Consider the following 139,114-nt stretch of genomic DNA (forward strand, 5'->3'; position numbering starts at 1 on the left):
AAGCTTCAGATGGAGATTCTCAATCATCCATGTCATGGTTGTCCCAAAAGTTTTTTTTTTTTTTTTCAAGAGGCAGTTAGACCTTCTGGGTTTTTCTTTGAAGACATTTCGCTCCTCATCCAAGAAGCTTCTTCAGCTTTGACCGGATGGTGAGGAATGGAAGGATTTCCTCAGGGTGATACAGACAAACCTCCAAGTGGCCTCAACAACTCTCTAAAAAGGACGCAAATGACCAGCTGTCTGCAAGGAATATAAATCCTTCTATCCCTCACCATCCAGTCAAGAGCTGAAGAAGCTTCTTGGATGAGAAGCGAAATGTCTTCAAAGAAAAACCAGAAAGTCCACTTGCCTCTTGGGGAGGCCCATTTGGGACTTCTAGACGAAATCTTGATACAAAATAAGGATGAGAAGACAAATGGGATTTCCTTGTTCTCTTGAGGGACGTGAAGTTGATTCAACCAAACTTTGAAGCGGTTGTGGAAATAAAATATACCTCCAGGTTCCTATCAAGAATGTTGCATTTTAGTTGGGAAGATCTGAAGTCCTGATCTACATTTCAACGCCCCCAACCGTCAAGGTGCACAGATGTGGTACTTTCCAGTTCCTTTGGGGAGCATCTGTTTTTCTCTTCTGCAATGCAAGCGGTAACTACGGTTTAGCTGAAAAATGAGCATAATCCTGCCTTTTTGCTGAAAATGACACTTCCCTTCACACAAGGGGGGGGAAAAATCAGCATATTCAGCTGCTCCAAACATTCAGAGCTTCCAATGTTTGGAGACAAGGGAAGTCCTTTAAAAACTGGAAGAGGATTTAAATACAGGTAGTCCTCAAATTACGACCAATTGTTCAACAGCCCTGAAAAGAGCGGTTTACAGCCGATTCTTGCAGCATCCCCAGGGGTCATGTGATCTAAATTCAAGCTCTTGGCAACAGGCATGTATTTACAATGGTTGCCAAGGACCGGTGGTGGTATTCTATTGGTTCGGCCTGGTTCACGCGAACCGGTAGTTAAAAAAATCTACCAGGTCAGCCGAAGCGGTATTTCTTTCTTTTCCTTCCTTCCTTCCTTCCTTCCTTCCTTCCTTCCTTCCTTCCTTCCTTCCTTCCTTCCTTCCTTCCATCCATCCATCCATCCATCCATCCATCCATCCATCCTTCTTTTCCTTTCCTTTCCTTTCCTCTTCTCTTCTCTTTCTTTCTTTCTCTTTCTGTTTTCTTTTTTTCCTCCCAACGATCAGCTGTTCTGACAATCAGCTGTGCCAGGATCCCCCTCACTGTCTTACTGCTTTGCCCAGGAGGCTTCCCTGAGGCCCAGGAGGCAAAAAAATGGGGCGTGGGGTGGGGGGTGCTGCACAAAAAAAGAAGCCATACCCACCCAGTCACATGGCCACGCCCACCTAGCCACGCCCACCTAGCCACGCCCACAGAACTGGTTGTAAAAATAATTGCATCCCACCCCTGCCAAGGACGACAGGCGTCCGACAAGCAAAGTAAAGGAGTGAAGCTGGACTTGCTTAACGGTCAGGTGTGATTCACTTAACAACTGCAGGGATTAGCTTCACCATGGTCACAAATTGGGTGCAACTCGCTTAACAACTGCCTCGCTTAGCAGCGGAAATTCTGCTCCCCCCCCCATTGTGGTTGCACGTTGAGGATCACCTGTAAAGAGGTTCTCTTTTTTTAAAATTGGGGATTTTGATCCATGTGGCATTTCCATCTGTTTTCCTGTATGAGCTGGTCCAGGTAAGTCCTCATTTGTTGAGTGACCATTCAACAAAGTTACAACGGCGCTGAAAAAATTGACTTGGGACCGTTTTTCACATTTATGACCATGGCAGCATCCCCACGGCCCCGGGATCAAAATTCGGACGATGGGCAACTGATTCACATTTATGACAGTTGTAGTGTCCCCGGCTTACGCGATCCCCTTTTGCGACCTCAATGGGGGGAAGCTGGATTCATGTTACTTACTATATCAGCTGCAATGCTTCACTTAAAAACGGAGGCAAGGAAGGTCGTAATATGGAGGGTGGTGGTGGCAAAACTCGCTTCACCAATGTCTCACTGACCAATGGAAAATTTGGGCTCCTTTGCGGCCGAAAGTCAAGGACTACCTGTATATTTGAAACAGGGTGAGAATGATATAAGGGCCATCAAGACAAAAATGCATTTTTTTTCTTCTTCTTCTCAAAGGTCCAGCAAAAGAGAAATCTTTTCTCCTTCTTTCTACCAGCATTCTTCCTGGTGTTGTTTTTGTCAATTGGCGCTGACTCACAGGTGGGATTCAGCTGGTTCTGACCGGTTCTGGAGAACCGGTAGTGGACATTTTGAATAGTTCTGAGAACCGGCAAATTCCACCTCCTGACTGGCTCCACCAACCCCATCGATTCTCCGCCTCCCATTAAGTCCCAGCTGATCGGCTGGGTCTTCTTTAGTTGCCCTGCAAAGGGAGAACGGAGCTGGAAAGCAGGTTAGTGGGGGTGGGGAGGGAAGGGGGATTTTACAGGAACCTTCCCCTGCCACGCCCACAAAGCCATGCCCACAGAACCGGTAGTAAAAAAAAAAAATGTTGAATCCCACCACTGTGCTGACTGCAGCAATTTCTCCAATTAAGTTATAGAACGGGGAGTGGGGCGCTAGCAGAGCCCCCTCCCCTATTAATCCATCCAGATTGCAGATTCTGCTGCCGTTTGGCTGTTTTACGGAATCCCAGAAAAGCTGATTTTGCATATAATTTCACCTAGCGGTCAATTCGTCAGCCACATAAACATACAGGTAAGGCTTTGACTTACAGCAATTCGTTTAATGACCACTCAAAGTTACCAGGGCACCGAAACAAAGGGGCTTCTGACTGCTTTTCACACATGCGACCGTTGTAGTATCCCCACGATCATGGGATCAAAATTCAAGTGCTTGGCAATTGATTCCTATTTATGACGATTGCATTCTAATCCCCTTTTGTGACCATCCTACCAGCCAAGTCAACGGGGGAAGCCAGACTCGTTTTAACAACCAGCTTACTAACTTATCCACGGCAGCAATTCACTTAACAAACGGGGGGCCAATTAACTCACTTCACAAATGTCTCACTTCACAGCACAAATGTCGGGCTCCACTGTGGTTGTAAGTCGAAGACTACCTGTTCCGAGGGAGAGCATTGTTGGAAGCATTGGCAAGGTTTGCAACGCAGCAGCCTGAGAAACAAACCGAGCTACCTTGATTGTGTAGCCAGTGTGCTGGTTTTTAACATGGTGTGTATGTTTATGTATGTGTGCGTGTGTGTAATCTCCACTGCTTCTAAGCAACATCCGAAATTGAAACGCCGTTCCTTTTCATCCGGTTGGTGTTACAAAGTTGACCGCAGCTTCCATTTGATCTCACAGGAATGTCAAAAGCCACAATCAACCATTCTGGCCAACTTCACCGAGAAGGCCAGATAATTTTGGCCTGGTCATTGAACAAAACCAGCTAAGGACTAAAACAGGGGTCCCCAAACTTGGCAACTTTAAGACTTGTGGACTTCAACTCCCAGAATTCTCCAGCAGCTATTCTGGGAGTTGAAGTCCACAAGTCTTAAAGTTGCCAAGTTTGGAGACCTCTGGACTAAAAGGACGGTGATATAATTTGGTTTCTTAAGCACCCGTCTTCTGGGGGGACTGGAAAGTTGAGCGGTCCTTTCACAGGTCGATTTTTGCAGCCAAAACAGCAATACTGTTTCTCCCCCCACCCCCTCAGTTCCAAGCATTTTCATTTTTCCATCGGGTTAGAAATGCGGCTATAAATAACCAACTTATAACAGTTGGTTTAGCAACCATTCAAAGTTTACAACAGCACTGAAAAAAATGCAACTTATGCCCGTTTTTCATCATTACCACCTTGGCAGCGTCCCCGTGATCGTGATCGTAAACTCACATCTTTGCCAACTGGTTCGTATTTATGATGGGTCCTGATGTGATAGGATCCCCTTTTCACAAGCCATGGGGAAGCCAGTTCCATCCAACAACCCGGTTGCTAACTTACCAACGGCGGCAATTCCCTTAGCAACCTTGGTGAGAAAGATGGGGGCAAAACTCCCTTAGCCCATGTCTCACGTAACACAGAAATGTTGGGCTCAGCTGTGTTCGTAAGCAGAGGTGGGATTCTACTGGTTCAGCCTGGTTTGACCGAACTGGTAGCTCTGAAGATCAGTGGAGAGGGAACCAGTTTACTCCAACAATCTTCTGTTGTTTTTGGCCTGCCCGCTTGCCTGGGCTCTAGGCTGTCCTTTATTTCCTGCTTTTTCAACCACAGGTGCTTTGCGCAGCAGGAGATGATTTTTAAGTGATGTGCACATGCACGCAGCGCATGTTTGGTGCACAAAGCGCACGCTCGCCGAACCGGTTATTACACCGGTTGAGTCTCACCCCTGGTTATAAGTTGTACATGTCTAAGGGAGTTGATCAGCTCCTCCGGGACAAAAGAAAATCGAAAGCTAGAAAAGCAATTTGCAAAAAGCTGGATGAGATACACCACTGCACCTAAGGAATCGCCATTGCATTACGAAATGACACCGTGCGGCCCTCATACATACCAAAACCCTTTGAAAAGCTGAGACCTGAAAGTCATTTTTATGATGTCACAGTTGTGCGAATCCTACCCTAGGCCATTTTTTTTTAAACGAGACACTTAAATGTGTCCTATGATGTGAGCAATAACACACAAACATTCCTCCAAAGCTGAACTAAGTTATAAGTTTCCTGCGAAACCCACAATCTCTTCCCAAGGGAGTTGGGAGCCGAAGATACCGATCCATGATAGATAAACCAGGGTTTCTCCACCTCAGCAACATTACGATGGGTGGACTTCCAACTGCCAGAATTCCCCAGCCAGCATGGGAGTTGAAGTCCACCCATCATAACGTCGGCGAGGTGGAGAAATATTGGATAAGCCAAGCAAGTAGGCAGCTAGCTTTACCCAAGCTGTGATTTCATCACTTTGTATCAATCCGTGTCCGTCCCTTTTTCTTCCCCACCTTCTTTCGCCTTTCCAGTCCTTTCCCCATGATGCTGGGAATCTGGCTAGCTCCTTAAGAAAAACAAATAAGAAAAAAAATGAGCCATTGTCACTTGGAAGCCCTACTCTTCTAATTCCTGTTATTCTGAGTTTTCTGCTGCTGCAGAGCGAGAATCGGGAATTGAAGGGAAAGCAAGGATCCTTCACAAGGGTGCCAAGATCCACACGGGGACAATAGCACTGATTCTTTCGGCAACCCTGGGCTTTCTCTAAATACGTCGCTCCATTTTATACCAAAATAGTATTGGGAGGGTCTGTCTGGGTTTGTTTGTTTGTTTGTTTTGCACAAAAGAGAAAAAGGAAAAAAAAAACTCCTTCAAAGACAAGCAAGAAATCGACTCTTAATATGTGCCTCTTAATCTTCAAATGTTTGCCCCGAGAATATAGCTAGCTTCTCCTGCTTCAAGTGCTTTTGCTAGGTGGGAACTGAAATGTAAATTAAGCTTTGGTCTTCCTTCAAGGTTTAAGAGTATTCTAGGGAGAGGGAGGTCTTTTTCTAATAAAAGTACGAATGAAAGAGCTACAGGTGTGTGCGCGTGTGTCTGTCCGTACATAGATGTATGCATTCAGTTTTGCAGTTACTAAGATTGTCGGACGAGCAGGTACAAAAACAGCCAGGGAAGGGATTGAAGCCTGGGAAACGGTCAGTCAACAGGAGTGCTGATTTACTACCAGCTTAAGTACTGAGGAAGCGCTCGGCCGCACAAGCTAATGACAGCCAATGACTTAATAGCCAGCCATCAGCGCACCCCAATCAACATCTAAAAAGCTACATCTAACAGGCACCACATAAATGCCACACACAGAACAGCACATATTCTGCTCGAGAGAAGCTCTCTACAGATGGGCTCCAGGACGAGTCCGAAAGCTCGGAAGACTAATCCTCTGGTCCCAGTGACCGACCCAAATTGGACTGTGCATAGATGTATCAATAGTAATAGCAATAGCGTTTAGATTTATATAATGCTTCACAGTGCTTTACAGCAATGGGTGATTTACAGCCTCTTGCCCCCAACAATCTGTGTCTTTGTTTTATTGACCTCGGAAGGATGGAAGGCCGAGTCAACCTTGAGCGGTCAGGATCGAACTCCTGGCTGTGGGCAGAGTTTGCCTGTAATGCTGCACTTTAACCACCGTGCCACCAGTAGTTCTGTATTTATGGGCGTGTGTATAAAACTTCCACCAACTTTGGCTTGGCTTGAAGGAGTCCTAAACAACGATGCTATTTGGCTGTGTGGACTGAATCTGGAAAGTGATGAAGTAGATTCCATGTGGGTGACCTTGGTCCTGTCACTCTCTCTCTCTCCGCCTAATTTACCTCACAGAATTGGTGTGAGAAGAACGTTAAGCCTAACCCTGATGAACTATAATTCTATCTCTCCTGTATTGAAACTGTTTCTGAACAGCTGGAATAGCAACCTGTCTCCCATAAAAACGTGAGTTGGTAAGCCAGCAGCTTTATTATAAAGAGGGTAGGTCTATCATATTCATATATATATATATATATATATATATATATATATATATATATATATATATATATATATATATATATATATATATATATATATATATATATATATATATTTTCTTAAGTTTTCATGGGTACTTACATGTATGGTATTCGGCTTGCTTCGGTATTTTCCCACGCCATTGTAGTTGTTCTTTTAAAGTTGTAGCAACGCTTTCAGCAGAATCTCATCTGCCATCATCAGGCTGCCATCATCACACAATACAGAAGCCTGAGGATGGCAGATAGGTGTTCGGCTTGTTCGAGTATTCTGCCATTGTAGTTCTTTTGTGTTGAGACGCTTTCAGCAGACATCTGCCATCATCAGGCTTGTAGCCGTCTGTCAGAGTCAGACTTTCCAGTGGTTTTAGTTTTAAATTTAGTTAGTTTATTGCTGTGCCAGAATGGTTTTTCTTCATCCTGATTGGTTGGGAGTCTTGGTCTGTGTACTCCCAACCAATCAGGATGAAGAAAACATTCTGGCACAGCAATAGGCTGCCCCAAATTTAAATCTGAAACCACTGTAAAAGTCTGACCCACAGACGGACACAATACAGAAGCCTGATGATGGCAGATGAGATTCTGCTGAAACGTTGCTACAACTTTAAAAGAACTACAATGACGTGGGAGAATACCTGAACCAAGCCGAACACCATACATGTAAGTACCTGCGAAAACTTAAGAAAAATATATATATATATATATATATATATATATATATATATATATATATATATATATATATATATATATATATATATATATATAATGGGATTTGTGCATGCCTGTTGGTAATATTTCTGTCCCTGTACGTAGTCGGTGCTTCACAATTTCACACAACTACACCATTATGGAGTGGGAAGGACCAAGTCTCCATCCCTTGTTGGAAGATCACAAGAGGTGCTTACTTGTTCAGTCTTTTCCCAGGGATTTGTGCACACTTCTTGGTAATATTTCTATCCCTGTAAATAGCTGATCTCCAGGATTACAATTTCACAGTTATACACTTGGGAGGGACCAACTTTCCACCCTGTGCCAGAAAGCCATGAAAAGGGCTTGTTGAACCGCTTCCTGGGGATCTCCAAGAAAGGAGAATCCATCAATTCCACACTTCTTCTTCTTCTTGTGCCATACCCATCATCGGACATTGGCAATCATGTTGGCGATCCTAGTTTGATCAACAGCTGCCATGAAAAAGGGCTGTGGAGTTTTGTCCAAACCAGTCCCTTAGATTTTGAAGCCATGATGTTCTTCTTCTGCCTGGATGTTCGTTTGCCTTCAATCTTTCCTTGGAGGATGAAGTGAAGGAGGCTGTACTTTTCCCGGGTGTCGCATCCCGTATCCAAAATATTCTAACATTCGCTTTTTTATGGTTTTGGTGATTTCCCTTGGCTTTCCCAGGCAGCTTGTTCCACACAGAGACACCTCAACTCTTAGCTTGAGTTCCCAGAGATTCCCTTTCCCACGTTCCATTCAATAGCATATCCATCCTAAACAGCTTTTGATTGACTGAGTTACGATGCTCTTCTGCATTGGATGGAGACTGCAGATGGATTCTCTGCCTTAGTAGGAACACCTAGACCAGTTTTCCTCCCTTCCTCCTTTCCAAATATGTTTCTCACTGATGCCCTCATTGGGAAAGGGGTTCTTTCCCCCCCCCTAATTACTCTCGCCCTGTCATTCTCCAATTTAGTTTCCAGGGATGCCGTTTCCACAATTGAGCAGCACTGCACCTGCTTCCCCTGGGCACAAAGCAAGCAGGGATTTCCCCGAAGTGACCTTTTGTTTCTGTCTCCTGGCATGACGGATGCCACTTCAAAGTGGAGCCGCGGCCCAGGAGCTGCCGCAGCTCCATGGCAACAGTAAGAGGTGATAAGCAGGCCAGATTTTTGCAACCAATTCAGGCACTGGGCATTAAATTGTCCAAGGGATTCGTGCGCACGTTGAAAGAAAAAAACCATGTTTGCACGGCCAATTTTTTTAAAAAAAAAGGGAAGTTATTTTTAAGAACTTACAATCCAGCGAGAGAGGAAAGCAAGATAAGAATAAAACAAAAAAGGCAAGGTGTTAATATGGTAGGAGAACCAATATGATAAGAGCTTTAAGGGACCTTGAGGTCTTCTAATCCAGCCCCTGCTTAAGCAGGAAATCTCATACCATTTCAGACAAATAGTTGTCCAATCTCTTCTTGAAAACTTCCAGTGTTGGAGCATTCACAATTTCTGGAGGCAAGTGGTTCCACTGATTAATTGTTCTCACTGTCAGGAAATCTCTCCTTAGTTCTAGGTTGCTTCTCTCCTTGATGAGTTTCCACCTGTCGCTTCTCGAGCCAAAACCTATTGGATCGCCAAGGTGGAATCTGCCTACTGGTAATTTCTCTCTCCTGCTTTGAGTGCCAATTCAGGCGCCTGCGGATTAGGCGCCTGAACTGCACACATTATCATTGCAGCCACGAGGGGGCACAAACGCCTTTCCAAAGAGGACAGTGCTGGATTTAGTAACAAACGGGGAGATCCCAGTGGGTGCCCTGTTTTTTTTTGTTTTTTTTTTATATGCTGGCTCTCTGCCCAGATATGTGCTTCTCCACCTCTTCCCCCTAACCCCTCCGTTCTGACCGCTGCATTTTGAATAGCCAGCGGAGATGGGTTTTGCACCAAAATGAAAAAAAGAAGAAGAAAAAGCGGAGCACTTAAAATACTAGTTGCTGTGACAACACAGCAGAGGATGGAGCCTCAGCTAAGGCTTAACAGCTGGGAGACCAGGGCTAATTAAATAACAGCCTGACTTAGATGAGAGATGAGCCATGTCCAAATCAGCAAACTTCAGATTGTGGTGACCTGGACTCCTCTCCTTGTTTCTCTCTCCCTTTCCTTTCCTTTCCTTCTCCCTTTCTCTTTCCTTTCTTTCCTTTCCTTCCCCTTCTCCCTTTCTCTTTCCTTTCTTTCCTTTCCCTTCTCCCTTTTTTCCTTTCCTTTCTTTCCCTTTCCTTCTCCCTCTTTCCTTTCTTTCCTTTCCTTTCCCCTTTCCTTTCCCTTTCCTTCTTTCCTTTCCTCCCTTCTCCCTTTCTTTTTCCTTTCCTTTCTTTCCTTCTCCCTACTTTCCTTTCCTTCTCCTTTCCCTTTTTCCTTTCCCTCTCCCTTTCCCTCATTTCCTTCTCCCTTTCTCTTTCCTTCCTTTCCTTCTACTTCTCCCTTTCCTTTTTCCTTTCCTTCTCCCTTTCCCTCATTTCCTTCTCCCTTTCTCTTTTCCTTTCCTCTCCTCTCCATTAAGCTGGTGGTTTAGTGCCCACCTGTAGGGCCACAGCCAAATAAGGTGATGGGATCCTGGGCAAAATAGACTGAAGGTGAAGGCATTTTGTTGTTGTTGTTGTTGTTGTAGGGGTTTCAAGTGAAAAGAGAGCTTCATCTTGTAGAAGGCTCAATGTTGGTTCCAGCCAAGTCTTCCATGGCACTGAAAGGTCCCTAATTTCTAGCAAGGTGATTAGTTTTTACAACATACATCTTCATGCAAGACGACACCATACCACATTGGGATAACTTGGCCTGAGAATACTTACCTTGAGTTCAGGATGTCTCCGGTCCCCTTTTGTGGCATCCTCAGAAGTCAGAAGGCTCTCTGAAGAGCGAGGGGAAAACCTTGGAAAGCCACTGCCGTCAGCACAGATCCATTTTCCCCAAGGCAGCATCTTCCGTGTTGGTTAGCCTTCGATTCCCAAACCTAACTGACCAAGATAATGGTTGAAACCCTACTTAAATTGGATTCCTTTCGCCCTAAAAACCAAAGAATCTTGACTAACATTCAGAAATAACTTGTGATCCTTCTTGACTCATCACTCTGGTTTCAGAATTCAGACAAACGATAATGAGAAGCAGCCCTTTTCGGAGTTGGTGGCCAGTTTTCGAAGAGCTTTGGCCAGAAGTATTCAAGCACCATCAATTTCACAGATTACTGAAGGCCACGTCCTTTTCATTCCCTTAAGCCTCCCCACCCCACCCCCTGGAAAATTAGGAGAACACATTTTATTAGAAAACACTTGAGTTTTCCCCCATTTTTTAATGCAAAAAAATCTCCCTATAACAACGCTTGTTCTCAATAGAAGAGAATTATCTGTAACTTACGGTTCAAACTGTGCAGCTTTTGATGCCCTCCGAGCTTGGTTGTTAGCTTGCAGACATTTTATTACCCAACTAGATAGCATCATCAGTGTGTGGGTTTGGGTATAAGCATTTATATATCGTGCACAAAAGTACAAAAAAAAAAAAAACCCCACACACAAGAAGAAAATGAAAGAATAACACATCCGCTCCAGTAGCCCAGATTCAAAGAAGCAGGGATTAACACCAGACAAGCTATTAAAGAGAAAACAATACCTTAATCAAGGAGCTTATCAAGAAAAAAAACCATAACCCTACCAATACAGGCAGGGTAAGCTACTGTAATAAACTGGGAACAAATCCTACACTAATCGCACAGATGATGTTACCTATTTGGGCCATGAAATATCTGCAAGCAACCAAGCTCAGAGCACCAAAAATTCAAAACCTTTTTCTATCAACTTCGAGAAAATCACTTGAGTTATACACCTAGGGATTCATTTATCTTCGAGGGTGCGTGTGTGATTTCTGAAACAGACTTAAAACTATCTGTATTCCTTATGAAACCCTTGCAATTGTTAATAATGATTCGCATATATCGTATCCACTTAAAAGAGAGTTAGGATCCTGTCACTCATAGCAGCAGCTCTAAACTAAGATGCTTACACATCCTGATCGCCTCATAGCAGGTGGGGCTGCTAAAATGGGAAGGCAAACTATTAAAACCAACCAACAAAAACTCTTGACAAAATTGGAACCGGGTTCAGATTTTAAAAAAAAGTGTATTGGATATCCAATACCAAATAATAAACATGACAGTATTAAAAATGTAGAGAGTATACAACAAATACTACAGAAAAATAATGTACAGAAAGATAGAAGTTTACAGCAGTCTTCGGAATTCTCCGACATCAGAACTGTAAAGCGATTTACAGGAGTCTCTTCTGCCCCCCCTTTGCCTTCCCGCCCCCCACATCCCACCCTCTTATTCAAGTGGAGGAAACTGCACAGAGCAGCCATGAGGCTACAAGATACACAATGTCGCAAATTTAAAATCACAAGATATGTTAAAAAAACAGTGTTAAAATGTAAAAAGTGCAATACATATTATACACTGGCTTGAATAAATGTTTTCTTATCATTTTTTGAGTCACCCTTTAAAAAACCAACTCTGAACAGTTGCTTTATTATTAAAAAATATTCCCCACCCTTATTCCACCCCCTCCCCAGACTCATGGCAGTATCAACAACCGTCTCGATGTTCTACGAAAGTAGCAATATAGTATAATACAACAAGAACCCACCGATGGGAGGAATACTGAATATACAAGATGATGTCTCTTTGGGTCTAGTGAGAGAGAGAGAAAGGCACACACCTGGGGAAGCATAGTGTGCGTGCCAACTAGATTCACTGGATGCGGCGAGAACTCCGAAGATAGAAAAGACTTCATACTCTCGGCTATGAAAAAGGATCTGTACAATGACAAATGGTCATACAAAACACTTTTAGCCACAAGATGACCCAGATAATGTCATTTACCTTTTACCTGCCTGTCTTGCCTTTCCACCAAAGGGCGGAGCCAATTACTGTCACTCACCCTGATGGACACACAACTTCAGGTCACGCCCTACGGTTCGATTCGGAAAAGTTCAACATCTGTACACATTTGGGTGTTTTTAACGTCCTCTTTTAACATCTTCTAATGAGGCAAAAGAGAGTCTTTAAAAAGATGCTTCTGAGTTTATGAGGTTGGGGAAAGTGGGGGGGAGACTTCCCTTCTAATACGGAAACTCTCTCCAACCTCCAAAAATGCATACAGAAGACATCTAGATGGAGGTCAAGGTGTGAATCTTTCCACTCCTTGGATTTAACTAAAAACTGCTCACCTTTTTTAAAAAATGTATTAATTGCTCCACCTCCAAGCAAATAGGAGGATCACATTAACGCACTAGACTGAAAAGACATAGTGGACAGAAATTTACACCCTAACCGTAAACAGCATGAATTGCCTCTGAGGGTTACTGTTGGAAGACAGAGCACTAAGGTGGTTTACTTTGAGTTTTCATGGCACTTCTTATTATATAATTGCAAAAACATTATTTTAAAAAATAGATGGCTTGTTTGGATTCAGCGTGGCAGTTCTTAACGCTCATGCTAGACAGGGGCTAATCAGAATGAATTAGTTTCAGCTCATGGGTGCAAACAAAGGCTGAGCTGGAAGGGAAGGAAGGAAAAAAGCGTGGAAAAAAATGATAAATGGGATGGACAGAGAGACGGAGGAAGGGTGATGTAGCTCTCTTCTTACCTGCTCCTAAAAATAAATTCTTCTCTGTACAATTGGAGATAACATAAGCCAACTTGAATTGCTAGCAACATGCAACCTAAGCTTTGATCATATAGGAAGTTAAAATAACTTACAAAATCTCTAACTGATGCCATCCTATCAAAATCTTGTTATCACTGGACTTGGAACAACAGCAATAGCACTTAGACTTGCATACTGCTTCATAGTGCTTTACAGTCCTAAGTGGTTTACAGTGTCAGCCTCTTGCCCCCCAACAATCTGGATTCTCATTTTACCGACCTTGGAAGGACGGAAGGCTGAGTCAACCTGGAGCCGGTCAGGATCGAACTGCTCGCAGTAGACAGAATTAGGCTGCAATGCTGCACTCTAATCACTGCACCACCATGGCTCCAATATCACTTGGACCAATTATGTTGGTTGCAATAAAAAGAAAACCAAAGCCTCCCATTTTTCAATCTCTTTTTAAGCTAGCATGAGATACCCAATGCTGTTTTTTTTAAAAAAAAAAATATTACTTTTTTAGCATGTTTATCATAGAAGATGGCAGAGAACAGTATGATTATGGGCAGCAAACACAAAGAGAAAATGCAATTTTACCAGTTTATTAGGAATTTATTTATCTCTCCCAACCCACTCCTTTCTTCTACCGGCTCGGGCAGCACCTGAGTCACAAACATACACACCTACATTTCCCCCCCTCTCTCCTGCAAAGTTAATTTGTTTTGATTGTAGTACAACACAATCAAACCTTGAAGATGATCTACAGCTACATAAGAGTCTTATTCCAAATACTTAAGCATACAATGATCAAGTATAAGCCAAGTGTGAGCCATAGCTTGTGTCTGATCTTTGTATGCTAAAGTATCTGGAACTCCCACTTCAACGCAAATATCCGGAAGGACACAACTCTTGAAATCAAACATTCAAACAATAAGAGCTGTGTTGCTAAGATACATTGTGGTATCTGAGTTTAAAGGACCCAACATTTATGAGAGGGTTTTGTTGAATGCAATTCCCTTTACAATTGGCAAGAAACAGATTAAAGCAGGTGTGTCCAACCATGAGGACTTTTTAAGGCTTGTGGACTTAACTCCCAGAATTCCCCAGCCACCCTGGCTGGGGAATTCTGGGAGTTGAAGTCCACAAGTCTTAAAGTCGCCAAGGTTGGACACCCGTGGACTAAAGGATGAATTTACAAAGGAGACGACAACTTTTAAGTCTTCATTCTTATTTTTTACAATTCCCTTTGATGAACCGGGCCTGGTTGATATGGTATCTTCGGAGCCACAGGTGTGCAGCTCACTTTCTCTTTTGGTAAGGCCTTGGACGGACAGAGGTAATGACAAAAGTGAATAACTGCAGATAAGAGTTACATCGCAGCCATCCTTCAGAATACTGTGTTACTTTTTCCAAGTCACTGCGATCGGGGAAATTACTCGTAACAATAATTTATTATAAGTCACAACTGGGCCTATTGCAGGGGATGGCTTAAACGAGTCTGACGGATAACGTTGTGTTGCGTTGCATTGTCCCCTGTAAACAATGAAGCTCGTGGCTCCCAGCCCAAGGCTTACTTATTCTACTCCTGCACTGAAAACGCTCAAAAGCAGAAAAACAAAAAACAGTTTGCTCCGTGTTACATTTCAATCCAAACAGATAGTTAACCTCACAGTGATGAGAAAGGATCAGGCTTTTTGAATTATTATAATATAAAAATAAAAAGAGCTTACAAAAATCAATGCAGCATACCCCAAGGCCATGGATTACAACTGCTGGAAGGTGACAGGATTATACACGCTTTAAAAAAAAAGAGAGAGAGAAAAGAAATCCAAACAAACAAATCCACACTGGCAATGAATTCCCGCATACACAATAGAACAAGCAATCGGATGTCCGTCTGGACTTTGGGGGGAAACAACACAAATTTCTTTTCTTTTCTTTTTTTTCTGTCAGGTTACACTTTTTAATAAAAAAAAAAGATACAATAAAATAAAAACACACAAATAAAAATTGTACATAAATGTGAACGTCCAACACTGAAAAAGCAGGGAAGGTCGCAGCAGCGAGACAAAAGCTGCCTCCGATGAACGCTAACTTTTGCCTGGATGCTGGTTTTCATCCCCTGAGACGTCGCCCCACTCCTGGTTCATGTCAGCATCAGCACCGCAGCGAGAAGCGGAAATCCCCAACAACCTTCAGAGAGGTTGTTCCGTTCCAGGCCAATGAACTCGAAGAGCCACTTGGTTAACCAGAAGGGGGACACCCCCCCCCCCGAGGGTGCTGCAGCCGGTGGGGCAGGTCTCCTTCTGTGCTGTCCCCTAGTCTTTATACATTTCCTTGTGCTCCAAGGCGAAGTCCCAAGGCCTGGGGGTTTGGAGTCATTCCTTGGGGAAGGCGATCACGCAGTGGTGATGGCGTTAAGGTCCTTCATGAGTCCTTCCAGGTGGGCCATCTCTTTGGTGAGTTCATCCGGTTCGTAATTCTGCAGGAGATTTAACAGGTTTATTGGACAAGATGAGCTGTCCTGTGGGAGGCAGAGGAAGGAAGAGGGCAGCCAACAGCAATAGCGCGTAAGACTTATATATTGCTCGCAGTGCTTCACAGCCCTGTCTGAGCGGTTTACAGCGTCAGCGTATTGTCCCCAATAATTTAGGTCCTTTCACTGACTGTCTAGTGCCAGGGAAGTCGGAAGATCCAGGCAGTTCAAATGGTTGTGAAGGTTTATTGCAAGCTAAAGCTCTGGACAAGAACCTGAACTACTAACAGCCAAAGCAAATTGGTGGTAGATAAGAGATAAAAGAATTCAAGGTGGGGCATGAAGGGACTCGGGACTGATCACTGATGACTCCTACCTCGGGCTCAGTCTGGTCATCTCCTACATCGACCATGGAAGGATGGAAGACGGAGTGAACTTTGAGTTTATCGGGATCAAACTCCTGGCTGTGGGCAGAGTTAGCCCTCAATACTTCATTCTAACCACTGTGCCACCTTGCCAATGGTTTTAAAGTAGCACTGGGCAGTCAGGCCAGATTGCTAGGTGATTTGTTGCTGCCAAAACGGGCCCATTCCAATTTTTGTTTTGTAGGGAAAGGTGAAGGTGGCAGGGACAGCTCCAGAAGACACCACATAAATGAGATTAAAAATGATGAACTGAGAACAAAAAGTGATGGGACTGGAGAAAAGAAGCAGGCAACTTTCCTGCACCCACGATAATAGTTATGGAGCAATGATTCACATTTAATGGCCTCTCCAAATTTTGCTATTATATACAAAGGCCAAATTAAACCATTGGTGCATTCGGAACAGTCCTGCCAAACCCATTTAACTGGCGTTTTAGAAGGCTTAGCAATGCCACTTCAGATCTTTGAAATTTGACATTGCGCAGCCAAAAGGGAACAGCTACTGAAGAGCAGAAATGCATCATTATTGATGAACCAAAGATGGGAGCAATTTAACAATAGTGCACCTTATAAATGCTTAATATATCCTGTAGTTAATTGTCATTGGCTTTTCAAAAGCTTGGGCTGCAGTGTTGTGATCCAAGGGTACCTTCCTAGAGGCTAAAGGATGGCTTGCACTTGGCACCAAGGCTCCTAGCTTTTAAGAGGTGGTCCCCAACTTCAGTTAAAAAGGACAGAGTGCGCTCCGCTGATTGACAGGAGAGATGGATCAGGAAGTGCTTCAGACCAGAGAAACCCTATCCATAAAACTTGACCAGCTATAATATTTAGGTTTACTTAGGTTCTCCTCGACTTACAATCTTTTGTGTAGCAACCATTCAGAGTTACAATGGCACTGGAAAAAAAACCTTAGGACAGCATTTGCGATCTTCCTGGCTGGCTGGCTGGCTTTTGAAAAGCAGGTCAATGGGGGAAGCTGGCTTTGCTTAATGACAGTGTGATTCACTTAACAGCTGAAGTGATTTACTTAATAAATGTGCCAAAAAGGTTGTGAAATTGGACGTTATTCACTTAACAACCTCCTTGCTTGGCAACGGAAATTCTGGTCCCGCTTGTGTTTTATAAGTCAAGAACTATCTGTTTCTGGTCTATTTTCTTTCTGCTTACAGTGTGCAGTAGAAGGGTCTCATTTTTATTATTTTTACAGCTATGTATCGGCACCAAGTCAAATATGATATAGCATGACCAGGCTATCGCCCAGAAGCACACTTACACTTTCTGTGTCTTCAAGCATCCTTGTGGTTTCCTGCACTTCAGGGGCACTTGGGACCACGACTGGCATTGGAGGCCGAGTCCTTCCTAGAGTTCCAATTGATGCTGTCTTCACTGAATGAACTGGATGGCTAGAAGCTTGACACAATTATAATCATAGTCAATCTTTTAATTGACAAACGTATATAATGGCATGTGGCATCACAACTTTTTTCCCCTTCACTACAACGGGGGTGGGCATGACCACCAAGGGCCACGCATTTGACACCCCTGTTCTAGAGTAATTGTAATTTTGTCGCAGCTGCCAAAAACTTCAAAGAAGCTCCGACATTTGCCTCTAGATCAGCACATTTTGCAACTTTTGAGACACGAGGATTTCAATTCCACACATGCTGGCTGGAGAATTCGGGAAGTTTAAAAAAAAGAAAACTCTGATCTAGAAGATCATGTTAAACTTTCACTCTCCCGCACTCACCTTGCTGTGATAATAAAGGTGTGCTTGGCAAGGCAGGGTCGTAAGTGCTGCCAGTGGGCGGGACGGCTGGCACAGCAAAGCTCTTCAGAGGATGAGAGGGACGGACATGGGCAGTGGGCAGGTTCTGGCTTGTCTCCTCTTCCTGGGTACTGGGCAGGTAGGATGCTGAAGCACTTTCTGGCTCTTGGTGATCGGCACAACATGTCTGAGACAAAGACGCTGGCATGGTATCGGTGCTAGGTGTGTTTCGAACAGATTCTGGAGATGGGGGAAGGAAATGAATGGTTAGCTACCTCAGAGAGTCCTTGAAAATGCCAGGCACCTTCAGTGGTGTTAGTTGGGTCACAAACTCTCTTTAGTTCCAAAGAAGGCCAACAAACTGAGAGAATGAGAAAGTCACCCCAAAGCACTTATACCATAACTCTACACTGCTGCTAAAAGTTTTATGCTTTTTATTTAGGCTCTATAAAGAGTTAAGTTTGTTTTGAAAAAAGCTTAGCATGTGATCCCATCACTGAATCAAAACAAAACAAATAATATATTCAGCTTTCTAAATCACCACTGAATCTGCTAACTGATTCATCCTTTAGTGAACTGTCTGGAGATTTCTTAGTTGCCTAGCTTTCAAGTGGTTTTTATTAATGCTAGGTTTAGATACCTCTAAGCTGTTAGTTTTTCTATATTTGGTGCAAAAATGGGTTCTCTTGATGTTGAATCAATTAAATCAGATGCTACTAGCGCTCTACAATTAAATAAGGGAGTATTGTCATTATTTGCAGCTTTAATAATAAAGAGAGCAAATTATGCAAATCTAAATTCTCAACAGAGAAACTGAATTACCATCAGATCCAAGATTAAATAAAATTCTAAGCGCTTAAATGAGCCATTTGTTGAAAAAACACAGAAATGACAACCTTATTCTCAGAGCTTAGAGAGTCTAGAGGGCTAGTTTGACTCCAACAGAACAGCGCAGCAAAACAAAACAAATCCATCTACAATGTGTGCTACTACAATAGGAAAAAAGGAACACACAATTAGTTCGATCGGCAGATACAACCTTCTGAGTTCGGTAGCTTTGGGCTAGAGACGGCCACCCAAAACATGTCGTTTGGTATTTGCCATTAGTTCATAGGAGGTTCTGGCCCTCAGGGTTCTTTTGCCAAGGGTGGAGCTCCCAAAATGGACCGTTCTTCTCACCTGTGGAATTAGCCCTGTCTGAATGGGACACAGATGTGCCAACTGGCCATAGGTTTGCCTGATGATGGAGATAGTTGCAGGTTGGAGAAGCGAGGTTGCCGGAGTGGAAATGATGGTGAGGGTTATCAAGGGAATGGATGGGATGAGCACTAACCACAGCTGCGAATGAACATAAAACAGAAAAACAAAGCTTAACACAAAGACCAACCGGCATGCGGGCCAAAGTGAAGCCCCCCCCCCCCGCCCCTACTTTCATCAACAAAAAGGCATTGAAACAAACAGGTAGAGAGACTAGGACGCCCGGTTCCAGATTCCTAGAAGAAGAGATACTATTCTGTCAAGAAATTCCCAGGGATGCAAACATTAGGAAGCAAGAATTGCAGATGCTGGCTGTTTGGGTGCTGAAAAACATCGGATTTACTTCAAAGGAAACTTACTGGTTGAGGTGAGATGTGAGATTGAAGCACAGATGATCAAACTGAAGTTTCCGCTATATGCGAACAAAGAGGAATTATGGTCTCTGAGGATGAATTGGCAGCTATGCGTTGGATCATAATTAGGGATGGGTAATTTTGAACAAAGTGTCTCCAAGTTTATGGTATTATATAAAAGTAATTGTGTGCATTATTTAACATAAAATTGTAGGTTTATGAGCTTGATTTAAAGTGTACAGAAACACACTAACTACTTGTAATCATTGATCATTAATACTACAATTTCCCTTCAGTTCACAATTTCTGCACTCATGCTACTGCTGAGTTCATTTATAAATCTCCAATCCTTAAGTAACCTTAAAGGATCATATTTTCACTATCTGTGTAGATCAATTCCTGTGTTGAAATCAACTGAGAAATCCGAAGTTTTAATTAAGCTGACTGCAAATCCATTACTTTCTGCTTGCTTTAGTTAAGCTATTCACTGTTCCCATACTGCCAATGGAAGGGAATATAGCTGTGAGACCATGATAAATGATAAACCTGCAATGTATTTTATAATGAGTAGCTTTGATATATTGCAGACTGGAATAAAATAAAGAGTATAGATTACAACAAACTCAGTAATTCAACCATTCTCATGTTATTGGTTCTATTATTCTATGCCAGCCTTTGGCCGTAATAAAGCTTAGTTTTCCAGTAAAAAGAACGCAAATGCATTAACAGAACACTATGATAGGAAGAAATAATTTCTGAAAAGGAAGGAATGTTATTAATCTCCCTTTGTTAAGGTTGAGGAAAAAAGCAAGGATTTGCAAAATTATGAAGCATTTCAAGCATTTCAACTTGGAAAGACAGTTTTCTTACTCTACAGGGGAGAAAGTAACTCTGTAAAAATATCTCTACCCTTACCAATTCATGTTAGTCTGACTATTGCATATAAAAATGGTTCACCTTCATGATGGAAAGTATGACATTTGGATTTTTATCGCCGTCAGCGTTTCTGAAATACCTTTTAGATCACAATGATTAATTAGTTATAGGCATCTTCTCCTTGCCTCAATTCCTCAAAATATTGTTCTTACTGTTTCACCACCCTGAGTTGGGGAACCATCAAGCATAAACTTGTCCCTTTCTTCACCTCCAATCTTGTAACCTTCACAGCCGAAATACATATGTTTCTCTCTAGTGCTTTCCCAGCTCTTTCAAAGAAAAATAAAACCGTCTAAAATCTGTGCAATTTCATGACGCACAAATTAGTATGGTATCACCGTAATTACATCAGTTATGATAAACGGAGGATCTCAACTAACTCTGCTGAAAGAAAAACTGTTTCCCTCAGCTTCTTCTAGTACTTGTGTACATGATTTGTAATAGGTATTAGCAGGATCTGGCTAATTTACAAATGCAGTCTGGCACTGATTTCTATGGTTCCGCCATTTATCTAGTCCATTATACTTAAATAGATTAAATTGATAGAACCCTCAATTGCACATGACATCTCCTGGCCCTGCCATCCATATACAATGGCTCTGCAAATTCCATTTAGTTGGCAATATTTGTTATTTAAATCCACCAGGCTTGTCATTAGCATATTGCTATGGAGATCCAGAGATTGCATCCCTATACTAAGGCAAGGCGAAAAGTCCAAGGCCATTCATTTCCTGGCATAAGTCTAGCCTGTGATATAATAGGGGCTATTCTTCTCAGAATATCTGCATGACATGCCCACAGTCAGGGCAGATGAATCTACAAAAGCAGGGAAGGCCTGGGGGTTGAAGTCAACGTTGAAGGAAAAGGTAAACAGGCTATTTAGCCAGGAGTTTATTTATTTAGTGCTCTTAAGATTAAGGGCATTTGGTAGTTATTGCTTTGCATGAACTTCAAGGTAACCTTATATGGGTGAGATGGAACCAGAAATGTTTGACTTAATCAAGGTGGCTTTGGGAGGTCACCCCCCTGAAGCTAGACTTACGCTGAGGAGGTTGAGAATCAAACGGCATCATCATCTTTGGTCGCATCCCTCTTCTTCCTGCCAGGGTGGACATGCTGTCCTCGGACTCGTGCCCTGGATTCAGGAGAACAAAGGTCAGGTTCTGCTTGTCTTTCTGTCCATGTTAGGAAAGAACCACCAGGTTCGGCAGTGAAACGAACGATAAGCTCACCGTCCTCTCACCTCTGTAGGAGTTGCGTCTCTGATGAATATTGCTGTCCATAGAATTGTCAACAGGGGTGATGTCTTGGGAATTACGAGGGATTGGGGTGTCAGTCATGATTGGATTGGGATCTGGAGATTTGTCAATAGGCTTCAGCTCCAGCCTCTCATGATGGATCCAAAGATCCGGTGGCTTGACGTCTTTGGAATTGCCTTTGTATTTATGAGACCCATTCACGGATTTACAAGCAGCTCGTTTTCTTTAAAAGGGAAAAAACAAATCACTTATCCAATTTTCCTGCAAGAGTTATCTTCTACAAAAGTATCTCTGTGAAGTATAACACTGCCCGCTAGTATGTTTTGTGAAGGTCTTTGGTGTTTCCTTGCAGACGTTTTATTATCTAAACTAAGTACCATCATCAGTGCGAACAACCCAGCTCAGAGAGGACCAAGGAGCCCTCATTTCAACCCTGACCCACAAACATTCTTCCTTAGTATGTCTTATATTGTGCATGAAGGATCTTCACTTTTTCTTTCCAAGTGCTCATCCGAAAATAGTGGGAAGTGTCCTTGCGTATCTTATTGGATGCCAAAGTCAATTCCACCTCTCCAGCTCTGAGAAGCAGCTTGAAGGCAAACAGCTACTGCTTTCACTTCTGCTGACCTTATATACTGAGAACTATCCTGCCACTAACTGCTGTATATTGTGTAGCAACGAAAACCACTTCATCTATACTTCATGCAGAAGGAGAAGGAAGACGCCACGGAGATAATCTTGAAGAAGTCATCCAGAAGCTGTTAAGACCGCAAGATTTTTGTCACTATAGCCTATCTCAATAAAGTATAGTTTTAGTCTTCCTGCATGATCCATTTCCTGATCTGATCTACTTCTGTGCGAACAAACAGAAAGAAAGAAAAATAAAACACTAGAAGCCTGATAGATTTGCATGATTGTCTCTTATGCTGAAGAGAGGTCAAAATGATCAATTCCACTTCAACTAGTTTTGCCCAGGTGTTGGGTAAGGAAACTCCAAAACAGTCAAATTAGCATTTTTCTAGTAAGACCTGAAGCTAAGTTATCAGGGAAGGGAGAGACTGGTAGAAATGTTCCTACCATGGAGAAACAGAGGCAGAGCAGCTAAAAAAAAACCAAACATACCCATCCACACAAAATAGGGTTCTGAAATGGTTTCGACTATACTGCATCCGAACCAGAGGTGGTATTCAGCAGGTTCTGACCAGTTCCAGTCGTGGAAATTTTGAGTAGTTTGGAGAACTGGCAAATCCCACCTCTGACTGGAGATTTTACAGTATCCTTCTCCTGCCACGCCCACCAAGCCACGCCCAAACTATTATTAACTATTATTACATATTATCTGAATACATTAGTTCACCCTCTAACACTGTTCATATTATAGAATTGGAGAAAGTCTAGAGCTGTTAAACTGGCACAGAATCTTTATGTGAGAAAACCCTAAAATTTAAGTCCACAAAAGCACAAATGAGCAACTTTATTGTGCCTTTTATTTTGCCTTCATTGTAAATCACACCCATATCCCTGAAACCAGCAGAAAGACATGCACACCCTTCCACCCAGGGCAAAGGAAAACAAAATCTTACTTCTTCTGGTGAGAGGTGGTCCTTCGAGTGCAAAATACAGCAACAATCACCACAACCACAATGGTGATCACTCCCACAGACACAATTATGATCAGGAGCATATTGTATTCTAGTGGGGAGGGGCTGCCATGAGGGCTGTTGCTTCCTAAGAAAGAACACAAAAAACATCCGAAATGATTTTAGAGCTGTAATTTGCATTGAAATGAAAGAATTTAAAATTATTGCTTAAGCTAAATAAAAATCATGTTATGCAGCCTGCCTTGTTGGGAATTTCAGCTGAGTTTTTCTCTAATAAGCCTTTGACATTGACCTGAAAAACACACACTATCTTTTGGGGAAATTGTAACATGAATTATTTCAAGCTCTTGGCTCTCAACAGAGATGAGAAGATACTTACCACTGAGGGGTGTTTTATAATCTGTTCCAACATCCAATGGTCGATTTCCTTTTCCTGTAGATCCCAATGCTGGAAAATAAAATTTTAACCATGTTAAGGGTTTTGACTATCTCATCTTGTTCACTTTTCAAAATGTAATACATTTTTCTTTTGGTTTTACACAGATCACAGATGGGCAATTTGTGGCTTCCCAGCACCTAATCAGCTTGAGATTACATTGCCCCGAAATATTTTAGAGGAAAATCATTACTGCTTTTTTTTTTTCAAAAGTAAAAGATAGGAATGGGAACAGGAGGGTTCTAATAGGCCAACCATCCTCATCTGAAATAAAAAAAAGAGCCCTTCCTTTGAAAAACATTGATCCTAAATTGTACCAGAGAATTTAAGACTATTATGCTGAAGAATTTTAGTGCAAAAATTTTGGACTTTTGCTGGGGGGAGGGGGGGAGTTAAAGGAGGAAATCGGAACAGTTTGATTCTCATAATACTTTAGCTTCAATCCTCACTGTTAAAACCCTAAAAAACACCCCACCTCTAAAATACACCTTAAAGAGTTAATTGCACTCCTTTTTGTGATCTCATCAAATAACAGGATGGTCTCTGAGTTTCTGTCTGACCTCCAAGATAGATGCATTCTCCAAGTACACCCACATACAGACGTACACAGAGACTCCGAGAGAGACTGTAGACTATATTTAAAAATGTCAAACCGATTATATTAATAGCGAGAGTATATCTCTGTAATCACGGATATGCAAACCATAATGTAGTAGCCTAAATCTTTTCTGATAACAAGACAAAATGTAATTTTCCACCCATATAAGAATTTTGTTTTGTTTTTCTAATTCCCTGTCCCCCATTTCTGAACAGCTGGAGGCTAATGCTTATCTTACAAGAGCTCGTACTCAATCACTGATATGGCAGGTATTTTCAAGACGTATTAAATCCGGAAGGGAAGTGGGCACATTATGATTATCCACCCCCCTGCTTAATCCTTTCTAACAAAGCCCAGATCACATGTAGGAATCTCTACAACCATGTAACATTCAGTTCTTGACAAATTCCAGTTGATAGATGTTCCTGTCCATTGAGGGGGCTGATAAGAGGCAAATGCAGTGAGAGAGTCACTTCAAAGAGAATGCAAGGCTGAATGAATGCAATCATTCTTTGCCACGGAGGGGCTTTATTCTTCTTCTTCTTGCTTTCATTTATTTAAAGCTATTGTATATTGATTTCGGTTTCTGACGACTGTATACAAACAAATCCTTATTTATTTATATGTAAATCATTTTTGCAACATATTGTCGGCCTTCTAACAAATAAAAGAATACTATAAAAGTAAAAAAAAGTAAAAGATTAAAAAGTCAAAAGTCTACTCATTAAATGGACTATTTTCATTTTTAAAAAGAGCAAAATGTACTGGCATACAGAGAATTTAAAAGTGCAGCTTTAATTTTCAACAATTTTGCTTCTAGATGGGAAAAAAATTGCATACATTGCAAATATGCTGTTCACCAAAAGAAGCTCCGAGTTTTTATATTTTAAAATTTCACAAGACTCCTGTCATTTAATAGCGCAAGAAGAACAGTACTATTCATAAAAGACAGCACGACACATAAAGCACATCTATTGGTTTACCTTGATCATTAGACATTTTATCTGATGATTCCGCTACCAAGGGAAGCAGAGGGGAAAAAGCACACAAGAGACCAAAATTCACTGACATGGAAAGAATAATGTCTGAAAATGGGAAAGGAAACTCATACTGGACACTATGAAACTCAAATGGACCCAACTACAGCGTCCTCGACTACTGACCTGATCACTTAGTGACTGTTCAAAATTCTGATGGGCCTCCCTGGACTACCCAAATTCAAAGTTCTGACAGCTACGTGACCACATTTTCCGATGGTTCTGCTGAAAACCTGCTTTTGTTAATGACTGCTTTTAAAAAGGTTGTAAAATCAGGTGGGTCACATGGTTGACACAATGTATAACCAGCACTATAATGGTTGTAACTTAAGGATTATCTGGACCGGCAAAGTAGGTGAACAACTTTTGCCTAATGACAAAACCCTTTCCGAGGACCAAAGATCTTCTCAAACTTTTGCCTCAGAAGCAGCGTACGAGCCAATTCACATGCTTTCCTCAACAACAAGGAAGGAAAAGAAGCGTGAGGAAGAAAGAAAAATGGGACTTCTCTCGCTGGACACCTCGGCCTCCAATCCAGCTCCCAAAAGACGAATCCTGGGAGAACCCATCCCTCAAAGAGACAAGGTTGCCCACCCCTGTGCTAAAGCTTTTCAGAAAGCATTAGCTGCTCTTCAGATCAGCCAGTACATTAGGTACATCAGAGAAACTTATTTCCTAACAAAAACATTCGAGGCCACTGCGTCGCACAAGTTCAGATAATTAGCAGTTCTTCTAATGAGGACAGTGCCTGATAAACAATCTGCTTAAAAAAAACACATGCAAAATATTGCTTATAACAAAAATACCCTTTATGTTTATTGCTGACTGGTTTTCACCATACAGAAATGACCAGAAAAAATACTATCCACTTTTCCTTTATTGCAAATGTTTTAACAAATAGTGGTCAAATGTTTTAACCATGGTAAAGTAAAGCCAAAATCCCAGATAGAAAATTACTTTAAAAAAAATGTTTTACAGCTCCCAGCACCAAGTGAAACCCTTTTCCTCATCAATTGATTATCTCATATATTAAATCAGAAAAATAAAACCTTCCTTTCCAACTTACCTTTAGGTGTCCTGAACTGTACAGCCTCTGACATGGGGCCCATGCCTTTGGAGTTCCGGGCTTGGATCTTGAAATAATACGCTGTGTCAAGGGTCAGCTCTTGAATCTGGTGGGTCAGTCTATTGCCTACTACAGGTTCAATGACCCAGTCATGTATTTCAGCATTGACATCGGTGTTATAGTATATTATGTATCCTGCACAACAAAAACAGGAGGGTTTGCGAATTATGAAGGCACATTTCCGAGCTCTGAAAAATTCACACATCTCAAGTTTTCTTGCAATCTCTTCTGTTAAAAGATGTAGTCTTTTGAATTATTGCCATTGGGAAAGTGTGTGTGTGTGTAATGAGGGTGAGACGATCCCTCCCCATCCATTGATTTTCTTTTAGCCCAGGCCTCAACGAAATGTACACCTTCTTCCAGATGTTGCTTCAAGCCGGCAAATTTTGAGTGTGTAAGAGTTTGTAAACATATGTAGTAAGGCTGTATAGTACTTCCAATTCAATTCCCCAAGCGGTTCAGAGCACCAAGGGCACAAATATAGCATCTCTTTGCAACCCTGTCAAGTAGATTTTTCTTCTCCTACACTGAGCAGCTGCTCTCCACAGTTGTTGTGCAACTCTGCCTGGAGTGGTGGGAAGCTACTTAAGAAGTTGGGAGACAAGCACTACATATGTAAGTCCTCTTACATCTTCTGAAGTATCTTTCTGAAATCAAATCCAAGGCATCTGTACATGCAAGTTGCATTTGTTTTGCATCCACTGAATCATCCCTTTTGGCACAAAAAATATTACATAACTACAATCGATAAAAAGCTGCATCTAATGTAATTAATATCTTTCTTCTCATTTGGTTGTAACCATGTCATCCCTGTATTTTATCCAAAAGATGTTTCACCTGTAATTTTGCCATTGGCTTCAGATGGAGGTTGCCAGTTGACAATTATAGTTCTGGGCTTTCCTTCTTTGCTGACCACTGTTACATCTTTTGGTGGAGAAGTTGGAACTGCAAGAAAATTTAAATTAAACTGACACTGATCTTTATACTTCCGTGTGTTTTCTATAAAAGTTAAAGCAAAGGAAGTAACAACATAATCCTGTAAAAAAGGTACCTTGCTCAAAAGTAGTGCCATGTGCTGTCATGCTCCAGGTGCTTGATCTTCGGCCTTTTGTCACCATGACAGAGAACTCATACAATGTGTTTGGTTTTAAACCAGTGACCAAGAAGCTTAAGGTAGTTGTATTTGCTGTCTATGAAAATCAGAAAATAAAAATGTAAATATTTCATTCCTGTTCCTCTCTTTCTCTTGCTCACTCATGGAAACACACATTGAATCTCTTTTTCAGTTGCAGAAAGTTTGGACAAAATTCCTGTAAATCTACCATTTTTCTCACCTTGTACTTTGTGTTTGCAGGAATGTTGGTTTTCCATCGGACTGTGTAGTAACGGGCATCTGAAACCTTCTGGTTCTTCGGCAGAGAGTTGTCTGCCCAGGTGATACGAATGGTGTCATGGGTCAGGATGGAAGCCTGAACTCCCACAGGTGGCATCATGGGGGAGGGGTCTGGCACTGGAGTGTATGGAGCATTAACAACAAATAAATCAACTTCAGAAGTGTCTAAAGAATTGATGGGTAAAATGTGGGGTATTGCAATAAAAAAGAAAGGTGGCGTTATACGTGAATAGAAACAAAAGGGTGGAATGCAGGGCAATACAATGAAATGAGAGGTGAGGAGTGGAGAAAAAGAGAGAAAAGCCAGAGTTAATAGGCAACACGGCACCAGCAAAACAAGTTCTCAGCGATTATTTTGCTTCTTTTTTAAAAAAACAAGGCATCAGCAGACTCTACAGGATTTAGCATTTAAGTAGGCTATTGAAGATAACAAGGACAATGACTTTCAAATCTTCAGTGTTTATTTGAAAAAGTTTACTAATTAGAATATACAATATTATAGTTGCATTAAAACATTAATTTATTTCAACTGAAAAATCAAGGTAGAATTAGCATCCAACAGACAGTGACACAGAAGTACAGTGTTAATGCTTAGTATTAAAAGGAAAGTATGTATCTGCAAGATGAAAAACATTCAGAAAATATCTTTATAAGAACTAAGATCTAGCAAAAACAACAACAACAACCAGCCCAACAATAAAATACTAAATCAGTGTTTTCTTTCAAACTACTTATTTTCCAAAGCACCAGAAGGCAAGACAAGAAACAATGGATGGAAACTAATCAAGGAAAGAAGCAACCTGGAATTAAGGAGAAACTTCATAACAGTGAGAACAATCAACCAGTGGAATGGCTTGCCTTCAGAAGTTGTGGGTTCTTCATCATTGGAGGTTTTTAAGAAGAGATTGGACAGCCATTTATCTCAAATTGTATAGGGACTCCTGCTTGAACAGGGGATTGGACTGGAAGACCTCCAAGGTCCAGCTCTATTCTGATTGATTGATTGATTGGCCTTTCTTACAATGTTTAAAAGTTTTTTTTTTAAAACCCAATTGGTCCTTTAGTTTAAAGAATGCTAACAACACACAGTATTGAAAAACATAACATGCTGTTGACTGACATGCATTTATACCAACTTGCTTGCAATTATAATACTGTAGATTGGGAAGCTCAGCAAACAAATTTAAGAATGTATAATCCATGCCATGGCCAATGTCCCGAACTGATATCAGGGGTTATGTAAAGAAAATCAGAACATCGCTGATCCAGATTTCAAAGTCATTGTTCAGAAAACAGTTCAGCAAATTATCTCCGAACACAGAAAAAAGAAACAAGCCACCAGCAAACTAGAAACAGTTTGTACACCAATATGTATTTTTGGCTAAACCATTTAGGCCAGGGGTGTCCAACCTTGGCAACTTTAAGACTTGTGGACTTCAACTCCCAGAGTTCCTCAGCCAGCTTTGCTGGCTGAGGAACTCTGGGAGTTGAAGTCCACAAGTCTTAAAGTTGCCAAGGTTGGACACCCCTGATTTAGGCTATCTCATCTTTACCTGTATAGGCTCTTGTCACTGCACTCTCATAAAGAGGGATCCCTTCACCAACGTTGTTATATGCTTTCAAAGTTATAACATAATGGGAACTGGGATCTGAAAAAAAAAATAACTCTATTAGTAAACACAAGATTCTTTAGCGCTACAGAAACATCTGTTTTCAGAGATAGTTCAAGATTCATATAAAATGTTCTTAGCTTTATCATACTAACTCAGGCACCACAACAAGAATGAAAGAAACTTAACATCCATTTTGCTATACATCATGAAATCTAGAGTGAACATAGAGGTAGAACACTTTTAATACCAAATGAGGACATAAAAAGCAAGCATTTTGATCAGCATTGATTTTATATTTTATATAGATGAGCCGCGGTGGCACAGTGGTTAGAGTGCAGCACTACAGGATACTTCTGCTGGCTGCCTGCAATTTGGCAGTTCAAATCTCACCAGGCTGGACGTTGACTCAGCCTTCCCTTCTTCCAAGGTGGGTAAAATGAGGAGCCAGATTGTTGGGGGCAAGAGGCTGACTCTGTAAACTGCTTAGAGAGGGCTGTAAAGCACTGTGAAGCGGGATATGTCCAAGTGCTATTGCTATATTGTTACTTAGCAAAGTATCAGATTAAAATCTTACATAATTACCCAAATTTTCAATAGTGTAGTATCGTTGCTTATAATCCACCTTGATGGTCTGAGCGTGGGGACTGCCTACGCCATACCCTATGGCATAACCTCTGACCACAATGTTCTGGTTTTCCGGTGGGGTCCAGCTGACAACAATACTGGTTACAAGTGGACGGACGTGCAATGAACTTGGCACTTCTGGAACACGAGTTTCTACAAAGAAGAAAACTTATTATTTAAATGTGTTAAGACAAGAAATAATAAACCTAAAAGACTTTTAAGAGATGTCACCAAGTTATTTCGATGATTATACCCCACAGAGTCACCTTATTGGGGAGATGGGCGGCACAAAACTTTAATAACTGAATAAAAAATAAAATAGTTTCTCAGCCTCATAAAGTAGACCAGCTTGTTAAATCTTGGCATCCATACCATCAAGGTCACTCTCAAATGTTTCTGCTGATATCCAGTCCGTAGCTATTCCTGTGCCATTGACTGTTAAAGCAGCCACTCGGAAGCTGTACTCGGTCCCTCGTTCCAAAGCTAGTATAAAAGACATCATACTGAAATACAGTATTCAATATTAATTGCAAGCAAGCTTTCTGCTTCTAATTAGAATAGCAATAGTTCCATGATCCTGTTACTTCGAAGTGCCCCAATAAGCACCTTCAAGAGATTATTATTATTTCGAAGTTATAATTTGAGTCACAGCTGACACAGATCTGGTTAAACAAATACTTTTTGTTTTGGCCTTTCATCTTCCTGATGGTTACTGGAGCACAACCCACAGCTAAGCAGGACAAATCAACAATATTTGCTGTAAGACTTAATATTTGCTGTAAGAGATTCAGTTGCCATAAATTATTATCTGTCAAGCAAGAAAGGACCGACACACTACAGTGACCTTTCCTGTATGTCGGTGGCAAAAGAATATGTAATTTTCCTTCAGCAAATAGAAGAACTAAGAGTTTCAAATGATTTACTCGTTTTATTTCCATAGCGGATGGTCTTAACATTTTCTATAAAAACAAAACACCTTGACAAAGGCATAACAAATCAATTTAAAATGTGAGTTAAAATATTCTTATCTGATAAATCTGATTTACGGGGACATTTCTAGATGGGCCAGGCCTTACTTTAAGGACAGAGAAGGAAGAACTAAAGAGAGGTTTTCTGAGAAATAAGAATCACTCGCCAATCTTTAGGATGGCTTGACTGAAAGTGCAGTATCTGTGATGAACCCACAAACTAAAACTAAGAGGACTTCCCTGAGCAAAAGAAATATTACAAGGATAGAGAAGGTTATTTTTTGATAATAGACCCTCTTCTTTTCTTAAAACAAGAAGCTTGCAGTAGTTTAGGTTATTTTTAGATTGGGAATTCCAACTTATTCACCTTCAATGAGCTGTGAAAGTTGTGTCCCCACAATGATTTCAGTGACATCACTTTTGCGAATCACTTTTCGGTATCGAATCTTATAGCCAGTAATTTGCCCATTATGTGTTCCTGTGGGAGGAGGCTGCCAATGCATCACAATGCTCTGTGGGAAGTTAAATGGCATTATAAATCATATTATCTAAGTTAAATTAGGCTAATTGTCATGCTTCATTAATCTCCACTATACTGGTCCAAGAAATAACTTACACATACTTAGAAATATTATATATAAACTTAATATCTCTGACATTATAATGATGTACCTGGAAACAACCCAACCATGTAACTTGCAAATAATATTGTATGTATGTAGTGTCAATAATTTCTGCAAGATACTGAAACATTAACATGACTCTTCACCATAGTGAATCTTCACTATTTGTACACTGGGCTAGTACAGTCAATGTTTACTGCTGCTTTTAAGCATGCAAATTGAGAATTTATTCAGCCCCCCCAAAAAAAAAAAAAAACCAAGGGGAGGGAGTTTATAAACTATAGCTGATTCATCATACATTCAAATCATACATTCATAGGAAGAAAATCAGATGCTTCACCCGCATCTAAACAGAGAAGTGTCTTACCTTGGAGTTTTGCACTTCTAGTGTTAGATTCTGGGGTGCAGCACTGGGAACTAGAAACATTAAAAGAAGTTATTCAAATATGGTTCAAAATTCAACATCTCTCAGAGAGCACTGTATCCCCAATGTAAATTAAAAATGAATTACAGTTGTTCCAGTTTAAAAGCAAGTGGATTTTATCATGATCTCCCAATTTCACTGAATATTCATGTGAGTGTGTGTGTAAATTTTCAGAGTAATATCTACAAAGATTGTCAAGATAATACCTCATATTGCTAGAAGCAAAGATATATGTACATACACACACAGACACATAGTCTCTTAAGATACTTTGCTCAATACCAAAAATAGAAGACAAAATAGTAAAATATAGAAAATGCAAAGGAAAAGCCCAAGAAACCATTTTTCCCAAAAGATTTCAGCACAACTTCCTATTTAGATCTATATAGTATGAAGAAGCCAAACCAAATTGGTTATATATAAAATGCAAATAAATACATAGGAATTCTTTCTACAATTTGAAAACACTTACCATCTGACAGTGTACGAATGACAACGTCTTGAGTAGAGACTCCTGGACCATGTTTATTGTAGGCCACAACTCTGAAGCTATACTCTGTATATTTTTTCAAACCAATTATTGTATAGGAAAGACCTCCAACATCAATGTCCTATTTAAAAAGATGAAAAATGTGATGCATAAATCATAATTTGGGCTTGATAATTTATGAAATATGCAAGGTCCACATTATGGCTATACTTGAATATTTGCTCATTTCTGGTTCTGGAGATTTCTCTCTCTCTCTCTGTCCCAGTTATCCTGTGTTCACATCATAAATACAATATAACTGATGCCAAAATAATCTATTTAGAATCAAAGCAAAGCTTCCTAACCAGTCAGGATAACAAAGGCATGGTTTTCGAGTGAATTGATGCTTCTATAGTTTTTGCACCAATACATTCAAAAATAGAAGGAAGTATTGACAAAAGTCAATATGAATTTTAATAGATATGAATATTCATCAGAAAGTCATTCCTCCAGGAGAAAGTCATCTCTTTGTATATCTGCAAACAATAACTCAGAGGACAGGGGCATTCCTAAAGATCACACTTTTCTTGATGAGACCTTCTGATCTAACCGGAGTAGGGTTTTTCTAGGTCTTAGCTATTAGGAGCAGAAGAATGATAAACAGATTCAAGAATTATATCCCATAATCATAATATGCAAATATAAAAACTGCTTTCTTAACATACAAGTATCTCACCTGTTCGTTCTCCATTCCCTTCTCCATGTAATACAGTTTGTAGTTCTGGATCTCGCCATTGCCCGATAAGGGTGTACCCCAAGTAACAGTTATCGATGTGGGAGAGATGGCATAGGCACGAATGTTGGGGGCTGGACCTGGAAGCTGAACTAAATAATAAGCAGGGCGTATTACAAAATAATAAAACAAAATATTAACAACAAAATGTTAAAAAGAGCAATGTAAGTAGCAAACCACTGATATTTAATGCTTACCTTCAGGTTGTGTGGCTACTTTCAATGGTACTGAACTCTCCCCAGGTCCATGTTTGTTTTGGGCCACCACTCTGAAAATATATACTGCTTCAGGCATCAGGTTTTGGATTGTCACTTGCATTTCTCCAGGATGACTTGTGTTTTCAACACGCTCCCTTTATTTAAAAGAAAAGAAAAAAAAAAAGAGTTGGGAGTGAAAATGGGCATGCAAGACTTATTAGGACAGATCATTGTTGTTTTATGTTAGAGTGAAATCATCAATTATGGATAACGTGAATATTACTACTGCTGTTTTGATTTAATCTAGGACAATTAATTGGGCAGCCACAGATTTACATTATAAAAGATGCAAAGTAACTATGATAAACTTCATTGAATTAATGTGGAGTACTAGATGATATAAAATAAACTCATCTGTAACCACCACAGCCTTCAAGTAATTGATACCCAACTTTTAATGTAACCATAATAAAAGATGCCTTTCAGTGAGAAATTGGTAGAACATGACAGCACTACACTGGGTTTTTTTTAAATTAGAATCTACAAGCTACAAGTCCAGACTGTTAGAAGAAATGGCACCAAAAAGATGAATAGAAAAAAATGAAGCAAGTAATTATTGGCAGAACAGTATATATTATATAAGCATGGACAGCATACGAGACTCATGACTGGAAGTATTTATGCAATCTTTGAACCAGTGGAGTCTGATGGCATCTTCCATTCATGTTCTATGTCTTTGGCATAGCTTGAAGTTTTAAGCATCACGAAAGTCTGGAACAATTTTGTGAAATCATCTAAACTAAATAACTAGTTCTGCTTGTTTTAATGATTAAACTTCGGTCTATAGTGCATACTAAAATGAGAAGCTGTGATGCTTCACCTATCAGCCCAAGTCTTATTTTTCAGTTATGGGTCAATACTTCTAAATGTTCACAGTTTAGCAATAATTAAATAAGCACACCTGTTACTCAATTCCTTGGTGTAGAACACTGAGTAGGTAAGATTGTCTCCCTGTGGGTCAGATGCAGGGGTCCTCCATGTTAGCTTGATGAAACGAGTAGATACAAGAGACGCCACCACATCTCGAGGAGCAGAAGGCAAAGGTCCAGTTGTAGCTGGTGCTAGATGGTCAGTAGTGGCACTGGTCAGTGAAGTGGGAGGTAATGTTGGGATGGCAACATCTTGTCATGTGCAAACATTGGGGAATATGAAGGGCAAACATCACGACGATTTAAGGAGAAAACATAAAAAAAAACCAAAAAAAGAAATAAACAAAACCACGATGGAAAACAAAACAAAACGAACACACAAAAAAGGCCATTAAACTGAAGGTTGGCATGCAGGCAAAAAGGTAACTACTGAAAACTAATGGGGAATATCAAGGAGACATATCACTATTGGAGAAGCAATCAAAAAATCTCCATTATAATGAAAGTGAGAAGGAAGGGTAGGATGAAAATTACATATAAAGAATCATTTCATCATTAAAACATTAGTTTCCGAAAATTAAGTCTGGTTATGGGGTAACAGTTAATTTTTAGAAAACCATCTGTTCAAATCTGGAGTCAAATGCATGGAGGATTATAACATTTGTCCTTAGCAGAACTAGGACAGAAATGCAAAACATTCAAGGTAAGGTAGCACAGTAAAACTTCTTAAAATATTGCTAAATTATGTATTTTTTCATTTGGGACATTTTCTTTTTACTGATCTCAAATACCACTATATGAACTGTTATACTAAAATGGTTGTGGTAATTTAAAATTGTATTTTTTTTAATGAAACAATTATATTGTAATTAATTGCTCTGAACAAAGAAGAATATTCAATTTAAAAAACTTTAAAATTGCATATTACATCTCTCTTCATTAAATCTAGTAAAAACTCATTAGTAAAGTCATTATAACTAAATTGCATAGCATGATCATCCATTCTAAAACAGAATTGTTATTTTGTTCCCCAACACTGGCCAACGATATTCTGCCTTATACAATCATACTGAAGAACAATAATTAGAACAGGATCCTTTACATATTAACAAAAAAAGCCTTTAAGTTATCTCTTCTTTTATCTTCTTTAAGCAGTGTCATTTTTCAATATTAACTGGAGGCAGTCATTAATTGATACAGTATTATTTATGCGTTGGAATAAATTTCAGGGGCAACTCAAATGCCTTGACAGATGTGGAGAGTTTATAAAATGGTTTGGCATAATGATGAATAAAAGATGAATTATAGAACAAGGGAGGGGAGGAGAAAGGGAGAGAGAATTGAAAGGGGGAAAAACAAAAGATGGAAAAATTAAAGAGATAAATAGTAACACTTATACTGAATATTACTGGAGAGAAGTTGAAAAACTACATCAAGGAGGCATTTTTTGTGGCATATAGAAAACTTGGCTATAAAGCAATGGGAAGTTTATGGAAATTGCCAAGCCTTACAGTTTCAGGCTGCAAATTTGTATTGATCAACTATAACACAGACATTCCAACTCCATATGTTATAATTGTAATTCTTGAATGGTGCAGACAATATGAGGATATTTTAATTATTTAAAACTTTGGGTAGTTGATTTTTTCCCCTGATCTTTGAAGTTATTAAAAGTATATCTGTTGAGCTCCCTAGCTCTACTGTAGTTATTTTGACTGGGATGTTTTCTTTAATCTTTTTTTTCCAGTGCAAACTTTTAAAGGAAATCATAAAAGTGCAATAAAAACAACCCCCCCCCCATATTTGGGAAATGTTTTGTTTTAAAGGAAGTCATTTTATTCTTTACTATCATGCCCAAATAATAAAAAGGTGTGTCACCATCAATATATCAACAAAGAACATTAAAAAAGAAGAGCAACATTTCCTGCCAGTCCAACCAGAAGTGATGCTGTATTTTAGATAAGATAGCAAAATCAATTGTTAGTGTAATAGGAAGATAAGGCAGAAAAATATTTTGCACATGTCCAGTAATAAAACATATATGCTCAAGTCTTTCACTTAAGAGGTTAAAATCCAATGAGGAACCACCCTAACATGTTCTATTACAACTTGGAAAAAAGAACAGCACACAATTATGCCATTAAAATCCAGCTGTCACACACAGATTTATCTTTTTGAGAACTGTGAAATCTTCAGAAATATAGCATCAAAATCAATTCTGAATACTCAGGCTTCACATATCATGCTAAATCATAATGTGGTTCATATCAGATCTCTGCAGTTTTTTCAACAAACTTAGCCTCAGGGTTATCTTGTAAGTAGTTTCAAGAATGGAATATTACCCCGATTATAAAAACACATTACCAATGGATCTCCTTAAACCGACAGCATTAAGTAGATTTCAACTTTTCTTCTAAGCCTATGGATAAACAGCTCATCGAGAAGAAATAATGTATCAATTTCATATTGATAGGATAGAGTATTAACTTTAAAAGTATTTATAAGAATAGAATGCTAAAAAGGCATGTGTTAATTGTAGGCCGAGACCATGAGTTCCAGTCCCGCCTTAAGCATAATGGCAGCTGGGTAATCCTGGGCCAGTCACTTTCTCTCAGCCCTAGGAAAGAGGCAATGGCAAACCACTTCTGAAAAACCTCATCAAGAAAACTGGAGTGAATTGTTCAAGCAGTATCTGAGAATTGGGCACGACTGAATGGGGGAAAAAATAAAAAATTATAGGGAGGAACAATCTATCCATGAGTGAGCAGTGCCCCATGGGGAGGAAAATATAGCTCGATATTCTGCCCTATATTTTAACAATGTATGACTCTACTTTCTTACCATGATCCAGTATTATCAGCTGGGCTCCAGACTGTATATTTCCCACATCATTTTCCGCAATACACTGATAAAAGCCTTCATCTGATTTCACCAAACCCAAAACTTGTAGGTTGTGCTCATTCTTTAAAAAACAAAAAAAAAAAAAGATGTACAGCATTCACTATAACATCTTCTAGTCACTGTTCAGGATTTTGAAAATAAAAACTATAAAAATGTGTGTGTGTGTGTTATATATTCACAACTCTCTTTCCATCCTTATCATTCAGACTTGTCCTTATTTTATTCTTTGTTTTTTTTTACATCTTATTTTTTTACATCCCCTTATTTATCCCGTTCAATGCTGACAGAAGTAATTTAATAAGTCCTTCATTATTTATTTACTTCTGCCATTTGCGTATTGCCCAATCTGCAAAGAATTCCTGCTGCTTTATGATCATCTCCCTTTGGTGTTTCAACCTCTAGCTGTTCTGCCCTATCAGCAAGGCCAGGAAAGGACAAAGGGCAAGACAGCGTTCCCTTTCTGTTCAATGTCCATAAAGCAGCTGAACTGAAACACCATTTCTTGTTTCAGCAATAACAACTTGATTGCATTCTTTCCTACCTACCTACACAGAGCAATTTAGTCCATATTCTCCAACATGCTGGTCTTCGGTCTCCGTTTCTGGCTGAAGCAGTTGCTATACGCAACCTAAAGATTGGTTGGCCTTTTCTTTTCTCTAGTTTTGCTGTTATATACTTTTAGTTGTTGGCTTTTCTACAGTTCACTGCCATTGGGATTTTAAGCTTGGCTATATTAAGGGGACCAATAGGGAATAAATTTTCTCCTTAGAATCCTACTCCCGACACCTTCCAATAAAACACGAATGGCAGGATTCTTTGCTAAGTAATATAAAACTGAATTGGTACATTTTTCATGTCTTAGCTCTAGGATGCAGTTCATATCAACTGTATAACTGGAAATATTTCCAGTTTAATGATAAGAAACAGTCCTGCAACCCCAAAAGCTCTTCCAACTCTCTAGGTGCAAACTGTTGTGACTGGGTTATTTGAAGGGAAAGATTTTTATATTTACACTTTCTAGGGGAACATACTAGTGATTCCAAGCTATTGGGCATTCTCCTAAGCATGAGCTCGTGATCATTAAACCAGACCAAATGTCTTATTAAAGATGTACTTACTACAATTTTAAAGTAGTCACTAGGGATGACCACATCTCCGTTCTTTACCCACTTGACCGTTGGAGTTGGCTTTCCGCTCACGTCGCATTCAAACACAATATCCATGGATTCGTGTGCATAAATATTAGCCGGCTGCTTCATAAACGTGGGAGGCACTTCAAAGTGAGAAAGGTCAATGACTAATTATTAATCAAACAGAAAATGGCTTGATCGGACAATATCTTTTCATTTATATTTCAAAGATATCTAACTTTATTCTAAGATGCCTTCCATCCATGGTAAAGAACAAATAATTAAGCTATACAATTTTACAAAGGTTAACCTGTGGCAAATTTAGACAGTTTTTTTTAAAAATTACCAAATTATTCTTTAAACAAAAAAATTATGAGAAGCAAAGATGAGCTTTACAGCTTATTTTCATATTGCCTGTCATTGTGAAATCCCAGTTAAAGCTTTCAGCTATATTTTTTAATATCAATCAGTAGATCAAGATCAAATGTCCTGCTTTAATGACTGTAATACAGTGTCTAAGTTCAGGCACATGCTCAAACTTCACCCACAAATGACCTTTTCTGAGTGGCAAAGGGAATCATTTTGTTTTGTATGAAATAAGTAAGCCGCATCCGTGATGTTTTAGGCAGCAACACCAGAACTGATTCAAATAAATAGATCTGAAATATATTCTAACCATGAATGCTTATAATTGTATTGTTGAAACTGTACACAGTAATGTACATCTGCCTTTAGTCTGTAAAAGCCCCGTTACCATGAATTTTAATTTTAATTATAAGATCAATAATTTCAGATAAGTGCCAAAAGAGAAACATAAAATTTCCCACTGTTGCAGAATTTAAAAATGGGAAAGCAAATACACTGTTGCCAGTGTAGCAGATGTAATCTTCTAAAAGTGGCAAGCTATCATAAATCAGCAGCTGGCATAAAGCTTTGTTAATACATTATAAATAAGTTTTTAAGAAATCTTAGTTGAAATCTAAAAGCTATCAAATACAATTCTCTTGAGTATCACTATCACTATCAGAGATACTTTATGTATATACATATCAACTACTCGGGGATATATTTTGGTCTCACAGGATTTGATGGGAAGCTCTTAACTGAAAAAGCAATTTTTCACAAAGATTCATTCACTAATATCTTGGTTTTAAGTTTCATAATGCTTCTTCATAAAAGTAGAAACAAAGCAATTCATTATTTCTAAATGTCTGTAAAGAATTAAAACAAAGAAGAAGACTGTTGATGAACAATGTTACTTTGGGAATGTATTTGTCAATATTTCCATCTAGTAGCTCTTTTAAAGTCCAGAACAATTTATAATATAACAAGGATGCTTTTGAAAATAATTCTGCTACTAGAAGCTCCAAGATTTCCCAGGTGTCAAACAAAAAGGCAGAGGAACCACCTACATGTGATATTAAGGCTTTTATTTTATTTTATTTAATGAATGAGAGCAATAGCAACTTTCTAAATTCACACACACATATGGAATTCAACCCCATTTTTTTAGCACTGAGTTATTATTTAAATCAACCTATATACTCTGGCTGCAGGAGTAATCAGGAGTGCTATCAGTTCATTTACATTTTTTCCAATGTTCATTTTAAATCTTCATTTTAAAAGAACAAAGAGAAATTCCACTTGATAGAATTTTTTTAACAATAATGTTTGACATTGACAGGCCAGGAAGCTCAAAAACCAATGTAATTTACGTCATACCCTTTTCAGGAATCTCCTGCAGAGCTAAATACAGTGGCTGAAATTCCCAGCTGAAAAGTGAACTTATAACCTTGTCTTCATCTATCTGTCTCCATGTTACTTCCTGAATTACAGTGATAAAAGAGAAAACTACCTTCTGATCATTTATACAGGGGAAATCTGGTACGTGAGATCAGATCAATTTCCTCTTCCTTAATGTATCTTTTAATACAGAACCCTAAAATTGAAAGTTGGAAATTTACAGAGGTCGAAAGTTGTTTGAGAGCCAGTTTGGTGTAGGGACCAGGCCAAACACCAGGAGACTGGGAGTTTTAGTCCTGGCTTAGGCGCAAACCCAGCTGGGTGACTCTGGGCAAGCAATCCCCTTTTATCTCTAAGAAGGAATGGCAAGCCACTTCAAAACTTGTTGCCAAGAAAAGTCCATGCAGACATCAGAAGTCAGGACTGACTTGTACTACATATACATGTGAATAATATTATCCACTTGTAGAGGTACTACACAGTCTTTGGTACATTGATGCGGATAATCTACATTACCATAAAAATAATATGTGTCTCTATTGAAGAATATAGTACACTCTTGGGAGAGAAAAGTTCTTGTTATCTTCAAGCCACAAGGCACTAATGTCAACTTTGTATTTGCAAAGTAATAAATGAAGCACCTTTATCCACCTCATGCCATCTGTTTACCTGTCTACCTAGCATTGTTTTCAAGGTGGAACCTTTCCAGTGGTTTAAGCTGAGCTCTTTCCCAACTCTGTATAGAAATGTTATAAATTGAATTTGCAAAGGATCTATTATTCCACTTCTAAGCTATGATAATACTCTTGCTTCAGTCACACTGCTCTCCCAATACCTGGGATCGATAATCATAACTACATTTCTTTTGCTCCTGAACAAAACAATTGATTTTTTAAAGTATTCAACTGCCTCAGCTATATTAGCACTTATTTTTCTTTTTTTAAAAAAGTGTATATATGCATATGTATATAGATATATATACCCTGCACAGTAAGATCAGCTCGAGCTTCAATAGTTTCATTCCCATTATCTGCGATGCAAGTATATGTTCCTGAATCATCTTCGGTGATATCATTTATCTTCAGAGTTCCCCCAGACAGGAACAGAAATTTGTGAGAACTGTATAAAAGAAGACACATCGCTGGAGTGACTTTTTGAGGGATTCATGGTTTTTAAAAAAATGATTATGAGGGATTCAGATTTTTTAAAAAATGCAAACATTTACAACATTGGGCTGTTGGTTTGAGCTCCAAGCTTGGCAATTTGGTTGCAAAGGTTTCATCACCATTTGAGGAGTCATCATCAGTGTGCTTTGAATTTTGCTTGTCTGTACAGGTAACCAAATCGCCAAGCTCGGAGCTCAAACCAACAACCCAACTACCAACCTGAGCTACTAATATTCAAATATATTTACAACATTCTTTGGAAGCCAGAATATTTTTAACATCCTTCCTCTCAAAACATGTTAGTTCTTAAATTCAACTGAAAATATTCTGGTTGAAAATCTGCTGCACTAATTATTACAGGTGATACAAGTCAACATTGCCATAGCAACTATCCAAGGCTTAGGAATGTTTTAAGAATTAATAATTGACACAAAGACAATAATTAAAACAAAAGCTCCAATGAACAAAGCTAAAAAGCACTGAGCTTATAATAACATATAAGAGCTTGAATACTAAGAGAGAGCGGGGGGATATTTCCAAAGTATATGTAGTTGTGTCATAAATACTGTATGGCTTAGAGATTGGAAAGCTGGATAGACAGACTTATAAGCTCAACAAGGCATTGTGACAGAATGTGAAATAAATATCAAGTTATATTAAGAGATTTCTTATGGTAAAAAAGATAATAAACCTCCAAATAATGGGCTTGGGAGTAGCTTTAAATTCAGTTTTTAGTGGATCTAGTTGTTAGAGGAGCTGCTTGCGAGGACTACATTTTGAAGAAATGATACATATTCATATACATACAAGTCACCTTTGGCTCTAACATGTCCATTCATCCAGGACCTGACAGTTGCTCCCTAAAGCAGCTGTGCCCTTTCCTAGTCTAGCATCACACATTTTTAAACAAGAAGGCCCTCCTGTTACCACATCAATGCTTTCTTAACTCAGACCCCCCCCCCATCAACATTTTGTTAGGTTCCTCTTTTTAGCAGTTTCCACGATATAGGACAATAGTTGATGGCTCTGTCTGCTAACCAGCTGTCTCCCGAGAGCAACAATTTCTGTGACTTCCACATGGAATATCAGAATTAAAAACTCACTTTTCAGTAACAAGCTCTTCTTCTTTTCTTGTCCATCGGATTGGAGGGACAGGAATGCCTGAAGCAACACATGGTAAAACTGCACTCTGCCCAGTCACTTTGGTAAGGGAAAAGGGCTGTTTCAGGAAGAGCAAGCCTGAAGAAAGGTTCGATTCTGCAAATAGTATCAGGAAATAGCAGGTTAAATTAAATGAAAAGGGATGGTAATATAATATTCTAACTGGTTTTTCACTTGCTTCTAATAAAACATTTAACAGCAAATTAAGATTAGAGAAATGTGCTTGAAATTGGCATAGATACCAGCCTTATCTTGCCATAGTGTCTAAAACTACACTTGTTTTGTTAATATTCAGGAAACCCCCTGGCAAAAAATTGAAACAGTTAGAACAGAGGTGCCCAACCTTGGCAACTTTACTCCCCAGCCAGCTTAAAAGGTGCCAAGATTGGACACCCTTGCTTTAGAATAAACTTTTATAAGGACTTTTAAAGGTTGCAGACAAGCATCCATTTCAAATGAGCAAGTTTGAATTCCAAGTTTAGACTTTCTGATACCCATTGAACAACCTTACTCGTGATGCGCAAGAAAGAACCAGAAGAGGAAAAACCTCAGCACCGGTGCCTGTACCTGGAAGAACTTTAATCTCTGCTTCGTCGCTGTATTTGGGAGGCCCCCCAATTTCGATAACACAACAGTAAGTTCCAGCGTCTTCGTCTGTAGCATTGCTGACAATTAAAGTTCCACTTGGCAACTTGAGGACACGATCGTCCAGAAAGAGGGGCTGATGATCCAGCTCCCACCTGACGAACGGTGCTAGGTCAGCATTAACTTCACAGTTAAGAACTATGGGGTTTCCCCTATGAACAGATGCCGACTCTGGCTGAGTAATGAATCTTGGAAGCCCTAATGACAACAAAAATGAAAGAAAAAAAAACCCAAACAAATAAGCAAACAATGCAAGTACATTCTTATAGCTTTTATTTTGCCCTGAGACATGCTAATAGTATTTTAAGCTAGCATTCTTTTACTCATTAAAAGATTCATAAATTCATTATCCACGTGTCTTGTGAACAGTGGGTATGCAAGTTGTTATTATAGATTCTAGTTTGAGAACTTACTTTTGAATGCCATAACCAATAAGGAGAGAGTAGAAACTATTCCATGTCACATATTTAATTAAATTAGAGCCTAATTGGAACCACAGTTTAAAATCAGATGGGAGGAAGTAGCATGTCAGATGAACAGTTTATGCACAGCTAAAAAATTAATGAACTAAAAAGAAAAAACATAAAAAGAAAAGCCGTGATAAAATATAAAAGAATGGCCTTGGGCCAGTCACACTCTCTTCAGCCCTGGGAAGCAAGCAATGGCAAACATTTCCCCAAAATCCTGCCAAGAAAATTGCAGAGGCTAGAACAGGAAGTAGTCAGGAGACAACACTGATTCAAAAGGACAAAAATAAGACACTAACACAAGTATTTACAACACAAGTACTTATTCCACTAGTGAATCCATAAACAGCAACAGCATAAAATATAGAATCTGCATAGCTGCCATCCCATAATTATTACAGTAGTATCCCAGGGAAAGCTTATTATAACCTACCACACCTATTACTTCTGGAGTTATAAAAATACAAACATTTAGATGAGTGGTCTAGAACAGCGGTCGCCAACCGGTGGGCCGCGGCCCACTGGTGGGCCTTGAGAAAATTTTGGTGGGCCGCAGAAAAATCTCACCCCCAGAGCACCTCCCCAAAGCAATTAATCCAAGCTGCGCAGAAACACAACACTGCACCGCCCACATGGCCCGCAGGAACCCTCCCCGTCCACTCACTCCTTACCGGGCAAACTTACCTGCTAAAATTGCTATTTTATCTTTTTTGTTCCCCTGACCATCATCTGTTCTGCTGTGCCGGGAGATTTAGATTAGCTAGGAAGCAGGAAATGGTTGGATTTCTTGCTTTCTAGCTAGTCTTTAGATCTTAGGCTCTGCTTCCCTTAGGACTGAAGGTTTGCTTGCAAGCAAATTCAGTGCAGACTCACAGCAAGCAAATTTGAGAGACTGAGCTAGCCAATGGCAGATAGACAGATCACTGAATGGATTCTGTGAGCAACTCAATCTGCCTGCTTTGCCTGGTTTTGGGTAAAAATTAGTTTTTTTATAAAAAAAATTCAATATTTACATACATGGTGTGTTGTGAGTTCATTTTGTGAGTTTGCTTGCTAGTACATTTTAGGAGTTTGCTTGCAAGCAAATTTTTTGTGACAGACTGAGCTAGCCAATGGCAGATAGATAGATCTCTGAATGAATCTGTGATTCTGTGAGCAACTCAATCTGCCTGCCTGCTCTGACTGATTTTGGGTAAAAGTTGCTCTCTTTTTTTAAATAAAAAATTCAATATTTACATGCATGCTGTGTTGTGAGTCTGGACGAACACAATACAGAAGCATGATGATGGCAGATGAGATTCTGCCGAAACGTTGCTACAACTTTAAAAGCACAACTACAATGACATGGGAAAATACCCGAACAAAGCTGAATACCATACATGTAAGTACCCGCGAAAACGTAAGAAAGACCTCCCAATGGCTAAGAGTGGGAAAGTTAAGGAAAGAGACAGAGAGGCTTAATTCTGGCTGCACAAGAACAAATGTATACAAAGTCAACATTGAGAAAACAGCAATAGACAGCAAATGTTGCCCTCTGCAAAGAAGGAAAGAGTGGACCACCTAGTTAATTGCTGCGGGAAGATCAAATGGACAGATTACAAGCAGCAGCGTAACAAACAATGGTGCATTGGAAGATGTGCAAGAAATACCATTTGTCAGCAAGCAAGAAGCGGGCCACAAAAAAGAGACAACCATAGAAAATGAAGAAGCTAAAGTACTTTGGAACTTTAGAATTCAAACAGACAAGCAGCTGCCACAGAATGTTCCCAATAAACAACTGTTGATAGGAAAAAAAGAAAGAAAGAAAGAAAGAAAGAAAGAAAGAAAAGAAAAGAGAGAAGAGAAGAAGAGAGAGAGAGAGAGAGAGAGAGAGAAAGAAAGAAAGAAAGAAAGAAAGAAAGAAAGAAAGAAAGAAAGAAAGAAAGAAAGAAAGAAAGAAAGAAAGAAAGAAAGAAAGAAAGAAATCTGACAGTACCTGGAGGCAGCAGAATAGAAAAGAAAATCACAAAATACAACGACCTGAGGTAGGAAGACTGTGGCAAAAGAAAGCAAAGGTAGTATCAATAGTCATGAGCACCTTGGATGCAAATCCCAAAACATCTGGAGCCCCATCAGCATTGATAAAATTACCATCAATCAACAGGAAAAAGCAGCTTTACCTTGCAACAGCTTACATCTTGTGATGAGATCTTTAACACCACCCAATAACATCTCAACAACATCTACCTATCCCAGGTTGCTGGAAAGGATTTGATAGGTGGATAAAAATGTCAAATCTAGTCTAAACATCTGGCAGATTGTGAAACCAACTATACTAACGCTATACTCTGTTCTAAATCATGAGAAATCAAACAATATAATGGCCAATGGCGATCAAAGTAACAATTCACCTAGATGGAAAAATTTTAATGCCTTAAACCAGTCCATGGTTAATCACTCTTTCAAGATGTTTAATGTACTATAAAAATAATTTTGGCTGCACAAATTTGCTGAGAAGCAATAGATTCAATTAAAACATATTCTGACTGTTTAACCTGAAGCTGATAAATTAGCAGCTTCTAAAACTCCCAAATTATTTGACTGAGAAATGTTTGTTTGACTGGAAGATATCAAAGCCCACAAAGTAATGAGGAAAGTAGTAAAATGAAGGTTCATTACTTTCACTCTCTACTAAAGAAAAGCAGGCTCTTGACTTTCCTGACAGCCTCAACAAATCAAAGTGCAGTAACAATGATCTTATGAGGCAGATCATCTCCCAAATTAAATGAGAATCTTGGCTATCAGAAGGACTGGAGACCATAATTCCATCTTGTCAGTAACTAAGTATTATTTTACCAGTGGTTGGGAAAGGGCTGTGAAGTACACTCAAACACAAGGCATTCTGTAATGATAGCAGGCAGGAAAAAACCCCCGAGGAGGAAAAACACTATAGCTGCTTCATGTGGAAAAGTCTGAGGCAATGCCCACCCAACCTTTCATTGTTCTCTATTTCACTTTAATATTAAAAATAATAATAATCAGGAAGTGACCTCCATAGAGTGGGGAGGAAGGTGGAATCAGGAATCACATATTAGGTTATTTAGCTATTTAATGTGTATTTGTAACTAACCTGAATATGAATAAAGCAAAGTGATATATAATGCAAACCAGACCTAATCCTCGATTTATGACTACAAGCGAGCCCACAATTTTGCCAATAAGTTGTAGTGGTTGTAAGTTGAGACACCATGTAATTGGACTTGATTTTAAGACTAGGAGGCACTCCCCCACACACACAATTTACTATAAATCTAAGATTATCACTAACACTTGCCCTAAAGTTAACCCTCTAAAGCAGTGTTTCTCAACCATGGCAACTAGATATGTTGACTTCAACTCCCAGAATTCCCCAGTCAGCCATTCTCCATGCTGGCTGGGGAATTCTGGGAGTTCATGTCCACACAACATAACCTTGCCAAGGTTGATAAATACTGCCGTAACGCTTCAAAGTAAGAAGTGGTCTCTGAGGACTGCCCCCTTTTAAAATAGATATTACTTTTTTGGAGACTGCCTTCTCAACCTATTTCTCCTGCAATACACAATATGTATTTATTTCTGCGGAAACATTAACCTCAGACTTGGAAAATGTAAGCAATAGCTATCCAAATAAGGTTTTCACCTGCAACTGTAAGCTTAGCTGTCCTGCTTACGATGGTGCCAAGACTCTCCACGGTTGCCACACACTGGTAATGACCTTCATCGGGTTTATTGTGCTTGGAATGGACAATGCTGTTGATTAACAAAGATCCATCTGGTAGCAATTGCCGGCGGTCATCTGATACCAAGTTCAAGAAAGTCCCATCCTTTCTCCATTCGATTTTTGGAGGTGATTCACAATATGCTGAACAGTTCAGTATAACAGAAGAAGCTCTAACTGACAGAGTGTCCACTGGTTCTACTAGGAAATAAAATGGAGTAAAAGTTCTCACTGTAGGTTCTATAAGAGAAAGAGAGACAGAAAAATAGTATTATTGAGGGCATTCCAAATATATTATGCTGAAATCTTATATTATTATGGATATAAAAAAGACCTTCACTGCTCCAAAATCTACAAAAAACCCTCAAGCTTTTTGTACAAAGAAATTCAGATTAGCAAAAGAAACCATAATCAATAGTCTGAAGAATGACTTTTGCAACCTAGAGAAGAGTAGGAAAAAGCAGTAGCAGCTTCTAGGCATTTAAAACAAAGCCCCTGGTTAATCTCCCTTTTGGAAGATGGAACAAGTGTCTCACAGAAGCCTTAGCTTCAGCTGATTTTGGTATACATTGCCCTATATTCTTAAGAGAGACAGCAACAGTGTGTGCTACTAGAAAACATATGGTCCCATAATTAGCATACACAACTTGTAATATGTCATACTCAAATATTTATGAAAACCCTGATCTCTATCAATACAATTTTAAATAAAAAAAAAGGAGAGATAAAATGCAGATCATGGCTTCTGGGATTCTTTCCAACCTTTTTATCAGAATTAGCCACAGGAGGCATCTATATTCTCTTCTATCTGATCAAGTATACTAATCTGTTGCATCTCTGATATACAGTGGAAACCACAGGGATAGTGGTTATGCTTTATTGCAGAGCACATGACCAGAAGGAAGGTGGGCTTGGAATGGAACAATCAGCAACATTTTGAGCATCTAGCCAACTATCACTGGGATTCACCAGGATTTTTTATGGAATGTTTTTCTCCACAATTTTCAAAGATCCAGCCCATTATTAAGTCTCAGTGTGTTGCTTGCCAGATCTTCCTGTTCTGTTCACTTTGCAGATAATTATCCTGTGAATCAACAGGGTACGAGGACCTCCAGCATTCCAAATGAATTGAAAGAATAAAAGTGAAGAGCAATTGTGCATAAAACCTTTAATTAAATTATGCAAGACTATGCTGCTGTGTTAATTTTTTTAGCCAATAGTATCTTCCCTTACCTTCCTTGTAATATCATTGATCCAAAAGAAAATGTGCTTTGTTTCTCCAATATTTTGATACAGTAACTGTGGCATCTAAATTGAATCTTTTATGTATCAGTGGACTTAATGCAGGTCCTAATGTGTTCTTATAAACACATCTTACTATAACTACAGGATTTAGAACTTAATATTTCATATTCCATATGAAGGATTTCTTGAAAACTTTTAGAAATTACTTTGCCTCTTGGGGAAAGAGTGGGGAAAACCCTTAACGTACAAAAAGAGATTCCGCAGCCACATACGTTTTTCCCAAATCATAAGCTCTTACAAGTACAGCATCAAACTAGGCAGCAGAATTAAAGCACTGTAACAAACAGAACAAGAAGCAGGACAAAGGAACACTTCATGAAGACGGACTTATCTCTTTGTTCTCCTTGTGCATTAAAGTAACCTCACAGCCACTAGATGGCATCCAAACCAACAAAATAAATGCCCAAGGGTGCTCAAAATTAAAATCTTGCACTGCTGTAGGACTGCTCCTTTATGGGCAAAGTGTCAGATGCTCACTTCTAGTATAGTTACGCAATTTCAGAGATTAGACCAAGGTATTTTTATTATAATGCTGAAGCCCACCTTCTAAAGATTTGCACATTTACATATAAATTTTTTCCTAAGTGTGTATGGTCTATAAGATATAAAAGAGGAAAAAAATAATATAGCCAACATAGCTAACCCTTAGATACGGCTCAAACTGAACAATAACTTAGAATGCATTAAAATGTTGATATGTCTTATATACTTAAGGAAATCAACTGTTGGTTCTTTGGGGTCAATACTGATCCCTTGCCTAGGCAACCAACCTTGGGGTTCCAGCAGAGTTCCTTCTCAATTACTAACAAAACTTTAGGGATACTTAAGATTACATTATTAAGCTATTCCTAGTGCCTGGGAAGGGGCATCCTATGTTGTTTTAAAAAAAGAACTGTTCAGCAAATAGGTGCTCCCTCCCACTGCAGTCAGAACTACATCCATGCCACCTAATAACAAAAGCAACAAGGATGCAGTGTGTGTGTGTGTGTGTGTAAAAAAATCATCAAAACTCTTCAACTGGAAAAATGCTTTGCTTTTTAAGGGATATATACATCCTGGCAAATGTAGGCCTTAATTGCCAATTGGAGACAAATGCATAAAATAAAGTGTCAGAAACAGAGACAATACTCTAATAGCTTGGTTTTAAAGCTTATTAAGAGTGGAAATAAAATGTGTTCCAGAAGAGTCAGACCCCAGCCAGTGGGGGGCTGGGGAGAGGGAGGTTTCTGTACTGAGTCATCCACCTTTCCCTATATGGGAGAAGAGATTGGGGGAAGCAGCTGGCATTCTGCCTGCTGCTCTAAAAGTAGCTCCTTGTGACTGTGGCAAAGGCAGTCCATGCTCCAAAATTATTTCCATAAATTGTGATCTGGATTTTAGCAACAGCTTGATCAATTTCATCCCACGTGATTATAGTTGTGCTTTTAAAGTTGTAGCAATGTTTCGGGAGAATCTCACCTGCCATCATCAGGCTTCTGTATTGTGTTCGTCTTAAGAAAACATACATACATACATACATACATACATACATACATACATACATACATATTTCACCAGACTCTCAAATGTCCAATTGATTTAGATCCCCTTTAACCATTCAACACAACTTTCTCATTTGAAAGTTGAGCTGATTCAACAACGTGACCGAATCCGCTTTGAGCAGAATCACCAAACTATTTACTCAAAATATTGAATTTACCTCCCCAATGCATTCCTTCACTTTTTTGGATATGATATGAAAGGATAGCTACAATACACAAATAGTGGCTGGATATATTGCCCTTACTAGCTTGCCTACTGCATTGGTTGGCCAGTTGTTTCCGAATACAATCCAAGGTGCTGATTTTGATCTTTAAAGGCCTATGTACATTTACAAAGTCCTGAATAATCTTGACACCTCCTATCTGCAGGCCTGATTATACCTATGAGCCTGCAGAGAGATAAGGGAAGGCCTCATTCACTGGCTTATCATGTGTCTTACTAGATAATAAAGTTCTCTGGGCAACAATTCTTTTCCCTTGCAATTTCCTCTCATTGCTTTTAAAGACATGCTTTTTTCCCAATCTGCATTTGGCACTCTAAAAAGATAATAAATGAAACCAGCTTTTTAAATATAATTTCAGTATAATTACTTCTGTGTAAGAAGAATCTCATGGGCTATCTTGGGAGGCAATTTTTCCTGCAGCAGATTTCAAATCTCCAAATAATTGATTAAACCAAATGAAATTAGTTGGCAGTTTTGTGCAACACTTCTGGAACCAGACACAGTAATTCTGCCTGCATCTACAACTGACTGCAAAGAACATTCTGAATGTGCATTTAGATATGTAGATTTGTTCTCTTTTCACAGAGCTAGACAGAGCAAGCAACATAACACTTCGCAACGAGTTCATTTCAAGGTATCTTTCTGTTCCCATTGTTTTGCATGTAGGGCTGCTTGCCTAGTCTCGCTACAAAGAAGGACAGCTTATTCAAACTGTTTACATATTGTCAACACTTCATGCATCTGCATCAGTCAACTTTCAGTATGTAACTCTTGCAATGTTTACTGAAGGTCATTGACATCAATCCAGTCCTTTGACAGACAGGCACAGCACTGAGAGAGTCCTAAGAGCATGGACTCAGCTGAAGGAATTTGCTTTGTAGAATACAAATAATTAGCAGGATGATTTTAATCTCTGTTATGATCTACATGGAATGAGGAAATACATCTCAATTTCCAGATTACAATCAAAAGGAGGGGAAATGTTAAAACACAAGAACCCTGCTGGAACAATTGAAGTTTTTAAAGAAAGCAAAGGATCTACTGTAGCCAATCAGTTAAAGTACAGCAAACAGAATTTCATTAATTGTTCTTTCTGCTGTTGTTTCCCAATAACTGATACCAAACAAATATTGTTGTATTGATTATGTCACTATGGTGATTAATAACTTTGATAGATCCATCTTTTAAAGGGGGATTAAAATAATTCAGATTAGCATTAATCACTGTATGTTATCACAGCACATTCCATGACTTTATGCAATTTCTTTCAAAACTTAAGAGTTTTGTAGAATATTTTAGAATATTTCAAATGTGCTACATACAATATATATACCTATATACGCCTATATACACCTATCGCAACAAAGGTAATTAGTATATATATATATTTCCTGATTAGTCATTGCCAACACTAACCCTCCATCCGTTATTATTAAATTCTTCCTGGATTTTAATTATTCTGGATCAATATGGTCCATGTTAGAGAAATGAACATAAGAATTAATTTGCTCCATAAGGCAATGTTAATTTTGATCTAATGCAATTAAATCAATCTTATTTATAGTCTCTCTCATTGGCCAAATAAAGTCTTTTATAATAACAGGAATCACTTCCCCCGGCAATAAATTTTATGCTAATTATGTATAGTAGATAACACCTTGCATCTGTCCTGTACCACTTCTAATCAATACTGCAGAGAAATTTCTTTATTCATTTTGATTATTTCTAAATTTAAAATTATATGTACTCATATTTGTAAAAAAAAAAAATCATGGGGAAAATGATATGTCGTTTTTACTGCTATTTTTCCATCTTTTCCCTCCTTTGTTATTAATTTTGTGATTAAGTTATAAATAAAATTAATTTGATATTCAGATTGCTTTACAGGTTTATATAACTGCACCATATTTAACTGTTTTGTTTATTGTTCTATTCTTAGCACTAAGCAATGGAGACAGCTTAGAGGTAAGTCAGACACTTTTGGCTGCAGAAAATTTTCCTTTGCAGAATTACCATTATTCAATACCTGAATACCAAAATTCTACTTTCCACAAATTCATGGCTAAAGTTATATTGATAGATCTAATTTTCTACGTCCCCAGATATTTTGATTATGCGGGAAACTGTATGTTGTTTGTAACAGAATATTTTCAGCAAAATAAGAAATACAACTCTTGTTAATCATTTTCCTGTAACACAGTAACCCTTCTCATGATATTTACAAAACAGTCAAAAATTCCCAGAAGAACCTGAAAGAATGCCTAACTGCAGCAAATCCAGTGCCAACTATCTACTATAGTTTCATTACTGGAATGGAAGCACATTCTAATCTAAAACACCAATTAAACTAGGGTTATGCTTTTGGATCTAGTGTTAGAAAGAAAGCTACAATCCTTATAAAAATGTGCACTAATTAGGAGTTTAACTGAGATTTAATTATACATTTAATAATTTTGGCCCTCCTTGCTTACCATCTGTGGGAGACAGGCAAGCTGTGTGTCTCAGAATGAAGAAAAGGAGGGCATATGACAGAAGCAAACCAACCAAGCAGGCACTATTGTTACAGATCAAAAGAAGAAAGGAGAAATTAAATGTTCTTTTTGTACTTATAAAAAGTAGGTGCATCATCCAACCGTTGTTTAGAACTACTGTACTAACAGATTTCAGTAGAGCTGCATGCTTATATATGTGATTCTGTGTGTGATGGAGAAAATACAAAAAAGAGAGAATACAAAAAAAAAAGGAAGATTTTTTTGTGTCTTTCCATTTCTATGAAAAATAAATAGTAGTTTGTATTAAATAGTTCTCAGGACTCTTTCACATTGTTTTAATTGGCAAAGTAAAAGGCACGGAAGACATGCATGTGGCTTTTGGTTTGGAATGGTTGCTGTTTTAACCAGGGCATCTTGAGTTATATGTTGTGGTGATGGCTTTAATCTTCATACACTGCCCAAAGTCAATGCAATTAGATAGGAGACCCTATAAATAATATAAATAAATGTATGCACTGCATATTAAGCAACAGTGTAATGTCTTAATTGCTGATTGTGGGCATCTATAAATATTACCACATGAAAATGACCAAACATGTGCTATAACATAACCCCTGTAATTTGTGTACTTGCTTGATACTGGACACAAGTGTATTAGTGATGGACTTTACATCATGACTCAAATTTCCTTATTTGCCCCCTTTGCTTCCCCTATGGATGCTTACATTGCTAACATCACATAATTGTATTAAAGTTATGTCCATGCCATACTGGAGAACATAATGCCACAGTGGGAATGTAGGCAATACGTCTGTGAAATGATTCTGATTCAGGAAGAAAAGGTTACTTGTTGCGTGCTTGGATGCACACATCACATCTGCTGGCAATTCATTACAGAACGTTTCAGGAGATGCCAACTGGCCTAATTTATGTCCACGTGTGCTTTAAATCGCCTTCTCCCCTTTGGATCTAGGACCCTCCCGATGGCTCCTAAAAGGTAAAACTAAACTGTTCATGTAGTTAATGCTGGCATTTTCACAGGCCTTGACTTGTTCTGCTTGGAAGGGTTTCCTTTCTCCACCCACTTCTTCAGTGACATAATTAAAAGCTGCTTAACTCCATTGCAATCTTAGGGGAAAATAAGGGAGATGGTTCACATCAACACTTAGAGTTAGATAACCCAGTGCCCTCAAGATGTTCTAGATGTTTTACTAAACCTTACAGAAACCTTGAGAACTAGTTATGAGGGCTGAAGAGAAAAACATATGGGTATTTCGAGCTTATTTACTATTTCATTAGAGCAACATTTCTTGTCTTAGGAAGCTGAAACCACTTGATGAAGCCACTTAATTGCAATTTGACTTTTAAAGCCTGAATTTTCCCCAAATGAGGTAGAGAAAGTGTTTTAAAGTTCCAAAACTGGTACTAAGTCAGGAGAACTCAGTGTGTTCAACATGACAAGACTTTCACTGAAACAGACTTTAGTGCAGAGAATGGCACTGAACTATTATCACTTAGATATATTTCTGCCTCATTTCAGTAAAAGCTAAATTTAATGGAACTTTTGGGGAAAAGAATATCTGTTAAAACTGAGTGTCCGTTAAATCTGAATTTACATCACTGACATAATTTATGTCGTTCATTTGATTACCCAATTAAGGTTTTCGTTCATTTATCTCCTATTTAATTATATAAATGAGGCAAACAACATCAAAACATTAATCATGTAATTTATTCAAAATGAAATAAATGGAGATGAATGACATAACTTGCACCAGTGGTCCAGACTGCTAAGGTAAGAAGAAAAACATCTGATCCATTCAAAATAAAAAAATTATCTGCTTTGTTCAAAATCTGCTGAATGCCTGCCTAGAAAACTGAGGATTTATTCTATGACAAATTAAATTGGCACCTGTCTTTGCAACAACATATACCTTTTGCCCTAAATTGTTAATCTGAAGCTTTTTGTTTGCTAGTGGAGGGAGGGAGATGTAAATCTGTGCCTTTACTGAAAGAACAAACTGAGGAAATACATTTTTTTTGGCAGAACAAAGAGGAACAGCTTAACCAAAGCCACCTGAGAGCTTTTACGAAGGGTTTCTGAATATGAAGGAAAAAATAAAGAAATAATGCTTTCAGAACAATTTTCTTCCACTGGAACATGTACAGAATGGCAAGATTTCAGAGGAAGATAATGTTCAAACTCCCAGCTTTGTTTTTCATCTGGCTAACTAGAGGAGAAATAATGAAGTCCTTGGCAGTCACAAAATATACAGCAAAGGATGTCATTCAAGCCACTGAATGTATCTTGTTTTCGAAAGCTATTTCTTAAGGTAAAGGTTAACAGCAGAGACAAAGCTGTGTGAAGGAAAGAAGAACATGCTTGACGTTTAATTTTGTTCCAAAGGCACTCTTGTTACATAAAATAAAATTCAGCAACCCCTTTACATCGAGCACAAAGTAGTACTCGCAGAAATGAAAATGACTTCATGAGTTTGACATAAATCTCTGATATTAGACTGTTTTATTAGACTGTTAGAATTGTTTTTTTCCATGCAAATCAAGCCCTTGGAAAAAGTCATTGCACCTAGAGTATTTATGCATTTTAATTTCTTAAATTATTAATTAATTGAATACCCTAATTGAAACCTGCACTGGAGGAAAGAACTTCCACTAGAAATAAGATCTCACACAGAGATCTACTTTGCATACAACTACTAGTTAATACTACAACTTAGCTTGGATCCTTTTAAATATTGCTGCAGTGCACTTTTTACACTGATCCTGTTTTAATTCTGAATCTAAAGCTATAATGGATTTTTGAAAATATATTCTCAATGTGTATTGCAGAAGAAGCTGTTTAGACAAGATCTCTTCTTTGGAAATCATGGTATGGTTGGTTAGTTAATTCTATTTCATTCCTCTTAGTCTCCCTACCATTTTTAAAAAGTAAAGTATTGAATTACGGAACATTCAAAATTAGTTTTCAATATAGTTCATTTGATATTCAGTTCAAGGTTGGCATTTACCTACTGTAGTAGTATATGGTATCTACCTAGCCAGTGTTACTCAATCTTGACAAGTTGAAGTTATGTGGACTTCAACTCTCACAATTCCCCAGCGAATGGAAGTCCTCACATCTTCCACTTCCCAAGGCTGAGAAACAGTGGCTAGGGCTACAGATGGCCATAAGATGGTTGCTCTCTCCCCTGATATTAGTGAGGCGCATATTATTTCATCTGTTGAAAAGCTACCTCTTCACCCAGACTGTCTCTCTGTGAATGTTTATTTTCTTTCCTTCCTCCACTGTTGTTTTTAAAGTAAACAGGCTTTTTTTAATATTATTTTTAATTACCATTTTTTATTGGTATGTTTATTTTGTAAATCACTTTGAGATGTTTTTGTATATGAAACAATATAAAATACAGTGCACTAATAAAAAATACTACTATACATTTCCTCTCCCCATAAAATTAAATTCCTCTGTAAGTATAGCAAATATTTATGCCTACTATTTTCTTTGTTGATTAGCATTCTAGCACTTGCCACATAACTCTGCATGTAGTGTTTGCTTTGCCTGCTTTTTTCTTTTCATACTGCAGCCATGGAAAAAAAAATCTCCATTGAAGATGCATTAATTCCTAAACATAGAAAATGAGCATCACATGAATAATGAATTAGAAATTTTTGCTACATGTCAGCAGCTTTGTAGGAGGAAGCAATATTTATGAGGTCCCTTGGGACAATAAGAAGTTAAAAATGGAAAAGAAACACACACTAACATTAATGCAGCTAGAAAAAAAAAGTTTTGAGAATTAGTAGTAACATACCAGGGAGAGGGAGAAATATATTATACTGGCACATTTAGAAACAAACTACAGATGTTGTGGAATCAATATAGCTTAAAATACTTCACCCTCACTAAATGAAGCTCCAGAAGATACAATCTACAACAGGAGAGTGGGGATAGGGCAACATATGTTTTTTTTTTTACTCAGTGCTTTGGGGGAAAATCCATTACAACACGGGTCCTATCTATTTCCCCTTTGCACTTGTTGCAGCTACTGTCAGTTCTGCCTCTGAAGAAGCCGGGGGAACTAAATCTTCTTATACACAAGAGGACAATATGGTCACCATGCTTTGCAGAAAGAAAAACTTGAATGAAAATTGAAGGTTAACAACTGTAAGAATAGCAGGGAGGAAGAGGGCAAGGAAGGAATGGAATTGAGGGGTGGGAGAGCTTTCAATCTTCCTTCACCTGCAATTTCAAATGCATCAAAATAGCCAAGTGATAAAAATTTGCTTGCTTCTTCTTTCCAACAATCTTGGTGAGGTAGAGAATACTGGAATGAGGTTGGGTATGATGGAGGGAGGGGACAAGGTAGCCTTCATAGAGAAAAAGATGTCTATTCTTGATCTACATGACACAGGCACATCGATCAAGGGACGATAGCCTGGAACAGGAGAAAAAGGGGCCATCAAACCAGCACAACTAACAAATTCCAAGCCTTCTAAGTTAGAAAGCTAGGCCATCCATCTTCATAGTCATAATGCTGAAATGGCAGTTCCCGACGGGTGGAGTAAATGAGATGGTATGAAGAAATCAATACTAACATAATTCGTTCATCCCATAATTATTTTTGCAATCCCTATGAAAACATTTCCAAGCGTTGAACAACATTCAGATAAACAAGAAAAACCAAAACATTAAATTTGTTCTTTCAGTTCTGTAAAGAATAATTTGCAGCACTATGAAATCCAGGAACTTTGGCTTAATTTACCAGCAAGTATTTTATAACTTGCCAATGAATCAAAGCCTTTTCACAATGGGTATTTCTACTCCATATGCATCCAATTAGGCTTAAAAAAAGTTCAACAAAAAGTTGTTTGACCTAAAATTATGATGTAATTGCTTCCAAACTGACCCAAAGATTTTAATAACAATAGCTACTGAACTCAAATAAACTTTACCTTCGTATTTCCAAAAAATGATTGTGCTTGTGTGGGAAAGGATTTTCTTTTGCCATTAATTCTATCAGGAGAAATGTGGGCAGTTACTATCAACAGATTCCAAAGAAACATGCAGTACCCAGAACCCCCTGAAACCACATCAACAATAAATGAAGAAGCAGTTTCCTATTCATGTTCTACAGTAGACAAATGGGGGGGGGGGGAGATGGGTAAATCATAAAATAGACAGGATATACCTATAGGTATAGAAGGCCTATTAAGATCTTTTAAAGTCCCGTTGTCCCTGTGGAACACCTATAGTCTTTTAAAAGTCTATGGAGATTTTCAGTGACATCCAGGTCATGGTTGTCCCAAAGGTGCTTTTTTCAAGAGGTAACTGGGCTTTCTAGTTTTTGAAGAAGTTTCCCTTCTCGTCCTATATCTTTTAAAAGCTCCTATAAGAGCTAAGGGTTGTTCGAGGAACTGACTCTTCCCAATTATGTCAACTTGTCCCATAAGGTCTAGCAGGAAGGGTCAAGACTCCAGGTCTTGACTTTAAGGAGAGCCATCTGGTGGGGCCCAGGAATACAGCCTCTTTTGGAGCTGCATCCACTCCTTGGAGCTTCGTTTCCCTGGAAATTAGATTGGAACCCACCAGACTTTCACAAGATCCCAAAGACATGGCTGTAGGACCAGTCTTGGGATCCAGATTTGTATGTGAACATCTGCAAGGGCTGTGCTGAGTTCTGTTGTATTTCTAATCTCAGCTATGGGTTTCTTGATTGTTTTATGTTTTTAATTATTGTTAGCCACTCAGAGTCATGAATTGAGGGAGGGAGGGAGGGAGGGAGGGAGGGAGGAAGGAAGGAAGGAAGGAAGGAAGGAAGGAAGGAAGGAAAGGTTTCTCCTCCAAGTTAAACTCTTACGACTGTGGGGGAGGAGAAATTGTTGTAATATGTATGCATGTTTTGTTGACAAGTAAACTATTTTGATTGATTAAAATTAAAAGAGTCAGAATTGCTTATAACAAATAGTTATAAAATAGAGTGGCATTAAAGAGGTAACAATAGGACATGATAATCTTGCTGCATGATGTTGGTGCTTCCTTAATTGAAATGCCTATTCTTTCTAGGGCTATATGACTACTATGCAACTTCAGGAAAAAGTGCAGCTTTTAAGGAGCCGCTAACAAATACAATGAATGAAATTATATTTAAGTTATAACACTTCTAGGAATTCATTTATTAGCATTTTAACTAAACATACTGATAACTAAATATAAGTAGGACTGTCCAAATAGGCTGCTTGTCTTCTGAATGTCAACTTATGATTAAAACAATTTATAAACAATATATTTAAACAAAGGAGCCACTCCATTCAAAGCTGTTTAGGAGCACTGCATGCCAACAATCAATCTCTATTCAAATGATAATTAAAAGACCAATAAAGTTCTGAAGTCAAAGTCACTGTAGAAAAAGGCTCTCATAATAATCAATCAATCCAAAATTATGGGTTTCTTTTTTTACACAGCAGTATTTGCCAGAGAAACCTTGTGCCCTTTTCATAAAGACAAAGCAAAAGCAGAAATCCTCATTTCCTAATTATTTCCTAGTTATTTTACAATTACTTCCTTTCAGGAAGCTTATGCAGTCTGACTAGCTCCAACACTAATAACCTTCTTCAGAACTAAGCTATCCAGATAGCCTAGGAATTCCTAGAGCAGAAACAATGACAAATATGGAGTTCTGTGTTGAACAGCACAGCTTTCATTTTGGGAAAGTAGCTTTACCGGGAATGGGTGTTGGTAGAAGTTACCCTGAACGCCCTTTCTATCTATGCTGCGAGAGAGCCCAGGATGGGTTGACTCCTTCCTATGACGTCATAGCTGAGTCTGTACTAAGATATAAAAGCCAGCCCCCGGAAGAGAGACCCCAGCTTTGGCGAAGATACTTGACAGACTGAAAGGTGTCTCTGAAAGCACAAATGAATACAGAAATATGACTTACCCTCTCCGGACGAATCAAGGGAGGGGCTGGGCTCTCTCGCAGCATAGACAGAAAGGGCGTTCAGGGTAACTTCTACCAATGCCCATTCTCCTCCATGCTGCATCGAGAGCCCAGGATGGGACATACCAAAGCTTGCATGTCCACGGGTGGGTCCTCGTCCGGCTCATCACACTGATTGTTGAACCACTCGTTGAAGCACCCACTGCCGAAGGCTGCAGTTGCTGAGGCAAAGACATCCAGACGGTAATATCTGATGAAAGGAGACGGAGATGTCCACGTGGCCGCACGACAGATCTCCTCCAAGGGTGCTTGGGTCGCCCAGGCAGCCGAAGTGGCCGCGTTTCTGGTAGAGTGCGCCATCAGACCTCGAGGAACCGGAAGGGCCGCAGCTTTGTAGGCCTGCTCAATGTAAGATCTGATCCACTTCTGATCTGACCCCATTCTGATAACAGAAACGGAAAAACTGGCGATGAGGCCAAATGGGGATGTGGAGGTAAGCCTCCATGAGATCAGTGGAAGAGAGGAGATTGCTCTCCCGAACGCTCTCTAAAATAGAATGCAGAGTCTGCATTTTAAATAGCTGTATTTTACAAATTGGTTGAGAAATTTTAGATCCAGGATGGTTCACTACCCCCCCTGAGGCTTTGGGAACGATGAAAGGCGAGAATAAAGCCCACGTCCCCATTGAGAGGGGGGAACAGGTTTGAATAGCTTGGATTTCAAGAAGGAGTTGAATGGCCTGTTTCATGAGGTCTTGCCTTGAAATGTCCCGAGAGACAGGACAGATCAATTTTTTTTAAGGGCGGTGCATTAGGAAGTCCAATTGAAATCCTGACCTAATAGTGCTGAGCACACAGGCATCCGCTGTTGACTCCTCCCATTTGGAGGCAAAGAAGGCTAGGCGACTTCCGATGGGTGGGGAGAACGAGGGATTACTTAGAGCGACGGCAGGAACGACCCCCACCCTCCTGAAAGGGCTGTTTACCAGTATAAGGAGCTGGGTGATAGTCGGCTCTCTTCCCAGAAGAAGAGAGAATTTTACATTTATCTCTGGTTTCGATGAGATAAGATTCCAGAGCATCGCCAAAAAGCTTATCGCCCGCGAATGGAACTGAAACCAGCTTCCATTTACGGCGTGACTCCACCTGCCAATTTCTGAGCCATAACAGTCTTCTTGCTGCTACTGAAGATGCCATGGCCCTAGATGCAAATTTGGCGGAATTGAGAGTGACATCTGCAGTGAATTCCGCCGCTGCAATAATCTTATTAAGGCCTTGGTGAGACCGAAGGTCAGATGTAGGCAATCTAATCTGGAGTTGGTGCAGCCACCGTATGGATGCCCACGTGAGAGTGCCAGAAAATGGGAACGAGGCTAGAACTGGAATGTCAACAGAAGGCACTGCCAGGGAATTGACCAGGGCTGCGTTGATGTTGTAGAAACGCTTATCCAGAGAAGATGGGTGAGGACTTGCCAAAGGGGAAACGCACCGTTCCTTGACCATATCCAGGAACAAAGTGGGAGAAGGCAAAACCCCTACCTGCACTACAGGCTTGGAGAAGAATGAGTCCCCTGGCTAGAGGGAATTCCTTGTGGCTCGGGAGCCACTTCCTCTGGCGACAGCTTGGCAGTGACCAAGGCCATGCTGAGTAATGGCCTGAAGAGAGAAGGATTGAAGACCAATGCAGAGGATGTCTGCTCTGGGCGAGAGTCCTCTTCCTCTGAAAGATTTTGGCCAAAGGTCTCGCCCTCTTCACGTTCTGAACGAGAGGAGTAACTGTGTTCAGGTGGTGAAGCCCTTCCCTCCTTATCAACCTCCTCCCATTCTGGTAGAGAAGAATGGACCCTGAGGTCCTGGGGCCTGTGTAAATCAGGGTGATGAGGCAACTTATAGATTTGCTTGAAGCCTTCAGCCAATCCCTGCCTAATGGCCAAAGAGACAACATCTTGGATATCCCCTGGTCTATGCTCAAAGGTAGGGGCAGAAGGCCGAAGGCCCGCTGCTAAGGGAATGAAGGTGGCTTCAGGCCTAGATGGAGAAGAGGTTCGAATCCTGAAAGGAAGGGGGAGGAGCATAGGGCCCAGAAGCCTGTTGGAAATAAGGCCCAGATCTGCTTAGATCCTGAAGATCATTGTACTGCAAAAGCCTCAGGAGCCAGGCTCATAGATAACTTCTCCTCCCCTGGGAGGGCTTGGCTGGGGCCCACAGGTATCACCTGAAACATGCTGTAGATGCACTCCCTTCTGTTGAATAGTTCTGTTGAACTGCCTCTCTAGGGCTGCATGTCTGTGCTTTTCTGCCCTCAACTCACCCTGAGTTGCCTTCTTAGGAGCTAAAGCCTTAGCTCTGATTTTAGCAGCCACCTCCCTCTGGACTGATTGGGTGCGTTGCCTACAACTTTTTCTCTTATTGGCTTAAGAGACTGTTCCACTGGGGGGTGGGGACAACTCTGCCTGACCCTTATCTTGCTCCATTTGAAGAATAAAGGCTCTTACGCTGGAAAGAAACTGTTTGTAAATTTTTTGTATTAAGCCCCTTAGGGTATAAATTGGCCCCCAGGCTTACAAAATGGCCGCTCACCTCGTGGTGGAAGGCTTCAATCCAAGATGGCCGCTGACTATGGGAAACAGGCTCCGAGATCGAAGAATTTCTCCTTAGGCTATAAAGAGTCCCGAGTGAAGTCAGCAAAGGAAAGGGCAGCCTCTGGCCACATGATCAGCTGGCTGACGCTGGTCTCGGTTTGCCGATTGCTTTTTACGACCGCTCAAACCGCAGGCGTGGGGGAGGTCTACAGACGCTGCCCAACTTGCCTGAACAGCGCTCTGGCAACGCTGCTCCCAACCTTGCTTGAAACGAGGAAAAACGGTACTGAAGATCACTGGTGAGTGTTATCTAACAGAAGCTTTCAGAGACACAGCTACTGACTGAAAGGAGCTGAGTCAAAAGCTGGGGTCTCTTCCACGGGATGGCTTTTATATCTTAGTACAGACTCAGCTATGACGTCATAGGAAGGGGTCAACCCATCCTGGGCTCTCGATGCAGCATGGAGGAGAATCCCATGAATCTCACCCCTACAAATCCAGATCTACACAAGTACAAGTAATAACCTAAAGTATTTGACAACTCCATTGAAAATTATAACTGCAAAGGGCTAGGAAACACAAAGAGATTTCCCAAGCAGGAATGTACAAGCAAATGACCCCATTTATCTGTAAAGTACTTGTTTGTGTTTAAGCATACTTGACTTACTATATTCAGCTTCTACCCAATCAATGCTCAGAGGGCATATGTAGATTGTGGCAGTTATCGTAGCCAATGAGGTTTATCCAAGGCACAATTATAGCTAATTGAAACCTTGAGAATGTGGTGAATTGGTAGTGGCTGATTGCAAAAGACAGAAAACCAAGAAAGTCCAGCTGCCTTTTGGGAAAAGCACCTTTGGAACAACCATGACCTGGACGAGAATCATAAGCAAAAAGACAGAATTTTCCATTCCTCTTTTGCATCTTTTTGCCTCTCAGAAGAGAGACGAAGCTCCAGCTCTTTCAATGTTACATCCCTGGAGGAACGAGGGAACTGCAGCGTAAGGTAGACAAAGGGAGGGTGAGAGAGAACTTAGCTAATTGAAGTGAACTCAAGACTCCTGGGTTAGGTGGATAACCCTGTCTCTAAGGGTCCCAAAAAATCAGTGGAGCTAATGACAGAACCATTCTTGGAAATTTTGAAACCTTCTGGACAACTGCTGAAGCTTCAGAAGACTAGACAAGAACAAACCCCATCCCACTTACAAGAGGAGGAAGACTTGGACAATTATCAGCTTCTTTGCTGTGCTACAAACTCCTAGTGTAGTGGTGTATTTCTTGACTGCTGGTTCCTTTACTTAAAAGGCAGGACATATCCATTACTTCAGTATCTTAACAGGTAGCCCTCGACTTACACCCGTTCATTTAATGAACGTTTGAAGTTACAACAGCACTGAAAAAGTGACTTATGACTGTTTTTCACACGACTGTTGCAGCATCCCCATGTCACATGATCAAAATTCAGGCAATTGACACATATTTCTGATAGGTGCAGTATCTCAGGCAGTGGTGGTATTCCACCAGCTCAGCCCAGTTCTGCCGAGCCGGTAGTGGCGATGAGCAACGGAGACCAAGCTGGTTCTCTCTGCCACTCTGCTGTTGGGCCCACCCACCCACCTGGGCTCCCATACTCACCTTTATCCTCTGCTTTTGAAGCGCAGCTGCTTTGCGCGGCACAGAAGAGTGTTGCGCAGCAGCTGCTAAAGCGACCGGGAGAGTGCAGGCTTGCAGGAGGTGAGTTGGAACGCCTCTGCACCTGCGCAAATGCCTCTGTGCCTGTGCACAGTGCGCATTTGGTGCACATAGGCAAAGCCCGCCCACCAAGCCATGCCCACCGAACCGGTGGCAAAACGTTTTGAATCCCACCACCGATCCCAGGGTCATGTGATCCCTTTTTGCAACCTTCTGACCAGCAGAATCAATGGGGAAGCCAGATTTATTTAACAACTACATTACTAATTTAATAACTGCAGTGATCCCCTTAATAACTATGACAAGAAAGGTCATAAAATGGGGCAAGATTCACTTAACTGTCTTGCTCAGCAACAGAAATTTTGGGCTCAAATTGAGGTTGTACTGTAAGTTGAGGGCTACTTGTACTGTGAATTCTAAGGCTGACTGCTATCCTTGTTGCTATCAGTTTGCTGTTCTGTATATTTAACTTAAGTCCCATTTTTTCTCCACTACGATCCCTGGTTATATATTAGCTGGATTAGCAAGAATGAAAGAGGTGGATATAAATATCACTGTAAAACATTTATAAATGGTGACCTAGAAACCTGCCCTATTATTACCATCCCTATTTTGACAAATGTACTTCAGCAGGATATTTTATGTATAGGATTAATTGAAATAAGCTGACTTTCTAAAAATTGCACGTTAATTAGATTTGTATTGCACTCTTTGAACAGGTTCATATGTTATCATGGAAGCTTCTTGTCACAGCAGTTTTTTTTTCTTTTAAGGCAACTTCCTAAGCTATTATCATCACCATAATCAAATATGGGAAATGAAGATTACCGATTAATTAAGTACTAAGAGAATAAGAATGCACCACTTATAGCTTGGTTTAATAACCAGCATTTACTTATGCTTATCACTGTTTGCTTTTTGTTAAGTCTCTACAAAGGGGAACTCTGTTTCTAACAATTTTATTTCTTATTTCTTAAAACAGTTTTATCCCACATTTTCTCTAGAGCAGCATACAATCTCCACTCTTTTTCCCCTCTTACTGACATACATGAAGCAGAAATACAGTGACTGATCCAGTGTCCCACATCAACTTCAACTGATCACATCAACTGATGGAAGAAATTCAATCTAAGTGTACACGTTTTAATCACAATATTTGGCCATTGTCATGCACTAGTATGTAGAATACTATGTTCCCTCTGCAAATTAGAGAGGCAAGCCACAACAGCTCTTAGATCCCAATTGTGTTATTAACACAGGATGCTATTTACAATAAAATAGCTGCACATTGCCATTTAGTTTTGCATACAATCACTGTTTTCTGTCTCCTGCTGTGGATACAGATCCTTAAATACTGTTCAACAAGAAGGCAAAAGTACCCAAGCATTACTTGGGTGGATTTTCCATTTTATACATATGGGCAGATACACATTAGGATTGTAATTCTGTATTCACTTCTTGGAAAGACTTACAGAACCCAGAATCCTAATTTTAAAGTCTTATTATAAAAGAATAAGCAAGCATTCATAGAAATAATAGAAAAAGTCTACTAACAAAAAGATTATTTAAACAAGGTAACATTTTACAAATATTTCATTTAATAGGTTTTTTTTAAAGGACTGTTTTAAGGAATACTTTTTCTAAACTGAGAGAACACTAACTGTTTTGTTTGAGCCTGCCAAGAGCCATACACCAAAATCAGACTTTCTCCCCCCTAAAGTACACAATCTTAGTTCACATCACACAAGCTTCCTTGTTCCTGCTTAAGTGCTCTCTTCTGTGAAGCAAGGCTTTATATGCCTGTGGTGGAAAAAGCCCACTAGTTTATTTCTCTTTCAAAATGTATGCAGTTAATTAAAGTGTAAAGTAATACCTGTTTTGAAAGTTTGGCACGGAGGAGTGACATGTTCTTTTAAACTGAGAATGTGTCAAAAGGAGGTCAATTTGTGCCAGGAATCATGTAAACGTTTCATTTTGGAATTCCTGCACATTTTTAAAAGGCTAGGAGAATTAGCTTGGTTATTATAAGTTCATAAATTTCTTTCTTCAGTTTTAAACTATTAGTCTAATGATCCAAAAATGCAATGACTAGATTTTCCTTTCCATTTATTTTTCCCCTTAAGAGAATGCCCCCTTTATTTCTACTCAGACAATCTGAGAAAGATTCAAACAATAAAACAATTCATTAAAAAAAACAAATCCGGGTGCAAATAGAAATTTTACGGCCTCTACTGAGATTCCCAAGTGTCATTTAGGAAAGAGTAACTTTTTGAAGCTTCCCGATGACACTCACCTCATGCAATTTTGCTGAGACTACAGCACTGCTGCATATTTTGCTTACATGAACCTAAGAAACGGGTAACCCAGGGTGAGCAATCTGTGGCCTTCACCCCTTAAGTAATCCTTGGTCTAATCTTTTATGACCCCCGATTACTTTCAAGAGCCCTTTGAAGAAAATCAATTCACCTTGGGTAGGAGTAATCTGTCGAGGAAAGATGGACAAAGGTATCAGAAAGAGAGAGGGGAATATTGTAACTTCACTGTCACACTCCAGCCTTATTTATTGCTGGTTGAACTCTCCATTCATTACTGACATGCAGTTCCTACAGATTATTTAGAAATAAATATGAACCTTGACAGAAAAGAAGGTTTCCATTGCATACATTTTCCTACAGATCTTACAGTCATAAGATTGTGTCCAGCAAAAGCAATACTATATGTTAAAAGTCACTTTTGTTTCCTAAAGTATGCTAAGGAAAAACTTCTCAGCACACTCCCTGTAAAAAATTAAATGTATTATAAAAGGTGTGCATCAAATAAATATTTTTATCTCATTTCTAGATTATCTCCCTCAAAAAAGGATATATTATTTCTAACAACTGTTATGACATGTATATTATTAATACATTAAACACATTTCCAATTGTATTACACTATACAATGGGCTCTGGTGATGATAAATGTATTCATTATTTTTTATGCAAATGAAGAAAGTTTCCTTCATAAGTGCAAGTTTGCTTAAACATTTGTTGATCAATATTCTGGGGAAGGACTATACAGCAGCAATAGAGCTTGTGCTTCTTATATATACAAGCAAATTAAATAAAGAACTTACATTATTCTTACATTCAGCCTAAGAGGTTTTTTTTCAAATGACTATTTTAAATCATTACAAGATGTTTCAAAATTATACTTACAAAGTGCACTATTTACATAAAGTATAGACTGTAAAACTATATTCCATAATGAATTATTTTCCAAAGTATACTTTGCCTTGTTATATCCTTATAAGTAAATTATAAAAATTCCATAAGTAAACTCTAGCCAAGACACTAAATTCACTAAAGAAATTCAAACATCTAATCTACAGACAATTTCAAAATTGTATATAGTGTAGAAATTTATAGAAACACTGCATTTGGCATAAATATCACAGATCAAGTACATTTTTCCAAAGGAAAAAGTGGCTGAAATACAATCATACCAACAAGAACCACCAATTGTCCTCAGATGCATTATCAGCTGATAATAGTATATCCAAGTTATCTACTGAAATTCCTCACAGACAAGCAGCAAAGCTTAGTACAACTTTTGGCAATTTGTATTTAAGTAGCAGCATGTATCTCAGCCTTCCATATTATATTAACAAATGTGACACTATAGCTGGATTCACACATTCTAAATAAACCAACACTGGCTAGACTGAAGGAAAAATTTTGAAGACTCAGTCAGAAGTACAATATCTGGAATCATACAGCATGCGGGGATATTTTGCCCATCACATCAATGCTTTCTTTTTTTTAAAGAAATCTGTTTTATATTTACCTAACTTGTCATTGCTAGTGATTTTATCACTCCTCTGAGATAAGAAAAAGTAATCATACAAAATCATCTTTGGGCTTTAAAGGGCCTGACCAAGTTCCTGCTTATTGGGTAAGTCAGAGAAAGTTCTCTAGGAAGTCAGAGCAAAGTACATTAACAAAGAAGATGCAAAAGCTAGAACGATAATGGCATAACAAGTAAAAATGAAGAGCTATTAGATAAATAAGTGCTATTTTAATTAGGACTTTGAAGTCTCATAATGAGATGCATCATACTGCAATTCAATTAAATCACATTATGTATTTTCAAATAATCTACAAGCCACTTTGAGTTAATTAGTTTACTAAAAATACAATGTAAACATATATACATGCTCACTCAAAAATGCACAGGATGCTAGATAGATTTCCATTAGCTTGCAAGCCATATTATAAGCATTACTAATGTTATGTTTGCAAAGTAAAACTTGGAAGCAATATCTCCATCTCCATCTCTAAGCAGTTCAATGTACAATAAAGTATCACCTAGAAGCATAAAGATAGTAGCCTTCTAACTCCATTCTTCTCTTCAGAGAATCCTGTATCAAGTATTATTGAGCCTCTTGCCAATGTGTTGCTGTACACTTATCATAAAGTTATTAATGAATAATCTGTTTCAAGGAGATTAAAGAAGACATCTTCTTGTGCTATGCATTTTCCATATTTTGATGTTATAGCATGTGTATCTACATATATATTCTACTACTGTAAAGTAAAGCCAATCAAATTAGTATGGTCATAAAAAAGCATGATAATGAATTCTTTGAATGTGTAATCAATGTTTAAGCAGTAGTACAGCTGAAAAAGTTTAGGCAGCTCATGACTTTTAATCAATAAGTATAAACCAAGGATCATTGTTATTATTATTCACTCATAATTTCTGTAATTATTGATTCCTAATATTTTAATTATATGATTGCTTATATTGTATTGTTTCAAACTGCTGTGACCCTATTGGCTGAATGATATACAAATACAATGAATGAACTGATAAACTCCTGATGAAATCTGCCATCACATTTTGGACATTTTCACTTATTATCTCTATCCATAATTTCCTACTTTAGTAAACCATAGGCATCAAGTTCTGTTTCCTCTGTTCTCCATCAAAATTACAAAGGAACATATCTCAATATATAATTGGCAATTGACTTCCTAAAACTCATACATTATATCTCTGCTTTGATAGTGGGAAAGCTGGGCCTCTCACCCATCCATATTCTCCCTCATATTCGTCTTCACTGGCAGTTCAACAGTGCTGCATCAGGCATTCTGACTGTGGAACCATTAACACAGGGAACCCTCAAGTGTCTGCAATCCCATCCCTAATTATGCATGTGTAAAATACCATAATTCTGGAAGACCTGGAGGAAAGGGGGACCCGGTGTGTTATGGTCCATGGGGTCACAAAGAGTCGGACACAATTTAGTGACTAACAACAGCAACAAAATATGCATGCCAAAATATCCATTCTTATGCATGCATAAAATTACATTTATATTTAATAGGATTCTGTTTTAATGCATAACTCATCATACCTTGTTAAATCAAAAGATTACTATGTGAAAAAAAACAAAGCTAGTAATCTGGACACCAAGTTCTACCACAGATAAAATGCTGTCCATACTTTTTAACCTTTTCTCAGTAGGGATCAATGGGTGGAGAGACACAGCTGTCACCATCAAGCAAATGATGCAAAGTCATAATGCAAAATAATTCAAATATGTAATTCATGATTAGTACGCTTATAATTGAGCAGATGGTTGGGAACCAGTTCAATGATAGACTAGCTAAGTGTCAATCTGACACCATGAAATAATGGAGAATTCTCACATTTTCTCCAAAGAAAGCATTATGTGAAAATAGGTCATTGACTCAAAATAATCAAATCTGAATTTGAATTACATGTTTTCTGAAACAACATAATTTGAATTATGTTAAATAGAGCACTGAGCTGGACAGACTAGTTCCTCAAACTAACATAGCATTTAAAATTTCTGGAGAAATACATTGCCCTTCTTAATCAAGCTACATTAACTTTCCATATACCCATTGTTTTGCTAATGGATATACAGGTAGTCTTCAATTTACAACAGTTCATTTAGTGACTATTCAAAGTTACAATGGCACTGAAAAAAGTGACAAATGACCATTTTTTACAGTTACCACCTTTGTTGCATCCCCATGGTCACATGAAAATTCAAATGTTTGATAACTGGTTCATACTTATGACCATTGCTCTATCCCAAAATCATATGATCCCCTTTTGTGACCTTCTGACAAGCAAAGTCAATGAGGAAACCAGAGTTACTTAACAACCATTTGACTAACTTATCAACTGCAGTAACTCATTTAACAACTGTGGCAAGAAAGATCATAAAATGGGGCAAAACTCACTTAACAAATGTCTCATTTAACAACAGAAATTTTGAGGTCAATAGTGGTCAAAAGTCGAGGATTACATGTATAGAAAGTCAGGTTTTGCAATAGATTATGAAGAAACAGCAAAACCTGGAGCTTTTTTTTTTCTCTTTTTTCATAAAGTTCTGAGCCACTCATCACAACAATGGCCTCAAGAGAAGGAAGTGGCTCCTTTCCATGTAGGAATGGATGCCTCTACTGACCCCAATTTCTGTTCCTTTATCTACATAGGTTCATCCAGCATTGAGAACCAGCATTGTGAAACTGATTTGCCGAAGCAGAAGTGCTCTAGTTGTTCACTTCAGCTCTATTCCATAATTCCATCTATCTTAGTCCCTATCTGTCTTATTTCACCTATCACAATGGCAACAATCACAGCAATAGTGAGGTGTGGATATTATTTCACATATTCCTCACCTTCATCTATTGAGACTACAACAGTTTAGTGGAGGGAAGGGAGGAGTCAGGATTCCCTTTCATTCAAGGAAACTCCATAATACTACAGTATAATTTTCCCATCTTGCTCTTTGATGATAGCAGCAATTTGAACATGAAGGAACATTATAAAAATCAGTAAACTTGTTGAAAAACACAATGTTCCAATAACGTATAGTGGTAGGATTTTTTGTTGGTGTGAAAGGTGTTTTTATACTATTTCACCATCTCACAAATTTTGTCTTATGACAGTTGCCTTGTGAGATGCTACAGAATCATGGTTGCCTGTTTTGAGTATCTCATTGGCAATTCTCAAGGGAAACAATTTAGAGATGAAGCCGTTGTACTCCACTCTGTTAGCTGCTACTATTCATTACCTCTATCCTAGAGAATTTTTGCATACGATCACTGGGACGGTTGCACATACCTATACCACATTCTGCATAACATGGCCATTTTCAAAGACAGGATTTTATTATCTATTTATTTTTATACCTATTGATCATATTGATATCCTACTGTAATCCAAGGACTTTTGGCAGCTTCCATTATAAAAAAATTGAAATACCCACAGTACATAAAAGATAAAAAGTTAAATAAACCATAAAATCATAAACCAATAATTTTTTGTCAAGTATTACAAAAACAAAGGCAAAACATTAACATGAAAATAAAAGATGGCATAAGTCATGAACTCGACTGGAAAGCTCTCCAACTTCCTTCTAAAAATCATCAGGGTAGAAGGCTAGTCTGATCTCCCTTGGGAAAAGTCCTTGATTCATAACTATCCATTTAGCGACTGTCTGAAGTTACAATGGCCCTGAAAAAAAATGACTTACAACCAGTCCCTGCACTTATGATCACTGTACCATCCCCATGGCTGCATGACGAAAATTTGGGCACTTGGCAACCGGCATGTATTTATGATGGGTCTCAGGGCCACAAGTTCGCCATTTGGGCCTTCCCCAACCTCCTTCTGACAAGCCAAGTCAATATGGGAATCTGGATTCTCTTAATTAGCTTTGTGATTCACTTAACAATCATGGCAAAAAGGTCCTAAAAACAGGCACACCTCACTTAACAACCACCTTACTTAGCAATGGAAATTCTGATTCCAATCGTGGTTGTAGGTCGAGGACTACCTGAATTCCAAAACACTTAAAATGTAATGCTTCCTAACTTCAGCTTCTTTCACACCTCCCTGGAAGTGCAGGAGCCCAAGGAGCTTCTCCTTAGATGCTCTGGTGTATTGGGCCAATTCAGATTGGTGGAGACTGCACTGTAGGCACTACATCTGGAACTACTGGTTCTAAATCTACCATAAGTACTTTTTACCAGAAGCCCTTCCTGGAATACCAGAGACGGAAACTATCAATGCGCAGTTACAATCGAAAAGGGATGTTTTCAGCAGCAGCAGCAGCAGCCTCCTAATAGTAATTCCTTTCCTCAAAAACTACCTGACATTTAGTTGATTACCACTTTAGCACCTTTTATCTTTCTAAGTCTTTTAAACTGTGTAGCGATTTTAATGCCATTTTTGGATTTTGCTTTTTATCCCCCTGCTCTTTATTTTAATCATCTGGTGTTTTTTTTCTCTACAGTATCCCTTCTTACAATGATAGTTAGCTTTATGTTGTCAGCCACACAAAGAAATTTAGTTGCAGAATAGCACATAAACAAAATTTAAAAATGAAACATTTCAAGTCCTAAGTCACTCTCCAAAGATGTAAACATTCAAAGAACACACCCAAACATTTACGTCTGACTTTTCAAACTGTAGTATCAGTAGCCACAACTACTGCCATGTCAGGACTTTTACATGTTAGTCATCTAAACTCACCTCAAGAATGAAAATGCACAAGGATGCTAAGCTCAAATATATACTTGAAAACTGTAAGGTAAAGATCATAAGGCATAAACTAAAGCCAGCACATAGTTTTAACAGATACTATTTATTACCATTCAGAATTTCAGCCTCCAACATGTTGCCCTCTAAATGTTTTGGACTACAACTGGCATCATCCTCAGGCAGCATGTTTAGAGTGGTAATTAAACCAACTGGAAAATATGAAATAGCTGAAATAAGAGCCATTTGCAGTTTAAGTGCCTTTTCTCAGCATTATTCTGATTTCAATTTGAGGTAACTTCCCAGCTAAATGATAAAGAAATGTAATCCAATCAACATTCCCTTTGTGTGTACACATTTACCCCCAAAAAAACATATACCGCCAACTCATTTTTTTCAGTTACACCAGAAATACTACAGGTACTGAAAAAGCTGAGATCACTACAGATATAATACACTGAAAAACAAAACCCATGCCAGGTATAGTAAGTACCTTGATGTGTAATGTCAAAAAGACAAGCATAACCATTTGAGCCTGTTTTAGACATTCCTGACCAGAAAGAATCTGCTTTTATCTGTTTTAGGATCAGCTCTCCTTAACTGCATTATAAAGAACCCAGCTTTATAGTGCAGGTTAAAGGTGCGCACATTTTTAATTTAAAGCATTTCAAATCTGAGATGTTGCAGGTACCAAACACACCGCACCTCCCTAATGCGCGGCTGCAACTTACACATTCCTCCGGCAGTTAATTAACTTTACTTTCCGCCTGTGACACAAAAAGCCATTTTACGTGGGCAGCTCGCTAATTGCTAACACCAGCTTCCCATCCTGCCCAGGTTTGTAGAAATAAACAAGACCAGGATCACACTACACATCCACAAGATTGAAGGCTAGATCTGCATGCCACTGCACCTGACATAACTTAGGGATAATGCCCGCATCTCACACACCAGCTCTTTTCCGCCAGTGAAAAAACACACTGGCTGCAAAAAGCCAAGCAGGTGAAGGGGGGGGGATTGATTCCCCCCTGAAGAATACCACCAGGTTTCCCCACCCCCTACCCTTTTTGCCTGCCACCTCAAAAGAGCTGCACTCATCCAATGCGATGGCGAGTGGGGAGAGGAGGGGTATTCGCTGATGAATGACCAACCAAAGGCGCACTTCTGCAGGGGCTCTCCCTCCTTTCCTCCTTCCTCCACAGCTCCATAGTAGTACCATAGTAGTCACCCTAGTAAATGGCAGGAGCAACTGTCTATTATGGAGAGGCGCAGTGGCCTCTGCTGGCACAGCAAACCCTTGTGAAACACAGCAAACACCTCTGGATGGGACTCTTACAAGTGGAGACAACCTGTGCAGATTTTTATTTTTTTTTGCAGGGGGTGGGTGGGAGGAAAACTGGACAGAAGGAGGGAATGCCAAAAGAGAGGTAGAGAAAGAAGGGCTGGAGGGAGGGAAGGGGGGGGGAAGCACCCCTTTCCATCATTTCTGTCCATCTTTATACCCTTTTCTGGCCATTTTTTTCAGGCTGGAGGGGGTGAGAAAGAAACACACACCCCCTTTTCTCAGCCACACATCCCCACCACTGGCACCAGTCTCTCTGGTGGGGGCTGACAAAAGACCCACACCAGCCCGCCCCCCCGTCTCACACACACACACACACACACACACACTCCAGAGACGCACAAACACCCCCAGACACGAGCGCGCGGGGGGCAGAGTCCTCTGCCTTGGAGGAGAAGGAGGAGAGAGGGAAAGAGAAAGGGAAAAGAGAGAGAAAGAGGGAGAGAGAGGAACGAGGGGATCCCCGCCTGCCGTTGCTTCTGCGGCTTCCCCAGCCGAGAACCGGCGCCTGCGGGGCTCCTGGGCGGCATCCCCGCTCCGGGGTCAGCAGACCCGCCGAGACCCTCCCCGGCCGGGGGTCCCTTTTGGAGGGGAGGGGATGCCGCGCGGGGCATGTGTGTGTGTGTAAAGGATGCCAGGGAGACCCTCCTCTTCCCCCGCCGCCCCCTCCCTCCACAAACGACCCCCTCCCGGCTGCAGCAGCTGAGGCGACGGCGGCGGAGAAGCCCTCCCCCTCCCGAACCGGCCAGGGACTCACCTGCGGGCGGGAGGTGCTGCTGAGGCGGCGCGGCGCCGGCCGCGGCGGAGGAGCCTCCGGGGCGCTGCCCGCCGAGCAGCGCGACCCACAGCGAGCCGAGGAGGAGCAGCCGCCGCCGCCAGGCGCCCCGCGCCGCCATGGCTCGCTCTCCCCCTCACGCCGGCGGCCGGGCACGCAGAGGGGGCGGCGGCGGCGGCGGCGGCAGGGAGGGCAGCCGAGCGGGGTCAGCGCTTTTCTGGGTCCCCCTCCGCGCTGAGGGAGGGAAGGAGAGCCGAGCGGCGGGGAAAAAGCTCGGCCGGGGGGGGCGCGGGAGGCGGTCACTCCATGGCGGGCCGGTCCCGCCGCCGCGGAGCCTCTCCCCCCCTTTTCTTTTTTTCGTCCCCTCACGAGAGTCGCGCCTCACGACAGCAGCAGGAGGAGCAACAGCCTGGCGCGCGCTCCCGACCCGGCCTGCGTGCGTGTGTGCGTGCGTGAGCGCGCGCGCGCGCGCTTCGGTCCTTCTTTCACTCCCCCTTCTCTTCCCCCGCCCCCCTCCCGCGTCCTTTTTCACTCCTCAGGCTCCCAACCGCCGTCCTTCGCCTGTTGGCCGGCCGCGCAGGCGCGCCAGCCTTCCCATTGATCTCTGGCGCGCGCGAGTGAGTGAATGTGTGTGCGTGTGTGTGATTTCTCTGTCAGGGAAGGAGGGAGGGAGGGAGGGAGGGGGCGCGCGCGCTGAGCTGACAGAATTCCAAAGGAAGGGGACGCCCCCGCGGCCCGGCAGGAGCCGAGGAAGCCCCAAGGAGGCGTGTCCGCCTGCGCGCACGCGCGGCGGGCTCGCCCCAGCCGCGGCAGGCGATGCTCGCCGCTCGCTCTCTCTCTCTCTCTCTCTCTCTCTCTCTCCCCCCTCCCCGCGCGGTTCGTGTCTCACGGACATTCCCGAACTCCGCCCCGAGGAGTGACGGAGGGTAGCGGCAAGGAAAACCCGGCGAGTGGGAGAATTCCAAGGAGGAGGAGGAGGAGCAGCGGAGGAATCGATGGCATTTCAAGAGACGGGACCGGGACGGTGGGTGGGAGGGAGGGAGGAAAACCCGTCCTGGATCTTTGGGTACGGGAAGGAAGGGCCCCCTCGGGGCTACGGAAGGGAGTTTTGGGGATGAAAAGCTGCACCTTGCAACTATTCTTATAGGACCGACCTCCCCCCCCACACACCTACTCAATGACTGGACCCGTTGCATGGTACAGGGGTCTCCAACCATGGCCACTTTAAGACTTGTGGACTTCAACTCCCAAAATTCCCCATGGGAATTCCCCTAGGGAATTCTGGGAGTTGAAGTCCACAAGTCTTAAAGTGGCCAAGGTTGGAGACCTCTGGCATGGTAGATAGATGAGCATTCCTCGGATTGCAACCATAAATGGGAGCAGCATTTCTGTTGATGAATCAGTGGTTACCCAATTTTGCCAACTTTTTTCTCTCTCTACAGCTATTCAGTAAAATCTCTGCGGCTGTTAAATGTTGTTAGAGTGAACGGTGAACTTTGCTGGTTGGAAGCCCGCTTGGGAAGGTTGCAACTGGATTATCCCACAACCCCGGGATGCTGCAGACGTCCTACTATGGTTTCCAAATGCCTAGATTTTAATCACGTGACCGTGGGAAATGGCTCCGATGTTTGCAAGTGTGAGGAACGGGTTGTAAGTTGCTTTTTTCAGGGCGGTTTTTCGGTCACTTAAAGGATGGTTGTAACTCAAGGACTACCTGTACTGATAGGTTGGAGGGGATTCTAGACAAAGATGCTGTGAGGATTTAAACTTGTCCCTTGGAGCAGGGGTCCCCAAACTTGGCAACTTTAAGACTTGTGGACTTCGACTCCCAGAATTCTCCAGCCAGCTGGCTGGAGAATTCTGGGAGTCGAAGTCCAAAGTCTTAAAGTTGCCAAGTTTGGGGACCCCTGCCTTGGAGGACAAGTTGAAGGAACGATCTGTCTGCAGAAAAGAAGGCTCAAGAAACACGATCTCCTGTACACATTTTTAATTTCAAGCATTTCAAATCTGAGATGTTTCAAGTTCCAAACACGTTGCACTTCCCTAATGCAGAAGAAGTTGGCCATTCATTTTCCAGACTTAAACCCAAAAATAATGACTCAAAGTTGCAATTGCTAGATGTCACGTAAACATAAAGGAAAATCTTCCTGATGGTAAGATCTGTATGACGGCAGATCAGTGTGTACCTACACAAATTTGTAGGGGTGTGGCTAGTCTAGAGAAAAGAAGGACTAGGAGCGACATGATAGCAGTCTTCCAGTATTTGAGGGGCTTCCTCAAAGAGGAGTGGGTCAACTTATTTTCCAGAGCACCAAAAGGCAAGACAAGAAGCAACGGATGGAAATTAATCAAGGAGAGAAGCAACTTAGAACTAAGGAGATATTTCCTAACAGGGAGGACAATTAATGTGTGGAAAAGCTTGGCTTCAGAAGTTGTAGGTGCTCCATCACTGGAGGTTTTTAAGAAGAGATTGGACAGCTATTTGTCTGAAATGGTAGGTTCTCCTACTTGAGCAAGGGGTTGGACTAGAAGACCTCCAAGGCCCCTTCCAACTTTATTCCGATTGATCGATTGATTTGGTTCAGTTCTCCATTTCTGGATGCTTTCACGAAACAGATCCATTGCCTTTTCTTGAGGGAATTTAAGTTTGAGTAGTTTTCCAGCAGATCGTTGAGGCTTGGATGACAGGACGCTGAGGCCCTCCTCTTTCAATTCCACAACTTGATTCCTGGGGGCCTCCCAGATCCCACCCAAACATTTATCCCAAGCGCACACTGAATGTTCCCGCAGCAGACAGGGAGCTAAAATTACACCCACACCCTAGAAAGAGCCTGGAGGAGATCTGTTATGTCAGCTTGCAGAAAGTTTGGTGTACGAAAAACAAATCTGTCAACACAATCCAGAACCACTGCTCCCTCTTAAGCAAACTGGAACCATTCCATGCATTTTACCTGCAATTCATAGAGGCAGCACTGGGTGCCTGTGTTATAATCTTTATTCCGATGAATATTCATTGAGGGGGGAAAAAAATATCCAAATAAAAACTGAAAATGCCCAGGCATACCAAATAAGGTTGGACTCTTTTATTTATAGGATATCAGCAATGGATCAGCATGCCAAAAAGAAAAATAAAAAAAAGAGGACCATTCCATTCATTACTTCGGTGTAGTTTGGCACAAAAAACCCTTGCATTTGGCCCCAAAACGCCTATCGTTCATAACAGGCCCAGATTTTTAAATTATTTAAAACCTTGTTTCCCTGGTTATCTTGGCAGGCGACCACTTTATCCAAGTGCACGCCATGAATATTTTAAGGTTCTCTTTCTGGGATGTTTTGAAATGTCCGCTTTGTTTATTTTTATTTTTTTTAAATCCACACATTCTAGAGCTCCCTTGTTTTCAGTGGGTTTATCCTGCCTTAACGAATCTGGAAGGAATTCACCCCTCGGGGGGGTGGGGGGTGTTGGGGGAGGGGGGGGTGTCTCGTTTGCTTGAGCCCAGACTGGCTGTGGTGCCCCCAATTCAACTCAGGCCAGAGCTCGGGGCCCTATTGCTTTCAAAGGCTGAACTCTGCCAAGCTCCAGTCAGTTTCCCACAGCTATTTAAAAACTACGGGCGTATCTCCACATATCTCCACGGCTGAAACTGAAGGGCTTCCCACCCAAGCTCCGTCTTGGCAGAACACTCAAAATTCCCCTTTTTTTTTTTTTTTAAAAAAATTAGTTTATAATATAAAATACAACAACACAAAAGAAAATAGTCGGATAATAAGGGGGTGGAGGGAGGGAACGGCGTAGGGGAAAAGGGAGAAGCCAAATTCGCTTAACAAGTGCAGTGATTTCGCTTAAAGAATTGCCGTGATTTGCTTAACAACCATGGCAAAAAGAAAACAACCATCGAATTGTGGTTTGAAAGCTGCCAGGAGGGGAACAGCTTTTCTTGCTGGTTGGGAGGATCTTCCATTGGACAGGAGAAGAACAGAAGCAGCAAAGCAGTTCTCCCCCGTCCCATGGAACGACTTCCCGGTTTTCCAAGTGAAGATCCACATCCCCATTTTCCCTGCCCTACTTTTCTTGCCATGGGAAGGAGAACGAGAGAAGAGAGATCCATGGACTGAAGATCAGACACCTCCCTCCCTCTCTTCCTTCTTTTCCCTTCCCTCTCCCCCTTCCCTATCTCCCTCCCTCTTTCCTTTCCTTCCTTCCTTCCCCACCTCTCCCTCTCCTTTCCCTTCCCTCTTTCCTATCTCCCTCCCTCTTTTCCTTCCTTCCTCTCTACTTCCCTTCTTCCTTCCCCTTCCATCCCCCTTTTGTCATTCATTCTCTCTCCTTCCCTCTTTTCTTTCTTTCCTTCCTTCCCTCCCCTTTCCTATCTCTTTTCCTTCCTTCCTTCTCTCTCTTTCCCTCTTTCTTTCCTTCCTTCCCCTCCCCTCCCCTTTCCTATCTCTCCCTTTTCCTTTTCCTTCTCTCTCCTTCCCTCTTTTCTTTCTTTCCTTCCTTCCTTCTCCTCCCCTCCCCCTTTCCTATCTCTCCCTTTTCCTTTTCCTTCTCTCTCCTTCCCTCTTTTCTTTCTTTCCTTCCTTCCTTCCCCTCCCCTCCCCTTTCCTATCTCCCTCCCTTTTCTTTCCTTCCTTCCTTCATTCTCTCTTCCTCTTTTCCTTCCTTCCTCCCCTCCCCTCCCTTTTCCTATCTCTCTCTTTCCTTCCTTCCATCCATCCATCCATCCTTCATTCATTCATTCATTCATTCATTCTCTCTCCTTCCCTCTTTTCTTTCTTTCCTTCCTTCCTTCCTTCCCTCCCCCTTTCTTATCTCTCTCCCTTTTCTTTCCTTCCTTCCTTCCTTCCTTCCTTCCTTCATTCTTTCTCTCTTCCTTCCTCCCCTCCCCTCCCCCTTTCCTATCTCTCTCTTTTCCTTCCTTCCATCCATCCTTCCTTCCTTCCTTCCTTCCTTCTCCTCCCCTCCCCTTTCCTATCTCTCCCTTTTCCTTTTCCTTCTCTCTCCTTCCCTCTTTTCTTTCTTTCCTTCCTTCCTTCCCCTCCCTCCCCTTTCCTATCTCCCTCCTTTTCTTTCCTTCCTTCCTTCATTCTCTCTTCCTCTTTTCCTTCCTTCCTCCCCCTCCCCTCCCCTTTTCCTATCTCTCTCTTTTCCTTCCTTCCATCCATCCATCCTTCATTCATTCATTCATTCATTCATTCTCTCCCCTTCCCTCTTTTCTTTCTTTCCTTCCTTCCTTCCCTTCCCCTCCCCCTTTCTTATCTCTCTCCCTTTTCTTTCCTTCCTTCCTTCCTTCCTTCCTTCATTCTTTCTCTCTTCCTTCCTCCCCTCCCCTCCCCTTTCCTATCTCTCTCTTTTCCTTCCTTCCATCCATCCTTCCTTCCTTCCTTCCTTCCTTCATTTATTCTCTCATTCCCTCTTTTCTTTCTTTCTTTCCTTCCTTCCTTCCCCCCTCCCCCTTTCCTATCTCCCTCCCTTTTCTTTCCTTCCTTCCTTCATTCTCTCTTCCTTTTTTTTCTCTCTCATTCCCTCTTTTCTTCCTCCCTCCCTCCCTCCCAATTCCTACCATGGCCCAAACCCTCTTCTCCCTTGTTGTCCACCCTGAACAAGGGTTAGAGGCCCAACCGTCTCTTCTTTTATGGGAAACCGGCTTGTTTCCAGCTATCCTCCCTCCCCCCCCCCGATTTAAAGGAGGGCTCAGAGTGCCCTATACCCAAATCTGCTCCTGTCTTGTCCCCCCCCTCCGGATGCTTCTTTTCATCCCAGGGGCTTAATTCAGAAGAGATGGTGCTAAACGCAGAGGGTGCCTTTTTGATTCCGTGCAAATTAGCTTTCAACAAGTCCCTTCTGACTGAGGCCAGTCCCGTAGTTATTTTTATTTTATTTTATTTTTTGCAAAAAAAAATCTGGCTGCGACCAAGGGCTTCAAGACAAAAGGAAACTTCTCTCTCCCACCCACCCCGCACCCCCCAAAAAAGAAAGACTAGTCATGAGAAAGCTACTAGTCAAAAGCGAGCAGAGTCGATCCTAGTGATCAGCTAAACGAGAAGTCTCCAAACTTGGCAACTTTTTAAGACGGGTGGACTTCAACTCCCAGAAAATTCCCCAGCCAGCATTCTGGGAGTTGAAGTCCACCCGTCTTAAAAAGTGGCCAAGTTTGGAGACCCCACCTGAGCTAAAACAAAGGACCCTTGTGCCATGGAAGCGAAGGCAAGACGGGAACCTTATCAAAACAAACTGGCGTGTGAGAACTTGTTTCCCTAAAGTGGGCGGAATGGATTTATGTCCATACGGATTGGCAGCTTCTCAAAGAGCAAACTTCTTGTGGGCCCAGGGAGTCTGAAGGCGTCCATATGTACACAGTCAGGAAATGCAGAATGGGTCTCCTGAAAAAAAAAAAAAAAGGAAAAGAAGTAGACACCGAGAAAGGAAGAGGAGGAGGAGCAGAAGGCTGCCTTCCGTCTGGTTTGTAATTACATAGATTTCCTACACACAATCAAAATCGCTCCAGAGCTGTGCTGTTCACCACATTTGGATTCCCAGTGCTGAATCTCATTTTGCATTGTTTTGCAAATATATATATATATATATATATATATATGGAAAAGCTGCCAAGATATTTTCTTCCTTTATACAAAACCTCGGAGATAAGATTGGGTTGATTATGAAGGCAAAATCCAGCTAAATAATGCTGTCAGCATTCTTCGCAGAGCTTTCTTGCACGTTCGGTTTCCCTGATGATTTCTAATTCATTCTTTTAGAAATGGTGGTGGTTTAATTTAGGTTTCTCTCTATCTCTCTCCCTTTTTCCCCCCCTCCTCTCCTTTAGATCATGAATTATATCGCCCCGAGGCCCAGATGGTCTGGTATTAGTAGATGTGAGATATCCACTCCCCCAGGGCATTCAAATATGGAAGGGAGATAGATGGGCTAGTGTGGGATGATACCACTGACTGCAGCTAGCCAGGAAAATGTTTTGCTGTAATAAGGTCTGAACAAAAGAAAATAATTGCTGCTGCTGTCCTTCCCTTTCTCTTCCCTCCAAGCAGAGGGGGGTATTCAGCCGGTTCTGACCAGTTCTGGAGAACCAGTAGTGGAAATTTTGAATAGTTCAGAGAACTGGCAAATCCCACCTCTGATTGGCCCCGCCAACCCCATCTCTTCTCTGCCTCCCATTGAGTCCCAGCTGATCAGCTGGGTCTCCTTTGGTTGCCCTGCACGGGAGAACGGAGCTGGAAAGCAGGTTAGTGGGGTGAGAAGGGGATGGGGATTTTGCAGTATCCTTCCCCTGCCATGCCCACCAAGCCATGCCTTGCCCACCAAGCCATGCCCACAGAACCTGTTGTAAAAATTTTTGAATCCCACCCCTGTGACCACTGGTTCCAGTGCCAAGGAAGGACACTTCAAGGAGTTTTTTGCTTGTGCCTCCAGGCTGGTGGGAAATATTAGCCTCAGCCTGGATGCCCCTGCCTATAATTAACATTTATGCCAGTCCTTCGTTGAAGGAGGCCTGGGCTGTGTTGACCAAGACCAGATGTCTTCCTCATTAAACTTTCCCTTCCTCCTTCCAGAGTGCTAATAAGTCAATGTCACGTCACTCTTATTGGCTTCCAGCTCGGCAGCCTCCTTTGGTTGCCCTGCACGGGAGAACGGAGCTGGAAAGCAGGTTAGTGGGGTGGGGAGGGAATGGGGATTTTGCAGTAATCTTCCCTTGCCACGCCCACCAATCCACGCCCACAAAACCAGTTAGTAAAAAAAAAAAATGTGAATCCCACCACTGGTGTGGCCCCTAGAATGGCTCCAAATTTGGACCCACGTTATATTTTACAACTTGGGAGCGGCCGCAGAGCAGTTCAGCGCTGATCGGCTGGGTCTTCTTTGGTTGCCCTGCACAGGAGAAAGGAACTGGAAAGCAGGTTAGTGGGATGGGGAGGGAATGGGGATTTTGCAATATCCTTCCCCTGCCACACCCACCAAGCCATGCCCACCAAGACATATCATGCCCACCGAGCCACGCCCACAGAACCAGTAGTAAAAAAAAAATTTTTTTGGAATCCCACCACTGCCTCCAAAGTCCCATCTCTACAGGTAGCCCTCGACTTATGGCTACAACCGAGCCCCAATCAATCTGTCGCTAAGCGAGACAGTTGTGAGGAAAGTTTTGCCCCATTTTACGAATCTTCCTTGCCACCGTTGTTAAGGGAATCCCCGGGGTTGTTAGTTGCATGGTTGTTCGGACAGCCTGGCTTCCCTGTGGACTTTGCCTCCCCACAAAGGGATCACGTGACACCCCCCTCCCCCCAAAGACACTGTAACCGTCATAAATATGAACCAGTGGCCAAACGGCTGGATTTTGATCAGGCCACCATCAGGACTCTGCAATGGTCGTCAAGTGTGAAAAGTGGTCATGCGTCCACTTTCTCCGGGGCTGTCGATACTTTCCCACAGCCACTAAATGAACCCGTTGTAAGTCGAGGACCGCCCGTCGCAGTTCCACTTCACCAATCAAATGTTCTTCTCAACCCAGATTCTTTCTTCTGCCAGGATCTGAGGCCCTTGCTCCAATTTTTTTAAAAAAATTCTTTCTCCCCCTTTTCCCGCTAACCCGCAGAGGTTACCTGCAAGCTTTTCATCACGGCTTCTCTCCATGCCGTTGTAACTTCCGACGGTCAGTAAACGAACTGTTGTAAGTCAGGACCAACCCAGAGGTGGGATTCAAATTTTGTAACCACCAGTTCTGTGGGTGTGGCTAGGTGGGCGTGGCCATGTGACTGGGTGGGCATGGCTTTTGGGGGGACAGCAAATCCCCCCTCCCCATTTTTTGGGCCTTCTGGGCCTCAGGGAAGCCTCCTGGGCGAAGCAGTAAGCGAGGGGAATCCCAACACAGCTGATCAGCTGATCGTTGGGAGGGAGGAACAGCTGATCGTCGGGAGGGCGGAAAAAAGAAATACCTCAAGGAGTGACTGGGCAGGGAAGAACCCAGCCTGCGATATCGGGCATGCACACAATGTTGCGCGTGCTTGATAAGGACTCACTTGGTGGGGAGGGGAGGGGAGGATGGAGAGGGGGTGCGGGCCCAGCCAGGGGCACGATTTGCCTGTTCTCCGAACTGCGCAGAATCACAACAACCAGTTCTATAGAACCAGTCTGAACCAGTTGAATCCCAACCCTGGACCTACCTGTGTATAGCAAGCCAAGGAGTCTGCAAATCAATGGAAAAGGCAATTGTATAATCAGAACATTCCCCTGATACTTGCAAACAAAAAACAAAAAACACCCCACACCATCAAATACATTTAAAACCCTTCACTCACACACACACACGCAAAAGATCTCACTCGCTGACTATTTTCAGAGCTGGCCTTGTTGGAACTGCTCCAGCCTTTCCTTTTCACAAATCTACAGTGAAGCTGTCATTAAACATACAGGCATATGTGCGTCTGTTGTTTGAAATGAATGCCCATTCAGCCAAAGACATTTTATTATCTCATTGCCCATACGCAGACACCCACGTACACACACACACACACACACACACACACACACACACAAAAAGACACCATCCCTGAAACAATTTACACTGTTTGTCCTGGAAAACAATAGACTCCAAAATTAAAATTAGATTTCATTGTAGTAGATTTGCAACACAGCAGCTTGTTTATCCGCTGAGTGGTCCTGCTAAGTGTCCAATCTGTTTAGCCACTAGAGACTTGCAAAGCGCAACCAGGTGTTCCCACCTGCTGGATGAAGACAAGGTGCAACTTCATCATTTCTTACAAAGGATGGAAGAAATTCCCCCCTACCCAGTCACATAGATGCAGCCATAGACCAGCCGTAAGTTCCGCTGACTCTCCGGTTTCCTCTTATTTCCAATTATTGGAAGAAATATCCATCTGGTTCCGTTCCAAGCTGAGAGAAAGGCACTGGAGACAAAATGGAGGCCGATTGGAAAGATGGTTTAATGATGAAGCAGAACCACCAAGCTCTTGAGATTCTGGGCAGCTGGAGTTGAGAGTGAGGGGTTTTTAGACCTCCACTTGGTCTTTGAACTTGAGCTTCCTGTTCCTGGCCAAGAATATGTATTTTATTAGCTGTTATCAGACTCCCATCGGGCCATGTAGGGGTCATGTTTGTCTGAGCTAAGTTTGGTTGAAGTTTGGACTGCTGATGCAATGAAGGGGCGCTGGGCAATTCCTATTGTGACTGAGGGCTAATCCTACCTTTGTTCAGACCTTGCTGCAGGGAATTTTTGCCTATCAATAGAGCCACTTAGGTACTTGGCTTCTTTCAATAAGCTCTTTATCTCTTAAGTGCTGACATCTGCTGAGGGCTATTAAGAAAGGTGGAGGCTGCTTTCTGTCTCCAAGAGCATGTTTCTCCACTCCTCCTTTAGGGAAATATAATATTCTGCCTTTTTAATGTTTCCTAAAATATTTAATTCCCCCTAGAAGAGGGATGGGTGACAACTTTCTACACAATGTGTGCAAAAGGAGAGGAATAAAATGAAGATCCGATTGTCAGAACGCTTCCCATTTAAAAAAAAATAATGAACCCCCCCGCCAGATCTAATAAGATACAGATAATCCTCAACGTATGACCCCCATTGAGCCAAGGAGTCACTTCTTTCAACGCAGCTGTAACTTCAGTCGCTAAATGAACTACTGTAAATCAAGGACTATTTATAAGCTAAGCCCCCTTCCTATGGTTTAGAAATCAACGTGGGAGGCTCAAATGGGAGGCCTTTAAGTCAAAATCAAGCAACCACAGTTGAATGCCAGATGTTAATCCAGTCGTGTCAAAAACCCCATTTATTCACATTTTAGCATCCCTTAGTCCACACCTTCTGCTTCTTTTTGAGCCCCCACCAAAGACTCTAAAACAGGGTGTCCAACCTTGGCAACTTTAAGCCTGGAGGACTTCAACTCCCAGAATGCCCCAGCCAGCTGGCTGGGGCATTCTGGGAGTTGAAGTCCTCCAGGCTTAAAGTTGCCAAGGTTGACACCCCTGCTCTAAAACATCAAAGAAGAAAGATAGATTTGCCATGATCAGGGCAACCATATAACCTCATTCTCTTCTGTGATTTTCTAAGAGAACTTTATGTCAGATGTTTTTTCCCCCCCTGCTTCCCTTCCCATTTCAATTTTTAAACCAGAGGTCTCCAAACTTGGCGACTTTAAGCCTTGTGGACTTCAACTCCCAGAATTAACCAGCCAGCAGAGCTGAGAGAAGGACCAGGGGAGACAGGATAGCAGTCTTGCAATATTTGAGGGGCTGCCGCAGAGAGGAAGGAGTTGAACTATTTTCCAAAGTACCTGAAGGCCAGACAAGGAAGAATGGATGGAAAACTGAACAAGGAGAGAGATTCAACTTGGAAATAAGGAGAAACTTTCTGACAGTGAGAACAATCAACCCATGGAACAGAAGTTGCCTTCAGAAATTGTGGGAGCATCATCCCTTGAGACTTTCAAGAAGAGACTGGACTGCCATTTGTCAGAAATGGTGTAGGGTCTCCCACTTGGGCGGGGGGTTGGACTAGATGACCTACAAGGTCCCTTTCAATTCTGATTATGTGTTAAGTCTCAAAGTTGCCAAGTTTGGGGACCCCTGATTTCAACTTTAGCAGAGCTGCTCATGCTCGGACTTTTTCTTCCATCCCCTGCCTTTCTCTCCTTTCCCATCGTCTCCATGTCTACATGGTCTCCTGGGAGAATCTGGGGCCTTCAGCCCCAAAGCTGTGGCAAGACACATGTGCAAAAGAGCCGACACGCAAAGTGCTTCTCGGCCCTGGGGCCAGCTTGTTGTGACCCTCAGCATGTCAGATAAGGCCTCCGGGAATAACCGTGACAGCAGCATTTACAGTATCCTTAATGGTCCAGAAAGCCACGATTAACTTTGATTTAAATACTAGAGTAGATGTCTTGCTCAAGCAAAGACTTGGATGGATTCCCAGTTGGTCTTTGCAGCCAACCAGGCTCTGAACTAAAGCAAGTATTTCTTTCTTTCTTCTTTCTTTCTTTCTTTCTTTCTTTCTTTCTTTCTTTCTTTCTTTCTTTCTTTCTTTCTTTCTTTCTTTCTTTCTTTCTTTTTTTCTTTTTTTCCTTCTTTCTTTCTATATTTATCCAGCTCTTCCTCCTAGGAACAACATAGGCCTTCTCTGTTTCCTGCGTTCGTTGCTTTGTTATTAATATAGAAAAACCATTCAATTTCCCATTTCAAGAAACCAAAGTCAGAAGCAATGGCTTTGAGCATTGAGGGTGTTGGAAGAATTATCCTTCTGGGTTCAGTTCCAAGCGGGGAAGAAAGACCCTGGAAACATGGTGACTGCTTGGAAAGATGGTTTAATGGTGGACGGGACCACACGCCTTGGAGCTCTTGGGTGAAAAGGACAATCACATGCTTCAAGACGAAGGAAAAGAAGGAAGGACTTGATATGCTGAGAGTGCCTGGGTTTTATACCCTCTGTTGGGATTTGAATTTGGGCTTATGTTCTGATTGGTTGTCAGACTCCCCATAGGGCCACACAGGGGCAACTCTGTAGGCTGTCCCGAGTCGCAAGCTTGGTTGAGCCTTGCTGGATGATGATGTAATGAAAGGGCTTTGGGCAATTCCTATTATGGCTCTACCTGGAGTAGGGCTTTGTTGCAAAGGTCCACCATTAGTTCCTCTAATAGTCCCTGAAATTCTTTATCAAATTCTGACGGATTTATATTCCTTGCAGCTGTATTCACCTGTCATTTGCTTCAAGAAAAGGTGTGTGTGGGTTTTTTTTTAAATTTATTTTTTCTGGGTTCTTGGCTCAGGCAAGATTTCACAAGAATCTCTCCCTTGAAAGCAAGATTAAGGATCAGAGGTGGGTATTCAGCCGGTTCTGACCAGTTCTGGAGAACCAGTAGTGGAAATTTTGAGTAGTTCAGAGAACCAGCAAATGCCACCTATTCTCCGCCTCCCATTGAGTCCAAGCTGATCCTTTGTTGCCCTGCACTGGAGAACGGAGCTGGAAAGCAGGTTAATGGGGTGGGGAGGGAAGGAAGGGGGATTTTGCAGTATCCTTCCCCTGCCATGCCCACCAAGCCACGCCCACCAAGCGACACAACACGCCCACCAAGCCACGCCCACAGCTGATCGTCTGGGTCTTCTTTGGTTGCCCTGCACAAGGAGAACGGAGCTGGAAAGCAGGTTAGTGAAGTGGGAAGGGAAGGGGATTTTGCAGTATCCTTCCCTGCCATGCCCACCAAGCCACGCCCACCAAGCGACACAACACGCCCACCAAGCCACGCCACAGCTGATCAGCTGGGTCTTCTTTGGTTGCCCTGCACCAGGAGAACGGAGCTGGAAAGCAGGTTAATGGGTGGGGAGGGAAGGAAGGGGATTTTGCAGTATCCTTCCCCTGCCACGCCCACCAAGCCACGCCTACCAAGCGACACGACACGCTCACCAAGCCACACCCACAGCTGATCGGCTGGGTCTTCTTTGGTTGCCCTGCACAAGGAGAATGGAGCTGGAAAGCAGGTTAGTGAAGTGGGGAGGGAAGGGGGATTTTGCAGTATCCTTCCCCTGCCCCGCCCACCAAGCCACACCCATGCCCACCAAACTACACCACGCTCACCAAACCACACCACGCCCACCACACCACGCCCACCGAACCAATAGTAAAAAAAAATTTTGAATCCCACCACTGTTAAGGATGGATTTCATTCTTTGAGCAGGGTTAAGAAAAGATTGGCTGAGCTTTCCTGCAAAAGAATTCCTTTCAGAAAATAGGTATAATCTTTCTTTTCCACCCCCCACCCCCCACCGCCCTCTTGCTCTCTCTCCACTTCCAAACCCATTTTTAAAACCGTCGAACTCAAAAAAAAGTATTATATTCACCGGGGGTTGGAGATTCATCCTTCCTTTGCAAGGAATCTTCTCCCTCTTTTACACTCCCAGATCAAAGGGGGTGGGGGAAACGTAGGGGACTCTACTTCAGGGGTCCCCAACCACCGGTCCGTGGACCGGTACCAGTCCGCTGAACAACTCCTACCGGGCCGCGGCTTGCTGGGCGCCGCCATCTTTTTTTTCATGAAAAGTGCTTCCGGTGAGCTTTTCCGGTAGAAAGCTCACCGAAGCACGTTTTCATCAAAAAAGATGCGGCACCAGCGCTTCGGTGAGCTTTTCCAGGTAGAAAGCCATTTCTACCGGAAAAGCTCATCGAGCTGCGCCGCTTATCTTTTTGATGAAAACGTGCTTCCGTGAGGTCACCGGAAGCACTTTTTCATCAAAAGATGGCGGCGCCCAGCTGATGCCGGTACCGGGCGCGCGCCAAAAAGGTTGGGGATCCCTGCTCTACTTGCCAACGCTTACATCTCCCTGATAGATGATGTGCTAAGGGCATCCCTCCATATCTGGGGGGGGGGCTGCTTGAACACGCTTATCCTCAAGCGATAGGCGCTTCCGAATTAAACCACAGCCAGCCTCACAGCCTTTGAGCCCTTGAGTTGAGCTCCCAAACAAGGAGAATTGGGGAAAAAAATAATAAATTCTGTCTGAGGCCCAGGCTGATGTGTTTTGGGGTGCCTGTGTGCGCGCAAAACCCTGGCTCTGCGCTCTCCAAATGAAAGGGTGTGGTTGGGTAGGATGGCTTCAGGAGGTCCTAACGCTGCTTTGCTTTCTCAGCTCAAGTTCCAGAAGAGATTTCTGGGTCTGGAGCATCCATGCGAAGAAACTTCTTCCGACTGAGCGCAAGGAAACCGGATCCTCGAGTTAATAGGAAGCTCTTCGAGAAGGATGGGGGTCACTGTTCAAGGCAGTGGTGCAAATCTCATTATTGCTGTGGCAGGGAAACTCCTCAAAGACATGAAGCATGTATGCACACTTGACACCCAAATTATCTAGCTATCTTGACACACAGACTCTGTATTCTCTCTCTGTCTCTCTCTGTCTGTCTGTCTCTGTCTCTGTCTCTCTGCCTGTGTATGTGTGTGTGTCTGTCTGTCTCTCTGCCTCTCTCCCACTCGCTATCTCTCTCTCCCACTCCGTCTCTCTCTCTGTGTGTCTCTGTTTCTGTCTGTCTGTCTGTCTGTCTCCGTCTATCTATCTGTCTGTCTGTCTATCTAATCTATCATGTATATCTGTATCTACAGTATGTCTGTCTATCTATATCTATCTATCTATCTATCTATCCATCCATCTATCTATCTATCTATCTATCTATCTATCTATCTATCTATCTATCTATCTATCTATCTATCTATCTATCTATCTATCTATCTAATCTATCATCTATATCTACAGTATATCTATCTATCTCTATCTATCTATCTATCTATCTATCTATCTATCTATCTATCCATCCATCCATCCATCCATCTATCTATCTAATCTATCATCTATATCTACAGTATATCTATCTATCTATCTATCTATCTATCTATCTATCTATCTATCTATCTATATCTATGTATCTATCTATCTTATATCTATCTAATCTATTATCTATATCTATATCTACAGTATATCTATCTATCATTATCTCTCTCTCTCTCTATCATCTATCTATCTATCTATCTATCTATCTATCTATCTATCTATCTATCTATCTATCTATCTATCTATCTATCTATCTTATATCTATCTAATCAATCTATCTAATCTATCATCCATATCTATAATATATCTATCTATCTATCATTATCTATCTATCTGTCTGTCTGTCTGTCTGTCTGTGTCTGTCTGTCTGTCTATCCTATCTATCTAATCTATCTATCATCTATATCTATATCTACAGTCTCTCTCTCTCTCTCTCTCTCCTCCCCCCCTCCCTCCCTCCTTCCCTGTGTTCCTCTACAGGTGGGGGAGACGGAGATTGAAGATAACATTTCACATTTAGTTTGGAAGTGGATTCTTATTATGGATTTGTACGAAGCTTGAATTGTGACACCCCTGGAGGTTTTGACTCTGCTGTAATATCACTTAGATCCCACTTCTGTCAGGAGACGGATTGTTATAGTCAAGTCACACCAAGCTTCAGAGTGCGCTTTCAGTTGCAAATTGCATTCAGTCCATCACAAAGAATCGGGAAAGCTTCAGATTTTGGAGATCTGGCAGGCTTGCTTTTTTTATTTTCCTTAATTCCTTTTGACTAGTCAAAGAATATTCTTTCAGTGCCAAAATGAATCTTGCAGTTTTCTCATGCCTCGATCGGTGTCTGATTTTTTTTTCTCCCCCTGCCTTCTTTCGTGCTTCTTTGTTAGAGCAATTCAATTTAGGGAGAAGAGGGGGGAGGAAAACTTTCATTCTTGCTCTAATAAAGCAACTAGAAACCTGAAATCCTTAATCTCCCCTTGTAAATCATCCCCAAATAAGGGGAGCTGTCTAGAAGAGATCTATCTGTCTTGTTCTTTCTAGCTCCCATTCGTTGCTCAGGGATTACTCAAAGAGGACATTGCTAGAGGTTAGAGCCGGTTGCTCGCAAAGGGCTCTGGAAATTAGATCGGGGTCTCAAAATGGTCCACCCAGAGATTTCTGGGGGTCTCTCTTCTGTCTGCCTCGACTCTAACAAAGATGGCTTGCACAGAAGCCCATGGAGTGGAGGAGACAAGTGAAAAGACAAGAAAAAAAAAAAAGAAAATACAGAACAAAAAGAAATATGCATTTTGCAACGGATTTTATCCCCTGCTCACATTAAACGGTTTGCTAAGACTGGTTGAAATAGGGAGGATACCAGGTTGTTTTAAAATATTTTGGTCTAGAATACTTCTAGACCACTTGCAAGATCTAGAAATAGATTTCCAGAAAAAAGGATGCCTAGAATTTACGGGTAAAGCAAAGCAAGAAGACCAATATTCCTGCCTGCCTTTGTGGCGTGGAATTATTCTAGAAGTAATTTCCAGGAAAGGATACCTAAAGGTAAAGCAAAACAAGGGGTCCTATATTCATGTGTGTGGAATCGAATTGTTCTAGAAGTAGATTTCCAGAAAAGGAAGCCTAATGTTTAGAGGCAAAGCAAGGGAACCAATATTTGTGCCTCTTTTCGTGGTGTGGAATAATTCTAGAAGTAAACTTCCAGAAAAGGGAGCCCAGGGTTTAGAGGCAAAGCAAGGGAAACAATCTTCTTGCCTATCGTCGTCGTGGCTTGGAATTTCTCTTTTCCCCAGCAAATGGCAGCTTTCTCCTTGCAGCTCGCTGCTTCGTAGACTCTAAAAGTCACGTGGAGCTAAACCAGAGAAACAGCCTCCTTCCGACTGCCAACATGGCTGCTGCTGCTGTATTACATCCAGCTGGGAAGGTTGGATGGATGTTTGCAATAATTAACCCTACAATTATGTGCGCTGAGTGAAGCAAACAGACGAAGGACTGAGGCCCTGGGAGTGTCCTGCCTTTGAAATGGTTCACCTATTTTTAGGACGCAGAAGAGACACACATACACCACCCTGCCGGGTGCAGCTACAGCTCTGTTGGTTGCAACAGCCCAGCCAGGATTTCTTTGAGAAGATGAGGCCGCCGATACGGAAAGGGAGGAATGTGAAAGGAGGGAGGTAAATGGTAATTAGGAGGACTCGGGTGTTATTTAATGAACCAGATTGGATGATTTATTCCTGCGGAACAGCCTGGGCTGGCCCGCTCTAAGCCACAAGATGGTTTGTTCATGAGGGGGCCCATGGCGGTCTCCGAGCTAGCTTGTTTTCCTGCAAACGTTTCATTACCCAACTAGGTAACATCATCAGTGCTAGTGCTGATGGTGTTGCCTAGTTTGGGTAATGAAATGTCTGCAAGAAAGCAACCAAACTCAGAGACCACCATGGACCTCACAATCCTCCTCCTCAGTGGTGGGATTCAAAACTTTTTAGTACTGGTTCTGTGGGCGTGGCTTGGTGGGTGTGTGGCTTGGTGGGCATAGCAGGGGAAGGTTCCTGAAAAATCCCCCTTCCCTCCCCACCCCACTAACCTGCTTTCCAACTCCGTTCTCCTGTGCAGGGCAACCAGAGAAGACCCAGCTGATCAGCTGGGACGTAGGAGGTGGAGAATAGATGGGGTTGGCGGGGCCAGTCAGAGGTGGGATTGACTGGTTCTCTGAACTACTCAAAATTTCTGCTACCAGTTCTTCAGAACTGGTCAGAACCGGCTGAATACCCACCGCTGCTGGTTTAGCAAGGACTGTGAGATGTTTTATGCAGGAGCCCTTTGGAATTTTTTAAAAATTAATCCGTATTTTTGAAGAATGCTATAAAACTATAAAAGACCAAGATACGGCATGCTAAAATGACAAAACTGAACAAAACACTCCTTTAAAAAAAAAATAAAAAAAACTAGGAAACTGGAGGAAAACCGTTTGCCAATAAATACCATGTCCTATTATAGTACAAACTGATGTTTCTCGACTTTAAGACGAATGAACTTCAACTCCCAGAATCCAGTCTGGCTGGAGAATTCTGGGAGTTGAAGTCCACTCACCTTAAAAGATGCCAAGGTTGAGAAACATTTGGTATGGTTTTGAGTTTGGAACTCACCAGAATCATCTATTCAGTCAACAACGTGCAAACTTTTGGGTTCACAAATCACAGCTCTGGCCACCTCTGTGATCTGGCATTTGGAATTTGGGAATTTGCAAAACTGGTTGCTGTTTTCAGCTGGGTCTTCTGGATGTACAAGCTAAGCATCTCGGTCTTGTAAACTCAGCACAGAAAGAAGTGCAAGCTGGCTTTATCTCACCCCCCACACACACACACACCCCAGAAAAACAGGGAACATTAAACATCATGCAACGAATGGTTAGGCGCTGTTCTTCACACGATGACATTAAATCAGTGATGTGTTCCTTTTTTATGATTATTACTCTTCATGTGTGGGCTAAGTATCTCTTTGGAGGGCAGCTGCTTCTGAGCTAAACTGTGGGGTCCTTGGTGCTCTCTGAGCTGGCTTGTTTTCTTGCAGACTTTTCATTACCCTAACTAGATAATATCATCAGTGCTAGAGCAGAGTGGGGTTTATGCTAGCCCTTCTAGCACTGATGATGTTCCCTAGTTGGGTCATGAAACAGTCTGCAAGAAAACAAGCCAGCTGTGATGATCCGGGGGCATGGCACAAAGGCAGCACAGTCAAATAAGCAAGAAGAGTCCCTTTCTTATCTCCAACTTTGCCCCCAATGTCCAGATTACCTTTGCTGGAGAAGAACTCGCCCAGGAACAGCCTTTAAGTGGAGGAAATTCAGTCCGAAAACAAAGTACATACCCGACTGTAACTAAAAATCCAAACAAACCACGCTGAAGTAATTAACTTGACAGGGCAGGAGAAGGAAGTTCAGACTTGAAAGCACAGCAAAACTCACACAGTTGGGAAGATGCCAGGAACACAGATAAGCCACGATGATACAAGATAAAGTCATGTTTGCTCCCAACAGCTTGCTGCATGCAGCTTCCTTTTTTAACACTGTGTTCCCAGCTGCAGCTAATGAAGGGAATCAGGGCCCTTTCCTCCCCTGTAAGCCACGCAACTCACATTGCTCCCTTCTCCGTTCCTCCCTGCATGCCCTAGGATGAAGAGGGGGTGGGCCTGGGTCTTCCTCTGAACTCCCTCTCCCTTGTTCTACCTCTTTCCTGCTCTGCCCAGCCAGACTTTGCCCTTCCCCAGTTTCTTCCACAGCCAATGGAGCCACACTCCCACTCCCTGTCAGCTGTTTGGCTTCCCCCTCCGAATCAGATTCTGACAGGGGCATGACACCAGCTCATAGAGCACCAAGGACCCCTCATGTCAACCCTGAGCTACAAACATTCTCCTTTATCTGAGCTAACTATTTGAAAATAGTTATACAGGTAATCCTCATTACAACCATCATCACAACCATCACAATTGAGCCCAAAATTTCCGTTACTAAGCCAGACAGTTGTCAAGTAAGTTTTGCCGACTTTTGACGACTTTCCTAGCCACTGCCGTTAAGCAAATCACTGCAGTTGTTAAATTGGTAAGATGGTTGCTAAGTGAATCTGGCTTCCCCATTGCCCTTTCTTGTCACAAAAGCTGAACATTTGAACAAAACACAGGGTCATAACATCAGGACACAAATGCAGGAGATGAGCAGCTAAGCTGGAGGGTGGGGTTAAACATGTCAACAGTTTGGAATCGTTGTGCAGCAAGACGAGACCCAAATCCAACTCCCTGTGAACTCTTATCTAACTCCAATTTGCCTAACTGTTATCAGGCCAGATTCTTATATATAGGTAGCTGAAATAAACTCTTAGTATTTTTTAAACTCAAGTCCTGTCCTTTTTTGCGCTCGACAACAAGTCCCATGCTGCACTTGTGTCACACCATTACTGGTCCTGTCCAGCCAGCATATTTTAAAAGGTGTGGAATTCAACTCCCAGAATTATGGGAGTTGAAGTCCACAACAATTAAACCATGCTTGCTGAGGAATTCTGGGACTTGCAGTCCCTTCAAATCTAAAGCATGCTGACTAGGGAATTCCGGGGGTCAGGATTTCGCCTAACTTAAAGCACACTGGCTGGGGAATTCTGGGAGTTGAAGTCCATACCTTTTAAAGGATTTTAGGCCAGGTCTTAATTTATGGAAGTCAATTAGCCCTCTCAAATTACTCCAGAGGATTCACTCTCTAAGATTTCAGCTGCAGCTCTTTTGCCTCACCTGAAACCCCAAACCTTTTTAACAAGAGAGCAGGAATTCAGACTGCAGACTGTTGATAAAAATAGGATCGCCAACATGATCGCCAATGTCCGATGACAGATATGGAAGAAGAAGAAGATGAAGAGGAGGAGGAGGAGGAGGAGAGGAGGAGGAGGAGGAGGAGGGAGGAGGAAGGAGGAGGAGGAGAGAGAGGAAAGGAGGAGGAGGTGAAGAAAAGAAAGAGAGGAGGGAGGAGGAGGAGGAGGAGGAGAGGAGGGAGGAGGAGGAGGAGGAGGAGGAGGGAGGAGGAGGAGGAGGAGGAAGGAAAAGAAAGAAGAAAGGAGGAGGAGGAGGAGGAGGAGGAGGAGGAGGAGGAGGAGGAGGAGAGGAGGAGGAGAGGAGGAGGGAGGAGGAGGAGGAGGTGAAGGAAAAGAAAGAAAAAGTAGGAGGAGGAGGAGGAGGAGGAGGAGAGGAGGGAGGAGGAGGAGGAGGAGGCGAAGGAAAAGAAAAAGAAAAAGACGAGGAAGAGGAGGAGGAGGAGGAGAGGAGGAGGGAGGAGGAGGAGGCAAAGGAAAAGAAAAAGAAGAGGGAGAAGAACTTCCTTTTTTCAGTGCCGTCGTAACTATAAACAGTCACTAAATGAATTGTTGTCAGTCTACCTGCATTCCACAGGAATTTTCATTCCAGATATGAGGATGCTCAGCTGCCAATGACTCAACCAGCTAATTATCAATTTGGCTGTTCCCTTGCACTGCGCTAGCCTCAATCTCTCCGACTCACACATTTAAAACATTAGTAACGACAGAGCTCAAGCTGTTTGATGTCTGGTCATTATTTCCTCCACCCCCCCCCCCAAAGAAAGGGTGTTCTAGCTGTAAGATTAGATTGCTGGTTCTTGAACTGCAGCCCAGATAAATGCTTGGTGCCTGCGGCAACTTTAATCTCCAATACCGTACTTAAAAAAACCCATCAAACATTACAACACATAGTATAAAACACAATGAAAAGCTACCAAGGTGAGCAAGAAGCAGTGGACAAAAAAATCCATCAGTATTTACGGTCAAAGCCCACTGAAAAGGAATAAGGAAATAGTTTTAATCCCCCAAGGAGCTAGGCAGCCTATAAACAAGGCCAATTGTTCTTCCCCATAACCAGATCTAGCAGGGGGGGGAGGGAACCCCCAAAATTCACAGAGCGCTATGTTTTTAGCACAAGAGGCTTGGTGGCTACACCTGTTAAGAAAGGAATCACTCTGCCCCAAAAATGCTTTTTCCAGAGGCAACTAGACTTTCTGGGTTTTTCTTTGAAGACATTTCACTTCTCATCCAAGAACAAGGGTCTTCAAACTTGGCAAGTTTAAGACTTGTGGACTTCAACTCCCAGAATTCCTGAGCTAACATGACTGGAGGAGGAATTTTGGGAGTTGAAGTCAACAAGTCTTAAAGCTGTCAAGTTTGAAGACCCCTGGAATAGATAAAGAGAGGTAGAATAGATAAAGAGAGAGAGAATAGAGAGAGAGAGGATAGACAGCTAGAATAGATAGATAAAGAGGGGTAGAATAGATAGAAAGAGATATAGAATAGAATAGAATAGAATAGAATAGAATAGAATAGAATAGAATAGAATAGAATAGAATAGAAGAAAGAAAGAAAGAAAGAAAGAAAGAAAGAAAGAAAGAAAGAAAGAAAGAAAGAAAGAAAGAGAAAGAAAGAAAGAAAGAATAGAGCAAGGGTCTTCAAACTTGGCCAAGTTTAAGACTTGTGGACTTCAACTCCCAGTATTCCTGAGCTAACATGACTGGAGGAGGAATTTTGGGAGTTGAAGTCCACAGGTCTTAAAGCGGTCAAGTTTGAAGACCCCTGTACAAAAAGCTCAGAGCTGAAGAAGCTTTTATAAGATGGTTCTCCTACATCAACTTCCCATGAAGGTCCATCGTGTCTGCATTTTCCACCAGTCCTTTTTTTTCTGATACTCGTTCCTGAACATTTGCTGCCCCTGCTTGAGTGTTCGGGGGAATATTTATTTATGAATAGGCCATCAGATGTCAGCAAAAGACAATGCCAACCCCCAAAAGCCCAAGTTGGACTCGTTTCTAAAAAAAGAGATACAGATCTCCATTCAAAGTAATAAACCTTTGAAGAAATCTAAGGCGAAAATGGAATGTGCTGAAATATTCACCAAATTGAACGTTGTCCCTATTTTCTTCTAGCCAATTGAAGGAGTCACGTTTTCCTGAGCTAATTGGAGGGGACGAAAGCCGGAATATTAATCTGATACTTTGAGTCTATGTTAGAATTAGAAGAATTAGCATTAGAATTCTTTTTATTGGCCAAGTGTGATTGGACACACAAGGAATTTGTCTTGGTGCATTTGCTCTCAGTGTACATAAAATAAAAAAATATATTCGTCAAAAGTCACGTTAGAGGAGTTAGACCAGGGCTCTCCAACCTTGGCAACTTTAAGACTTGTGGACTTCAACTCCCAGAATTCCTCATCCAGCCATTGATCAGAGGGGTGTCTCTGAGTGCAAGGGTGTTTCGAACACGGGACAGGAAAGATGTACGATCCATGGGGAGGCATTTTACCCACACTTAAATGGCTTGGAAGGGCCCATAGCCAGCTCCTGAAGCTTCAGTCCAGGGGTCCTCAACTTTGGCAACTTTAAGACTTGTGGACTTTGTTCTGTACAAGTCAATTTACATACTCGTAGCCCGCGTCGCGATTGGCTAAAGGCGCGGCGACCGGATTGGTCGAGCAAGCCGCACTGATTGCCGTTGCGAATCCCCGCGATTGGTGGAAACTAATCGCGGAGATTCAGCGGTGTCATTGGTCATGCACGCCGCGGCTCGGAAATAAAAAGCCGCCGTTTTCCCCTTCAAGCTTAAACTGTATCCGGAGACAATAAAGAGCTGAAATTAAGTCACTGACTCGAGCTTCCTTTCCGCGACGGACACGACACTGGCGACGAAGGTGGGATCCAGAGAATAACCACTGAGCACGTGTCCCGAGGAAGACAAAGACCGACGAGATGGCCAGCATGACCCCACCAGCACCCTTCAACCCCGCTACGAGGACTGGGAATCGTACACGGATAGATTCCTGATGTTCCTCGAAGTAGCAATTGAAGGATGCGAACGGGCAGAAGAAAAGGGCCGTCTTCCTCACACACCGCGGGCCCGCAGTGTTTAAGATGGCCAAAGCCCTCGCGAAGCCCGAGGACGTGAAGGCGATGGACTGGGCCGATCTCGAGCCACTCCTTCGAACCACTACGCCCCGCTGTGCCCATCCTCATCCGGCGGGATGAGTTCTATCAGCGGAACCAGCGGCAGGGCAGAGCATTAAGCGACTTCACATAGCCGCCTTGCGAGACCTAGGGGATGTGCGAGTTCAGGGACCTGGACGATGTCCTCCGAGACCGCGTGGTCCTAGGCCTCAGGGATCAGGCACTAAAAAGTCGACTGATGGCAAAGGCAACATCGACCTGGGACGCCTGGCGAAGCTTCCGCAGCCGAAGCCACCCGGAAGTCAGCAGCCAGACTTCGGAGGGCAGACAACGGGACCGCACTGAAACCCCGAGACAAGCCGACGAGAAACCACCACACACCACGGGGACCTGGACTCCGCCTCCGATACCACGGACGAGGAGGAAGACGTCCACCGACTACAAACAGGACGGGACCGGCGAGATCAACGGGTCGTAAGTCGGGAACCTGTGCGCCGGGTGCGGGGAAATCACCTTCGATCAGAGTGCCGTTTATCAACGCGATCTGCCGGCATTGCAACAAGAAGGGCCACATCGCCCGAGTCTGCCGACTCAGAAAGACACACAGCCCCCGCCGGCGAGAACCAAGCAACCGGGACGAGACGACACCCCCGAGAACCAGAGACCGCCAAACCGACTATCGCTGGAACCGAGACAACCGAGGACGACGGAGCGGGAAGGCCGCCAGAGAGAAGAAACCCACCAGACGGTCACCATCGGTCATGCCGGAAACCACGGATGCCCGGAAGGTCTACGTGGAGGTGAGCATCGAGGGCGAGCCATGCCGGATGGAGGTAGACTCGGATCCTACCTCTCCATGGTCGCCTGGAAAGAACTCAAGCGACTGGTTCCAAACATCCAGAAAAGAGGACTGGAGAACCAGAAGCTGATCATCAAGGACTATCAGGGGAACCGCATCCCGTCATTGGGACCGGACAGTTCGAGGTGACTTTCAAAACCGCACCGCGAAACTTCCCCTGACTATCGTGGACCGGAACCGACCCAGCCTCTTAGGACTCCAATGGTTCGCGCCACTCGGGATCGAGGTCACGGGAATAAACCACACCACAGAGGCCGACTGGGAACAGCAGCTGGCGAGGGATTTCCAAGAAGTATTCGACGGCACCCTAGGCAAGTACAAAGGGCCCCCTATCTCTTTCAGCCTAGACCCAAATGTCGCCCCATCCGCCTAAAACCCAGACGGGTGCCTTTTGCACTCCGGAAGAAAATAGACGAGCAGATTGACAAGCTCGTCAAACAGGGGGTTTTGCAGCCAATCGACCACGCCCGGTGGGAGACCCCTATAGTCACCCCAGTCAAGCCAGATGGGTCAGTAAGGATCTGCGGGGACTATAAGGCCACCCTCAATCGCGCCCTGCAACAAAGCGCCTACCCGTCCCAGTAGTGCAACACCTATTACACTCGCTGGGGGGCAAGGTCTTTGCGAAGCTCGACCTGGCGCAAGCCTATCAGCAACTGCCGGTCGATGAAGAAACTGCCGAGGCGCAAACAATAGTCACCCACCGGGAGCGTTTCGTTGTAACCGACTCCAGTTTGGAGTCAGCGTAGCCCCAGGAATTTTCCAGAGCCTCATGGAGAGACTGCTGCGAGGAATCAAGGGGTGGTTCCCTATTTTGACGATGTATTAGTGTCGGCAGCCAACCAGGAGGAACTAGAGGGTCGCCTAAGGGAAGTACTAGAAAAATTCAAAGGGGCCGGGCTAAAGGTGAAGAAAGAGAAATGCCAGTTATACACAGAGCAAGTCGAGTTCCTGGGTTACCTCCTAGACCGACATGGCATCCACCCAACCGGAAGCAAGGTCAAAGCCATAAAGGAAGCCCCCACACCCAAGAACAAAACAGAGCTGCAGGCATTTCTGGGACTGCTAAATTTTTACAATGTGTTCTTGCCCCAAAAGGCGATCAGGCGGAGCCTTTGCATAGGCTCCTGGACAGGACGGCCAAATGGACCTGGGGGAAACGGGAGGACACCGCATTCAAGAATACCAAAGACCTGCTCACTCGGATGCCGTTCTCATTCAGTATAATGAGACCCTACCCATCGCCGTCACATGCGACGCCTCACCATTTGGCGCCGGCGCCGTCCTCAGCCATACACTCCCAGACGGAAAAGAAGCACCCATTGCTTTCTTTTCAAGAACACTCAGCAAACCCGAAAGAAACTACAGCCAATTAGATAAGGAGGCACTGGCCATCGTCGCAGCAGTAAAGAAGTTCCACGAGTACCTCTACGGCCGCCGATTCACCCTCATCACGGACCACAAGCCGCTGTTGGGCATCCTGGCGGGGAACAAGGCCACCCGAACATCCTATCCCCCAGGATGACAAGGTGGTCTGAGTTCCTCGCCGCCACGACTACCGGCTCACACACAGACCCGTAAGACGATCTCCCATGCAGACGCGTTGAGCCGCCGCCGCTTCCCGACCTAGACGACGATCCAGCTCCCACGACGACCACCCTCAGCATAGAGACATTGCCGGACCTACCCATAACCGCGTCAGACATTGCCCGAGAGACTAATAAAGACAAGCGTCTGGCGCGGGTATTACATTGGGTAGAAAAGGGATGGCCAGAGAAAGACAACGATGAAGCATTCAGGACATTCGAAACCGGCAAACAGAACTGTCACTACAGAAAGGTTGTTTGCTATGGGGGACAGGGTGGTCATACCGGAAAAACTGCAAGGGAAGGTATTAAAATTATTACACGAAGGGCACCCGGGATTGTGAGGACTAAAGCTTTGGCCAGAAGCTATGCTTGGTGGCCAGGTATGGACAAGGAGATCGAGGCCTGGGTAGCCAAGTGCTCGCGCTGCCAAGAAACCAGACCAAATCCCCCCGCAGCACCAATATTAGAATGGGAAACGCCCAGGGGACCATGGTCGAGACTCCATATAGATTTTGCCGGGCCCACAAGAGGGAACACATTCCTCATCACGGTGGATGCTTACTCCAACTGGCTGGAGGTAAGCAACATGAAGACCACCACAACAGATGCGGTAACCAAGGTTTTAAACAAACTTTTCGCAACCCACGGTCTCCCGGATGTCATCGTGTCAGACCCCAGTTCACCTCGCTGGAATTCGAAAGATTCCTAGCGAACGAGGCATACGACACGCACTGACAGCGACGGCGCATCCGGCGGCCAATGGTAGGGCAGAACGGATGGTTCAATTTACAAAAAGAACCCTCCAAAAGATCGAACACGGGGACATACAAGAGAAAATAAATAAAATGCTCCTAATACAACATATCACCCCTAACACAACGACAAACAAAAGCCCGGCAGAATTACTAATGGGGAGAAAACTAAGGTCACCACTCGACAGACTACACCCCACATACAACCCGGAAAAACCCCGGACTCATCTAGCAAGCACCGGTTTTTGCACCAGGCGACGCAGTCTATGCAAAAAACCTTACCGGAGACCCACTATGGGTACCGCAACTATAACCCAACTGACAGGACCCCACTCCTACCGGCTACAGACAACCGACGGACAAACATGGAAACGCCACATCGATCAAATAAGATCAAGAACAAAAACACAACCGACACGCAACCCAACACAGACGACCCCGATAACACAAACCAAGAGGGGAGGGAAGATACAGGGGATCAAATAGGAAATAACCAGCAATACTCACCAGTCAACAGCCAGCCCGAAGTCTCACCAGGAAGGAACAGCCAGGCCAGCTCAACCAGCCCGGAAAGACCAGGCAGGAGCGGCGAAAGTCGCAGCTCGACCAACCCGGGTAGACCGGGAGGGAGTGCAACAAGAGGCCCAGCGACACCTTCCAGGGGGTTCCATCGACAGGGCCAAGAGAAACAGAAGTCCCGACCGAACCGGCCGGGAGCCAAACAACAACTAAGCTGCGCAAGTCAAGTAGACAAGCACGAAGCCCCGCCTACCTACGGGACTACGTTACGTAGGACCGAACCAAGAGGGGAGGGGTGTTCTGTACAAGTCAATTTACATACTGTAGCCCCGCGTCGCGCATAAGCGCGCGGCGACCGGATTGGTCGAGCAAGCCGCACTGATTGGCCCGTTGCAGGAATCCCCGCGATTGGTGGAAACTAATCGCGGGAGATTCAAGCGGTGTCACACGCGCCGCCGCGGCTCGGAAATAAAAAGCCGCCGTTTTCCCCTTCAAGCTTAAACTGTATCCGGAGACAATAAAGAGCTGAAATTAAGTCACTGACTCCGAGCTTCCTTTCCGCGACGGACACGACAGACTTCAACTCCCAGAATTCTCCAGCCAGCGATGGAATTCTGGGGGTTGAAGTCCACAAGTCTCTGCTGGCTGGAGAATTCTTGAAGTCCACAAGTCTTAAAGTTGCCAAGGTTGGAGACCCCTGAGCTACACAGTTCAAGACTATAACCAATCAAGTGGCTGACCTCCACATTTTTTCCCCTTCCTCGTTTGCCGAAGCTTAGGACTGATCTCTGGAATGAATCGCATCTAAGACAGAAGTAAATACAGCAATAACAAAGACCCCAAGACGCTTTAGCAAATTTCCATCTCATCCCGATTCTCCTGATTCATTTAGCTGCAGATTTAAATACCCAACCAGGACTCTCCAAAGGCTGGGTAGAATCCCAAAGCTGATTATTAAATGAAGAAAAGTAATGGGGTCACCCTTACTTACAATGAAATTTGCTGAATTTCCAAGATTCAAAAGCGGAGGGTAGAAATACTAATTAAACATAATCTCTTTATATCAAACATGTTGAGAAAAAGAGATGGAATATATATTTTCTTTTTAGGTAAGGAACTTTTTTTTTCAGGGTCCCCAGGATATAGGTTTTAAAAGAGGGGGAGGGGAGGATTGATGTAATCTGGGTGTAATTAACATACACACATTCAGGCATGCTTTAATTTATTCATGGTTAATATAATGGGCAAATAATAAAATGTCCACTAATACACTCGGTATCCCTGAAGTAAATCAACCCCAATCATATCTGCACTTGAATTAAACAAAGAATCTTCTAAGGGATCGCTGATAAAAGCAATACAATATATAAATACTTTGAGACTATCAGCTATCAAAGTGCTGTCTTATATATTAAACTGTTTCCAGAGGGGCAACAGTGTTAGTCTTGAAATAAGAACAAGAGACTTTCATGGTATCATACATGAAAAATAACTTTAATTTAACATAAGCTTTGGTCACACACATCAATTTCATCACAAGCATATATACAGTAGTTTAAGATCATCTATCAGTCTTGGTTACATCAGTTGACTTTTTAATCTCATCCTGTAGGGATCCTTGGTGCTTTCTAAATTTGGCTGTTTTCTTGCAGATATTTCCTGACCCAACTGGGTAACATCATCACTGCTAGAAGGGAGTGGGGGAGGAGGAGGAGGAGGAGGAGGAGGAAGAGGACTGTGGGATCATCGGTGTTCTCTGAGCTTGGTTGTTTTCGTGCAGATGTTTCATGACCCAACTGGGTAACATCATCACTGCTAGAAGGGAGTGGGGAGGAGGAGGAGGAGAAGGAGGAGGAGGGGAGGAGGAGGAGGAAGAGGAGGAGGAGGAGGAAGAGGACTGTGAGATCATCGGTGTTCTCTGAGCTTGGTTGTTTTCTTGCAGATGTTTCATGACCCAACTGGGTAACATCATCACTGCTAGAAGGGAGTGGGGGAGGAGGAGGAGGAGGAGAAGGAGGAGGAGGAGGAGGAGGAGGAGGAAGAGGACTGTGGGATCATCGGTGTTCTCTGAGCTTGGTTGTTTTCGTGCAGATGTTTCATGACCCAACTGGGTAACATCATCACTGCTAGAAGGGAGTGGGGAGGAGGAGAAGGAGAAGGAGGAGGAGGGGAGGAGGAGGAGGAGGAGGAGGAGGAGGAGGAGGAGGAGGAGGAGGAGGAGGAGGAGGAGGAGGAGGAAGAGGACTGTAGGATCATCGGTGTTCTCTGAGCTTGGTTGTTTTCTTGCAGATGTTTCATGACCCAACTGGGTAACATCATCACTGCTAGAAGGGAGTGGGGGAGGAGGAGGAGGAGAAGGAGGAGGAGGAGGAGGAGGAGGAAGAGGAGGAGGAGGAGGAAGAGGACTGTGAGATCATCGGTGTTCTCTGAGCTTGGTTGTTTTCTTGCAGATGTTTCATGACCCAACTGGGTAACATCATCACTGCTAGAAGGGAGTGGGGGGAGGAGGAGGAGGAGAAGGAGGAGGAGGAGGAGGAGGAGGAAGAGGAGGAGGAGGAGGAAGAGGACTGTGAGATCATCGGTGTTCTCTGAGCTTGGTTGTTTTCTTGCAGATGTTTCATGACCCAACTGGGTAACATCATCACTGCTAGAAGGGAGTGGGGGAGGAGGAGGAGGAGGAGAAGGAGGAGGGGGAGGAGGAGGAGGAAGAAGAGGACTGTAGGATCATCGGTGTTCTCTGAGCTTGGTTGTTTTCTTGCAGATGTTTCATGACCCAACTGGGTAACATCATCACTGCTAGAAGGGAGTGGGGGAGGAGGAGGAGGAGAAGGAGGAGGAGGGGAGGAGGAGGAGGAAGAGGAGGAGGAGGAGGAAGAGGACTGTGAGATCATCGGTGTTCTCTGAGCTTGGTTGTTTTCTTGCAGATGTTTCATGACCCAACTGGGTAACATCATCACTGCTAGAAGGGAGTGGGGGAGGAGGAGGAGGAGGAGAAGGAGGAGGGGGAGGAGGAGGAGGAAGAAGAGGACTGTAGGATCATCGGTGTTCTCTGAGCTTGGTTGTTTTCTTGCAGATGTTTCATGACCCAACTGGGTAACATCATCACTGCTAGAAGGGAGTGGGGAGGAGGAGGAGGAGGAGAAGGAGGAGGGGGGAGGAGGAGGAGGAGGAAGAAGAGGACTGTAGGATCATCGGTGTTCTCTGAGCTTGGTTGTTTTCTTGCAGATGTTTCATGACCCAACTGGGTAACATCATCACTGCTAGAAGAGAATGGGGTTGGAGGAGGAGAGGAGGAGGAGTTTAGGATTGTGGGGTCCTTGGTACTCTCTGAGTTTGATTGTTTTCTTGCAGACACTTCAGTATCAAACTAGGTGACATCAGCAATGTTAGAAGGGAGTGGGATTTGTGGAGAGGAGAAGGAAGACTGTGTGTGTTTCCTTGCAGATGCTTTATGATCCAACTAGATAATATCATCAATGTTAGAAGGGAGTCGGCTTTGGTTTGCTCCCTCCTAGCATTAATGATGTCGCCTACTTGGAAAGTTTTCTTCACTTCCCAGTTCCCAGGTGAAGAAAACAGCTAAGACAACAGCTAAACTTAGAGAGCACCCAGGAGCCATCGCTCGACCCAAACAAACAGTCTCTTCCATTGGGAAGCTGGTCTGGAGAGGTGAGGCTCTACTCTAGCGCAACCTGCCTTATCCATTGCAAGGCTCAATGTGGATTCTAATCAAGAGGAACAATGGCTTGATGATGTAACCAATGTTATCTCTCATTTGTCAGATGTTTCTATCTGTCCATACTTCACTCCAGCTTTGATATATATATTTTTAGATTGAAGAACTGCTTTGTTCAGAAGCCTGTATCTTTCACTTGCGAAAGCTCATTATCTTCTTGGTCACCAATATCTACCAACCTGAATGATCCCAGCTGAGGTCATATCTGATGCTAACCACAGCAAAGCCATAAAGTTGCTTGCTATGATCCAGAAGTCTTGAAGTTCTCCCGAGTACGAAGTTGACCGCTATTGCATGAGAGTCAAGCCTTCAATCAGACCAAACTTTTGAAGACATCTGAATATGGGTGTTAAGAGTTTCATGCAACACCCATCTCAAGCAGGATGATTCATTCCTGTTGTGAACGCTGCCTCCTTCTAGCACAGAGGATGAGGTAAAAGACGGGTTTCTGAGGTTGGAAGAATCAAGTTACCATTTTATATAGTATATAAACACTTCGTTCCTAGATTAATTCCAGATGGGCATCTTTGACACTGAACAAAAAAGAAAAAAAGACGCACGGCCTTATAAGACTAACAGGTTAACGGCTGTATAAACTTTGGCAAATTAGAAAGTCCTTCATCAGATACACGGGATGTTTTGATTGGCCAATAGACAAAATACACCAGAAGAAAAGTCAAGATGGCAGCCAAGGGCTTGTGATCAGAGCCCCGCCCTTTATGTAAAAGGCGGGGCTTTGATCACTCAATCATAACGGCCATCTTGATTTTTTTTGGGGGGGGGGGGATACCTAAGGGTATATAGCCAAGATGTACACATAGTTATAAAGGGAAAATAACCTAATCATTGATGCAGTTGTAAACTGCACAACCCTTTGCTCCTTCCAGCCTGGATAAACACTTGTTTTTAAAGATGGAGAATTATACTGAAGATAACTCTAACTTTTATATGCTCTCTGGCTTGGGCCATTAATTGCTTCTTAGATGCTAACATCAAAGGTCATATTAGTTATGCAAGCTACTTCTCGGAAGAAAGAACCCAGGAAGGAGAAAGGGGAGGCAGAAGGAAGAAAGAAATGAGAAGATATTTACAGGGTCTGCCAAACACTCCCCTTAAGTAGGATGGACGAAAGAAGGAAACACCCTAAGGTCAATTTGTGGACTGCAATTCTTTTCTGTTGGAAATGCAACTCAAGCTGCAAAACAGCCAAAACTCGAGAGATTCCTTCGCTCGCAGAAGCTCTGAGCAAATTGCTTCCTACCTATATCCCAACCTCCAACAGATTGGAGGTGCTGGAATCGGATTTTCAGGCGGTTCCTTTCAAGTCTCTTGATGCATTTGATAGAGCATTCTTTGTGACATAATTCTCGATTGCTCTCCAATCCGGAAAGCCCCAAACCTTCAACCATTCCAATTTTCCAACGAAACGAAAGAGCTGGAAGAGGCACCTAGGCCAACAGGGAGAGGAAAGGAGAAAAGGATAAGGAAAGAGAGAGCTGAGATACACAAGAAACCCCTCCCCCGGGAAATCAGACCCTACCCTCTCTGTGTGTGTTTTGGCTACTGTTTCTTGGATCTAGACCCAACCTGACTACCTTCCCTAATAGCCAAAGCAAGCAAATTAAAACACACACCCCTTCCCACTGCATTTTGCCTCCAACACAGTGCCAATCTAGAGCATTAGCGTGCTTTTGTTAGAGTTTACGGTCTTTGTATAAGAGCCATAACATGCTAGATGCAATAGCTACAAAGAAAGGGAGGAAGAAAGGAAAAAAGGATTCTTGAATCACCTCCCATTGATAGGTTGCTTAAAAGCAAACGGTGCATAAGGTTAGTTGGAAAAAAACAACAACAACAACCCACTGGCACCCAGTTTGGTAAACTTTAATCCCAAAGGAAAATGTCCTCTGTTTTCTCATCGGAGTTTATTCCTGAGATAATGAGAATCCCCGGAAATTCAAACTAACTTAGCTGCAATGCCATTATTGGTTTCCTCGGCTTAGATTTTAAACGCAACAATCAAAGCGACAGAGTCACAAACACAACCCTAAGATTTGGGGTGGTTTGAGGTTGTTGTTTTTTTTTAAGCTAATTACAGTATCTCTGCCTTGTTTATAAAAGAAGTCTGATAAAATACATCCATGCCAGACAGAGGGATGTGAGATGCTCCGGAGATTAGAAGCAGCTGGGAGTTGATGATCTTAGAATCTAGGTCAAGGTTTCTCAAGCTTGACCACTGTAAGATGGGTGGACTTTGATTCCCAGAATTCCACAGGCTGGGGAATTCTAGGAGTTGAAGTCCACCCATCGTAAAGTTGTCAAGGATGAGAAACATTGATTTAGAAGATGCTGGGGAATGTCCCCCTCCCTGAGGATTCAATAAGGAAAAAAACCCTTCCTTCCTTCCTTCCTTCCTTCCTTCCTTCCTTCCTTCCTTCCTTCCTTCCTTCCTTCCTTCCTTCCTTCCTTCCTTCCTTCTTTCATCTTTCTTTTTCTTTCTCTTCCTTTCTCTCCCTCCCTCCTTCTTTCTTCCTCTCTCTCTCTCTCCCCCTCTCTCTGTCTCTCTGTCTCTCTCTCTCTCTCTCTTTCTCCTATCCTAATCTCTAGCTGATGGATGGATTGATAAAGAAAAACCGGTCCCAAAGCACAAGGGGCAGATATTGTCAGCCTTACAGGGGAGGCCAGACCTGGATATCCTGTAAGTCAGAGTGCATTTTGGTTGTAACAGCTACAGAAATTAAATCCTGCCATGGGTAAACTAGGGAGAGGCACACGTCTGAGACATTGACGAAAGTTACATGCTCGGTCTGGGGTCAACACCCCTCTTATCTAACCATTGTCTTAATAGCGGCTCCTCCTTCTGTGCTTCAAAGCCATTCCTTCCACGATCCTCTATAATAAACACAATTTTTGCCTGGTGTGTTGTTTCACCACTGCAGAGGGGAGTAATTCAGCAGGTTCTGACCAGTTCTGGAGAATCAGTAGTGGAAATTTTGAATAGTTCAGAGAACTGGCAAATCCCACCTCTGATTGGCCCCGCCAACCCCATCTATTCTCTGCCTCCCATTGAGTCCCAGCTGATCGGCTGGGTCTTCTTTTGTTGCCCTGCACAGGAGAACGGAGCTGGAAAGCAGGTTAGTGGGGTGAGAAGGAGATGGGGATTTTGCAGTATCCTTCCCCTGCCATGCCCACCAAGCCATGCCTTGCCCACCAAGCCATGCCCACAGAATCTGTAGTAAAAAAAATTGAATCCCACCCCTGTGACCACTGGTTCCAGTGCCTAGGAAGGACACTTCAAGGAGTTTTTTGCTTGTGCCTCCAGGCTGGTGGGAAATATTAGCCTCAGCCTGGATGCCCCTGCCTACAATTAACATTTATGCCAGTCTTTCGTTGAAGGAGGCCTGGGCTGTGTTGACTAAGACCAGATGTCTTCCTCATTAAACTTTCCCTTCCTCCTTCCAGAGTGCTAATAAGTCAATGTCACGTCACTCTTATTGGCTTCCAGCTCAGCAGCCTCTCCCTGGGGGGAATCTCGGGATCTGGCTGCAGTGTTTGGTAGGCAATGGCTTTAGCTGCCTTGTCAAGCATTGACCTGTTTGCCTCTTTATGTACCTCCTGGGAAAAAGCGGGCTCCATCTTCCATTATGGGAAAAAAGGAAAGGAAAGTCAGCCAGCCATGCCTAGGAAGCTAAATTAGCGCATAATCAATGGCCAATAGAATAGAATAGAATAGAATAGAATAGAATAGAATAGAATAGAATAGAATTCTTTATTGGTGTCCAAGTGTGATTGGAGACACAAGGAATTTGTCTTGGTGCAAATGCTCTCAGGGTACATAAAAGAAAAGATACATTCATCAAGAGTCAAGAATCATCAGGTACAACACTTAATGATAGTCATAGGGTACAATAAGCAATCGAATCATACTAGGAAACAGTCAATATAAATTGTTAGGATACAAGTGACAAAGTTATAGTCATACAGTCACAAGTGGGAGGGGATGGGTGATAAGGAGTGATGAGACAGTAATAGTAGTGCAGATTTTGTAAATAATTGGACAGTGTTGAGGGAATTATTTGTTTAGCAGAGTGATGGCATTCGGGGGAAAAACTGTCCTTGTGTCTCTATAGCATATATATATTATGGCTCTGTAGCATCGTTTTGAGCAGCTGCACAAACTATGGATTCAGGGGATGCAAACATAATTCTATCGAAAATACAGACTGTTTCCTAGTATGATTCGATTGCTTATTGTACCCTATGACTATCATTAAATGTTGCACCTGATGATTCTCGACTCTTGATGAATGTATCTTTTCTTTTATATATACTGAGAGCATTTACACCAAGACAAATTCCTTGTGTGTCCAATCACACTTGGCCAATAAACCTATTCTATTCTGTTCTGTTCTGTTCTATTCTATTCTATTTTTATTTCAATTTTTATTTCGATTTTTATTCTATTTCTATTCTTATTGTACCCTATGACTATCATTAAGTGTTGTACCTGATGATTCTTGACTCTTGATGAATGTATCTTTTCTTTTATGTACACTGAGAACATCTGCACCAAGACAAATTCCTTGTGTTTCCAATCACACTTGGACACCAATAAAGAATTCTGTTCTATTCTATTCTATTCTATTCTATTCTATTCTATTCTATTCTATTCTATTCTATTTCTATTTCTACATTTCTATTCTATTCTATTCTATTCTATTCTATTCTATTCTAATTTTCTATTCTATTTTCTATTCTATTCTATTCTATTCTATTCTATTCTATTCTATTCTATTCTATTCTATTCTATTCTATTCTATTCTATTTTCTATTTTCTATTCTATTCTATTCTATTTTCTATTCTATTCTATTCTATTCTATTCTATTCTATTCTATTCTATTCTATTCTATTCTATTCTATTCTATTCTATTCTATTCTATTTTCTATTCTATTCTATTCTACTTTCTATTCTATTCTATTCTATTCTATTCTATTCTATTCTATTCTATTCTATTCTATTCTATTCTATTCTATAAACACGCTTCTCCATCTTATGCTGGGTCAACGTTGATGCTTCCTGCTTCCCCCTATAGGGCTGGTTGACACGGCCTGCAAAACTCCAACTGACCACCAGGGGGCAGTAAAAATGGCATCCTTTAATTATATCCCTCGTGGCCATCTTGTGGGTTTCTGAATGTTTGCAGCCGCAGATTGTTCGCTGTTAGATCTACTGCAGGTAGAGGAGAGAGCCTTCTTTTCCTGAAAACCTTTTAAAACTTAAGAGATGACAGAGATAACGCCTGGAGCTTCCTGCTTGCAAAGCTTACGCTGTGCCATCGAGCCGTATAACCCCGTGACAGATAAATCTATTAGCCCTGAAATCGCTCTCTGGGACATCTTACCTCAGTCAAGAGCAAAAAGGAATCCGCTCTGCCTTGCTACAAGAAAAGGCAGGGGGGAAAAAAATATTTTTTTTGTACCTTTCCAGGCTTGAAAGCCATTTTTCCCAGTCTGATTATTTTTAACGATAGGACAATTCGGGCAGTCACAAATTCCATGGGCTGCCAAAGTGGATGTACTTCAAAGTTTACGATGCTATCGCTTGTACCTGAGGGAAGACGCTGAGGAGGAAAATACATGGTGCTTGTAAAATGACAGGAGTGGAAACCTGGAAATTTCATTATCCTTGGGAAAGCGAAGAGCGGGACTGATGAAATTGACTAAAGGGGAGGGGTACGTGTGAATGTGTGTGTGTGTGTGTGTGTGTGTGAGAGAGAGAGAGAGAGAGGGAAGGAGGGAGGGAGGGAGGGAGGAAGAGAGAGAGAAACAAACTGACCAGAGTACAGGAGTTGTGCCCTAATCACATCTCCAGAAAGTACTGATTTCTAAAATGTATATAGTAATTAAATAGAATAAAATAGAATAACAGAGTTGGAAGGGACCTTGGAGGTCTTCTAGTCCAACCCCCTGCTTAGGCAGGAATCCCTACACCATTTCAGACAAAGGGTTGTCTAATCTTTGAATTAGTTTCCACCCGTTGCTTCTTGTCCTGCCTTCAGGCGCTTTGGAGCATAGCTTGACTCCCTCTTCTTTGAGGCAACCCAGGAGATATTCGAACCCTGCTATCATGTCACCCCGAGTCCTTCTTTTCATTAAACTAGCCATGACCAGTTGCTGCAACCGTTCTTCGTATGTTTTAGCCTCCATATATAACTGTGGAAGTACAGGTAGCCTTCGACATATGATCACAATTCAGTCCCAACTTTTTGTCACTAAGAGAGAGATGTTTCTTAAGTGAGTTTCGTCCCATTTTATGACCCATTTGTCCCCTTTTCTTGCCATGGTGGTTAAAATGAATCAATGGAGGATATCCTTTGGCCATGTCCAGTGGTGGGATTCAATTTTTTTTTACAACTGTTTCTGTGGGTGTGCTTGGTGGGCGTAGCTTGGTGGGCATGGCAGGGGAAGGTTATATTGCAAAATCCCCCTTCCTTCCCCACCCTACTAACCTGCTTTCCAGCTCCGTTCTCCTGTGCAGGGCAACCAAAGGAGACCCAGCCAATCAGCAGTGGGCGTGGCTTGGTGGGTGTGGTATTCTGTGGGCGTGGCTTGGTGGATGTGGCATGGCTTGGTGGGCATGGCAGGGGAAGGTTACTGCAAAATCCCATTCCCTCCCCACCCCACTAACCTGCTTTCCAGCCCCATTCTCCTGTGCAGGGCAACAAAAGGAGACCCCAACCAATCAGCTGGGACTCGGGAGGCAGAGAATAGATGGGGGCGGGGCCAGTCAGAGATGGCATTTGCCAATTCTCCAAACTACTCAAAATTTTCCCCAACCGGTTCTCTACAACCGGTCAGAACTGGCTGAATCCCACCTCTGGCCATATCAATGGGGAAGCCAGATTCACTTAACAACCATGTTGCTAACTTCTCTTAACAACAGTGGCGAGAAGCGTCTCAAAATGGGGCAAAGCTCAGTTAGCCAATGTCTCCCTCAAGTGCAGACATTTCGGGCTCCATCGTGGATCGTAAGTCAAGGACATCCTCCTGTACGTATAATTTCCGTTCCTAACGCCAATATATCCCCCCCTCCCCACAAGGGATCAGGGGCTGCCAACCCCAAAGGGCTTCTTTCATATTATCCAATTACCACCCTGGCCGGCTGCCAAACGCGCCTCCTGCTCCACTCGTGTCCTTCAAATTTCATGTTGTTGCCTCCCCAACGGTTATTTTGATTTGATTTGATTTGATTCCCCCAGTTATTATGATTATTATTTTTGCCTCCATCTTCTTCTAGCGGCCCTGCCATCCCACGTGTTGTAATCTCTCTCGCCAGCCTGGCTGTTGAGAGGAGATAGGACGAATGGCGTCCGGCGTTTCGGCTTTCATCCCCAAAATCAGTGGGGTTCCCTCGATGTGGTGGAAAGCGGGGAGGGGGAGGGCTGGCCCAGTGCATTCACCTTCTCAAGGGGAAGGTCCTTCTGCTTCGGGCAGATTAGCCGCTTGCCTCCGTCTTGGCTCGAGAAACAAGGAGCAGCGGGATGTTTCCCCCCTTCATCAAGGACCAGCCATCAAGGACTTCAGACAGGCCCATTTGGCCCCGTCTGATCTCCCCCGGGGCCTGTCTTCCCAGCCTTCTTGTTTGGCATCCTTTCGCAGCTTCCTCCCGAGGAAGCAAAGGAGATGCGCCAGCTTGCATTTCAAGATGGGAACTCCAGTGAAAAAGGCAGAGCGCTTCAGTTGACATACTGTGGTTGGTACAAATCCCCATTCTGTTCTGGATTTAATCTTTTCCAATTTGCAATAAGCCAGCAGTTTCTTCCCCCCTCCTCTTTTTCCATCCCTCTTCCTCCTTCTCCTCCTCCTTTTCCTTCTCTTCTTCTTTTTCTCCTCCTCCTTCTCCTCCCTTCCTCCTTTTCCATCTCTTCTTCTCCTTCTCCTCCTCTTCTTCCTCCTCCTCTTTTTCCATCTCTTCTCCTCATCGTCATCCTCCTCTTCCATCTCTTCTTCTCATCCTCTTCCATCTCTTCTTCCTCCTCCTTTTTCCATCTCTCCACCTCCTTCCCCTTTTCCATCTCTTCTCCTCTTCCATCTCTTCTTCTCATCCTCCTTATCTTCTTCTTCCATCTCTCCTTCCTCCTCCTCCTTTTCCATCTCTCCTCCTCCACCTCCTCCTCCTTTTTCCATCTCTCCACTTCCTTCTCCTTTTCCATCTCTTCTCCTTCTTTTCCATCCCTCTTCCTCCTTCTCCTCCTCCTTTTCCTTCTCTTCTTCTTTTTCTCCTCCTCCTTCTCTTCTTCTTTTTCTCCTCCTTCCTCCTTTTCCATCTCTTCTCCTCATCGTCATCCTCCTCTTCCATCTCTTCTTCTCATCCTCCTTATCTTCCTCTTCCATCTCTCCTTCCTCCTCCTCCTTTTTCCATCTCTCCACCTCCTTTCCCTTTTCCATCTCTCTTCTCCTCTTCCATCTCTTCTTCTCATCCTCCTTATCTTCTTCTTCCATCTCTCCTTCCTCCTCCTCCTTTTCCATCTCTCCTCCTCCTCCACCTCCTCCTCCTTTTTCCATCTCTCCACTTCCTTCCCCTTTTCCATCTCTTCTCCTCTTCCATCAATTCTTCTCATCCTCCTTATCTTCTTCTTCCATCTCTCCTTCCTCCTCCTCCTCTTTCCATCTCTCCACTTCCTTCTCCATTTCCATCTCTTCTCCTTCTTTTCCATCTCTTCTTCTCATCCTCCTTATCTTCCTCTTCCACTCTCTCCTTCCTCCTCCTCCTTTTTCCATCTCTCCACCTCCTTCCCCTTTTCCATCTCTTCTCCTCTTCCATCTCTTCTTCTCATCCTCCTTATCTTCTTCTTCCATCTCTCCTTCCTCCTCCTCCTTTTCCATCTCTCCTCCTCCTCCACCTCCTCCTCCTCCTTTTTCCATCTCTCCACTTCCTTCTCCTTTTCCATCTCTTCTCCTTCTTTTCCATCTCTCCACCTCCTTCCCTTTCCATCTCTTCTCCTCTTCCATCAATTCTTCTCATCCTCCTTATCTTCTTCTTCCATCTCTCCTTCCTCCTCCTCCTCTTTCCACTCTCCACTTCCTTCTCCATTTCCATCTCTTCTCCTTCTTTTCCATCTCTTCTTCTCATCCTCCTTATCTTCCTCTTCCATCTCTCCTTCCTCCTCCTCCTTTTCCATCTCTCCACCTCCTTCCCTTTTCCATCTCTTCTCCTCTTCCATCTCTTCTTCTCATCCTCCTTATCTTCTTCTTCCATCTCTCCTTCCTCCTCCTCCTTTTCCATCTCTCCTCCTCCTCCACCTCCTCTCCTTTTCCATCTCTCCACTTCCTTCTCCTTTTCCATCTCTTCTCCTTCTTTTCCATCTCTCCACCTCCTTCCCTTTTCCATCTCTTCTCCTCTTCCATCAATTCTTCTCATCCTCCTTATCTTCTTCTTCCATCTCTCCTTCCTCCTCCTCCTCTTTCCATCTCTCCACTTCCTTCTCCATTTCCATCTCTTCTCCTTCTTTTCCATCTCTCCTCCTCCTTCGCCTCCTCCAAGACAATAACAATTGGAATTTATAGTTTGTGGCTCCCCACCTGTGATCTGAAGACAGTTCATGGGTGAGAGAAGAAATAAGATACATGGATTCCAATGTGGGATGTGGCCGAAAGGAAGAATGAACAATTAAGCTCCAGTTAAAGCTGATTTTACTGCTCAGGCCTCCGTACAAGAATCTAGTCAACTCACAGCCAGCACTAAATCAGGGCTAGATAAAAGTTAACAAGAAGAGGGGTTACATTTAGACCACTGGTGAGAACATAATCACTCCAAGCTGATTCCTCTCTTGACTCCACCCTCCAGGCTCTCCCAATGCTTCTCCCACAAACAGCAGTTTTTATTTGATGCATTTGAAAGTGTCTTTGACACAGCTAGCTGATGGATGGTCTGCATAAAGGAAGATGCTAGAGCATCTCTTGCTTTACTTGATCCAAGTTACTCCCTTGATTAATACATACCAACTCATTCAATCACTACCAATATAAAACTGTAATTTGAATGGGGAATCCTGCAATCTGTATTTAACCAAGACCTTGGGGGGGAAAAAACACCAGGGAACCTATACTGAGTCCATAGTATAACTGGACTCAGTATTAATGTATTTATAAGTCAGTGGTGGACTCTCTCATTTGTCCCAGTTAGCATACCAAGACTGAGAGACTCCAGGAACAAACATCCCAAAACACATCCTCCCCAGCAGCCACCACCCAGATAAGCAGGGATTAACACCAGACAAACAACCGGGCTGAAAATAATACCCTAATCAAGGGAACAAAAAAAAAAAAAAACCACACCCCACCAAAACTGGCAAAGCAAGCTACTGTATAATGCATAAACAGGGAGCAAACCCCACAATTTCTCACACTGATGAGATTACCTAGTAGTTGAATAATGAAACATTTGCAGGCAAACAAGCCAGCTCAGAGAGCCCCAAAGTCTCCACAGTTCAACTCTTATATATATATATATATTATTCTCTTCTGATTCCAGGAAATGTAACCCAGCCACACGCAGAGGCTAAAATTTCCCTAGCCTAGCCATTTCCATCTACCCAGGAATAAATTTCATCAAAACTCAGTAGGACTTTTTTCCACCCTGAACGTTCATGTACAGAGTTATACTTTACAGAAACATCTGTTCCTAATACACACCCAGCCCTTTGCAAAATGTAGCTCGGTTTTTCATTTACATTTTGAACATTTACAAAGAGACAGAAAGATCGTCTTCCAGGAATGTATTCCTTAGCAACAAGTTGAAGATATTGTCATTGTACGTATCCCTTATCTACTACACTTTCCTCTGCCTTTCAGTCTAACAAGAACCCACAAGTCAGCTATCAGAGCAAAATGGGTGGAAAAACAAGAAACAACTCAGAATGTGTGTGTGTATGTGTATATGTTTGTGTATGTGTGTGTTTATATATATATATATATATACATATATATATATATATATATATATATATATATATATATATATATATATATATAATATATTTTACACACACACACACACATCTATATATAGATATAGATATATAGATACATGTATTTAATGAAATCCCTCAAGCAATTCAGAAGATTGACTCCCAACTTGATGGCATTTTAGTAGGCCTTGAAAACATGACTGTTCTACCAGATTTTAACAGATAATCAGAGTTGGAAAGGACCTTGTAGGTCATCTAGTCCAACCCCCCGCCCAAGCGGGAGACCCTACACCATTTCTAACAAATGGCAGTCCAATCTCTTCTTGAAAGTCTCAAGTGATGGCGCTCCCACAACTTCTGAAGGCAACTTCTGTTCCAATGATTAATTGTTCTCACTGTCAGAAAGTTTCTCCTTATTTCCAGGTTGAATCTCTCCTTGTTCAGTTTCCATCCATTATTCCTTGTCTGGCCTTCAAAGGTGCTTTAGAAAATAGCTTGACCCCTTCCTCCTCTCTGGGGCAGCCCCTCAAATATTGGAAGACTGCTGGTCCTTTTCTTCCCTAAACTAGCCAGGCCCAGTTCCTGCAATCAAATGTTTTAGCCTCCAGTCCCCTCTCATCATCCTGGTTGCTCTTCTCTGTACTTTTTCTAGACGTCTCAACATCTTTTTTGTAATGTGGTGAACAAAACTGGATGCAGTACTCTAGGTGTGGTCTTACTAAGGCTTTATAGAGTGGTATTAGTACTCCCTTGATCTTGATTGTATTTTGGGGATAAAGGAGCTGTAGTCCTTTTGTTAGATTTTTATTTTATATTTAGAGTGTGCTGTCCCGACAAATGCTGAAATATTGTGTGTGTGTGTGTGTGTGTGTGTGTGTGTGTGTGTGTATCTGATATTTTACATCATGCTTTGCATACTGTTGTGGCTTTCGGTTGTGAGCTGCCCTGTGGAATCAGGAGACATCAACATTGAATGAAATCAATCATTGACCTCTAAAATCTCTAAAATCGGTGGAAATTCTTGAAGTTGTGTGCACCGCAATTTGAAACAGAAATCCGAAGCACAAACCTTTGTACAGCAACAGCATCCACATTTTTTTTAAAAAAAAACCTAGAATCAGCTCTTGTAGAGATTTAGGAACAGGAAGCGTGTGGATGGGCTTTTAAAGTAAGCACAGATGTGCAGCAATGCTAGCGAGCATTAGACAGTTGATGTTCATTACTCCAGTCTGTGGTGAAACACTCCACATATAAACAGATGGGCATGATTTCAAAGTGAGCAAACACAACGCACAGAGAGAGGGGGGAAAAAACAGAGGAATTTATTCTGAAGTCTTGGTCAAAAACATTGGGGATTCCCTTCGTTTTTTGTTTTTTTTAAAAAAAAGACAAAGATAGGACAAGCTACTTCAGAGAATTATTGTATAATCTGGGATCAAGGGTCCACCTAAAATAGAAGAATAAAGTAACAGAGTTGGAAGGGACTTTGAAGGTCCTTTAGTCCAACCCCTGCTGTGCAAGGAAATCCTACACCATTTCAAACAAATGGCTGTCCAATCTCTTCTTTAAAACTTCCAGTGTTGGAGCATTCACAAGTTCTGGAGGCAAGTTGATTAATTGTTCTAACTGTCAGGAAATTTCTCTTTAGTTCTAAGTTGCTTCTCTCCTTGATTAGTTTCCATCCGTCGCTTCTTTTCCTGCCTTTAAGGTGCTTTGGAGAATAGCTTGACCCCCTCTCATCTTTGTAGGAGCCCCTCCTCAAATATCAGAAGACTGCTATCATGCCACCCCCAAGTCCTTCTTTTCATTAAAGTTGACGTACCCAATTCCAGAAACCGTTTCTTCATACGTTTTTAGCCTCCCAAAACAGAGAGAGAGCCAGCAAGCCCCATGGAACAAATGAAGTCCCACGCATCTTATTTAAAGTCATGAATGTGTGCCTTTCCTCTGGAACCCCTGGGAGAGAGGGCGAAACCGCAGGCGAGAGCACAAGGCTCGGCAGGGAGTGTAAATGGAGGGGAGGGGAGTCTTTTGCAACTTAATTGAATTTCCTTGGGATATTTAGGTTTTACCCTTTCCTTCCCCCAAGACTGAGCAAGCCACACAGGGTTGCTTTTTCATGGAAACAGCCCAGGGCCTGCTGCTTGCGCTGTAGTCTCTCACGTCTCCTCCAAGAACTTCAAGATAAATGGAAACATGAAGTGATGGATCAGGTTCTCCAAGGTAGCTTTACACTTGGCTGCTGTATCAGCCATTTAAAGAGGAATCTTATTTATTTAGTTGGTTAGTTAATCTCTTGCTTTTATTATTTGGACAAATAACTCGAGGCAACGAACACATCCAACATATCTTCCTCCTCCTATTTTCTTCACAACAACCTTGTGAGGTGGGTTGGGCTGAGAGCGGGGGACTGGCCCAGAGTTATCCACCTTGTCAAAGCATTTGGCAGCATGACTACCCTTATGAGACAATCCAGGAACAACACAAAGCACACAGAGACTTAGACATTAACAGTGGTTTAATATACAACAGCTATATACAGACAATATACACGTGGTAGCAAAATACCTTACAAGCAAGCTTTCTTCTTCCTAACACATGGAGAACTTCTGCACCGAATAACTGGCCATAAAGAAAGAGAACCATGCCCTTTAACGGCTGCCTTTTATAGACACACCTCTTAAGGGGGTCTTTACTCTCCAGTCTTAAAGGGAAATACCCATACTCTGCTGAATCACCCTTGTTACATCAGCCAGACTTACATCAGCTTCACAGCACCGTGCAGCTACTCACTGCTGGTCAGTTCTTAAATCCTAATACCTTAACACATCTGGCTTTTGTGGTTAAGGCTGCAGGACTAAAACTCAATGTCTTTGGCTTTCTATTTTCTGCCTCAATCACTAGACCAAATTGGCTCTATGTAGCTTTCCTTAGGTGGGAATCCTGTTGACTTCAATGGGATTTCTCTTCTCTATTACTCTAGAGATGCACAAACTGCTTTTAGTAAGATATCATATTTCTCTCTCTTAGGCTGTTTAAAATTAATTCATTGTATGAAACTAACAGAGGATCCCTTTCTGTGTTAACAAAGGGAAGAAGAGTTCAAAAGGAACAGGGAAAAAAAAAAGAATGGGAAGATCTGGAAAATTTGGTTGCAGTTTTAACTCTCTAGGACAAAATTGCTTCTCGATCCAATCTTTTGCCTTTTTGTCGAAGAAAATCTTGTCAACCTGAGACATCCAAACAAAAAGCTTTGCAGTGAAACGAGGGGTAGATGGTAGATCGTTCTTCGGATGCCGAATAATCACTTTTTGCCCAGCCAACATTCACAAAAGATTGTGTGAATGATTGTGGGGAGGCTGCGGAGGGTATCAAAAAGCGAAGAGATAAACAATTGAGAGAGAGAGAGAGAGAATTTGTCCCTTAAATGGCCACTCAGCAAAGGTGCCCAGAAACCTAAGAAGAAGCATTTTGACTCCTTCAAAGAGATTCTGCTTTAGTTAACTTGTGGGAAATTCTTCTTACAGCTTCCAAGGTTTTGCATCTTCCCCAAAGGGCTGTTAAAGATAAGCTACTGAAATCTATGTCATTTTCGCTTCCTTGATCTGGCCCAGCTGGGTGGGGCTTAACAGACTGGCACTAATGAGCGCAGTCAGGATTGAAAATTGCCATTGGCCCAGGGGGGGCAGAATTAAACTTTGCATCCAATTTCCTCAATCGCTTTCTAAGGTAAATGTTTCTCAACCTTGGCAACTTTAAGATGGGTGGATTCCTGAATTCCCCAGCCATTAGACTTTAACTTCTACAGACCTCAGCTCCCAGAATTCTCCAGCCAGCAGGCTTTAAGATGCATGGAGCCCATCTCCCAGAATCCCTTAGCCAGTTAGTTGTAAGATGTGTAGACTTCAGCTCCCAGAATTGTGTAACTTGAAGGATTTAAGATATATGGACCTCAGCTCCCAGAATTCTCCAACTTGAAGCCTTTAAAATGTATAGACTTCAGCTCCCAGAATTGTGTAACTTGAAGGATTTAAGATATATGGACCTCAGCTCCCAGAATTCTCCAACTTGAAGGATTTAAGATGTATGGATTTAAGCTCCCAGAATTGTCTAACTTGAAGGATTTAAGATATATGGACCTCAGCTCCCAGAATTCTCCAACTTGAAGGATTTAAGATGTATGGATTTAAGCTCCCAGAATTCCTCAACCAGCAGGCTTTAAATTCTGTGGATCTCAGCTCCCAGAATTGTCCAACATGGAGGCTTTAAGATGTATGGAGCCCAGCTCCCAGAATTCCTTAGCCAGTTAGTTGTAAGATGTATGGACTCCAGCTCCCAGAATTCTCCAATATGGAGGTTTTAAGATGTATGGATCTCAGCTCCCAGAATTCCCTAGCCAGCAGACTTTAAATCCCATGGACCTCAGCTCCCTAAATTTCTCAGCCAGCAAGCTTTAAGACAGCAGCTGTAGAGCAGTGGTCTAGGACAGCCCATGAGGTCAACTGGCTGTAACTGGGAAGACAAAATCAGACGACCAAAAGCAACATACTTAATCCCGTTTCCCCGAGATGCTTTGCTCACATCAGCCAAGACAAGTTTAAGAGAATACAGACAACACGTTTCTCTCTGAAGAGGGGGAACCCTGGTTGGTTTCTGGTTTGGGCTATGCTTTTCTGGGGGAAGGCTTGGATGGCGATCGTTTGGCGAGAAAAAGAAAAGTGGATTTTATTTTCCCCCACAAGGCTGATTCGGGACATCTGGTGTGAACAGACTCCTCCAATGTGGACCATCTGTTAGATGTCACAGGAAGTCCCATAATCCCCACCAGCGTGGCCAATTACCTTGGTCGTCTCCTTAAGGGACAGTATCTGACATACCTATGCATGTAAACGGTGGGTTTTTCCACAATGCATCAGAAGCTGAAAAAAGTCCTTTTAACGTGCGTACCCTTCCGCCTTTCCTACGCCAAATATGGGCAAGCATTTTGAAGACTTTTAAGAGATGATGAAAAGGAAAAAAAGTACAATAACCATCTTGATTTGTTACACACAGAATAACAGAGTTGAAAGGGACCTTGGAGGTCTTCTAGTCAAACCCTCTGCTTAGGCAGGAAACCCTAGACCATTCCAGACAAATGATCATCCAATCTCTTCTTAAAAACCTCCAGGGATGAAGCACCACAACTTCTGGAGGCGTTGATTAATTATCATAACTCTCAGGAAATTTCTCCTTCTTGCTTCTCATGTTAGGTGAATTGAGCAGGGAAATGGTTGCCCAATCTCTTCTTAGGAACTTCCACTGATTGCTCAATACACCTAACATGAGAAGCAACCTAAGGAGAAATTTCCTGAGAGTTATGATAATTAATCAATGCCTCCAGAAGTTGTGGTGCTCCATCACTGGAGGTTTTTAAGAAGAGATTGGATGATCATTTGTCTGGAATGGTCTAGGTTTTCCTGCCTAAGCAGGGGGTTTGACTAGAAGACCTCCAAGGTCCCTTTCAACTCTGTTATTCTATTCAATTCTAATAGGGTTAATGTTTATTCTGGGAATTTATATGATGCGGTAAAGAAAACCAATAGAAGGAAGCCAGAACAGGGATATCTTCCAAAAGTTACTCAACGAAGGGATCCATTCTGGGTCTTCAAAACCAGCTTATTCTTCCCTTTGAGCCAACCCAGTTTAAAAATTGTGAGGTGTTTTTTTTTTTGGCATTCAGTGAAGAACCATGTTCTATTTTGAGAAGGAAAAAGGTATCGCACCAATGCCTAATGATCCAACTGGGCAGGAAATGGGAAAATAAAAGAAAAATAATAAGTGCCCATTTGTGTGCTTGGGGAACCAAGGAAGATATCCCACACCACAAATCCTGCCTTTTAGTTCTCAGCTCAAATAAGAGTTTGAAGCATTAAGAGAAAATATTGGGGGGGACGACAAAAGCAAAAAAAAAAAAGTTAGAAAAACCAAGGAGACGTGGAAAAATGGCACGAAGGCTGAGATCAGAAGAAAGTCACACTGCAGCGCGCATACTTTTCCTTGCAGAGTTTTAAAGAAAGGATGCGTAGCCCAGGAGAAAACTCAAAGGGGCCTAAACCAAAGTCAAATGTGGTTTACCAAACATTCTATGCTCTCCTTTCTAATGGAGGAGACCTCTTTAACTGTCTGGTTTGGTTCACACAGACTTCAGAGGATAATTAGGACTGCAAAAAATAATAATCAATTACTACCCACCTGCCTTCAATCGAGGACCTGTATACTGCACGAGTCAAAAAGAGGGCTGTGAAAATATTTACAGACCCCTCACATCCTGGACATAAACTGTTTCAATTCCTTTCCTCAAAACGACGCTATAGAGCCCTGCACACCAGAACAACTAGACACAAGGGGAGTTTTTTCCCAAACGCCCTCACTCTGCTAAACAAATAATTCCCTCAACACTGTTCAACTATTTACAAAGTCTGCATTACTATTACTGTTAATCTTCTCATCACTCCTTATCACCCATTCCCTCCAACTTGTGATTGTAGGACTGTAACTTTGTCGCTTGTATCCTTACGATTTATATTGACTGTTTCCTAGTATGACTTGATTGTTGATTGTACCCTATGACTATCATTAAGTGTTGTACGTTATGATTCTTGATTCTTAACGAATGTATCTTTTCTTTTATGTATACTGAGAGTATTTGCACCAAGACAAATTCCTTGTGTGTCCAACCACACTTGGCCAATAAAGAATTCTATTCTATTCTATTCTATTCTGTTCTGTTCTATTCTATTCTATTCTATTCTATTCTATTCTATTCCTTATTCTATTCTATTCTATTCTATTCTCGATTCTATTCTATTCTGTTTTCTATTCTGTTCTATTCTTATTGTACCCTATGACTATCATTGTGTTGTACCTGATGATTCTTGACTCTTGATGAATGTCTCTTTTCTTTTATGCATACTGAGAGTATTTACACCAAGACAAATTCCTTGTGTGTCCAATCACACTTGGACACCAATAAAGAATTCTATTCTATTCTATTCTATTCTATTCTATTCTATTCTATTCTATTCTATTCTATTCTATTCTATTCTATGCTGAAACCACATTTTTCATCCACCAGGACTTCCAGCTCCAATTCAATTGTTCGTCTTGAAAAAGCCACACCTCCTATCCCATTTTTGCCTTAAGACACACACACACACGCACACATGCTTCTGCCTTGCATGGAAGGAAGGGAGAACCCCCCACCCCCACCCCCTCCACCCCGATCTTCATTCTAAGCCACTCATCCCCTTTGGCGGGAAAGTCTTCCAAGGGTAGAATTATGGAAGATGAACGGCTTGGTTGGAAGACCAAGGGAGACCCCTGTTGATTCGGGAGACAATGGCGTCTCCTCCCTCCCTAGGCACCCTCTGCTCCTTTGTTATTGTCCACATGTGCCAGGAAAGACCACAAGGGCTGTAAATTATCCCACCCAACGGGGGAGGGGGGGGACGACGACGTTGATAGGCCAGGCCTGAGACTGTTGCCTGGTGCACAATTTCCAAAGCTCCTCTTCCCCCCCACCGATCCCTTTGAGGGCTTCGGGTGTCATCCCAGGGGCGAAAGGATATAAATCCCATCTCTGCACCTTTTGTTGTTGAAGAGAGCAAGGGGGAAAAAAAGAGACATTCAGGGCACGGGGGAGGGAGGCTGACCTTAAGGAGACTCCATCCTACAAAGTGGGTGGGGAAAACTTAGAACTACGCAGACTACGGTCCGGTCCGACCTAAGCTTAGTACACAAAAGTGTCTGCTACAACGTCCTACCTGTCAATGACTTCCTTCAGCTTCAACCGCAACAATACACGGGCAAACAATAGACACAAACTCAAAGTAAACCGCTTCCAACTCGACTGCAGAAAATACAACTTCAGCAACAGAAGGGTCAACGCCTGGAACTCACAACCTGACTCTGTTCTTATATACTCAAACCCCCCCCCCAAAAAAAATTTAACCTTAAACCGTCTACTGTGGACCTCACTCCATTCCTTAGAAGTCTGTAAGGGAGCGTGCATAAGCGCACCAGTGTGCCTTCCGTCCAGTGGTGTGATTCAATTTTTTTTTTACTAATGGTTCTGTGGGCGTGGCTTGGTGGGCGTGGCAGGGGAAGGATATACTGCAAAATCCCCATTCTCTCCCCACCCCACTAACCTGCTTTCCAGCTCCCTTCTCCTGTGCAGGGCAACCAAAGGAGACCCAGCCGATCAGCTGGGACTCAACGAGAGGCAGAGAAGAGATGGGGGCAGAGCCAGTCAGAGGTGGTATTGGTTGGTCCTTGGAACTACTCCAAATTTTTGCTACCGGTTCTTTAGAACCGGTCAGAACCGGCTGAATCCCACCTCTGCTACCGTCCCTGTCCTATGGTTCCCATTTATTCATACTTAATTATTATGTATATACTTATACCCGTTTTATACTTATATGTCTATATCTTATGTTCATACTTATACTTGCTTTCTCATACGTTTGACAAACCAAACTAAATAAATAACTAAAATAAAATAAAATAAAATAAAATAAAATAAAATAAAATAAATAAAATAAAATAAAATAAAATAAAATAATAAAATAAAATAAAATAAAATAAAATAATAAAATAAAATAAAATAAAATAAAATAAAATAAATAAAATAAAATAATAAAATAAAATAAAATAAAATAAAATAAAATAAAATAAAATAAAATAAAATAAAAAAATAAACAGTAATGGGGATGGAGCAAAGCAGACAGGACCAGCCATGTGGCATCACCAGGCACATCAAATTATGGGTAGGACTCTTCCTGGACCAATGGGAACGTCTTGCCTATGGATTTGATGGAAGAGTTTTTAATGGGCTTGAGGGAAGCAATGGGGCGGCCAGGCAGACATGACACAAAGGGGAGCCCCATGCAATCTCTGCCATCCATCTCCATCTCTGTCAGCGCAATTCCCATCTGCTTCGTCGCGCCGGGCAGCTGTTGCCACCAATTCCACCTGCAACGGTGAGATATGGTCGCAAGGAATCGAGGGCCATTCAGTCCTCTCCACCCACAACAACTGCTCGCCCTTGGGCTCCTCTGCCGCCAGTTCTGGGTTGCCACTTTAAGATAAGGGCATGCCAGTTCCATTGGCATGGCTTGAAAAGGAGAACTCGCCCACAGCTCGCTTGCCGTGCCAGTCCGTCGTGTGTGGAATCTAGGTTTGTTGAACTCTAACCGGGGTTTGAAAGGTTCGTTGCAGTTGATTGAACCATAGCTTGTTCATGGAACATGTTGTTTTAAAGTTCTTAGCCAATGGCTGCATGAAACAATCCAAATTCAAAACATGCAACATACAGTATATATTGAATTACAGATTTTTTTAAAAAAAATGTTGGTGGTTTTTAATTAATTTTTTTTAGCAATTCGAAGGAGCTTTAGGTAAAAAGAGCTAGACAAAACTGTTTTTAAATAAGATGGACCTTTAAAAGTTGAGATTCTTTTTTTAATTCATGGAAAATTCTCCTTTTCGTCTCTCGTTGCCCGAATAGTTCCAAAAATTAGTCATCATTTCATTGAAATGCAGAGAAAAAAAAATGCTCTTATCCCTTATAGGAGTTTATTTAGTGACCATTTGAACTTTCAATGGCACTGAAAAGAATGACTTATGACCATTGTCCACACTTGTGACCATTGCAGCATCCCCATAGTCACGTGATCAAAATTCAGATTCTCAGCAATTGACTCATATTTATGATGTAATTGACTCATATTTATGATGTATCCCAGGGTCACATGATCCCCTTTTGCGACCTTCCGACAAGCCAAATCCATGGGGAAACCAGATTCACTTAATGACCATGTTACTAACTTAACCACTGCAGTGATTCGTGTCATGCCACTGTTGGAGACTGACTCCGAGGGAGAGGAGGAACAGCCGACAGGGAGTGGAAGTGTGGCTCCGGAGGTTGTGGAGGAGGCTGTGGAAGAGCAGAGGCGGGCTGAGCAGTCAGAGGAGGACCCAGGCCCATCCCCTCTCCATCCTTGGACACGCAGGGAGGAGAGGATAAGGGAGAGACATGAATGGCGTGGTCTATGGGGGAGCAAAGGGCCTTGATCCCCTTCATGGGCTGCAGCTGTGAGTACTGGTTAAAAGGACGGACATGCATATGGGCCAATGCTGGAAACAAAGCATGGAAATATCTCTAGTCTGTCGTTCCTCTCTGAGTTTGGTGTCCTTCCCAGTGTGTCTTCCGATATCTGTGGACGTCTTCAAGCCCTTATCTTGCCTGGTTCCCTTAATTGCTTCAGTGTGGTTTGTGTTGTTTTTACTCTTTATAATTTATAGGCATTTTTTGTTTAAACAGCATTTCCTCCTTTTTGTAACTGCTTGTGGGGGAGTTTTTTGTCTCCAGTCAAGGGTATTTGGAGCTTTGAAACGAAGTGAAGGAATAAAAGGGGCTTCACCTGTTTTTGTGGCTGTGTTTATTTTGAATCCCACCCCTCATCACAGATTCCCTTAACAACAGTAGCAAGGATGCTCATAAAATTCACTTCACAACTGTCTCACTTAGTAACAGAAATTTGGAGCTCAACTGTGGCTGTAAGTCTGAGGACCACCCCTGGGCTTGTTTTAGGAATTCATAGGAGTGTTTTTGTTCGCTCAGCTAGCTTCTATGCAGGGGTGGGAGTCCACCAGTTTGCACCTATTCCCTAGAACCGGTTGGGAGAACCAGTTGTTAGAAGAAATTACTGGCCTAATCCTGTAAGGAAGGCAGGAAGGAAACATTCTGGGGTTGCTTACAGAAACTGCCTCTCCATTAACCTTTATTACGTTCTTGGCAGGACTAGACTTCCTGTCTCAGGAATGGCTCTGGAGTTTTTATCCCCTCCTTTGCTGGCACTTTGCTTGTGTGGAGTGACCATTCAAGTGACAATGGCACTGAAAAAAGTGACTTATGACCATTTTTCACACTTACAACTGTTGCAACATGCCCACAGTCATGAGAGGCCAGGTGAGGAGATGCGTGTCTCGGTGTGAGTGATGTTGAATTGGCCACGCCCAGCCAGTCACATGACCACCAAGCCTTGCCCACCAACTAAGCCACACCCACAGAACTGGTTGTTAAAAAATTTGAATCCCACCCCTGCTTCTATGTTACTGTCTTCTAGAAGGGAAGCCAAAAAACAACCTTTGGAACACAACAACATTTGTTTCACAACAACATCCTAAATGGCCCGATTGTTGGGTCGGAAACAGGGGTCCCTAAACTTGGCAACTTTAAGACTTGTGGAATTCTGGGAGTTGAAGTCCACAAGTCTTAAAGTTGCCAAGTTTGGAGACCTCTGAGCTAAAGACCTGAATTAAATGCTTGCATTGGAGTGTAGAAGTATGTCCTTTTAGAAAGAAAGAAAAAGGAGAGGCACCTTAAACCTTTTAAGTTTGCTTTTTATTTTATTTTTTTAAATCTCTGTGGCTATTGAGCCTTGCTCTACAGTTGCCAGCTGGGGAATTCTGGGAGTTGAAGTCCACAAGTCTTAAAGTTGCCAAGTTTGGAGACCTATCTGAAAATGACTCAACTTTTGAGAAATCGCAACTCTCGCCTACGCGAAGGGCCTCGATTCTGCTGCAGAATTTAATACGAATTTTCCTTCCACAGACATTTCCTCTTTCTCTTCTCCCTGTGATGCACAGTATTGATTTGATCTTTCAACCTCCCTACATCTGCTAATTCAATATCTTCTGTTGTAATTTTCTCCGCTGCGGAGTTAATGTTTCGTTTCCAATCTTCGTAATCTTTTTTTCCACTTTAGCTTCAGTTCTCTCTCTCTCTCTCTCTCTCTCTCTCTCTCACACACACACACACACACACGTTGCACACTCTTCTTTTAATCTCTTCCCTTGTTCTTTTTTTAATCTATCTATATCTATCTATCTATCTATCTATCATCTATCTATCTATCTATCTATCTATCTATCTATCTATCTATCTATCTATCTATCTATCTATCTATCTATCTATCTACCCATCTATCTATCATCTATCTATCTACCATCTCCTGGGAAGTCAACTGGAGATGGAAGTGAAATTGAATATCTGTTTTCTGTTTTTTTTTAGAAAGGGGGGTGGGGTAGATAACTGCTGTCAAGATTCAGGCATCCTGGGAGGATCGTAAGTTAACCAGAATGGGCCCAATTCCGGAAGATTTCTGTCAACTTCAGCATTGTTTTGGTGCCGCTGTGTCCTTGATCTCTAGGCTCCGCCCATTCATTGCAGAATTGTCTAGAAAAGGGCCAAACGGAGCCAGAACAAGCTCTCATATATATATACTGAGCACCCCCCAGTTTTTCACTTCCCAGGTACGGAAGGAGGCCATGGAAAAGACGGGTAAGACTTCAGCCAAATCAATAATATTTCTTCTCAAGTACGAAGAGCCTCACTGGGGTGAATTACAGTGGCCAAGCACAGAAGCAATTATTTCTAAATGTTTTTATTGAGCGATATAATATTTATTTCTCTTGCCTGTACTTCCAGAATCGAAAAAGGTTCCTAGCAATTTCCCACAACACAAATGTACCAAAAAAGTTAAAAAAAAATAAAAACAAAGTGAGATTAGCACTCCCAAATACAAAATCCCACTAAAATCTTGGAAGACTTCGGAAACAAAAGAAAAATGATAGATTGTCCCAAAGGTGCTTTTTTTTTTTTTTTTCCAGGAAGCAAATGGATTTTCTGGGTGGTTTTTTTTTCTTTGAAGACGTTTTGCTTCTCATCCAAGAAGCTTCTTCAGTTCTGACTGGATGGGGAAATGGAAGGATTTCCTTTCCTTGCAGACAGCTGGTCATTTGCATCCCTTTAGAGAATCCTTGAGGCCACTTGGAGCTTTGTCTGTGTCCTCCTCAGGGCTACCCAAGTAGTGCAAAACATTGCAGACTCTAGGGACAGTTTTGCGCTGCTGGTACTTTGGAAAATAATTTGACTCCCTGGTTCTTGTAGGAACCCCACAAATATGGGAACAGTGCTCTCATGTCACCCCCTAGTCCTTTTGACTGTTGAGCTGAACAGGCTGGTTTAAAGAATGTTTTAGGGTCCCTGATTCTGGGGAAAAAGCTTTGTGCACAACAGGACAGACGCCTAGAGATAGTTCGATGTCCCTTTCTTTTTTTTCCCTTCCCTGACGGAGAACATTCCTCCCAGCATAAGCCAGACGTAATTTTACTTCAAGGGCTTTGACTGCTGTTCAGAAATTTCAAGGAAACAGCCGCTTCAACCGAGATTCTCCTTCAAGTCTTCTTCTTTAGGACAATGAAAAGGGTCCCTGTTCGATGACACATCTCTGGTGGCCGAGCACAGATGCAATTATTTCTGAATATTTTTATGGAGCGATGTATATTTCTCTCTTGCCTGTACTTTTCAGAATCGAAAAAGAGGGATTTGGGCGGGGGGGGGTTGGGGGGGTTTGGAAAGAGGACGAGTGGGAAGAACATGTGTGCACGTACAGACAGCGGTCAGCAAGGCAGCTTCTTGGCAAAAGCTACCCGGTAAGAATCCCCCAATGCCTGACTCTCTAATGAACCTTCGGAAGGGCTGTTAAATCTGCGATTTGTTTTTTTTAGTCTGGAAGGGAAAGCTCTGGCCTTCCCTCAGGACTGGAGCAGAGGAACGGAGCCATAAATCATGCGATTTACAAGGCCAGCAATTAAGAAAGAAACCTGCAGAAGGGGAGGCTCCCTCCCTAAGCAAGGACATCGAGGGTCCTTGCAAACACGGAGGGGGTGGGCCTCCTGATCCAGGTTTTCCCCCCAATGCATCAGTGGTGGGATTCAATTTTTTTTTGACTACCGGTTCTGTGGGCGTGGTTTGGTGGGTGTGGTGTTCTGTGGGTGTGGCTTGGAGGGCGTGGCAGGGGAAGGATCCTGCAAAATCTCCATTCCCTCCCCACCCCACTAACCTGCTTTCCATCTCCGTTCTCCTGGGCAGGGCAACCAAAGAAGACTCAGCCAATCAGCTGTGGGCGTAGCTTGGTGGATGTGTGTTCTGTGGGCGTGGCTTGGTGGGTGTGGCATGGCTTGGTGCGCGTGGCTTGGTGGGCATGGCAGGGGAAGGTTACTGCAAAACCCCCATTCCCTCCCCACCCTACTAACCTGCTTTCCATCTCCGTTCTCCTGTGCAGGGCAACCAAAGAAGACCCAGCCGATCAGCTGGGACTCAATGGGAGGCAGAGAAGAGATGGGGTTGGCGGGGCCAATCAGAGGGGAGTATTTGTCGGTTCCCTGAAGTATTTAAAATCTACGCTACCGGTTCTGTAGAACCGGTCAGAACCAGCTGAATCCCACCTCAGCAATGCATCCTTCTGCTTTGTTCTCCCTTTTATTCAGTAAATTTTTTTGGGGGGTGGGGGCAGTTGTGTGAGCCAACAGGGGTGGGACGGTGCATCAGAATGAGCCATTCCTCCAAGCTAGTTTTAGGCAAGATGTCAAGGCATTCCCATGGTCACATGGTCAAAATTCAGACACTTAATAACTGCTTCATACTTAGGACAGTGGCAGCGTCCTGGGGTGATGCAATCTACTTTTACTACCTTCTGACAAGCAAAGTCAACGGAGAGGCTAGATTCACTCAACAACCGAGTGGCTAACTTAACAACTGCAGGGATTCACTTAACAACTGTGGTGAGAAAAGTCATAAAATGGAGCCAAAACTCACTTGATGAAGGTCTCACTTATCAACATCAATTTTAGACTCAGTTGTGGGCATAAGTTGAGGACTACCTGTATACTGCTCCATAGTGCTTTACTTTTACTAATGTCACTATTGCCCCCAACAACCTAGGTCCTCACTTTACTGACCTCAGAAAGATTGAAGGCAGTCAGGATCGAACTCCTGGCAGTGGGCAAAGTTAGAATACTACATTTTAACCACTGCATCACCACGGCTCCTGAGCCAAGGTATTGGAACAGTGGAAAAAATATTACTCGGATAATCTTGGTCAATGTTGGTCATTAGAGTAGAGTAGAGTAGAATGGAATGGAATAGGGTGGGATGGGATGGGATGGGATGGGATGGGATGGGATGGGAATAGAATAGAATAGAATAGAATAGAATAGAATAGAATAGAATAGAATAGAATAGAAAGAATGGGATGGAATAGAAAATAGAATAGAATAGAATAGAATAGAATAGTAGAATAGAATAGAATAGAATAGAATAGAATAGAATAGAATAGAATGAATGGCATGGGAGTAGAATAGAACAGAACAGAACAGAACAGAACAGAACAGAATAGAATAGATCAGAGAAAAATGGGATGGGAATAGAGTAGAGTAGAGTAGAGTAGAGTAGAGTAGAGTAGAGTAGAGTAGAGTAGAGTAGAGTAGAGTAGAACAGAGGAAAAAATGGGATGTGAATAGAATAGAGTAGAGTAGACTAGAATAATTCTTTATTGAGAGGAAGGAAGGAACGGAGGAGAGAGGGAAGGAGGGAGGAAGGAAGAAAGGAAGGAAGGAAGGAAGGAAGGAAGGAAGGAAGGAAGGAAGGAAGGAAGGAAGGAAGGAAGGAAAGCGGAAGCAAAAGGAGGAATGAGGGAATGATAAGGAAGCACAACTGCTTTTGGATAAAAAAAAACATATTTTTCCAGGAGCCACCAGCTCTTAGGAGAAAAAAGGCAGATGAGTATGACCCCCTTAACAGGGCCTTTCCCCACCTACCCTCTTCATAGACAGGCAGCGCACAAATCACGTCTTCATAGCAACTGCTTCTCTACCATGTTCACAAAAGGCACAAGTCCTTACTGTGCATTTGAAATGCTAAACATGTTGTCTCTTTGCCCTACTAAGCATCTGGTATACCAGCAGCCACGCAGGGGATGAAAGTTGTTGCGTCCACATTTTAATGCATAAATTGCTGGGGACCACAATTTTGAAATGGGAACTGTAGCAGAAGGAGACCTCTGGAATTCACACTCTCTTCTGATCTGTGAAATGTAATTTTCCCCATCAAAATCTATGCATCTACGACACCCCTAGTTTATATTCGTGTAAAACGCTTATTTTCTAGAAAACGGAATGCAAAAATATACGTTCATATATGCTCCAGCGAGGTCACAGACATGTCATTACCCAATTAGAGGGAGATGATGAACCCCACTAGTATATAAAACTCCCTGCAAACCCCACTTCCTGCTAGCACTGATGAGGTTACCTAGCTGGGTAATGAAACGTCTGCATGAAAACAACCAAGCTCAGAGAGTGCCAAGGATTCTGCTCGTACTTAGGTCATGCTTAAGATGGATGGATGGAGAGCCCTCCTCTTAGAATTTCATGGCCATCTTTGCCTCCTGGAAAGTATGTGTTTACTTACTTGGAGAAGTTTTCAGTTACCTTATCAATTGTACGTTGATGCATTTGTTAAGTGAGGTCCATCTCAAGCTTGCTTTTGTATGATGCTCCTTCATGCTCAGAATTGGATGTGCGTGAAAGCCAACACTGAACCGCAACATCTCTACGCCTGCTTTTATTTTGAACCTTCACTTCATCACTAAAACTGAGTTTGCAATCTCTGCCATTTCCTGCTAGGGAGGGGGGAAAAGGCAGTTTTCCAACCGTCCTGGTGTGAATCTCTCTCCAAGTGCAGATAAGCTGAAATATATCTCCAAGCACTTTTTCTTGACCTCCCTAGAGCAGGTCAAGCAGACAGGAGATTTTTCTAAGCAAGATAAGAAGCTATTTCTCTAAAATGTGCTCCTTTCAACTTTGGGTTGCAAGAAGACGTTGAAAAAGAAGTCTTGGAGGGGAGGGGAAGGCGAAGAGGATAATAGCTTACGAGGCCAGAGGTGATGAAGATGGGTTTTAAAAAAAGAAAAAGTTTGAAATAGAATCCTGAAGAAAGATACGATCGCCCGTTGTTATATACAACAAACCCCTCACATCCTGGATATAAACTGTTTCAACTCCTACCCTCAAAACGATGCTATAGAGCACTGCACACCAGAACAACTAGACGCAAGGATGGCTTTTTCCCAAACGTCATCACTCTGCTAAACAAATAATTCCCTCGATCCTGTCCAACTATTTACTAAGTCTGCATTACTATTACTCTTACTCTTCTCATCGTTCCTATCACCCATCCCCTCCCACTTGTGACTGTATGACTGTAGCCTTGTTGCTTGCATCCTTACAATTTATATTGTTTCCTAGTATGATTTGATTGCTTATTTGCACCCTATGACTATCATTAAGTGTTGTACCTTATGACTCTTGATGAATGTATCTTTTCTTTTTTGTACACTGAGAGCATTTGCACTAAGACAAATTCCTTGTGTGTCTAATCACACTTGGCCAATAAAGAATTAATTAATTAATTATTCCATCCATCCATTTGTGTTTGTCCAAAGAAGGTAGGTTTTCCCAGCTGATAGATGGAGAGAACTGTCATAAATCATTTCCTGTTGACTGCAGACACTTTTAAAAAAGACACAACCCAGCAGGGCCAACAACCACACAACCTAGGAGACAATCCCTTTATCTGTTCTTCAAGTCACACCTTTGCCAGCGGCACTCTTAAATTTGCTTCCATAGTCAAATTCTATTCCAAAAGAGCTTTACTTCCTCACTATCAGATCTTCAACATCTACCTGGGCGGGAGTCACCGAAAATATCTCATCAGCTTCATCGCTTGCTTGCTTTGTTCCAGGAAATCTCTGCTCTGTGGCCACATCTGTGGGAACCCTCTGCTAACGTAGACAACTTTCACACAGAGATTGCGGGGGGGTTTGGATTGTGGGAGGATGCCAGAAAGTGAAACTGCCTTTGGCTGGGCTGCTCTCAAATGTGTCCCACAAGAACCAACTCTGGGAAAGTTTTGGTCTCTTCTGCGTGTCCCACTAGGGAAATTTCCTGACAGTTAGAAAACAATGAACAATGAAACAATGAAAACAATGAAGCGGAACAACTTGCCTCCAGAAGTTGTGAATGCTCCAACACTGGAGGTTTTAAGAAGAAATTGGACAGCCACTTGTCTGACATGGTATAAGGCAGGGGTGTCCAACCTTGGCAACTTTAAGACTTGTGGACTTCCAACTCCCAGAATTCCTGAGCTAACATGACAGGAGGAGGAATTCTGGGAGTTGAAGTCCACAAGTCTTAAAGTTGCCAAGGTTGGACACCCCTGGTATAAGGCAAGGGTCTTCAAACTCAGCAAGTTTAAGACTGGTGGACTTCCCAACTCCCAGAATTCCTGAGCTAACATGACAGGAGGAGGAATTCTGGGAGTTGAAGTCCACAAGTTTTAAAACTGCCAAGTTTGAAGACCCCCTGGAATAGATAGAGAAAGAGAGATAGAATAGAGAGAGAGAGAGAGAGAGAGAGAAATAGATAGATAGGTAGATAGAAAGAAAGAAAGATAGATAGATGATAGATAGATAGATAGATAGATAGATAGATAGATAGATAGATAGATAGATAGATGATAGATGATAGATGATAGATGGATGGATGGATGGATGGATGGATGGATGGATGGATAGATAGATAGATAGATAGATAGATAGATAGATAGATAGATAGATAGATAGATAGATAGAAAGAATAGAGCAAAGGTCTTCAAACTCGGCAAGTTTTAAGACTGGCGGACTTCCCAACTCCCAGAATTCCTGAGCTAACATGTATGGGGGAGGAATTCTGGGAGTTGAAGTCCACAAGTCTTAAAGCTGTCAAGTTTGATGACCCCTGGTATAAGGTCTTCTGCTTGAGCAAGGGATTGGACTAGAAGACCTCCAAGATCCCTTCCAACTCCGGTATTCTGTTAAATGGCTCAATATCTCTGTTGGAGGATTCTGCTTAGTTCCCAAGCAGATCTGGTGATTGAATGACATCTGTAATATTTAATTGATTTCTGGCTTGGATGTTTTTGTGCGTGTGTCATTCATTCATGTATGCATGCGTTCACTCATTCATGCACTCCCTCATTCATCTTCCAGTGCACTGAAAGGCTGAGCTGATGAGTGAACTGGCTTCCCTGTTGGCAAAAGCTTTTATCACAGCATACCTCCTGAGTCCTGAATTCGAGACAGCCATTGCTTTCTCCCTGGCGAGCTTCGTATGATCTCTAAAGAAGAAGAATTCAATTTTCTTGCCCATTTAGGAAAAACTTAAAGCAGCATCTCACAGCTTGAAGATTCTCTGTCAAAGAGAAGGAGAGAGATAACTGTGAGGAAGAGGAGGAGGAGGAGGAAATGGAGGAAGAGGAAGAAGAGGAGGAAAAGGAGGAGGAGGAAGTAGAAGAGAAGGAGGAACAAGAGGAACAGGAGGAGAAAAAAAAGAAAGAGGAGAAGGAGCAGCAAGAAGAGGAAGAGGAAGAAGAGAAGGAGGAAGGAGAGAAAGAGGAAGAGGAGGAGGAGGAAGTAGAAGAGAAGGAGGAACAAGAGGAACAGGAGGAGAAAGAAAAGGAAGAGGGGAAGGAGCAGCAAGAAGAGGAAGAGGAAGAAGAGAAGGAGGAAGGAGAGAAAGAGGAAGAGGAGGAGGAGGAAGTAGAAGAGAAGGAGTGTTATCAGTGTTGTGGCCCACCAGTGGCAGCAGACTCGGATAGTGAGGAGGTTGGGGAGGAACATGGGCCAGTCCTAGAGTCTGGGGAAGGCTTCGAAAAGAGCTCTGCATCAGAGGCAGAGATGGGACCAGGGCCGGCTGACAGTTATCAGCTGCCTTTGGAGTCGAAGAACAGTGGGGAAGAAGAACAGCTGGAGCCTGTTCCCTATGTGCGCATGCACAGAGCTGCCAGAAGAAGGGAACAGGTAAGGAACAAGGGTCAACTCGGGAGTAAGGGCACAGGTGGACGGTGAATAGCCCCTCCCGTAGGGAATAAAGAGGAGAGAAAGGGGAGTGGGGTTTTGCAGGAGACAATTAGTTCATTTAATTAGGGTGAAGATGAATTTGTGACTCCTTGCCAAGTTTTTTTCTGGTACAGTGTTGCGCTTGGAAGCTATCGGCCTGGCAACTCTCCAAGCCTGATAAGGTCTGTGATTGTAATTCACTCTTGAAAGACTGTTTGCCGGGACTTTGCTGGATGTGAAGGAGAGGAATTCACATTAGCCTAATAAAAATAGGGTTTTGTCTGCTTTGTGATTTTGGGAAGCCTAGATCGGAATAATCAGCTGCTCCTCTGCTTCTCCCATCCAAGCGAAATTCTGTCCTTGAGCATCACATTCTCCTTCTTCTCTTTCTCTTCTCGAAATTCAGGGCAGGCATCAAGTTTTTCCACCCACAACTCTGATGGGGAATTTTAAAAAGGCAATGTGGGGCCCAGTTTCAGAGATGAGCAATTTGGGTGAAATAAAAAGGAAAGGGGAGGAAAAAAAAACACCCACACCCAACAGCTGAGGGGTTTTGTTTTTTCTCTTTTGAAACCAAAATTAATACACGGGATAATTGGGAAGGGATAACACAACCTTTTCCTCTAAGCAAAGCAAATGAGCTTTGAGTGGACAGAATTGACCTTCACTCCAACCTCTCTCTCTCTCTCTCTCTCTCTCTCTCTCATTCTCTCTCTCTCTCTCTTTCTCATTCTCTCTCTCATTCTCTCTATCTCTCTGCATTCTCTCTCTCTCTTTCTCTCTCTCATTTTCTCTCTCTCTCTCTCTCTTTCTCTCATTCTCTCTCTCTCATTCTCTCTCTTTCTCATTCTCTCTCTCTCTCTCATTCTCTCTTTCTCTTTCATTTTTCTCTCTCATTTTCTCTCTTTCTCATTCTCTCATTCTCTATCTCTCATTCTCTCTCTCATTCTCTCTCTCTTTTCTCTCTCTCAATCTCTCTCTCTCTCTCTCTCTCATTCTCTCTCTCATTCTCTCTATCTCTCGCATTCTCTCTCTCTTTCTCTCTCTCATTTTTTCTCTCATTTTCTCTCTCTCTCTCTCTCTCTCTCTCTCTCTCTCTCTTTCTCTCATTCTCTCTCTCTCTCATTCTCTCTCTTTCTCATTCTCTCTCTCTCTCTCTCTCATTCTCTCTTTCTCTTTCATTTTTCTCTCTCATTTTCTCTCTTTCTCATTCTCTCATTCTCTATCTCTCATTCTCTCTCTCTTTCTCTCTCTCATTTTTTCTCTCGCATTTTCTCTCTTTCTCCTTCTCTCATTCTCTCTCTATCTCTCATTCTCTCTCTCATTCTCTCTCTCTCATTCTCTCTCTCTCTCTCTCTCATTTGTGGTTAGAGATGGCTCTTCTGAGGAATGGAACCTTTGCATATTTTCTTCTCCTCCCCAATCTTCAGGGTTCATTTGCAAGTAATCAAAGTCATTTTTAGGTCAATTTGGCATCGCTCCAAATTAGTATTATAATTTCCATCTTATTATATTCTGGCTGTGGACAGATTTGAAGGAGAGAGAGAGGAAAAAAAACCAACCACCAGTGTTGCAATGCTGTTGCATATTTAGAGACTGCTGCGTTTGAGGGAATTTTCTTCTGGAGGTCCCTCAAGCGATGCTTAAATCCCTTTTTAAACTGATTAGCAACTTCTAAACGTACCAGATCCCATGCTGGATGGAACATACATTCTCCAAGATGGACCTGTAGATTTGCAAAGAAAAAACAGCCCTCTGGGATCCCAAAGGCAGTTTCTAAAGAGGAATGGGAATTTCTTCTGATAAATTCATATTCTGTTGTGTTGTCGGACACTGTGGCAAGAATCTAAAGGGGCTTTCAGGCTCTAGGTTTTCATTAGATTGAATTCCAAACTGAATTCCAAAGTGAACAAAGCCTTCACAACAAAGCAAGACACAATAAAGCTGACCCTTATCCAGGGATGTCAATAGTTATCCAAACAAACAAAGCTAAAAGTCTTCTTCTTTTCATTTTAGGACCTGGTACAGTAATCTCTTGCTTCAGGGTGCAGTTGGGATGACTGAATAGAGCTGAGCATTTACTAGCCGGATGCCCTTCCTGGCACCTACACAGAGTTCAGAGCAGATATTTTCTCTTTGCGCCCTGATAGAGAAATTATCTGTTGCTGCCTAGGATCGAACTCCCAGCCTTCCAAGTGGGAGGCAAGAGTCTTTACCTCTAGGCCACTGCGCCGCTAGCTAAAAATCTTTTATGAATCCAGAAATTATTTCATTTGTTCCATATTGGCCACAGAAACAGCAATATGGGAATCTGTGCTAGAACAAGGGTCTTCAAACTTGGCAAGTTTAAGACTTGTGGACTTCCAACTC

General features: G+C 42.3%; 1 protein-coding gene across 10 annotated transcripts; it reads right to left on the reverse strand.

The window, feature by feature from the left end:
• Positions 1-13,553: 13,553 nt before the first annotated feature.
• NEO1 (neogenin 1) lies at positions 13,554-75,270 on the reverse strand. Of its 10 annotated transcripts, none has more exons than XM_087972576.1 (29): positions 74,665-75,120; positions 47,135-47,452; positions 42,932-43,207; positions 42,307-42,460; positions 41,020-41,156; positions 38,283-38,437; positions 37,105-37,225; positions 34,296-34,455; positions 33,335-33,489; positions 33,081-33,229; positions 32,348-32,486; positions 31,819-31,868; positions 31,196-31,340; positions 30,233-30,343; positions 29,819-30,013; positions 29,177-29,272; positions 27,565-27,788; positions 27,282-27,420; positions 27,068-27,175; positions 26,171-26,365; positions 25,051-25,083; positions 23,413-23,481; positions 23,016-23,160; positions 21,417-21,655; positions 21,216-21,308; positions 18,807-18,965; positions 17,610-17,867; positions 17,136-17,272; positions 13,554-15,444 (listed from the first exon to the last, which is right to left on the reverse strand). In XM_087972576.1, exons 1-29 carry the CDS (start codon positions 74,801-74,803, stop codon positions 15,361-15,363), a joined length of 4,383 nt encoding a protein of 1,460 aa, XP_087828702.1. In that variant the 5' UTR covers positions 74,804-75,120; the 3' UTR covers positions 13,554-15,360. The 10 variants fall into 10 exon arrangements, with proteins under 10 accessions (XP_087828702.1, XP_087828701.1, XP_087828699.1 ...); XM_087972575.1 differs by having other exon boundaries at positions 27,565-27,740; positions 34,296-34,515; XM_087972573.1 differs by having other exon boundaries at positions 34,296-34,515.
• Between the last annotated feature and the right edge of the window lie 63,844 nt (positions 75,271-139,114).

The sequence above is a fragment of the Notechis scutatus genome, chromosome 11 (genome assembly GCF_049901735.1).
Source record: "Notechis scutatus isolate UNSWTSFEM ecotype Mainland chromosome 11, rNotScu1.2, whole genome shotgun sequence".
In the NCBI taxonomy this organism is placed as follows: Eukaryota; Metazoa; Chordata; class Lepidosauria; order Squamata; family Elapidae; genus Notechis; species Notechis scutatus.

What these genes read in the sequence shown, in the direction of transcription:
- NEO1 (XM_087972573.1), bottom strand. Translation starts at nt 74,803, where the DNA reads ATGGCGGCGCGGGGCGCCTGGCGGCGGCGGCTGCTCCTCCTCGGCTCG. An exon ending in GCTGATAATACTGGATCATG is followed by an intron (nt 34,516 to 37,104) that starts GTAAGAAAGTAG and finishes GCACATGACAAG; the next exon opens with ATGTTGCCATCCCAACATTA. An exon ending in AGCCAATGGCAAAATTACAG is followed by an intron (nt 26,366 to 27,067) that starts GTGAAACATCTT and finishes TTTGTTGTGCAG; the next exon opens with GATACATAATATACTATAAC.